Source organism: Heloderma suspectum, chromosome 3 (assembly GCF_057233095.1).
Source record: "Heloderma suspectum isolate Gila_16-S chromosome 3, 16-S_ref, whole genome shotgun sequence".
Taxonomy (NCBI): Eukaryota; Metazoa; Chordata; class Lepidosauria; order Squamata; family Helodermatidae; genus Heloderma; species Heloderma suspectum.
Genome location: NC_139460.1, coordinates 166,009,275 through 166,153,453, shown reverse-complemented (window position 1 = coordinate 166,153,453; position 144,179 = coordinate 166,009,275). Strand labels below are relative to the sequence as shown.

Here is a 144,179-nt window from a genome sequence, read left to right as displayed (position 1 = left end):
GAAGATCCCTCCGTGCTCCACCTGCCCTGCATTGGATGGGCGGTCATCTCCAAGTTCAGGGGCGCCTACCTATCCCCATAGGAGTGTTCCCTTAGTTACTTAGCTGTTAGTACTTAATTAGAGTTGCCTCCTCTTTTTTTCTGATAGGCTCTTTAGCAGCTCCAACTATTGTATTTGGCCAATGCAGATGGGTGAGATTTTCATTCGGTTCATCTTTTGATAAGAACTTAGTAAAATTTGCAAATTTCCCCATACATGGAATGGAAAGAGCTTGAGATTTTTTTTTTTTTCATCTGAATGTTAAAACAGATTTCTGAGGACCAATCTTAACATTTTTTTTTAAAAAAACCTATAATTTATTCATCATAACTTACCCCTTTAGCAAGGATGTGTGAAAGAACCCTGAGACTTTGTCAGTTCCATAATCATCGTCACCTATGAAGAATGATTTAAGAGTGTGGCTTTGGGCCAAAGTAGACAATGTGCTAAAAACACCTGACTTAAAAACAAAAACATCCTGAAATTCAGCAGGGGGGGGGGGGCATGAGAACTTGATTAGAACAGCAGTGAGGGTGGCACTTAACTCTTTCTTTGCAGGTGTTTTTTTCTGTCCAAAATTACCTCTTTAATCTGCCATTCCCACAGAGAGGAGAAGATTAAGTAATGCTGAATCTTTTTCACCTGCTGGTGTGAAAGCAGTAGTGTGGTGAGGGAGTGATTTTGCTTAGATAAAATAATCTTGCAGGGAAAGGGTTAAGGATCACCTCTCCCCCCTTTTCACACACTATTACTCTGATCAAATCCTCAGGCCCCTACCCTATAATCTCCCATGTACTGTCTAGTTTGTCCCTCATATCTAAGAAGCATATGTGTCTGGTTTGACCTGACAAATCTAAGGTGAATTAGCACAACGCTTTAGACAGAGATGGTTTTGGGAGCTGTTGTTTTTCCATGATAAACTTCAGGGATCATGAAATTGCTTTTTTTCTGAAATCATTATCAAAAAGAAGACAACTGGGAGCATCTCTACATCAGTCTAAAATCCTGCATTCAAAACAGGGCTTTCTGCTTCTGTTTTAAATGCAGGATCATGACGTATTCCCTTTACATGTGCTTCCCCCCCCTTTCCCACTTATCTGAGTCTTCCATATGTTTCATTATATGGCTGCTAGATGGCGCTGTGGTCTAGCTCCTCTTATTCCAGGTTTTCCTCTTTTCATGGAGGGAACTCAAGCATGGTAATTTGATAGCTCATTATCGCCAATCTTTTTTAAAAAAAACTTAGTAAAGGTCATTTAGTGTGGGAGATGCCCTGGAGGTTGATGAGGTCATCTAAAGGACCCACAAACCTCCATAACCAATCTCAATAGCAGGATAAAAGCTCCATTTGAAGAAGCCCTGAGACATAACAAAGAATGCTACTAGTGGGGGTTCTGTTATAATTGGCTCTAGAATGGTTTTATATTCTAGCCAGGGCCTGCAGGAGAAGCCACCACCACCGGGGAAGAGGCGTGCTTGCCGCCGCTGGGCCTGCTGCCGCCGCCGCTGCCACCACCACCAGGCCTTCCTTGTGGACTTCTGCCTGGCAGACCGCCAGTCCCTGCAAGACCAGGCCCCCAGGTACCGAGCCAGCTGTGCTGCTCCACCTGCCCCTCCCTGGAGGGGCTACATAAGCTGGCTGGCTGAGGTGGCCTGGGAGAGCCAGGGCCTGCAGGAGAAGCCACCACCACCGGGGAAGAGGCGTGCTTGCGGCCGCTGGGCCTGCTGCCGCCGCCGCTGGGCCTGCTGCCGCCGCCGCTGCCACCACCACCAGGCCTTCCTTGTGGACTTCTGCCTGGCAGACCGCCAGTCCCTGCAGGACCAGGCCCCCAGGTACCGAGCCAGCTGTGCTGCTCCACCTGCCCCTCCCTGGAGGGGCTACATAAGCTGGCTGGCTGAGGTGGCCTGGGAGAGCCAGGGCCTGCAGGAGAAGCCACCACCACCGGGGAAGAGGCGTGCTTGCCGCCGCTGGGCCTGCTGCCGCCGCCGCTGGGCCTGCTGCCGCCGCCGCTGCCACCACCACCAGGCCTTCCTTGTGGACTTCTGCCTGGCAGACCGCCAGTCCCTGCAGGACCAGGCCCCCAGGTACCGAGCCAGCTGTGCTGCTCCACCTGCCCCTCCCTGGAGGGGCTACATAAGCTGGCTGGCTGAGGTGGCCTGGGAGAGCCAGGGCCTGCAGGAGAAGCCACCACCACCGGGGAAGAGGCGTGCTTGCCACCGCTGGGCCTGCTGCCGCCGCCGCTGGGCCTGCTGCCGCCGCCGCTGCCACCACCACCAGGCCTTCCTTGTGGACTTCTGCCTGGCAGACCGCCAGTCCCTGCAGGACCAGGCCCCCAGGTACCGAGCCAGCTGTGCTGCTCCACCTGCCCCTCCCTGGAGGGGCTACATAAGCTGGCTGGCTGAGGTGGCCTGGGAGAGCCAGGGCCTGCAGGAGAAGCCACCACCACCACCACCACCACCGGGGAAGAGGCGTGCTTGCAGCCGCTGGGCCTGCTGCCGCCGTCGCCACTACCACCGCCACCAGGCCTTCCCTGTGGACTCCTGCCTGGCATTTTTAAGGGAATTTTAATTGTTTTGTTTGTTTGTTTTATTTTGTTGGGGGGGATTTTGTTGTGTTTTTAGGGGTGGGTAGCCTGCCTGATAGGTGGGAGCGAGGGGGCATGTGTCCACCTGATGGAGGCAGTGGGGGGAGTGTTGGGGGCCAGAACATACCGAGGCTGGGCGGCAGGCGCTGGCGGAGCGCTAGGGGCAGGCCATGCCAGCTAAGGGGAACAAGGGAGAGATGTATAGTATCTGTCCCCTGCTCCGGGCCTGTCCAGAGCCAAAGGATGGCTGGGGGAGGCGTGACCCCATCTTCTGGCCTTCGTTTGCTGCTCTGCAATGCCAGGTCTGTTACCCAGAAAACCTCCCTCATCCATGACATGATCCTGGATGAGGGTGCAGACCTGGCATGTATTACGGAGACCTGGCTGGCCAAGGCTGCTGCTCCAACCCTTGCAGCCATGTGTCCAGCTGGATTTTCGTATGCACAGCAGCCGAGGGCTGGGGATCGGGGAGGGGGAGTGGCTGTTATCTACCGAGAGTCCTTGGTCTTCACCAGACCCCCTCTCCGGGAGACCAAGGTTGTTGAGTGCATGTACTGGAGGTTGGGCCCAAAGGGCAGTCTGGGGATTCTGCTCGTGTACCGTCCACCCCGCTGCACGACTGACTCCCTGGCCGAGGTGCTTGAGGTGGTCTCTGATGTGCGTGTACAGTCCCCTAACTTACTGGTGTTGGGGGACTTCAACGTACATTCGGAGGCCATCCTCACAGGAGCACCTCGGGACTTCATGGAGACCATGGCCTCCTGGGAGCTGCACCATATTCTAACTGGGCCCACCCATGTAGCTGGTCATGCACTAGACCTTGTGTTTGTTTCTGGAGAAGCGGGGAGTGATCTGGAAGTCGGGGGTATATCCACCACCCCCTTGTCATGGTCAGATCACTATCTGGTGATGTTGGACTTCTCGGTTCCACAACCCCTCCGCAGGGGTGGAGGACCCATTAAAATGGTCCGCCCCAGGCGTCTTATGGATCCAAATGGATTCCTGAACGCGCTTGGGGATTCTCTGGGGCATGCCAACGGCCACTCGGTCGAGACCCTGGTGGGTGGCTGGAATGCCGCAATCACTGGGGCATTAGAGCGGGTGGCTCCGAAACGCCCTCTCCCCCTGAACAGGGCTCGGACTGCACCATGGTTCAATCCGCGGTTACGAGCTCTGAAACAGGAGGTGAGACGGCTAGAGCGCCGGTGGCGGAAGTCTCGCTCCAAAGACGATCAGACACGGGCTAGAGCTATATCTTCAGCCTATCACGTGGCGGTGAAGGCAGCAAAAAAGGAATATTATGCTGCCTCCATCGCGTCTGCAGAGTGCTGCCCCAGGAGGCTGTTCCAAGTGGTCCGGAGCCTGGTCGGTCCTGTGGCTCCGGAACCACTGGAGCATTCTAAGGCCTCCTGTGAGGCTTTGGCAAGGCACTTTGCAGATAAAATTGATCAGATTAGGTGTGTTACTCTGCACACTGTGGATACAGTTAGTGAGCAAGAGGCGGCCTGTGGCAAACCGGTTTTGTGGGATCGGTTCCAGCTTCTTCCTCCTGATGAAGTGGACAAGGTGCTTTCATCTGTAAGGCCAACCACCTGCTTACTTGATCCTTGCCCATCTTGGCTCATTATGGGCTGCAGAGAGAGACTGGGTGAGGGGATCAAGGCGGTGGTGAACGCCTCCCTTGAGGAGGGAGTGATGCCATCAGCCCTCAAGGAGGCAGTGATAAGACCGCTCTTAAAGAAGCCCTCCTTGGATCCTCAAGTTCTGAACAACTTTCGCCCAGTCTCAAATCTGCCATTTTTGGGCAAGGTGATTGAGCGGGTGGTGGCGGTGCAGTTGAAGGCACACTTGGAAGAAACTGATTATCTAGACCCATTTCAGTCGGGCTTCAGGCCTGGGCATGGGACAGAAACGGCCTTGGTCGCCTTGGTGGATGATATGAGGAGGGCTCTGGATAGGGGTGAATGCTCCTTCCTTGTTCTCCTCGACCTCTCAGCGGCTTTTGATACCGTTGACCACGGTATCCTCCTGGACCGCCTGGAGGGGTTGGGCATTGGAAACACTGTATTGCGGTGGTTCCAGTCCTTCCTCTCTGGCAGGTACCAGAGGGTAGCACTGGGAGAGGAGGTTTTGGACCCGTGGCCACTTACTTGTGGGGTGCCACAGGGTTCCATCCTCTCCCCGATGCTATTTAACATCTATGTGAAGCCACTGGGGGCTATCATCAGGAGGTTTGGGGTGCAGTGTCATCAATATGCGGATGACACTCAGCTCTACCTCTCATTCAAATCTTCACCAAGGTTGGCCGTAGAATCCCTGTCCAAATGTCTGGAGACGGTGAGTGGCTGGATGGGGAGGAATAAGCTGAAGCTGAACCCTGACAAGACCGAGGTACTTTTGGTGGGAGACAAGAGGAGGCTGGGGGATGTTGACCTGGTGTTGAATGGGGTACAGCTACCCTTGAAAGACCAGGTCCGCAGCCTGGGGGTCATTTTGGACTCCCAGCTGTCCATGGAGGCTCAGGTGTCAGCTGTGAGCCGGACAGCGCTGTATCAACTCCATCTGATACGGCGGCTGCGCCCCTACCTTCCTGACCATCTGCTCCCATCGGTAGTACATGCCCTGGTCTCCTCTCGTTTAGACTACTGTAATGCGCTCTACGTGGGGTTACCCTTGAAGACGGTTCGGAAACTGCAGCTGGTACAGAACGCGGCGGCTCGCCTGATTAAAGGCAGCCGCCGGCGAGATCACATCACTCCAGTGCTGAAGGAGTTGCACTGGTTACCAGTTGTTTTCCGGGCCAAATTCAAGGTGTTGGTTTTGACCTTTAAAACCCTATATGGTTCCGGCCCAGCCTATCTTAAGGAGCGCCTCCAACAATACCAGACAGGCCGCTTAACAAGATCAGCCTCGGATGGCCTTCTCTCTGTCCCATCAGCCAGGACAGCTAGACTGGTGGGGACGAGGGAGAGGGCCTTCTCTGTGGTGGCCCCCACTCTGTGGAACTCCCTCCCTAGGGAACTCCGTCATGCCCCCTCTTTAATGAGCTTCCGTCGTGCATTAAAAACATGGTTGTTCAGGCAGGCATTTGGGGTGGGTTAGGGTATTTTTTTAAAAAAAAAATTATGGTAAATTTTTATTGTTTTAAATTGTTTATGGTGGGTTGTACATCGCCCAGAGTGGCTGGGTGACCAGTCAGATGGGCGATTAATAAATGTAATAAAATAAATAAATAAATAAATAAATATGAATAAGCATTTTTTTAGCTGCCATTTAATTGGGTAGAAAACAGTACATCCTACTATATAAACCAATGTGTTGGGATCATCCTAAGATAGCCACACTTTAAAATTAGGCATTACCTACTCAGAAGGTTTGTTTCTGTAACATACTGTAATACTTAGATTAAATGGGAGAGGTATTTGAAGTATGACATCCCACCTATTATGGCCTGCACAATGTTTGACCCACTGAGTATAATTAGTGCACCCATCATGTCTTTTGATTGCTGGGGACTTGAAACAAAAACAGGTGGGCCACCACACACGTCTGATGGGCTGCATTCAGCTTGGTGGGTCCCAGAGCATGCACATCAACGTTATTAATAACAACGGATAATTCTATTCTGCATTCTGCAATGAAACAGTTACAGAATGTTCAAGCATGTGCCATGCCGCTGCCCAGGTTTGTGTGTGTGAGAGGGTGTTTGAGAGAGGAGGAGAGGAACTGTCAAGCTTTCCATTGAGGTCTAGTTGGCATACCATTATATTATATACACAGATACACTATTCTGATAGAGAAGTCTGAAAAACTTTTAAAAGAAGATGAATCTATAAACAGAAGATTCCAATATAAACTTCCCTTGAACTCTTTATTGATTAGAAGTTATAATGTAATAGAAATTGTTGGGATATTTTCTTAGTCCTTGGCTTTCTTCCATGTGATTTTTATAACTTCTCATTTAAGGAAACTTATTGGGGGTTTTTTTATCTCATGTCTTTCAGTTAAGTAACATCTTCACATGACTTACCCATATTTTGTAGGAGCTTTTCCTTAAAAATTATGCAGAGGAAAGAGAATAAAATGTAAGCTTTACATCAAAATTTGATGAGCTCTTTGTTATGGTAATATATTCAGATGTTAACAGTTATACATTTAAATGTGGGAATCGACTATATTATCCTTTTTATTAAAATAACTTGAGATAAGCAGCAAGTTCTGTTTTATTATTTATCAAAGCACTTCAGTCAACTATGTCTATAACAGCTTTATGGATTGTAGAAGACAAAAAAATACTTGAAATAATCTACAACTCTGAGAAATGAACAGGATGAGGTCATTGACAGCTCTGATGTGTCAATGTATGATCTCACTGAGAGGGTTTGGTCCAAAGAAAAGGATCACTTCCAGAGTTTGGTTGTGGCTGGGACCAAAATGAAAAATGTCGTTATAAATTACAGATAGCTGATAATTTAGATTCCTGCACTGAGCAGGGGGTTGGACGCGGTGGTCTTATAGGCCCCTTCCAACTCTACTATTCCATGATTCTGTGATTCTATGAAATATGGGCATGATCCAATCCAAGTACAATACTTCAAATTCCATTGATTTTAATGGGAGGTATTTGAGTACACTCTTCAATCAATTAAAGTTGCAATCCTATACTCAAGATCTGATGGCTAAGTGGCCATGGGATTAATCAGAAGCCCTGCTATGCCATCAAAACTCAAGATATGAAACCACCATGACAGATACACTGTAGTAACACCCTAGATACACTGGTGGAACACTTTACCAGTGGAACAGCTAAAACAGTCATGAGGAATATGGGTGTCGCCTCATCATAAACTGCTTCAAACCACAACCATACCCCCATCGCCAGTGCAACTCTACACCAGCCCTAGGCCAGGCACAAGAAATTTCCCTCCCACTGACACCAATCGGAGGGAAAGCCACCTCTGTCTCAACAACCAGCCTGTCCACATCATCACTACAGAGCATAGGATATGGTGTAACTCAGCACCCAATCACAATATGCTACCAGTATATAAACAGAGAGACCATGGCTCAGGTTACAGGGCCTGTGACATGGGGCTATCTCTCTCTATTAATATGATTTATTTAGTAAGAGGGGCAGGGGGAAGAGAAAGGAACACTTCAGGTAAGCATGCCATTTAAGAAAAGCCTCTAACAAAAATAGGAAGTGATAGAGCCCAGTAAGCTGGTTATCCACAGGTGAACTGTTGCTGTTTTGCAATTGTGGGCTGAAATGCATCTGTAGATGTCAGTCTTTTAGTCCTTGGTAATGGTGGAGCTGCTATAATGTGTGAGGGCAGAATGCAGCTGTTCTTCCTCCACAGTCTTCTTCATATGGTTCTTCATATTCATTCCCTGTCATATCCTCAGTCTCTTTCCCTCTGCCTTCTAGAATCTCCTCCCCAACTCCTTCCTCAAAAGATCTTCTCAGCACTCCTCCATCCCCCACATGCCTTCACACAGATCTACATTTCAACATGGAATGTATAATTTCATTCAAGAATGACGAGGTGGAGTCTGTCCTGTATGTCTTTTTCAGTTGTAGTTTTTATCAAGCAGCTAGAGAAACTTTGATTTACCCTATTGTGCAATATTTTTCTGTATGATCCTTAGAGTCCTTGTTGATTATTTTACTTGAGGGTTCTAACACTGCAGTTACAGAGCAAGTTGCTAATTTGTTTAAAGGTAGCCATCCAGATGGGACTCTGTATGATTGTTTCATGACTCTGCTCTTAATTTTTATGTATTATATGTGTTTTCAATACATATTTTATATTTGTGTATTCTTTTATTCTGTATGTATGTGGTCAGAAGACCATAACTAATAAACATCTGTCTATCTATCTATCTATCTATCTATCTGTTATTGCTGCAGAGTTCTTTCTTTATTTTAGGCTAGCATATGTGTGCCTAATGCTATCCCATGATCCATTTCTCTTGTCATACACAGATAATGCATACCACTGTGTCTAGGATGGGAGGGCTTCTGCAGCATAGATCATTTTCAGTTGCTTAGACCCTGAAGCTTTTCTGCTCGTGAAGCTCTATGAAGCAAAAGCTTTTCATGTGGTGTGAAAAAATATCAACATTGAGTTGGAGTTCTGCACTAGCAAAGATTTGTTCAGTAGTTCTATCAAGTGACTTGTGAAAATCACTTCACTACATTTTCCTAATAGTTCATATTAAAACAGACACTAGATACTTATTTTGCTTAATAAGATGTTGTTATTTACCAAAGTTAAAAAGGGGAACAAAGGAAAATGACTCCGCAGGCTTTTGATTGATTGTGGAAGCTGTGTTTTTCTTTTGTTTTTCAAATATAGTTTAGAGAATATTCCACACATGCGAATAGATTTCCCTATTCCATAATAAACCATCTTGAAGTTTGCCGTTTAGACTGTTAATTTGGAAATGCGGGCAACATTCTTATTCAGCATTGGTTTCATGGTCTGCTGTTGAAAATAGCTTCAATATTTTATAGCACAAAAACAAGAGGAGGGCACAGCATTTAACAGGGAAATGAGCAATGGTAGTAATTAGTTTTGGTCTGGAAGCTTAAATTTACATAGGTTGTAAATTAACTCGAAATTACAAATCTCTCACTGTCAGGTCAGTGTAAAATTCAAACTGCTTCTGTGCTGAAATGCACAGAAATGCTTGTTCCCACATATTTAAGGGACAAAGTAGACCTTAGGATGGAGTGGCTGGGTTGGGTTCAATTAATACAATCTGAATGGGATAGTGGGGGTTATTTAAGCTCAGCATGAACAGACGAGAGGAATTGAACTCTTTACTCTTTCCCTGCCCATGCTTCTCGCTACTTTCTTTTCTCCTGATGTGGTGTGCCAAGAATGGAAGTAGGTTCCAGTCCACTGAGGGAAAACAGCTGAGGTGAAGCAAATTCAGGAGAAGGTGAAGCTTTGATCAGGAGAGAATCAGAATTCAATTTCTCCTTCTATCTGTCCATGCTGCATTTTCAGTGGCCCCTACCCTCAGCTTCATGTACATTTTGTGGTGATATGATTCTTACACATGGATTTGCTGCTTAGTTTTGCCCTCTGTTGCTTGAACTTGATGGCCTTGAGGTTAAACTAGATGTGAGTTTGAGCATGTGTGTGTGTGTTGTTAAATGCTTAGGTTGCCACATCTGTTGGATTACAGAAAGAACATGCAGGGAGCCTGGATCTAGATAGGGGCTACAATACATGAGGATGAAGTCTTTTCCCTCATACTATTTTCTCACCAAAAATCCCCTCCTGAAGCTGATATTTTCTCCAATTAAATAAATACCTTATGGCAGGAAAATGATGCATGGAAAAGTGTTAACCCCCCATCCCTGTGCCATGGTCCCAATCTAGATTTTGGGGATATTGCTAATTTCTGCAAACAAAGAGACATGGCCACTCTGGGGCCTGAACGACACATTACTTTGAAAATGTACCTAGAAACTATTTATTTTTTTATTCTGAAACAGGGGTGGGTGACTTCTGGGGGTCAGGAGCTGTATTCCCACACACACACACACACACACAAAACCCATTGAGGGCCATTCCTCTGCCCCCAAATTTGCAAGCCTTGTTTGGAAGTAGAATCATGCTCCTCCGACAGTGTGTCCTCTGTACGCCTTGTTTTCAGCCAAAATTCCTGCTTTGTTTTTGCTGCCACAGTGGCAAATATGACAATGGCTGTGGAGGGGCAGGGGCAGCAAAGAAGACCATTGGGAGGCGCCTGAAGCTCGCAAGCTGGATGTTGCCCACCCCTGCTCTAAAGTAAGTGCAGGGGGGTAGGAATGTGCAAACTCACCCCCGTCCAGGTACTCCAGACTCCTACCTAGCCCCTGCCCCGGCTCGCCGGTCCCCAGACTGCTCTCAAGCCCTCCCCCCAGTCTCAGCAAGCAGCCCGCACTCACCCCAGTGGTCTTGTCGAGCTGTCACTATTTCAAAAAAAAACCAAAATGGTGATCGCAAAAATGCACATGTTTTTGTATGCACACAAATGCACATTTTTGCAAATGCGCATATTCTCGTGTATGAAATGCACATTTTTGTGAAGGCATACACTGGTGTGTATGAAAATGTGCATTTTTCATAAAATATGTATTTTTGTGCGTATGTAAATATGCAAATTCACAAAATGCGTATTTTCGCATACCCAAATATGTGCATTCACAAAAATGTGCATTTTCATATGTGCACAAATTTGTGCATTTTTGCAATTGCCATTTTATTTCTCAGAAAAGGGTGACCGCGAAGCTCGGCAAGGCTGCCAGGGTAAGTGCAGGCCATTCGGCGAGTGTGGATAGGGGGCGAGCAGGGGCAGGGGCTCGGACAGCAGGGCTCAGGGGTGCAGGCAGGAGGAGGTCCATTGGATTACTGGACTGAATCAGGCACCTGTGCCATCCTTGGGGCGGGGGGATCTCGATCAGGACCTACTGTGGGAACTAGGGGCTTTAACCCTTCACTCTCACAGTGGTCCCAAGCTGGATTGGGGCCCCAAACCTGTAATTTTCATTATCAAAAAGTGACCCATTAAAACAAATAAGAAGTAGTAAGGGTACTTGATTTCATATTTTAAATTACATGCTATTGATCCAAGGATTAGCTTTTGTGCTCTTTGACCTTCGGTGTTCCGTACAGAGGGCTTGTAGTAACGAACAAGAGGTGTTTTCTCTTAATACTTGAAATTATCTGCCATTGATTCAATGGCTAGTTTTTGTATTTTGTATCTCTCTGCCTCAGTGTCCCGCACATGTACAAGGAAACTGATAGTGATGAACAAGTGATTCTGTTGTTTTCCATGTATTAATTGCTTGGCTCACTTTCATGACTTTCTGCTTCCAGTTATTGCACATGGTTGTAGTTGGAATTATTGTGTTGTGTTCAAGAATGTTCCACCATGGATATGCTGGCTGGCTTGTGGGGTTGGCTTGTGTTCAAGAATTCTGTGGCAAGGATACACGTACAGCCTTGGGCATAGGGATGGACGAAAGGGACTTATCTTGTTCCGGAGCTTGCTTCGCGGTGGGGGGGAGGTGCTTCGGTTCTCCCCCTGAAGTTCAGGCGAGGGGGGGAGGCGCCCCGCCTCGCCTGGCCGAAATTCAGGCCGAGGGGGGGAGGCGCCCCATCCCTCGCCGGCGAAATTCAGGCTGGGGAGGAGCGCCCCGTCTCCCCGGCCGTGAAAAAAAAAGTAAACAAAAAACAAAAAACACAACCCGTGATAGGCTACGTAACGATTTGCATAGCCTATCATGGCTAGATTTCCAAAGTCAGCCGTGATAGGCTACGTAAATCGTCATGTAGCCTATCACGGGTGACTTTGGGAAAAAAAAGCGTGTACACAAATGGCGGCGCCCCATGGGCGCCTCCATTTGCATTCCTTATTTTGGCACGTCTAGTCTACGTAAAGATTTATGTAGACTACGGCGAAAATAAGGGCAACGCAAATAGCGCTTTTTTTCCCCCAAAGTCACCCATGATAGGCTACGTGACGATTTACATAGCCTATCACGGCTGACTTTGGAAATCTAGCCGTGATAGGCTACGTAAATAGTCACGTAGCCTATCATGGGTGTGTGTGTGTGTTTTTTACTGTACTTTTTTTTTTGTAATGGCGGCGGCGGCAGCCGGTTGGGAGACCGGCCGCCGCCCCCACCCCCGCCGAAATGCCACTGAAACGCCGCCGGGACCCACCGCCGAGAGGGACATTCACCGAAGGTAAGTCCCATCCCGGGGGGGGCGGGGGGCCAGCGGAGAATTTCCCCAACACTTTTGGGGGCCGAATGCGTCGGCAGTCGGCCTCCCGAAGATTCGTGGAGAAATTCTCCGCCATCCCTGCTTGGGCAATCTCTCAGGCTAGGTATTCCCCAACTATGAAACGGGATAGATGTTTCCTAGTTTTCTTTATGCTCCCGTCCTGCATTTCAGCATGTGATTTATTATTTATTATTATTTATTTATTATTGCATTTATATCCCGCCTTTTTTCCTCTTGCAAGGAACCCAAGGCGGCTTACATTATCCTCCTACTATCCATTTTATCCTCACAACTACAACCCTGTGAGGTAGGTTGGACTGAGAGTGTGTGACTGGCCCAAAGTCACTCAGTGGGCTTCCATAGCCGAGTGGGGACTAGAACCCGGATCTCCCAGCTCCCAGTCCAACACTCTTGCCACTACACCACACTGGCTCTCATGATTCAGGTTTGATCTGTTGTATATGGCATGGCTCACTGTCTTGATTTATCTCTGTATGTACTCTGCTTTCTGAACATTGCTTGGCTTCTGTTATGATCTGTGAAAAGCTGAGAGCATGTGCAGATTGCACTGCTTGGCAGAAAGGCCTTATAAGAATACGTAACAGCTATACACCTAGCAAGCAGACATCTGTAAAGTTATTTTCTGTAAACATGGAGGAAGCAATCCTAGAATACAGTCTGAGGGGGCTATAGGGTATTTCGGATTGCTGATCCAAGGTTGGAGACAGTGCTCTGATCTCGGACCAGGAATCCAAGCTCCCTGCCCCCTCCCGCTCCTTCTCACAGCCAGTGCAGAAAGAATTGCAGTGGCTGCCTCTCTGAACTCGCAAAATAAACCTCGCAGAAGAGGGAAAGGGGTGTGTCAGTGGGTGGGGTGGGGAGGGGAGAGAACTGGGGAGGCAGGCTTATGCTGTATCCCCAGGCTTCCCCAGCCTCCTTCCCTCCTGCTTCATAGAGCCCCAGCTAGATAGGCAAAAAAGCCCATCTAGCTAAAATGCAGAGTGGAAGGAGCATGGAGGCAAAGTCTGCCTCCACTCCTCCACCCACTCTGCATTGGATAGCCATAAGCCTACGAGTTCAGAGGCATAAGGCTATCCCCATAGGATTGTACCCTAAGAATCCCAAACTATCTCCTGATATGGCATTAGGAAAAAATGGCTTCCAGGTATGTCTGAGCCTCAAATATCTCTTCTTGAAGTTAAACCCTAGGGCTTTTTGCAGCTCTTCTGATGTATTTGATGCCAGAATCCCTGATCAAGAACTCAAGGAAGGTGCTGCATCTGCATAAACTAGAACTCTTGCTGCAAACCCTAGAAAGACAAAAACCCATCACTCATTTCCAAGCCATCTTATTTTCAGGAAGCCGTGAAACTTTTTTATTATAGGGGACCACCATATTTATTTCCGTACATGATGCTTGAATCAAGGTGTGGTAACAATTACTCATTATTCACTCATAAGGGGAAAAATGATTTTTCAGAAGTCTGCATAGAGATCCCACATTTAAAGGTTAACATCTCTCTTTAGGGGGCAATCTACATTACAACTTTAAACTGGCTTCAAACCTGTTTTTAGTGATTACGGTTACCAAATACAGGAATTCTGGGAATTGTAGCTCTAGGAAGAGGGGCCGCTTGGGCAGGGGACAGGGGTCTCTAGCAAAGAATTCTCAGTACCCTCATGAAACTACAGGATCCCTTTAGATAAACCGGTTTGAAACCAGTGTAAAGTTGTAATGTAGATTGGCTCTAGTAGGTATGGCATATAATATCCTGCCCTGAACATATCTGTATCGCATGACTGAGAATCATTTACTGATAGGTTATTATCAGTCCTGACTAACTCTGAAGATGTTGGCTTATGCAGCACAGTACACTTTTTCTGGCCCTGGGACCAGTCTCTGGAGAACATTGTAGCTCCTGACAGTAACAGAATTTGGACATGCCTGTTCTGTGTCTGAAAAAAAAAATATCCTGACCAGACTTAATATACCATAATGGTTCTGGTTTTCATAGAATCTAATACATTACATTCTTTCTTTAGACATTTTTCTTTTCCCAAGAATTGGTGTGGGTGGGTATATTTTCATTAGTCCTCTGGGATTTCAATTTTTTATCAAGTTATTCTATTTCTTTTCTGCACCTATTACAATGACAATTAGTATTCTCTTTCTGCATACATTTCACCAGATTGAGGCCATTTTTCCCCTAACGTATTTCTAAAAAATGCAAATTAGATCTTTCAGATCTGGCCTCTAAATCTGTAACGTCCTCCTGCAGAGAGGTTGCACTGGTTTGCTTTGGTAACCATTCATGCAGGCCAGTCAGCTTCCTTTAATCTTTATTGCTGATTGCAAGCTGAACATGTGCTTCTATTTTATCGAGCTTAGAAATAATTGCTGCTACTTGGAGTTTATATCTTTAATATGTGAGTTAATGAGTCTTTTGAATTTTTAATTTCCTACACTACTTGCTGCACTGCCGAATTGTACTGCTGCCCCCTTTCAAGTTTCTTGGGGAAGTTATGTACTGTCTGAGGCTCTTTAGTTTTTCTTTAATGTATTTTTAAAAGTTTCTAAAGTATTGCAACCACAGAATTATTCTATTATGTCCCAGCTAGGGATGGCATGAGCACCTGATTCCATCCAGGAATCCAGCAGAACTGCCCTGCCCCCACTCATCCCTTGCCCACTGTTGTCAAGCAGCCCACACTCACCCTGGTGGCCTCATCAAGCTCCTAAGTTGCCATTGTTTGAAAAATAAAATGGCAATCGCAAAAATGCGCGTATTTACATATGCGTGAAAATGTGCATTTTTGCAAATGCACATATTCGCAGATATGCACATTTTTGCAAACGTGCATATTCACACATATGCAAATATGCACATTTGCAAAAATGTGCATTTCTGTGCATATGCAAAGCTAAATATGCACATTTTTGTGATCACCATTTTATTTTTCAAAAAATGACAACCGAGAAGCTCAATGAGTCTACTGGGGTGAGTGCAGGCAACTCGCTGAGTATGGGAGGGGCTTGAGTGCAGTCCAGGGATTAGCAAGCAGGGGCTGGGCAGATGCCCAGAGACCTGGACGGGGGAGGGTTCACACATCCCTAGCAAGACATATCATCAGGAAACTTCAGAGTGGCCATTAAGTGATACACATCAACACATGGAGTCTGATTTACAGATTGTTGAGGCTTTAAATGGCAATTGGTTCCTGATTGCTGTTGAGACTTTTCCTGGAATTTGGCATCCAATCAAGATTTCTGGGAATGGGAAAAGTAACCAGCTACTCAACAGCCATATACTGCCAACATAACTATTTATATTTATTTATTTATTTATTTATTTATTCAGTTTATAACCCATCCTTCCATGAAGAAAATGATGCTGAAGGCAGCTAACAATTATATAAAAACATTTTTAAAGAATGTAGTTAAAAACAACAATAATGTAAAACAAATACATTAAAAACATGCTAAAAATTACAAAATGAAAACAGCAACCAACCCAACAGAACATTGTACAAGCCAAAGACCTGCTTGAACAGAAATGTATTTGCCTGCCGGTGGAAAGACAGCAAACAGGGAGCAAACCTAGCCTCTCTTGGAAGAAGTTCCATGTAGGGATGTCAGAGAATTTTGCCACGAATCTCGGGGAGGCCAAATCCCAGCACATTCGGCCCCCTGAAATCGGTGGCAAAACGGTCTGCCCCCCCGCCCCCCCGGGACGGGACTAACCTTGGGCGAATCTTCCTGGTGGCGGCGGCGGCGGCGGCTCCGGCGGCAGTTCAGCGGCAGCGGCGGCCGGTCTTTTGACCGGCCGCCGCCACAGCCATTTCCAGTAAAACAAACAAACAAACAAACAAAAAAAGTGATAGGCTATGTAAAGATTTACGTAGCCTATCACGGCTAGATTTTTAAAAAACACCGTGATAGGCTACGTAAATGTTTACGTAGCCTATCACAGCTGATTTAAAAGAAAAAAAACACGCGCATACGCAAATGGCGGCGCCCATGGGCGCTGCCATTTGCGTTCCTTATTTTGACACGTCTTAATCTACGTAAACATTTACGTAGACTAAGATGGTGAAAATAAGGGGAACGCAAATAGCGTAGTGTCTACGATATTTGCATTCCCCTTATATTCGCCGTCTTAGTCTACGCCGCCATTTGCGTACGCGCATGTGTGTTTTTTCTTTAAAATCAGCCGTGATAGGCTATGTAAACATTTCCGTAGCCTATCACGGCTGACTGCAGGGACGCAAATGGCGGCGGCTACGGCCACCGCCATTTGCGGACCCGGCTGGCCAGGATTCGGGGGGGGAGGGACGGAGCGCCTCCCCCCCGGCCAGATTTTCAGGGGGGGAGGGACGGAGCACCTCCCCCCCAGCCAGAATTTCGGGGGGAGGGATGGAGCATCTCCCCCCCCACTGCGAATGTCACCCTTCGAAAAGGTAAGTGACTTTCATACATCCCTAGTTCCATCACGGCCTGGGAGCAGCCACTGAGAAGGCCCCCTATGAGAGAATTTGTGTGGACTTTCAGAGTCATAGCCTACTTCAGTGATCTGCCAAAGGTTTCAATGATCTGCCAAAGTGAATACTTGATCTGCTGTAAGTTTATTTTATACTTAAGCGGTATAACTGCTCATTAGTAGGATTCCAGCTGGGCATAAAGAATGGGCCTAGGGATTTTCAGATAAGTACGTAAGAAGAGCCCTGCTGGATCAGACCAAAGGCCTATCTAGTCCAGCATCCTGTTTCCCACAGTAGTGAACCCACTGCCTCTGGGAATCCCATAAGCAGGACATGAGGGTAATAACCCTCTCTCGCTTTTGTTTCCCAGATATCCCAGCCCCAGGCTCTTTATGGCTGTGAAGCTTCTGCAGTTTATCTTGGGAAGAACCTGGTAGCCAGTGAAGGTGGTAGTGGTAGAATCTGATGCTCCATGCAACAAGTTGCAGTCAGAACACTTGCAGCTGCATTTTGAACCAACTGAAATTTCCCAACAGCCTTCAAGGGAAACCCCGTATTAAGCACCTTTCAATAACACCATTTGAAATTCACCAAGGCATGCATGACTGTGGCCAGGTTCAACCACTGCAGGAAAGGGCACAGCTGGGATCCTAACCCGAGTTAGAAAAAGTCACACCTGGTTAGAGCGGCCACCTGACTGCCCAGGAGCAGTCCAGGCTCCAAGCTATGAACCTGATTTTTAACGAGGAGTGAAACTCTATCCACAACAGGTTGGATACTCAGTCTCAGTTCTCAACAATCAACTGTACTTTCATCTTATCTCAATGAAGCCTCAGGTTGTTTGCCCACTTCCAGTCCTTTACTATTCTCAAGCACTGATTCAGCATCTGCACTGTTCTCCTGAGATCTAATGAAAATCAAGTTTTAGACCAGTGGTTCCAGTTTATTCAAGCAATATACATATGAAAGCCTATGTGACCCTGTATGAGAGGATTGCCATTGTGTCAGCAGGACTCATTCCCCAGAAGAAAAGCCATTCATCATTATTTCCATTCTTCACTCTATGAGAGAATACAGACACACATTGCTATCGATGTGGTTTGTCATTCTGCTTCTTTCTCTCTCCACTATCCAACTTGCAGCCTTCTCTATTTGTGCCACCCCCAAGAACCATGTTACTGATCCCTTAAGTTTGCCCCATTGCCATTAGGACTCCTAGGTGTCCCTTAATTTCCCTAGTATCATGCTATGTCCTTACGTAGTGCACATGTATGCTTCCTTGCCTCACTTGGCCCTTCTCCTATACTTTCCTTCTGCTTTACACTACTTCTTCAATAAGCTGGTGGCACAAGTTGATTTCACACATTATTCACATACTGATTAGTCTTTCTATGTTTTTCAAAAAAACATATGTTATTTTGATCCAAGCTTTCTTTAGATTTTGCCATTTTAGTGCTAATTTCTCCGTGATATATGTGTATAGCCTGACCTCCCCATGGCACACTACAACTCTAGGTTCAAGATCTTTAAACAGCACATGTCATTTGAATACATATGTACATGTGTATGTGCGCACATGTGATGTGAAAAAAACTGCGCATACGCAAATGGCAGCGCCCATGGGCGCCGCCATTCGCGTTCCTTATTTTGGCACATGTAGTCTACGTAAACATTTACGTAGACTACAGCGAAAATAAGGGGAACGCAAATAGCGTAGCATCTACGTTAGATGATTTGCGTACGCATGGTTGTTGGTTTTTTTACTCAGCTGTGATAGGCTATGTAAACATTTACGTAGCCTATCACAGCTGACTGCAGGGACGCAAACGGTGGCGGCTACGGCCGCTGCCATTTGCGGCCTGGCCGGCCAGGATTCGGGGGTGGAGGGACGGAGCGCCTCCTCCCCCAGCCAGAATTTCGGGGGGAGGGACGGAGCGCCTCCCCCCCACCGCTAATCAAATTTCGGTACAGGTAAGTGACTTTCGTACATCCCTAGAATAGGCCAGTCCAGAGCTGTGGAGGGGAAAACGCTCCATTCACAAAGTGCTACCACTATCACATATTAGCAGTCATTTATAGCTACTGATGATAGAAACCTCCATCCAGTATTTACACAGTGGATCCACTGGAACTTAGAACCCCTATAGTATTTTAATATATAACCCCTATACTATACAGAACTCCCTTTGAACAAATGGTAAAGGGGCAGCTCAGCTTAGCTCTCTGTTCAATATTGTACATTTCACCAAACATCAAGGTCAACTTGGAAACTCTTTTGCTCTTTTGTCTGAGGTGAAAATCTCCTTAGGCCACTTCTCCTCTGAAGCACGTAAATATCTGCACTTCAATCTTCTTTATTTTTCATCCTTCCCAGTTTCTTTCGATCAAGTCTCTATTCTGCTCAACATCACTTTCATTTACCTTCCAAGTTTGCCCTGTTGTGTCTTTGCCTCACCACCTGCCAAATCTCTAGCACCTGCTCTTTGTGTGTTTCCTGTTTCTGTTTTTTCTAGGGATGGCGGAGAATTTCTCCCCGAAACTTCGGGGGGCCGAGCGCCAATGTGTTCGGCCCCCCGAAGAAGTTTCGGGGAGAAATTCTCTGCACCCCTCCGCCCCCTGCACCCCCCCCCAGGACGGGACTTACCTTTCCCGAATGTCCCTCCCGGCGGCGGATCCCGGCGGCGGTTCGTTGGGTCTTCGTCAGGGGCGGGGGCGGCAGCCGATCTTTCGACCGGCTGCCGCCGCCGCCATTCCAATAAAAGAAAAAAAAATGCCACTGTGATAGGCTACGTGACGATTAACGTAGCCTATCATGGCTAGATTTGCAAAGTCAGCCATGATAGGCTACGTAAATCGTCACGTAGCCTATCACGGGGGCGTGGGTTTTTTTTTACTTTTTATTTCGTGGCCGGGCGAGGCGAGGCGCCTCCTCCCCGGCCTGAATTTCGGCCGGGCGAGGCGGGAAGCCTCCCCCCGGCCTGAACTTCGCGGGGAGAGCAGCGAAGCGCCTCCTCCCCACCGCGAAAAGCTGCGAGACCAGGTAAGTGACTTTCGTGCACCCCTAGTTTTTTCTAGTTTCATTGTTGTTGGACCAAGCTTCATTTGGTTGATCTATCTAACCAACATCTTCCTTCTTTATCACAGCCATATATTTGGTAGTGTCATATATTTGGTGATAAAGCCTATACTCTTTGAGTCAAGCCTTGGTCTGTGATCAACAGCTAATATTGTATGAGTGTAAAGTGTAGGTTCCCCATGGCACATCTCATTTCATTTCATTTCATTTATTACATTTCTATGCCACCCAACAGCCAAAGCTCTTTGGGTGGTTTACAAAGATTAAGAACCTTACAAATTGTGTACTATGCATAATATAAAAACAGTTTAGCTACAAACATATAAACAGAGCTGACACACATACACATCCATACCTATCCAAACAATATCCTGTGACCCTATTGTATGCTGCCAAATGCCTGGGAGTAGAGGAAGGTCTTTACCTGGTGCCAAAAAGTTAATAATGTTGGCACCAGGTGGGTCTTGCTGGGAGTCATTCCAAAGTTGGGGGGCTGCCACCAAGAAGACCCTCTCCCTTGTTGCTACCATATGAGCTTCTCTTGGAGGAGGCACCTGGAAGAGGGCCTTAGTTGATAAGCACAGCGTATGGGTATGTTCATGCCAGGAGAGGAGCTCCATCAGGTACTCAGTTCTAGGCTAAAGATTTATACCAGCCTTCCACAATGTGGTACCATCCCAGATGTGTTGCTCTAGAACTCCCTTCATCCCTAGCCAGCACAGCCAATGACCATGCTGGTTGATAATGGTAGGAGTTGTACAGCAACACACATGGAGGGCACCAGGTTGGGAAAGGCTGAGCTGTGCTTCCACATGTCAGTCAGTTGCACATCTACTCTTGCAGGTTGGGTATAAATGTGACTGGGGATGCATGGTACCACGGTGGACCATGTGGTGTTCACCTGAAGAAAATTACAGGTTCACTCAGCAAATGGAAGCGTTTCTACCTAAAAGGATCTCAAGAGTCAAGGCTGGGAAAGATTCCTACCTAAGACTGTTTACTCTGATGCTCTCCAGACAGTTCTGGACTAGATGGACTAACAGTCTGGAACAGGATATGGCAACTTCATAGGTTCATATAAAAATAAAGTGTGCATGTGTGTGTGTGTGTGTGTGTGTGCATGTGTGTGTGGGGGGGAGAAAAATTATTTCCACTGACCAAAATGCTGTTGCAGAATCCACACCAGAACATTACTTTTTAAAGGATACCTCTTCAGCATTGTTACATTTTTATAGGGATGTACGAAAGTCACTTACCTTTTAATGAAATTTGATTCGAGGTGGGGGAAAGGCACTTCGTCCCTCCCCCCCGAAATTCTGGCCGGGGGGGAGGCGCTCCATCCCTCCCCCCCCCGAATCCTGGCTGGCCGGGTCCACAAATGGCGGCGGCTGTAGCCACCGCCATTTGCGTCCCTGCAGTCAGCCGTGATAGGCTACGTAAATGTTTACGTAGCCTATCACGGCTGATTAAAAAAACAAAAAGTTTGCGTCCCTGCAGTCAGCCGTGATAGGCTACGTAAATGTTCACGTAGCCTATCACGGCTGATTAAAAAAACAAAAACAAAACATGCGTACGCAAATGGTGGCATTTGCGTTCCTTATTTTGGTACGTCTAGTCTACGTAAACATTTATGTAGACTACGGCGAAAATAAGGGGAACGCAAATAGCATAGATGCTACGCTATTTGTGTTCCCCTTATTTTCGCTGTCTTAGTCTACGTAAATGTTTACGTAGACTAAGACGTGTCAAAATAAGAAACGCAAATGGCGGCACCCATGGGCGCCACCATTTGTGTACGCGTGTTTGTTTGTTTTTTAATCAGCCGTGATAGGCTACGTAAACATTTACGTAGCCTATCACGGTATTTTTTAAAAAATCTAGCCGTGATAGGCTACGTAAATCTTTATGTAGCCTATCATGTTTTTTTTTTTTACTGGAAATGGCGGCGGCGGCAGCCGGTCGGAAGACCGGCTGCTGCAGCCGCTGCTGCCAAACCACTGCCGAACTGCCACTGAACCGCCGCCGGAGCCGCCGCCGCCAGAAAGATTCGCCCAAGGTAAGTCCCGTCCCGGGGAGGGGCGGGGGTGGCAGACCGTTTTTCCACCGATTTTGGCGGGCCGAATGCGCTGGCATTCGGCCTCCCCGAGATTCGTGGCGAAATTCTCTGGCATCCCTACATTTTTAGCAATCCTCAGAGGTTTGAATGACCATTTTACCCTATGGTTGACCTTGAACAAACATTTTTCCCCACAACACAGTATTACATTTCAAAAATCTGTACTGTTTTGATGGAAATGGTTTCAGCTTAATTCTGCTGTGGAATAAAAAGGCAAGACGGGGTAGGTGGGGGGTGGAACTGCGTTACTCAGCAGATTTTGTTCCCATGAAAAGGCTTATTGAACAGCTAGTGAAGTGGAGCCTAGGTTAAATAATTCACTGTCAGCTACCAGCTGTCATAAAAGATTAGACACAGCAGTTGAACACATAAAACTGTTAATTTGATTCTGCATTTGTATTCCTCTTTGATGTACGTTTCAAAGGTTTCCACCCCAGCTGCTACAGATTATCCATTATGGACTTTTCTATAATCATTATGGGTAAAGAAGAAACAAATACAAAAATAAGGTAATATAGAATTAACCTGCACAATATAAGGAGAACAATAGCTTCCCCTCCTCTTGAAACATTTATTCCTGACAAAAGGTAGGATTCATTTTGTTTATCTACCAAGACAAGAGAGAGATGGTTGTTATAAAAAAAGGGGGGAAGGGGTGAGTAGAATTGAAATTCATATAAAACATGTAAAAAAATCAACACAAACACACTATTTTATCCCTGTGATAAAATAAAAATATTTGCATATTTGCCACAATAGATCATTTCTCCATGTGTGTCTAGGCTGAGGACATTGCCATCCATCCTGGTAAACCATTCTGTGAAACTCAGAAGCTTGTATGGGCTTGTAATGATAAATGTTTATCAAGTCAAATGATAACCAACCATAGCTACAATTGCATGAGGACATGACCCGATGTATATTTTGTGAATTCACCCTGTAATTATCATAAGCTGCCAGGGCTTGAACAAGGAGTCTTTGGATTTATGTGCATCTTCCCTGTAGATGGGCACTAAACCAGGGGGGGCCCACGGGATCCTGTGGCCCCTGCCTCTCTCCCCAATGTACCCAAATTCATTAAAAACAAATGGGAGAGGAGTGGCATCCATAGCAAGCTAATTTTGACTCTTTTAGAGCTCTGTAGTCACTACGGAGCATCAAAAGGGTCAAAATTAGTTTGGTTTTATTGTTTTAGATTTTAATTGGCATTAGCTTGTTTAATATTTAATATGTTTATCTGTTTAAATTATTGTTTTATACTGTTTAGATTTATTGATCTGTACGTTGCCCTGAGATCTTAATGATATAGGGCAGGATATAAATGTTTTAAATGAATAAAGAAATAAAATAGGTGGCTGTGGATGCTCAGAGTGCCTTTCACCAGCTTCAGCTGGCTCTAGGGGTGTATGGAATACTCACCCCATTCCTGTCCAGGCATCTGCGGGGGTGGGGAGGTGATCTGTCCCTCCCCCCAGAATCCTGCCTGGCCGGCTCCATTCTGCTGAGAGTCTGCGGAGCCGCCAGACAGTCCCGCCTGCAGCTGGACTTCTGTCTGCTGTCGGGCTGTGGCTGCAAATGGCATCCGGTGTAGGGGACACCATTTGCATCCCTGCTCTTTTCAGTGATAGGCTATGTAAATATTTCCATAGCCTATCACTGAAAAGAGCAGGGATGCAAATGGAGTCCACTACGTGGACGCCATTTGCGGCCGCAGTCCGAGGCAGTGGATGGACAGCAGCAGCAGACGGACCCGGACCAGCTGGCAGCAGGTAGGGTCCGTCCTGGTGGGATTTCGGGGGGTGGCGGGGGGGTAGTCCATTCCGTCACAGACTCCGGGGGGGCAGATTCTAAAGAATCCAGCCTCATTGGAGTCCATGGCGGATTTCTCCGCCATCCCTAGCTGGCTCACCAGCTACAGCCTCTCCTGGACAGGGATAGCTTGGCCACAGTGGTACAGACATTAGTAACCTCAAAACTGAACCTCAAGGCTTGTCTCTTTCTGAACTTGTTTTCTCAGCATACTTATTGCGATGTTTTCAAAGTTTTCTACTCACATTTCTGGGAAAAAAGCCATTTACTGAAAAGTAAACAGAAAATTTTCTGATAGAATAAGCCTATGCTGCTTGAAGATAAAACTTTTATTGTTCTGTTGTTGATCTAAAATGCCAAAAATAACTAAAGAGCATCCTCCTGACAATGATATTATCAACTGGTTCTAGAGTTAGTACTCTAAGTAGTAATTACACCAAGTAATTAAACTTAAAACCTTTGACAGCAGGAAGAAAGTAAATAAATCCAAATATCCCAAGAGGGCCCCAATAGGGAAAGTTTCTTCAGTACTTTGTTCTTCTCTGTATCACTTGCTTGAAAACTCCACCTGCTGTATGGTTTATTAATTATGGACCATCTGTTCTTACACACACTGATGAGAAGTAAATTACTGATCCTGCAGCTACATATCACTTCTTACAGTGGTAACTGTGCTCATATTCTGGTTTTTGACATTCAGAACCATCAAGTGTTCATGAAATATATAATCATCCATACATTCCAATGTTATGGGGGAGGGGGGTGTCCAAGTAACCCATTGTCATGGTCAGACCATTTCCTGGTGGGATTTGAACTCACAGTGCTATTTCCCTCCTGCAGGGGTGGGAGACCCATTCAGATGGTCCTCCCAAGGAGACTGATGAAATCCAATGGATTTCGGAATGTTCTTGGGGATTTCCCAGTGGAGAGAGCTGGTGACCCAGCTGAGGCCCTAGCCTCATTGTAGAACAGTGAGATGCGGAGGGCCATCGACTTGATTGCGCCTGAGAGCCCTCCAGCACTCTCAAGCCCACTGTGCTCCTTGGTATGCTGGGGAGCTGTAGTCAATGTAACAGGCTGGATGTCAGCTAGAGCACAAATGGCATAAGACTCGAAGTGAAGATGACCAAGCATGCTCTAGAGCACATAATCAGATTTTGGAGTGGTGAACACAACAAAGAAAACAAAATTCAGGGTTCAGGGAGTGATAAATGCTTCTTTGTGGGAAGGGGTGGTGCCTGCTGTCCTTAAGGACATGCACATCTATCTCCCTGTGACATCTGAATCAGGAGAGGCTGTGCAAGTGCTGGATCAGTGCCTAGACTCAGTAATGGGCTGGATGAGGGCCAATAAACTGACACTGAATCCTGGCAAGATGGAAGCCCTATGGGGGAATGGTTCCCGAGTCCAGGACATAGCCTCATTGCCTGTTCTGGATGGGGTTGCACTCTGATAGATCAGGTTCATAGTCTGGGGTTACTTCTAGATCCATAATTGTCACAGTGGAGGCCCATGTGGCCCGGCACCTCAAAGGGCTTTTTATCAGCTTCAGCTGGTTCACCAGCTATGGTTTCTCCTGGACAGGAATAGCTTGGCCACGATGGTACAGGCATTAGTAACCTCAAGACTGGATTACTGCAATGCGCTCTATGTGGGGCTGCCCTTGAGGCTGGTCTGGAAGCTGGAGCTAATGCAGAATGCAGCAGCTTGGCTATTGTCAAGAGCTACCCCTTTTAAGCATGTAACTTATTTGCTGAGTACTGTGCTGAATTGCACTGGCTGCCGATTTGCTACCAGGGCAGGTTTAAAGTATTAGTACTAGTGCACAAAGCCCTAAACAATTTTGGACCAGGATACCTGAGAGAGTGCCTTCTTCTTTACCAACCTGCCTGGTCGCTGAGGTCATCAGAGGGCATGTCCCTGGTGCTTCCACATGGACCCTTAGCCTGACTGGAGTCCACCAGGAAAAGATCCTTCAGTGCAACGGCCCCCTTCATGTTAGGGATGTTAGAGAATTCCACCATGGACTCCGATGAGGTTGGATTCTTTAGAATCCACACACACACACACACACACGGAGTCTGTGGCAGAACAGAGCAATCCCCCCTGCCACCCCATGAAATTTCCCCGGGACAGACCCTACCTTTTGTCGGCCATCCGGTCTGTCCACTGCCCTGGTCTGCGGCCGCGAATGTCTGCCCCAGTCTGCGGCCATCATTTGCCTCCCTACTTTAGCTGTGATACGTAAGTATTTACGTAAGTATTTACGTAGCCTATCACAGCAAAGAGCAGGGACGCAAATGGCGGCCGCTATGCCATTTGCGTCCCTGCTGTTTTTGTGATAGGCTATGTAAATATATACGTAGCCTATCACAGCTAACACAGGGACGCAAATGGCGGCCGCTATGGTGGCCACCATTTGCAGCCGCAGCCTGGCAGCAGACAGAAGTCCAGCTGCAGGCGGGCCCGGCCAGCGGCTCTGCAGGCTTGCTGCAAAGCGGAGCCGGCCAGGGAGGATTCTGAGGGGGGAGGGATGGATCGCCCCCCCCAGTGGATGGCCCCACTGAAACAGGGTGAGTAATTGTACACCCCTACTTCCTGCGGAGCTCTCTGCCTTTGGAGGTCAGACAGGCACCAACGTTGTGTTGCTTTTGGTGCCTCCTGAAGATATTGTTATTTCAAGAGGCTTTCTTGAGCAACCAGCTGTGGTTTATTAAGTTTAGAAACAGTTGTTTTTTAAATGTTTTAATTGTTTCATTCTTTTATCTTGTTGTTCACGGCTCCAGAATCTTTGATGTGGAGCAGTATATAAATATTGTAAATAAAAATAAATAAAGAAATAGGGCTGGTAATCTAGTGATTACCATACCATTTATATAAAGCTTCAGTGCTTCCTATACTGTATCGTGTTGTAATCCTTACAACAACCTTGTAAAGTAGCTCAGTTTTATTAAAGAAGCCACACTAGTGTCTCCTTTGTTAAGGCCTGAAAGTAAAAAAAGAAGAAGAAAAAGATGGTTTCAATGTGTAAAATAACAACCAGGGGTTGGGTTGTTCTAACCTTCATAAAATTGAAACAGTTTCACCAATGTTTCTGACATTTTCCAGAGCCAGAAAGAAGTGCTGGTTTTATAGCAAATTCCAGGAAAATTGGTGGAAGTTTGATGGAGAAAGAACAGTTTAAAGACAATAAGCAAAACAAACCAACAATGCCCACCCCCTGGGTCAAAAGTGACTTTGAAAAAAAAATGTTGTCAACCATTTTGTAATCACAATTCCTGAAGAGACTAGTTTTCACGTGAAACAATGATGAGTTTCTATTGTTCTTATATTGGAGTTAGAGGGAAACTTTTTTTTCCAAAGCTCCGTTTAATTCAGTCTTTGAAATAAATAAGCTGCTGCTGTTGCTGATGCTTCTTCTTTTAACATGCAATGATAGTCAATAGGACTCACCATAACCCCCGGCATGCTCAGTAGCAGACTCACTCTGTTTATCTCTCCCCCACCACAGCTCATTTTGAATGTGCAGGAGTGGGACTGCTGTTTACCTCATATTATTATTAGTGGGTCAGAAGATGATGTTGTTTGGCAGCCGGATGAGGTGGGATAGGGGGCTCAATCTGCTGGGAAAGGTGAGAAGGGAAGGGGGACATTTTTGCTTGGAAAATAGCACATAAGGAGGATTCTCCTCACACTCCAGTTTCCCAGCGTATTTAGCCCTGACCCCCAGCCCCCCAAACAGAACTTGGTAGGAGCCAGGAAAATTCCTTCAGTTCTACTGAAAACAGTAATGTACAGTGGTTAGAACAATAATGTTAAAATTAAACTGGGAAAGATGGTAGTTTTGAATAAGTCAGGTGAACATTTGCCTGCACTGATAGGAGCTGGGAAGACTCCTTGTGTTCCACTGAAGGGACTAAGGCACAGTGGTTAGAGTCATGCATGTTTTCTGAAAAGAAAAGCCCACTGTGTTCTGTGGGGCTTACTCAAAAGTGTCTTTAGTTTTGTCATTTTTATTTTGCATCAATATGCAGAAGCCTCTGATCAGTGGAACAGAAACAAGGAATTTGGTGGGTTGGACTTCCTTCATCAGGACTTTTAAATTTTCTCTGCTTGAGGCAAAAGTAAAATCAGAAGATAAAATCTAAGATGTATATAGGCTCTTTCCTATTCAGTTATCATTGTGTGTGTGTGTGTATGTGTGTAGGGGTGATTAGTATCGCCACATATTAAATTTGCAGTTTTATCTCTATGGGCACACAAGGAAATGTCTAGCCTGGAGCCAGTAATAGCTGACAAAATACTGTCAACAGCAAGCCATTTGTTGCCATGGAAACTAACAGAGTTTCATTCAGTTTTTCTCTTCAGAACAGTCTCCTGGCCCTCACCAGTTCCTGTTTGATGAAGGTGGTGGTGGGGGGTAGAGTTAAAAGAAAATATAAGCCACTGCATTGATTGGTAAAAAGAGAAAACTAACAACCCCCACCTTCAAACTGTACACAAAGTCTTAAGAATTTTGCAGACGGAGAAGGGAAATCAAGACAAATGCAGACTAACCAGTACCAGTTTAAAGACTATGAGTCTATCCTTTGATCAGAAGTCATAGGGCATCAGAAAGCAGATGGTTTGGCTGGCTTCCTCTTTTCTTTTTAAGAGGCAGCCACGTTTTCCCCTTGCAGTGCATCTCTGATTGTGCCAAGATGCAGTTTGGGGAAACAACGATGTCGGCAGCAAGCATGACTGAGCTTCAAGGTCTTTGTAGGTTTCTCAGATCTACCCAAGCAATTCTCCACCAGAACCTCAATGTGACTCATCTGAGACCCCAGGTTTGTATTCCTGAGAATGCGGTTGAGAAAGTGAAAGGGCATTCTTTTCCCAGCCCTCCCTGTTTCCCAGCAGATTAAGACCTTCCACCCCATCAAACAACTACTTGGCAAGGTGGTAGGGAGGGTGTGTGTGATTATGCAATGAAACTGGTGCACAAGGTGGATGGCACACCTGTTTCCAAGCAGATTCAGGCCTCCCACCACCCTGCCAAGCAGCTGGTTGGTGGGGTGGTGGGTGTTACTGGAATGCGATTAACCAAGCAATCCTATATACATATACTCAGAATCTGGTCCCATTGAGTTCAAAATTAAGGAGAGATGAGCATCAAGATGCTGTTCAGAGAATCTTGGTGAACTTGAGCATCACTTGTTCACTCATCCCTACTTTCTAAAATGTCACCAGCAAGTTCTATTAGTATTAGAACTATTAGCGTTTTAGTTGAATTTTTCTTTCTTTAGACTTAGGTGTTGTTGTGATTAAATGGTTGAGGGTAGGAAATAGCTTTACATAATTAATACATCACAGATAGATCTGGATCTTGCTGTCATGTGGGTTTCTTTATATTTGCTTTTCCAGCCTTCTTTGTTGCATGGAGTCTCTTGTTAATATTGGTATATTGTACGGTAGAGATGCTGGAAAACTATCCGGGTTCATGCTCCAAAGTGAAATTTGGGTGCTCATAAAGGTTGCCTCTAAAAAAGGTGAGCTGCAGAAAAATTCCTCCCAGCCCCTCAATCTCCTCTCCCCCCACACACACACTCCTAGGGATGTCAGAGAATTCCATGACGGATCTCGGTGAGGCTGAATGCCAGTGCATTCGGCCCCCCGAAAACTGTTGCGGAATGAAGCCCCCGCCCCCCCCACCCCACGAAAGGCACGTGAAACGGAGCACTTACCTGCTCCCGTCCGCACTGCTGTGCGAATGGCTGCTGTCCTGCGGCTGCCATTCGTGTCTTACTCTTCAGCCATGATAGGCTACACAAATACTTACGTAGCCTATCACGGCTAATGCAGGGACACCATTTGCGTCCCTGTGGAGGCTGTGATAGGCTACATAAGTATTTACGTAGCCTATCATGGGGGGGGGGAAACCTAGCGTACGGAAATGGTGGTGGCTACCTAAATACTTATGTAGCCTATTATGGCGAAAGAAAGGGACACAAATGATGGCAGCTCTGATAGCCGCCATTTGTGTCCCTGCAGGGCTGCCCAGCGGCTGGATGTCCGGCTGTGGGCGGCCAGAGCTGGCTGGCAGCTCCATGGCTTGGCTGCAGAGCGGAGCAGCTGGCCAGGATTCCGGGGGGAGGCACAGAGCACCTCCCCCCCAGTGAGGATTCCGGGGGGAGGCACAGAGTCCCTCCCCCCCCAGCAGTACCTGGCAGAGCCAGGTAAGCAGGGTTTCGTATACCCCTACCCACTCCCCAAAACAACCTCCCCGTCTCTGCAAAAAAACTCAGTTACTAGGCTGTTGGCAGCAACAGGGGTGGCAATCCACCACAAGGGCCCTATCTGCACCGAGCTTTTACTCCAGGGAGGATGCGAGTCGAGGTCCATCATGATAGATGACACAGTTGCCATCCATGGTTTTTGCCGGGAAAAAGTGGAATTCCAAGGAGTTGTTTTACTGCCATATGCGGGAGGGGGTTGCTGTGGGTTCCCCTGCGGTTGCGGGCTGTCTGCTCCTTCCCCGAACTGATTTTGCATCTTGCAGTGGGTGTGTCGTAGGCGTGCATAGTGCCTGCATCACTCTGTGATGCCCCTTTACTCCCCCATCCCTTCGCAGTTGCACAGTTACACAGGCACAGAGGGGTGTTTTCATTTATTTAATCACACTTCTGCACATTTTTGCAGCTTCGTATCTTTGCAACGGTTGCTTTTGGACTCAGTACCTAAGGACTGGGGAAGGTCTTGGGGAAAGGAACAACATCACTCCAGGTGCCATTTCAGAGTGATGGCTAGGCACATAGTGGTCATGCTTGTGAGTGCAAACCACTGCGAGAGTCTTGGGCTGGGGAACTGACATACTGATAGTGTTGAAATGAAGGAGCACAAAACACCCAATTTTTACCTAAAACATGGTCAGAAAGACACAGCAGAGCCCCTGAAATATAAAACAGCCACTGAAGTGTTACACCCCCACACTCATGGGACTGTACAGCTGTGGATTTCAGTATAATGGCAAAAAAAATGGCACGGCAAGTCTCTTAGGGAAGCATGCGGTACATTGTGACTGTATCGCAGGTAGGGATGGCGGAGAATTCCACCACGGATTTCAGTGAGGCCGAATGCACTGGCATTCAGCCCCCTAAAATCTGTGGCGGAACGGCCTGCCACTCCCCTGCCCCCCACGGATCCCCCCCAGGATGAGACTTACCTGGGGCGGATGTTCCAGATGGCGGCAGCTCCAGCGGCGGCTTCGGCAGCAGCTGGTCTTTCGACCGGCTGCCGCAGCCACCATTTGCAGTCTGGTCTTTTTTTTTTTTTTTTACCCAGACATGATAGGCTACGTAAAGACTTACGTAGCCTATCACGTCTGGGTAAAAAAAGACACAAAAAAAGGCATACGCAAATGACGGCTACGGTGGCCGCCATTTGCATGCCTTATTTTTCACCGTTTTAGTCTACGTAAATATTTACGTAGACTATTACAGCAAAAACAAAGGGGAACGCAAATAGCATAGTGGGCACTATTTGCATTCCTTTTTTATTCACCATTTTAGCCTATGTAAATATTTACGTGGCTAAAACGGCAAAAAATAAGGAATGCAAATGGCGGCCACCATAGCCACCACCATTTGTGTATGCTGTTTTTTTTTTATTATTATTTTTTACCCAGACGTGATAGGCTACATAAAGACTTAAGTAGCCTATCACAGCTCCCTGGCAGGATGCAAATGGTGGCGGCTACGGCAGCTGCCATTTGCATCTGCACCAGCCAGCCCGCAGCCAGAAATCCGGCTGCGGACGGCCCTGGCCTGGCCGGCTGCTCCGCGGAGCCGCCGCGGAGCAGAGCTGGCCATCGAGGATTCCAGGGGGGAGGACCGGAGCGCCTCCACCCCCATGAACAGAATCTGCGAAAAGGTAAGTGACTTTCATACATCCCTAATCAGAGGGCATGGTGATTCAAAGCTGCATTGCTGAGCAGTTGCAACGGGGTGGGGGGTCAAAACGGTGCCATATAGATGGGGCCAAGAAGAGAGAAAAGGAGGAGGAATATACTGTTACACACTGTTTGATTTGGAGACTTGATATTGGGAGAATGAACGTGAATTTCTGAAGGACTTTGGAAGTGCTTGTGCAGATTTGGGAAGAGGAGGACACTTAAAAATCCAGTGGCTTTTCCTGCTGAGCTGAAAGACAGAATCCAGACAATTTGTAACAGATTCAGAAAGCTCCATCCTGCACCACGGACTGCTTCATCCAGCTCTGACAGCACTCTTATTCCAAGTGTGGTAGCAGACTTCATCCCCAAAATATGTGTTAAGCATATGGTTTTTATATTATTTTTACGATGTCATTGCATTTTATTGTAAAATACAATGACTTAGTTATTAATAATTTGGTTATTTTCTTACCCTTTTTGCTCTTAAAGTTTTGTTTTGTGTTTATGTTGTAATCATTCAGATCTTAAACCCTTTTCCCCAATAATAATGCTTGTTTTTAAAGTAAACTTCTAAAATTTTGTTCTTTAGACTTTGTGGTCTCTTCTTGTTGGATTACCCATCCCTAAAAGCCAAACCCCACACTACCTATTGGTACTTAAAAGAGACACAGAGAGTTTTAAGTCCGTTTGGTGAAGCAGCCTGGGAAAATAAAGAATTCCACCTGGCGGCAGCAGAAAAGTCAGGGTCATTGGAAGGGAAGGGCAGAAAGGAGTGGGGCACTGAATTTGGCCTGGTCTCCCTTTCACACATAGATCACGGCATAGCTGGTAGGGATGTGCAAACTCACCCTATCTGGGTTCTCTGGACTCCTGCCCAGCCCCTGTCCCCACTTGCTGGTCCCTGGACTGCGCTTGAGCCCCTCCCACTCTCGGTGAGCAGCCCACACTCATCCCAGCGGCCTCGTCAAGCTCCGCAGTTGCCATTTCTAAAAAAAATAAAACAGCGAGCACAAAAATGCACATTTTCTCAGAAAATGGCGACCGTGAAGCTCGACAAGGCTGCCAGGGTGAGTGCAGGCCATTTCCCAAGTGGGCAGGGGGTGAAGAAGGGCAGGGGCTCAGTGAACGGAGCTCAGGAGTGTGGACAGGAGCAGGTCTGCTGAATTCCTGGATTGAATCGGGCACCTGTGCCATCCCTAATAGCTGGTCTTGTGACAGCCATGCTTATATTGTTAAAGTTTAATGGCTACACATTTGGCTGATCCAGTCTTGAACCAGGGCTTTTACCTCCAGCACTCTAGGCCTTTGACTAGCCAGATATGCTAGGTTTTACAGGGCTGTTGTGCTGGCCTGAGTTCTGTCAGCTGGCCTCAAAACCTGAAGATGGTCAGCTGATCTCCCAATCCAATGGGCAGGTGCCAGGCCCTATAAAATCCTTCCCTCTAGGGTGGTCTGGCATGCTGAGCAACTATTCTTATTGAATAACTGCAGACACTCTTCTGTCTTGCCTCTCCAACCCAGTAATTGACTTTCACCCCATCTGCTACTATGCTTCCTGCCTCTGGCCTGAAGTTCCTATTTGTCTAATCCAGTACCTGACCTCCAGCTTGTTCACAACCATGCTTCCAGTTTTTTGGCCCACACAACCAGCACCTTATCTGGGTCAGAGCCAGAGTCTGTGGTAGCCTTTCACAATCTAGGGCCCAGGCCTGACAATAGGCAGCAAGGTAGATCACAGGATATATTATAGTGTTGACAAAATATATTGGTGTAGGCCAAGCTTGCACAACTCGCAATCCACCAAGCTGAACCTAACATAGCCCACCAGTTCGGCATCATACTTTATTTATCTATTTATTATAGTTCTATCCCATTCTTTGTCCAAGGACGTCAGGGCGGCCTGTATGGTTCTACGCTCCCCTCCCCACCCCACCCCCCTTCAATTGTATCCTCTAAAACAACCTTGCTAGGATGAGTATGGTGGCCACGTATGAATCACCCAAAAAGAGGAAATGCATCACCCCCCAAAACAGGACAGCTATTTGCATAATATTTGCATATGCTGATTTATATGTATTGATGCAAATTTAGAAGTAATTATTATAATTTAAATAGTAATACAGTTAGGGATGGATAGTGGGGTCACCCATCCAGGTTCTCTGGGTGCCCGCAGAGTCCCTGCCCCCATTCGCATACCCCTGGACCTGCACTTGAGCTCCCCACTGCTCACTGAGCCGCCCACACTCACCTGGGACCTGTCTGCAAATGCTACAAGTGCTATTTTGCAAAAAGAAAAAAAAATGGCAATCATGAATATACGCACATCTAGTTATATGCAAAATGGCACCATGAATGGCCCATATATGCATGATTACAGGAGCAAATGGCCCATTTACGCCTGTAATCTTGCATATATGGGTCATTCACTGTGCACAACTAGATGTGTGTATATTCGCAATCAGCATTTTTTCATAAAATGGCACTTACAATGCTCGCAGATGGGTCCTGGGTGAGTGCCGGTGGCTTGGCAAGCATGGGGGGGGGGTGTTGAGTGGGAGCAGCAGCTTGTTGGGCATGGCTCCAGGACATGGGTGGGGGTTTGTGTGCCAGACTTTGGGTCCCAATCAGCCACACGCACCATCCCTAAATATAGTACATCTCACCAGGTGAGAGGTACCAGGTGACTTTTATGCCTGCTTGTTCAGTCTGCCATCCAGGTGTTAATTGTTCATGGGGAACAGTTCTTATGGTTCTTTATCTTTCAGCAAGATTTGGATTGGACAGCCTTTCAAACAGAACATGCCTTCCAACAGAGAAACATCTTTTGGCAGCCTTTTAAACAGAGGACTCTTCCCATGTAAAAGAGGATGCAGGGCACCCTAATGGGCACAGAGTAATTGGCCTAGAGTCATTCAGTGAACTTTATGCTTAGTGGAGATTTGAGCCTGGGTCTCTCCAACATGGTCAATAATCTCCCTATTTTTGTAATCCCAGGCACAGGCAGGCAGCAGAATCAGCAGATGGATTAAACATCTGGTGAGCCAATGAATTCTAGGGATGTCAGAGAATTCCATGACGGATCTCGGTGAGGCCGAATGCCAGTGTATTCGGCCCCCCGAAATCCATCACGGAATGGCCTGCCCCCCCCACCCCCCGCGGATCCCCCCTGGGATCAGACTTACCTGGGGCGGATGTTCCAGACGACGGCGGCGGCTCCAGCGGCAACTTCGGTGGTGGCGGCGGCGGCGGCTGGTCTTCTGACTGGCTGCCACCGCCACCATTTGCAGTCTAGTCGCTTCTGTTTTTTTTTCTTTTTTTACATAGATGTGATAGGCTACGTAAAGACTTACGTAGCCTATCATGTCTGGTTTTTTTTTTTAAAAAAAAAGCATACGCAAATGGCGGCAGCTACGGCCGCTGCCATTTGCGTTCCTTATTTTTCGCAGCCTTAGTCTACATCAATATTTACATAGACTAAGACAAAGAAAAGAAAGGGGAATGCAAATAGCGCCCACTACGCTATTTGCGTTCCCCTTTCTTTTCTTCGTCTTAGTCTACGTAAATATTGACGTAGACTAAGATGGCAAAAAATAAAGAACGCAAATGGCGGCAGCCGTAGCCGCTGCCATTTGTGTACGCATTTTGTTTTTTTGTTTTTTTACCCAGAGCCCTCCGTGGCCGGAAATCCGGCTGTGGATGGCCCTGGCCTGGCCGGCTGCTCCGCGGAGCCACCGCGGAGCAGAACCAGCCTTTGAGGATTCCGGGGGGGAGGACCGGATCACCTCCCCCCCCGCTGAGGATTCCGGGGGGAGGGACGGAACGCCTCCCCCCACACCAGGAACAGAATCTGCAAAAAGGTAAGTCACTTTCGTATATCCCTAATGAATTCAGCTTGGTTGTTCATAAATTGTGCAAACCTGGTGTAGATATGGATTTGTATTTTAATAACAATACTACACTGATTGAAAGAAACAAACAAACAAACAAACAGTCAGACTCCCATGTTTTCATGTTGTAGGCACTGACTTAAGTTTGTACAATATACAGAACTGAATCAGATTCTGCTCTTGCTTCCTAATGCCATTTTTATCAAATACTGTTTCTAGCTACATTTTCAAACTACCCTATTAGGTGAAATAAAGCACTAAAAATAATTATAATTGAATGTAAAAGTTTTGTTTTTCTGGAACGACTCTTAAGATGCAGCAAATGAGATTTGCTCTGCTCAGGTTCATTCAGAATACAACATTTATTTTATCTTGTGTCATTTAATTGAGACAGCAATAAATTAAAACAATACTAAATGTAGAGCTAACCAATTACTTGTTGTAACCTCAAAGGAAAACATAGCTTTTTAATTCCCCCAAACACTTCACTGAATAGATCTCTGCTAATATTACTTCTTGTCTGTCACTTTACATCTTCTATTTCATAATTATTTTTACACTTTCAAAAATATTGTTATGAGGTATGGAGCTATTACGCTAATCAACCTACCTATTCCGAGATATGATCAGTCTAATTAAAGATGACCAAGTGACTTTTTAAGAAGTGCCTCTCACAAATATTTATTTCTGTTGATAATAAGTATGCAGTTACTCATACCAAAGCAGATATTATGCATATTAGAATACATTGTCTTTGCATTTTCAGCCTTCTATTTTTGTAACTATTACATTTATTCCTGAATGACTGACCCCATTGCTAGTTCATGTCTTTTTTGTTCCTACAGTTATTCAGGTAAAGTAATTTCATAATAAATATAAAATGATTTACTTTGGGGGCTAACATGAGAAACTGGGCCTGGAGAATGACAATAATTATATACAGGACTGGAAGTGGTTTGAGGGAGGTTTTGCTTTCTATGGTGCAGAATACACACATTTCCTTCCCTCACACCACACAAACTGACCTCTGCCTTTTCAGCAACTTTTGAACCCCTTTGCGAAATTATGCGAAAGGAGGATGTTGTGATGGAAGAGAGAATGCATCCTTGTTGCCAAGGCAACCAGGCTAATGCTCCCTCACTTCACATTGGAATATATATATCCCAGTGTAAGGGAGTGTTAGCATGGTTGCCTCAACTTAGGGCCCTTCCTCCCGTAGCTGCAGCAACATAGGGGAATATGGTTGTAAACAGGAACAAACAAGAGTGACAGTAGGGGGTGTCATGAACCCTCAAAAAATTCAGTTCAGCCGGAAGAGAATATGGCAGTTATCAGCTCAGCAAGCACCAGGTGATGCAGTGGGCCAATAGGGCTGCACTTGGACCTATAATGCTGCTGACTCCAGATGGGCTCTTTGGTCTGCACAACCCATTGGTCAGGCACAGAATGAGCTGCTCTTGGATGGCCCATCCCTACTTCACCAATTTATTAACCCTAAATTGGACTTGGTTCAGATGTTAAACCTGGTTCACATTTTACTCTCCCATGAACTCAATAGGTGGCCGTAGGTAAGCTATTCCAACTCAGCTGCTGTCCCATATCAGCAATGTGGGAATAATTCAATAAACAAAAAAAGTGTTTGTTTTGCGTGAGCGTGAAAATTGCACAAAATGAATGTGATCAAATGTAAAAATTGCACAAAAAATCTAGGGTTATCCCCACAGACTAAAATGTGAAATTGCGATTTTTTAAAAATGCACAATTTTGAACTTTTTTCCCAGCAAAATGTGCATATTTTTCAAACACAAGCACACATTCGAGAATTTGCTAACATTTTCAGTAGGGATGTACGAAAGTCACTTAGCCTTTTGCAGCTTTGATTTGCGGTGGGGGGAGGCGCTCCGTCCCTCCCCCCGGAATCCTCCCTGGGCTAGCTCTGCTCCGCAGTGGCTCCGCGGAGCCACCGGCCAGGGCCATCCGCAGCCGGAGTTCCGGCCATGGCAGGCTGCTGCGGCTGCCATTTGCGTCCTGCCAGGCTGCCGTGATAGGCTACGTAAATACTTACGTAGCCTATCATGGCAGCCTGGCAGGACGCAAATGGTGGCCGCCATTTGAGGCCGCAGCAGCTGGCCGAGAGACCAGCTGCCGCTGCCGCCACCGCCAGAACATCCACCCCGGGTAAGCTTCGTCCCAGGGGGGGATTCCGTGGGGTGGCGGGAGGCCATTCCGCCACGGGTTTTAGGGGGCTGAATGCCAGTGCATTTGGCCTCACTGAAATCCATGGCCGAATTCTCTGCCATCCCTAATTTTCGGAGAACATGTTCTCCTGCTTGCACTCAGATTCAGGGTTGCAAACAGGGCATGTTCACATGTTTTTCAAGCAGAAATGAAATGCATGTACATTCCTACTAGAAAGCCATCGAAATAAAGCCCAAGTCCAATGTTACATGCTTAGTTTCAACTTCACCCTCCATAATCAAGTTTATGTAATTATCTATGTGTTTGCTATCTGTGATTTACACATGCTTTTCCCTTGGATTTTCCAGATGATATAAACTTTAAAACTCTGACTGAATAATTAGCTGTTTGTTTGAAGAGATTTATATCCCATCTTTAATAGGTTCCCAAGGTGGCTTACAAAAAATTTGCGCAAAAGGCTGGATGCTCCTGATCTTGTCTGTTCTCAGAAGCTTAGCAGGGTCAGCCCTGGTTAGTACTTGGATGGGAGACCACCTAGGAATCAGGCTTCCGCATTGAGCAGGGGGCTGGACGCGATGGTTTTGTAGGCCCCTTCCAACCCTATGATTCTATGAAAATCACAATGAAACAAATTACAACAAATGTGTTAAAACAAGAACGTTCAATCACAACAACAAAAATAATTAAAAAGAGCACACGGACCCTGTACACACAGAGAACCCACAAAATGGCTGAGGAAACTATCCCAGACATCAACATTTAACCATGCAGATCTGGATAATTAGGCTGGCTACCTCTGTTCTAAACAGTGACCTTTCTTAGCTGGCTTCAATGAATGAAACTGGACTTCCCTCAGATTCCTGGCAGTGTTCTTGGCCATTCATTTTTCTCTTCCTTAGGGATGTACAGATCCCCTTACCTGGGGTCCATGGGGGGGTCCACAGGCAAGGGGAGGTGATCCGGTCCTCCCCCCGGAATCCTCCCTGGCAGGGTCCACTCCACAGGGAGTCCACGGAGCCTCTGGCCGGCTCCAGCCGCTGCCAGACTTCCGGCCGCGGCTGGTCTGCGGACACAGATGGCGTCCGGCGTAGGGGACGCTATTTGCATCCCTGCCGTTGGCCATAATTGGCTATGTAAATATTTACGTAGCCTATCATGACAAAGAGCAGGGAGGGATGCAAATGGTGTAGTGGATGCTATTTGTGTCCCTGCTCTTTTTGTGATTGGCTATGTAAATATTTACGTAGCCAATCACGGCAAAGGGCAGGGACGCAAATTGTGTCCGCTATGCCATTTGCGTCCCTGCTGTTGGCTGTGATAGGCTATGTAAATATTTATGTAGCCAATCATGGCCAACACCAGGGACAAAAATGGCATCCCCTATGCCGGATGCCATTTTGTTCTGCAGCCTGGCCGCAGATGGCTGCAGAACGAAGACGGTGACCTGGACCAGCTGCCGCCAGGTAGGTTCCGTCCCGGGGGGATTTGGGGGGTGGTGGGGCGTAGTCCGTTCCGCCACGGACTCCAGGGGGCCGGATTCCAAAAAATCCAGCCTCATTGGAGTCTGTGGCAGATTTCTCCGCCATCCCTACTCTTCCTACACACCTTTTCAGTTCTATTTCTTTCTTTTCTCATTTCATTGGTTCAACGCTAGTGCTTGCTTCTAATGCTGGGTGTTGAGTGAACGTGGTGTTATCACTGCTGATATTCATCTCATCCCTGAAATGACTGCAAAAGTTCATCTCACATTAAGATATATTTAATAAAATATGACTTAAGAAAAGATATTACTTACTGTAGATTTCCGTCTCAAATTTACAATGCCTAATGTTCTCTATCATTACTTTTGCCAAGTTTTTTTCCTGCCTTCTTATGCAGCTGAGGATATGAAGTTCCAGCAAAACTGCCATCTACCTGTAAAACTAGACATTTATTCTTGGGGAGAGGCTTCATAATGTGCTGTGTGAACTTTTTCACAGAGGCTTTCTGCTTTAATTGATGTAATCGAACCTTGCTATTAGTCTCTCTGGAGGCGACCTATTTCTGACTGTATTACTTTCTGTTATTGGTTTTGTGTAAGAGCCTGTTGGCACCTGCTCTCTGTGACAGGGTTAAAGAGCATAGCAGCACAAGGACTTTTGAGGCAACCTGCTATTTTTCTTTTCAGTAGTAATCCTCCAAGAGAAGAATCCACCAAGAACATCTCCCATGAAAGCCCCACTGAAATGAATAGGAAAAACACTTCTGAAACATGTGCACTTTAATGGGGGTTGGAATGCCATTAGTTTGTACTCTTACCTATGTTTCATTCATCAAAATTGGCTATATCAATAGAATTTGGGGGGGAACAGCAAACTCAAGTAGACGATTTCCAATATTTAGGAAAATGGATATTCTTTACTTATTCATCTGAAGTCCAGGCTTCATTGCATGAGATATAAATCAATCTTTATCCCAAAGCAGCTACTTATGCAGCTGTGCCTGAGCTTATTATTAATTTATCCAGTTCTAGCTTAGCACAGGGAGTGAAGGAGATGATCAAGTGATACATCACATAAACAATTAAAAACCATCCTTGTGGCGTTCGACTATTGAAGTGATGTAGCGCTTGTACAAAATGCAGCCGTCCTTGAATTACTTTTGCCATTAAGCACCAGACAGTATGACAAATCCTAGCCCAAGTCATTCGTTTAGAATGGTATCAAGAAAGCACTGTGCTGTCCTTATTTATCTTTATTATTGTCGAGTAACTTGAGTTGACACAGTATTGATAACAAATACAATGATGGTGCATGGATAACATTAACAAAGCTTACATGCCTCATTGTCTTTCTTTCTGCCCCACACCCACCCTTTAATGTGACAAATCTGGGAATTGTGTAGTTAATATAATTCAGCTTTACTGAATGTTCATTTCATTTCAGGAAAATATCAGCCAATCTTTCTTGTTTTGAACATTCACAAAAATTGGTGTTCAGCCAGCCTAGTTTTTCCTTCACCGTGCAACTCATCTCCCTTTTCCGTGCAAGGTTTAATATCCTCCCAAAATGCATAATTGTTAATCAAATTGATTAATGCATTTCTACAATGTATTCTCCTGAGGCTCATGAAAGTTGTTCATGCTGTTATCAGGGATGATGTCTCCAGCTTCCGTACGTGCACCTATCTGCCATGTAGGAGTCCTATATCCAACATCATGTTTATGTTTCTTATTTTATATCTAGAGGTAATTTCTAATGATGTTGAAACGTTGTTTAAGAGGCATAGTAATTTGAACTGCATACAGATAAATATTGATAAGTCCACCTTTCTTCCATTGCAATTTGATTCATAAATTGTTATGGAGCTCTATGTTAAGGGTGAGTCAGAATAATTATACTCTGCTATTATAACCAGAAATTAGGATGCAGTAGCTTCCAAGACTTATACTCAGAAACCAGCTAAGAAGACTGATCTGAAACTTGGCAGAGTTTGGCCCATGCTGATTTTGAGGTAGAAAGTGTAGGAGGGTATTTATAGGAGTTTAAAGTTTGAAAAGTGACCTCTAGCAGTACATTTCCTTTCTCATAGACTTTGCTGGGGTTACACTTTATGGGCTGATTTCTCTTTACTGCATATTTGGAAAATGATCTGTTGTGCCAGGTCAGGGGAAGGTCTAATATGTGCCAATGATCAGGAATGCTGGGTGCTGAAGTCCAAAATGTCTGGAGATCTAGCTTCTGCCTAGCCCAGGTGTAGCTATTTCATCTTTTTCTCCTTAAAAAAAGGAGTAAGAAACAAATGGAAGAAGCAGTGGCAGTGAGAAATCATGGGAGGGTTACAAATGGAAGACAACGCCATCTGGATCTTGCATAAAATTATGTGAATCAGGCAGGGCAATGGTGCAATAAAAGCTTAGTCTGGATGCAGTCATAATGTCCCAAAATGGGTCATGTCCGCAGTGCAGTAACATTGGTATTAGCTTATATCACTAAAGGGAAATATTAGAAGTGGGATATTAGTTTTATGATATAAGTTTAAGATTTATAACATTATCGCTTATGATTATTTATTCTCCACTTGATTCAGCTAATTACATCTTCATTCTGTTGTCAATTCCAATTCCAGTTGATCTCCAGCCTTTAGAATTTAATTCCGATCTAAATAATTTTCCATGACTGTTTTTCTCCATGTACAATTTCTTTCCCAAGGCATTATTTCCCACAGGTGGATGAGTCTTGTGCAGCCTCAGTGATTTATTGGCTTTAAGTTGCCCTGGCTTACTTATCACTTCTACCTTACTGACCTTGAAGTAATCCAAGATAGCAAGTACAAGGTCCGTAATAGATGGCATCATCCGTTTCCTTTTTAACTGTGCACTTAGTAAATATTTTTACATCCTTGGCTTGCTCCAGCCTTGTTGTTTATAAGTGAGTTTAACTCCATATCAGTTTGACTGTTTCTGATTTATTAAACTTTTTAGCTATATCTGCTTCAGTTATGTCAGTAATTCTCTGTCATCTTTCTGCTAGATCCAAAATGAATTTGCTTCCCATAAATCCTCTCCAGAATCCTCCACTTTGGATTTTATTAATTATGCTTACATTCCACTCTTCCTTGAAAAATGAGCAGCTTATATGTGTCTCCCACTAGTCTCCCTTGCAGGCGGTGATCAGGTCCAAACTGATTTAGCTTCAGTAATACTACAGCAGGAGTAGGCAATCTGGTGCCTTCCAGATGTTTTGGGCAACATCTTCCAAATAATCATCCCTGACCATTGACCATGCTGATAGGAGCTGATGGGAGTTGTGAAGAAGTGCCATATATATAATGTTTAATTTGTGTGGCGTCTGGGAAGCTACGATGTATCTGAGCAGGCCTGAGGCCTGTGTAGCAGTTGCTTAGTGACATTCTGAAGGGAGCAGGGAAGAGGGAGAGATACAATGACTTTGCATATTGTTAGATGTCCTGCTATGGCTGGAAGAGACACAGGTTAAACTAAGAGGCAACCCAAAAGCAAGTCAATCAGCAGGCAATGTCAACAGCACAGTTTTAACAGGCAAGAGGGAGCAATCCAAAGGAGAGGTCTGAAGAGCAGCCAAGGTCAAAACACAGATAAACAGTCAGATACCATACACAGTCCAAGAGTCAAGGAGGAGTCCAAGGTCTGTAGCATGGAGTTCAATCACAAGGCAAGATCAGGAAAACAAAATACAAGGCAGTAAGAGCTGGTAAAAATGTTGCTTCCAGCACTGGCTAGGCAGACACTGAAGACTTTTAACACTAAAGCCTGCTGAGTTCCACCCAGGAGTCAACTGCAGTACATTAGAGCTCTATGATCCGAGACCTACACATGAGGAGTCACTTTCTTCTGAGGAATCCTTCTTTGAAATTGAGCACCCCTTCTCATGGAAGCCCTACTTGCTGTTGCTTAAGGTGACAATGCTCCTGGGAGCCAGGGGGTTGCTCAGCTTCTGCCTCAGAGGGGTGGACAGGGATGGACCAGCAGCCATCTCCCCTGAGTGACCAGACTCCTCCTGGTCTGGCAACAGTGACTGACCTGGGATGCCCTCAGTGTCTATGAGCTCCAGCTCTTCCTCTGAGGAGGATTCCTCCAGTGGGGGCATGACATTAGATGGGCCCTGGATCAGGTAAATTCAATTCTGATTGGCTGGGGATTCTAGGTAGAAAAGAGCAGTTGGTAAATGACAGTTGACAGTTCAGGGTGGAGTCATTCTGTTGGTAGTCAGTGAGGGAGAAGGTCTGCTGATTGGTGGGTGGTGTTATAGAAAAAACTAGGGATGTCATAGAATTTGTCCACGAATCTCGGGGAGGCCGAATGCCAGCTCATTCAGCCCCCCGAAATTGGTGGAGAAACGGTCTGCCATCCCCCTGCCCCCCCGGGACGGGACTTACCTTGGGCGAATGTCCCTGGCGGCGGCGGCTCCAGTGGCAGTTCGGCGGCGGTTCAGCAGCGGTTCGGCGGCGGTTCGGTGGCAGTTCGGAGGTGCCCGGTCTTCCAACCGGCTGCCGCTGCTGCCATTTCCAAGTAAACAAAAAACAAAAAATTAGCAAATGTGATAGGCTACGTAAAGATTTACGTAGCCTATCACGGCTAGATTTTTAAAAAACACCATGATAGGCTACGTAAATGTTTATGTAGCCTATCATGGCTGACTTAAAAAAAAAAAAGGGTCTACGCAAATGGCGGCGTCCATGGGCGCCGCCATTTGCGTACGCACGGGGTTTTTTTTTTTTTTTTAAGTCAGCCGTGATAGGCTACGTAAACATTTACGTAGCCTATCACGGCTGACTGCAGGGACGCAAACGGCGGCGGCTATGGCCGCCGCCATTTGCGTCCCGGCAGGAGACAACATTTCGTGGCTGGAGGGACGGGGCGCCTCCCCCCCAGCCAGAATTTCGGTGGGGAGGGATGGGGCGCCTCCCCCTCAGCCAGAATTTTGGCAGGAAGGGATGGGGCGCCTCCCCCCCGGCCAGAATTTCAGGGGGAGGGACGGAGCGCCTCCCCCCCACCACGAAGCAAGCTTCGGGATCAGGTAAGTGACTTTCGTCCATCCCTAGAAAAAACGGATTTCCTGAGAGTGCTTATTATAGTCTGATTATTTTCCTTAAGTCATGATCTCCTCGATATAGTTACTGTGTGCCCCAGCCCCTACATTTACCTCGGGTATGCTAGCCTTGCCCAGGGGTGTGCCTTTCACCGTGACTCTGGTCAAAGGGTATTTCCTGTGTGTTCCCCATCCCTGAACAAACCAATTAGAAGTAATTCCCACTGTGGTCAATGAGGCTTGCCCTCTGAATCCCACATCAGAACTTACAGAGATCCCCCTTAATTGACATGGCACAGCTTAAAGCCCAATTCCCAATCTCAAGGCTCCGATTCATCTTTGTTTGGTTTATTGCCTTAGGCAACTACCTAGACCCTTTGTTATAGAGATCCTGTGGGTTAAAATGGGGGCTGGTTTCCTGTCTTTGTGTTCTCCCCTGCCCCTTTCCCAACACAAGCATATTTGTTTCTACTTGGAAGTAACTCCCATTGTGCTCAATGAGGCTTGCTCCTGAAATGCAGGTGCATCTGGACTTGCAGGAGAAAGAAGAAAGGGGGGAGGGGGGAGGGGGGAAGCCTCTCTTGGCTGAGCAGCCCCTGCCAGTCAGATGATGTTCACTCCAACTCCCACCCCCACCAGAAAGTATGTTTTGTGAAGCAATTTCTACTGGTGCAGAGAACCTGCTTGTGGAGCCCTGCATAGACTAAAGCGTAGCAAAGCTGATTCCTTTTTAAAAATCCAGTACTCCTCCATTAGGTTCTCCTTCCATTGTCATGGAAACACGGCCCCATCTTAACTGCAAAGGCAGCCAGAAATACAACAGGGAGAGCTTTGGGAATCAGAGGAAGGCTGTACTCAAGAGCTGGACCTGGTTGTGAGTGTATTTGGCTGGGGTGGAGGTTTAGGGAATTTGGTCTGAGGTAAAAAAAGAAAAGTTATTAAGGATGCAATCCTATGCATGTTTAAAATAGAAAAAAAGGCCTACAACTCCCAACATGACCCAACTAGCCATACTTGTAATAGCAATAATGTCTCTTGAATCACTAAGCAGTCTTTTGAAAACCCCAAAGTACATATTAGTATTCCTTTATGTACAAAATATCCCTTAAATAAATTTAACTTGTTTAATAGTTCATTTTATCCCTACTGTTGGTGTCTGTCTCAAAACTACACCTGTTAGAGCATCTCTACACCAGCCTAAAATCCTGCATTTAAAACAGGGCTTTCTGCTTCTATTTTAGATGCAGGGTCACCACAGACTCCCTTTACATGTGCTGCCTTTTCCCCTTCCTTCTCCCCCTTATCTGAGTCTTCCATATGTTTCATTGACCTCGCTCCTCATTGCTGCTTTCCCTCTTTTCATGGAGGGAATTCAAGTGGAACACAACGGGGTAATTTCATAGCTCATTATCTGTGATCTATTTAAAAATGGAATACAGGTCATTTAGTGCAGGAGACACCCCGGAGGTTCACAACACATTTAAAGGGCCCGCAAACTTCCACGAGTGAGCAATCTCAATAGCAGGGTAAAAGCTCCATGTGAAGGAGCCCTTATATCTGGCTACTAGGAGGTTTTAGAGTATTCTAAGTAAACTGGTGGCAGCCAAAAAGGGCCAGCTTAGGAAACCCTTAGTTATAACAGCAGAGAGTTCCTTAGGGCCTGAAATATAAGCATTTGCTTGAAGAAAAAAAAAACCCTATTGGTGGGATTGCCCAGTGAAGGAACAGTTTCCCCATAGGTAGTGGCAGTGCTGGGAGAGATCCCCCACAGAAGTCATAGTCCAAAACACCTAGAGAGTACCAGGTTGCCTACCCCTGTGCTACAGCATTAGGTACTCCCAGTTTTTTGACCGGGGTATCAACTTGATCTTGAGTATTTAATAGTGACATGCCCTCATCATGCAAGAGAGATCTGAATGGGTAAGTACCCTTTCACATGCATTATCAAGGTGGATGTACTTCTGAATGCACATCCCCCCACTGCACTTGAAGATGCACTTTAGCAGAGTGAATGAATAAAACATTGACTAATGTCAATGTGAAAGAGAGGCTCAGAGAGCGAAAAGAAACTGCTGGATCCAGCAATCACACTGCTTCTTATTTTTTCTTCTTTGGGTGCATGACAAACATTATCTTCATGGCAGGCTCCAAATTCAAATTGCCTTTCCCAAGCACCTCTCTCCTTTTAAGCAGTGTTCCTATGACAGAAACCTATCTGTATTAACCTGGAGCCCCATGACTACATTCTAAATGGATGATCCTACCTGAACCAAAACGTTCTCGTTTGACCCATTTTCCAATTCCTCCTAGAACAAATGCACACCCCTGCTTCAGTGTTTGCCCATTAATAAGATCAGCAACTAGAGTGACAACAACCTACCTCCATCCACTCAATACAATGACAGAGGCGGTGTCATTTTACCCCAACCCTTGACAGGAGCTGATTGTCACTGTTGAGGGACAATCCTCCCTTTATTTATTTGCAATTTTTCCAGGAAGCTTGGAGCATGTACTTATATCAGACTCATTGCACACCTTGTAGAAGAGCAAAAGGCATCATTTAAATGAAATCTTTGTGCTTGAATTATGAAATATTATTTTGGAAATGTACCCTAGAAAATCTCTCCTAATAAAGTATAACCATAAAATAAATGTGATTGGGTTTCTTTTGGTTGAAATGTTAACTCATTTTGCTCTTTCATACTAGCACTCTTTTAAAAAATACAGTACTGCTACAGCACATCAATAGCAGAGCTTCCTAGAATTCCCAGCTGTTATGTAAATTTCTCCTGCTACAGCTCCCGTGAACTTCACTGTCTCCTCTGACATTTTGCTCCTGTACTCAGTCCAGATGTCACTCATCAATGGAAACATTTTCTTTCGAAAGCCTGGCAGTGCTCAAGAATGCCAGCACAAATGGAGTGTGGAAGGTGAAATTTTAGGGAGGGGTGTTATGCCATATATATATATATATATATATATATATTCCATCTGTCATAGTTGAACTTTTTTCTGTTGAAGTCTGAGTGGCAAAGAAAAAAAAAATGCAGACAGCCAGAAACAAGGGTATTTGGTAAGCATCAGGAACTGGCAGTTCACATTAATCAAACCTATTGTGTCCTAAACCGATATACTTCATATACGTGCATGCTTGCCAAGTGCTGCACATGTCTTCTGTTGAGCACATGAGCAGCTGGACATGCTGAGCACATGGGAGAGGTGCTCAGAAACATTCAATATTGGATTACTATTAGTGCTCAAACTGTCTAATATTCTGAAACTAGGTTTTATTAATTAGATACCATGCATCTCCCTTTAAATGTCTTTATGATTCTTTATATAGTGTAATTGAACTTAAACAACTACCCATCCACTCAAGGAATAATGCACTATTTTAATCCCTTGCTGCTGATTTTACTTTGAGGTATTTTATGTATGTATGTGTGTATATATATGTATGTATGTATGTATGTATTGTATCTTTATCCTGCTCCTCAGAAAAAGGCTCCCAGAGGGGCTTACAATCATGAACAAAGAAGACAGTCCCTGCCCTCAGGCTTACAATCTAAAAAAGGCATGACACACTTTTATTATTTGTTATTGTGATTTTATGTATCATGTTTTTAATTTAATGTGTCTTACATCACCCAGAGAGAACTATGCTTATTGGGTGATCAGAACATGAATACATTCATTAAGGGTGAGCTAGACGGCCATAAGATTGTTTGATTTCTGGGAACCGACCTCAGAGCCCATGCTCTAAGGCCGGTTCCCAGAAAACTGCCTCTCCCCCCACCCCGCTCTGAATTCCCATAGCTAGACAGTCGAAATCAGCCATATAGCCACAAATGCAGGATGGCCAGAATGTGGAGAAGATTCCCTCTGCTCTGCCCACCCTGTATTGGATAGGCAGTCGCCTCTGGGTTCGGAGGCAGCCATCTATCCCAATAGGATTGCTCCCTAAACGACACATGATAGTGTGTCTTTTGGTAAAGTCCATCAGTAAAAAAAGAATTCTGCCATGTTGAATGGTGATTGGGGGTGGGTTGTTCATAAAATTGAGATGTCTTGCCAATGATTCTGAAATATTTTCAGGTATTGGGCAGATGGGCTAGTTTTACATACCTGGGTGTCAGGAGCACCCTAGCTGCCTCTTGCAGTCCCCACCATTAGCCAACTCAGGACACAGACGATGAGGATTCTTTCTGAGACATTATTCTTTTATTCCTTTATGACTCTTTCAGATACTAATTACTAGCTTCAAAGCAAGGAACAGCACTGGGGAAAGGTAGCAGAGTAGCCTAAGGTCCAGGCAAGGCAGCTGGTCCCCGTTTGAAGGAGAACCATGGGAAGACCCTAGGGATGGGGGAGAATTTCTCCCCGAAACTTCGGGGGCCGAGTGCCAACGCATTCGGTCCTCCGAAGGTTGTTCGGGGAGAAATTCTCCGCCCCCCTGCCCCCCCCGGGATGGGACTTACCTTTCACGAATGTCCCTCCCGGTGGCGGGTCCCGGCAGCGGTTCGGCAGGTCTTCGTCAGGGGCGGGGGCGGCAGCCGATCTTTCGACCAGCTGCCGCCGCCGCCATTACAAGCAAAGTAAAAAAAAAAAAACCACGCCCCTATGATAGGCTACGTAATGATTAACGTAGCCTATCACGGCTAGATTTGCAAAGTCAGCCATGATAGGCTACGTTAATCATCACATAGCCTATCATGGGTGACTTAAAAAAAAAAAAAAAGTGCGTACGGCTAATGGCGGCCCCCATAGGGAGCCACCATTTGCGTTCCTTATTTGGTCCCTGTAGTCTACGTAAAGATTTATGTAGACTACAGCGAAAATAAGGACAACGCAAATAGCGTTGCCCTTATTTTCACCGTAGTCTACGTAAATCTTTACGTAGACTACAGGGACCAAATAAGGAACGTGAATGGCGGCTCCCTATGGGGGCCGCCATTAGCCGTACGCGCTTTTTTTTTTCAAGGTCACCCGTGATAGGCTACATGACGATTAACGTAGCCTATTACGGCTGACTTTGCAGATCTAGCCGTGATAGGCTACATAAATCGTTACGTAGCCTATCACAGGGGATTTTTTTTTTTACTTTTCTTTTGAAGTTCGCGGCCGGGGAGACGGGGCGCTTCTCCCCGGCCTGAATTTCAGCCGGGCGAGGCGGGAAGCCTCCCCCCCGGCCTGAACTTTGGGGGGAGCAGCGAAGCGCCTCCCCCCCACCGCAAAGCAAGCTGCGAGACCAGGTAAGTGACTTTCGTGCATCCCTAGAAGACCCTGAACTTATGGGCTAGAGAGAGATCCTCCCTCTTTCCCTTGAGTCCTTGGGACACAACCGTTGTTTGAGTGCCAAAGGAGCGGTATGCCTCCTTTCTGCGCCCTCCATCTGTCGTCGCTCCCTGCATCTGTGCCGAGCATCCAGCAAGCCCCCCCCCCCAGCACTCTCTCATGGCCAGGGTCACTATCTATCTCAGGAATGCTGGCAGGAGGAATCTCTGCCAGCTGCTGTGCTTGTGAGAGATGAGAAAGCTCCTCTCCCATGGATTGCTGTTCCTCCTCAGAATCAGAACTACTCTGGGGCTCTATTGGCTCAGTTTCCACCCTGACACTGGGAAATTTCAGGTGGATTGGTGAAATATTGAGGAAGAAAGAGCAGTTTAAAGAGTAAGAGCAAAAAATTTGGGATGTCAGAGAATTCCGCTACGGATCTCGGTGAGGCCGAATGCCAGTGCATTCGGCCCCCCGAAATCTGTGGCGGAATGGCCTGCCCCCCTGCCCCCCCACGGATCCCCCTGGGATGAGACTTACCTGGGGCTGATGTTCCTGGTGGCAGCTGCAGTGGCTGCAGCTGCGGTGGCTGCTGCGGCAGGAGCAGCGGTGGCTGCTGCTGCTGGAGCGGCTGGTCTTCCGACTGGCTGCCACCGCCGCCATTTGCCGTCTTGTCGGGTTTTTTTGTTTGTTTTTTACAGAGACATGATTGGCTACATGAAGACTTACATAGCCTATCACATCCCGGTTAAAAAAAAATAAAAGCGTACGCAAATGGCGGCGGCTATGGCCGCCGCCATTTGCGTTCCTTATTTTTCGCTGTCTTAGTCTACGTAAATATTTACGTAGACTATGACGGCGAAAATAAAGGGGAACGCAAATAGCATAGTGGGCACTATTTGCATCCCTTTTTGATTCGCTGTTTTAGCCCACGTAAATATTTACGTAGGCTAAAATGGCGAATCAAAAAGGGACGCAAATAGCACCCACTACGCTATTTGCGTTCCCCTTTATTTTCGCCATCGTAGTCTACATAAATATTTACATAGACTAAGACAGCGAAAAATAAGGAACGCAAATGGTGGCGGCCGTAGCCGCCACCATTTGCGTACGCGTTTTTTGTTTTTTGTTTACCCAGAGCCCTCTGTGGCCGGAAATCCGACTGAGAATGGCCCTGGCCTGGCCCTGGCCGGCTGTTCCGCGGAGCCGCGGCAGAGCACAGCCAGCCGTTGAGGATTCCGGGGGGGAGGACCGGATCGCCTCCCCCCCATCGAGGGTTCTGGGGGGAGGGACGGAACACCTCCCCCCCAACATGAACGTAATCTGCAGAAAGGTAAGTGACTTTCAGACATCCCTGCAAAAATGCTCCTTCTGTCAAAAGTGACTTTGAGAATTTATATTAGTGATCTTTATTTGCCCAGCGTTTGTGGGGGGAAAGGTGTTTTTTTTTTTTTTAATCTAAAACATCAATGATTTTCTATTCCTCAGGTATTGGGGTTGAATACTATTGGAATACTTTAAAAAAAATCCTTAAAAAACACACACACAAGCTTTTTAAGAAGTAATGAGAGTCAATGGGATTCACCATAAGACCGCATAGATACAGAAGCCTCCCTAGTGACTATCAGCTGTCTATTTAGAATGTGGGGGTGGGGGGAGAGGGAGAAACCTGTAGCCTTTGTAGGCCTTGTTTTCATTGTGGTGGCCATTTCGTTTTCACCATCATAAGAAGAGCCGTGCTGGATCAGACCAAGGGTCCGTCTAGTCCAGCATTCTGTTCACACAGTGGTCAACCAGCTGTCGACCAGGGACCCACACACAGGGCATGAGCACAAGAGCACCCTCCCACCCATGTTCCCCAGCAACTGTTGTGCATAGGCTCACTGCTTCTGGTACAGGAGGTAGCACATAGCCATCAAGACTAGCACTCATTAATAGCCTTTTCCTCCAGGAATTTGTCTAACCCCCTTTTTGTTGTTGTTCAGTCATTAAGTTGTGTCTGACTCTTCGTGACCCCATGGACCATAGCACGCCAGGCCTTCCTGTCCTCCGCTCTCTCCCAGAGTGTGCTCAAGTTCATATTCATTGCATCTGTGATGCTATCTAGCCATCTCATCCTCTGCCGTACCCTTCTCCTTTTGCCTTCGATCTTTGCCAGCATCAGTCTTTTCCAGGGAGTTTTCTCTTCACATTAGGTGGCCAAAATGTTTAAGCTTCAGCTTCTGTCCTTCCAATGAGCAGTCTGGGTTGATTTCCTTTAGGATTGACTGATTTGACCTCCTTGCAGTCCAGGGGACTCGTAAGAGTCTTCTCCAGCATCACAATTCGAAAGCATCAATTCTTTGGTGCTCAGCCATCCTTATAGTCCAGCTCCCAGAGCCATACATTACTACTGGGAAAACCATAGTTTGATGATATGAACCGCTGTTGGCAAGGTGATGTCTCTGCTTCTTACTATGCTGTCTAGGTGTGCCATAGCTTTCCTCCAAAGGAGCAAGTGTCTTTTAATTTCATGGCTACAGTTATGGTCTGCAGTGATCTTGGAGCCCAAGAAAATAAAAACTGTCACTGCTTCCATTTCTTCCCCTTCTATATGCCAGGAAGTGATGGGGCAAGATGCTATGATCTTAGGGATGGCGGAGAATTCTGCCACGGATTCCAGTGAGGGTGGATTCTGTAGAATCTTCCCCCCTAGAAACTGTGGTAAAACGGTCTCCTGCCCCCCGGCCCCCACGGAATCCCCCAGGACGGCACTTACCTGGGGTGGATGTGGCGGCGGTGGCTCTGGCAGCGTGGTGGCAGATTTGGCGGCAGTGGGTGCAGCAGCAGCAGATTCAGCGGCGGGTGCAGCAGCGATGGGCGGCGGCAGCAAGTGCGGCAGCAGCGGGTGCGGAGGTGTGGTGGTGGTGGCGAGTGCGGTGGCGGTGGGTGCGGTGGCGGGTGCGGTGGCAACAGCGGTGACTGCGGTGGCGGCAGGTGCAGCGGCAGCAGCGGGTACGGTGGCGGCAGGTGCTGCTGGTCTCCTGGCCGGCTGCAGCCGGGCACAGCGTACGCAAATGGCTGCGGCTACGGCAGCTGCCATTTGTGTTCGCTATTTTTCGCCGTTCTAGCCTACATAAATATTTACGTAGGCTAGAACAGTGAAAAATAGCCAACGCAAATGGCGGCCGCTGTAGCTGCCGCCATTTGCGTAAGCGTTTTTTTTTTTACTTTGCCGTGATAGGCTACGTAAATATTTATGTAGCCTATCATGGTTAAGTATGGGGATGCAAACGGTGGTGGCTACGGCTGCCGCCATTTGCGTCCCTGCTGCCCAGCGACTGGATGTCTGGCTGCAGGCGGAGCTGGCTGACGGCTCCGCAGAATCCCCACAGAGTGGAGCCGGCTGGGCAGGACTCCCTTTTCCGGAGGGAAGGAGTGCCTCGCCCCCCATCGAGTATTCTGGGGGGAGGGATGGAGCGCTTCCCCCCCCACTGCAAAGCAGATTCGCGAAATGGTAAGTGACTTTCATACATCCATACAGGATCTTAGTTTATTTAGGGATAGACGAAAGTCCCTAACCTGGCCCCACAGCTTGCTTCATGGTGGGCGGGAGGCGCTCCATCTCTCCCCCCGAAATTCTGGGCAGGGTGGGAGGCGCCCCATCCCTCCCCACCGAAATTCTGGCCCGGGGGGAGGTGCCCTATCCCTCCGGCCAAAATTTTGGCCGGGGGAGAAGTGCCCCGTCCCTCCGGCCGTGGATCTCGTCTCCTGCCGGGACGCAAATGGCGGCGGCCGTAGGCGCCGACATTTGTGTCCCTGCAGTCAGCCGTGATAGGCTACGTAAATGTTTACGTAGCCTATCACGGCTGACTTTGTAAAAAAAAAAGCACGTACGCAAATGGCGGCAAATATTTGCTATTTGCGTTGCCCTTATTTTCGCCGTAGTCTACGGAAATGTCTACGTAGACTACACGTGCCCAAATAAGGAATGCAAATGGCGGTGCCCATGGGCGCCACCATTTGCATATGCGCTTTTTTTTTTTTAAGTCAGCCGTGATAGGCTGCGTAAATATTTGTGTAGTCTATCACGGCTGACTGCAGGGATGCAAATGGCGGTGGCTATGGCCGCCGCCATTTACGACCCGGCAGGAGCAGAGGATTCGCGGCCGGAGGGACGGGGCGCCTCCCCCCCAGCCAGAATTTTGGCCAGAGGGACGGGGCACCTCCCGCCCAGCCAGAATTTCGGCGGGGAGGAATGGAGCGCCTCCCCCCCACCGCGAAGCAAGCTGCGGGACCAGGTAAGGGACTTTCGTCCATCCCTAGGTAAGTCCCATCCCGGGGGGTGGCGGGGGGGTGGCGGACCGTTTCTCCACCAATTTTGGGGGGACGAATGCGTTGGCATTCAGCCTCCCAGAGATTCGTGGAGAAATTCTCCGACATCCCTAAGTTTTTTTAATGTTGAGTTTCAAACCAGCTTTTGCACTCTCCACTTTCACGCTCAACAAGAGGCGATTTAGATCCTCTTCACTTTCTGCCATTAGGGTGGTATTGTCTGTGTATCTGAGGTTGTTGATAATTCTCCCAGCAATCGTAATTCCAACCTGTGATTCATCCAACCCGGAGTTTCTCATGCCTATTATATGTACTCTGCATATAAATTAAATTAGCAGGGCGACAATGTACAGCCTTGTCGTACTCCTTTCCTAATTTTGAACCAATCAGTTGTTCCATGTCCAGTTCTTACTGTTGCTTCTTGACCCTCATACAGGTTTCTCAGGCTAGGGATGGCGGAGAATTTCTCCACGAATCTCCGGGAGGCTGAATGCCAACGCATTCGTCCCCCCAAAATTGGTGGAGAAACGGTCCGCCACCCCCCCGCCACCCCCCGGGATGGGACTTACCTAGGGATGGATGAAAGTCCCTTACCTGGTCCCGCAGCTTGCTTCGCGGTGGGGGGGAGGCGCTCCATTCCTCCCCGCCAAAATTCTGGCTGGGCGGGAGGTGCCCGAAATTGGTGGTGAAATTCTCCGCCGCCCCCCCGCCCCCCCAGGGATGGGACTTACCTCGTGCGAATGTCCCTCTCGCTGGCGGGTCCAGTGGCGTTTCGGTAGCATTTTGGCGGGGGCAGCGGTGGCGGCCGGTCTTCAGACCGGCTGCCGCCGTCGCCATTGCAAAATAAAAAAGGAAAGTAAAACAAAAACAAAAAAAACCCGTGATATGCTACGTAACGATTTACGTAGCCTATCACGGCTAGATTTCGAAAGTCAGCCGTGATAGGCTACGTAAATCGTCACGTAGCCTATCACGGGTGACTTTGAAAAAAAAAAGCGTACGCAAATGGCGGCGCCCATGGGGTGCCGCCATTTGCGTTCCTTAGTTTTACTTAGTTTTACGTAGTCTACGTAAAGATTTACGTAGACTACGGTGAAAGTAAGGGCAACGCAAATAGCGTTCCCTTATTTTCGCCGTTGTCTACGTAAATCTTTAAGTAGACTAGATGTGCCAAACTAAGGAACGCAAATGGTGGCGCCCCATGGGCACTGCCATTTGCGTACGTGCTTTTTTTTTTCTTCCAAAGTCACCCGTGATAGGCTATGTGACGATTTACATAGCCTATCATGGCTGACTTTGGAAATCTAGCCATGATAGGCTACGTAAATCGTTACGTAGCGTATCATGGGTGTGTGTGTGTGTTTTACTTACTTTTTTTTTCATGGCTGGGTAGACGGGGCACTCCTCCCCAGCCTGAATTTCAGCTGGGCGAGGCGGGGCGCCTCCCCCCCCCTCGCCTGACCTTCGGGGGGAGAACCAAAGCACCTCCCCCCCACTGCAAAGCAAGCTGTGGGACCAGGTAAGTCCCTTTTGTCCATCCCTACAGGAGACAGGTAAGGTGGTCTGGTACTCCCATCTCTTTAAGAATTTGGCACAGTTGTGATCCACACAATCAAAGGCTTTATCGTAGTCAATGAAGAAGAAATAGTCATTTTTCTGAAATTCTCTTGCTTTCTCCATGATCCAGCAAATGTTGGCGATTTGATCTCTAGTTCCTCTGCCTCTTTGAAACCCAGCTTGTACTTCCGGTAGTTCTCAGTTCACATGCTGCTGAAGCCTAGCTTGTAGGATTTTGAGCATCACCTTGCTGGCATGTGAAATGAGTGCAATTGTACGGTAGTTTGAACAATCTTTGGCATTACCCTTCTTTGGAATTGGAATGTAAACTGAACTGACCTTTTCCAGTCTTGTGGCCACTGTTGAGTGTTCCAAATGTGTTGGCATATTGACTGCAGCACTTTAACAGCATCATCTTTTAGGATTTTAAATAAATACTGTTATCTCCGCTAGCTTTGTTGTTACTAATGCTTCCTAAGTCCCACTTGACTTCACTCTCTAGGATGTCTGGCTCAAGTTCAGTGACCGCATTATCATGGCTATCAGGGACATTCAGATCTTTCCTGTATAGTTCTTCTGTGTATTCTTTCCACCTCTTCTTAATCTCATCTGCTTCTGTTAGGTCCCTGCCTTCTTTGTCCTTTATCATGCCCATCTTTGCACAAAACGTTACCTTGATATCTCCAGTTTTCTTGAAGAGAACTCTAGTCTTTCCCATTCTATTGTTTTCCTCGATTTCTTTGCATTGTTCATTTAGAAGGCCTTCTTGTCTCTCCTTGCTATTCTCTGGAAATCTGCATTCAGTTGGATATATCTTCCCTTTTCTCCCTTCCTTTTTGCTTCCCTTCTTTCCTCAGCTACTTGTAAAGCCTCATCAGACAGCCATTTTGCTTTCTTGCATTTCTTTTTCTTTGGGATGGATTGAGTTGCTGCCTCCTGTACAGTGTTACGGACCTCCATCCATAGTTCCTCAGGCACTCTGTCTATCAGGTCTAATCCCTAAAATCTATTCCTCACTTCCACTTTATATTCATAAGGGATATGATTTAGGTCATACCTGAACGTTTTAGTGGTTTTCCCTATGTTCTTCAGTTTAAGCCAAAATGTTGCAATAAGAAGCTCATGATCTGAGCCACAGTCAGCTCCAGGTCTTGTTTTGACTGACTGTATAGAGCTTCTCCATCTTTGGCTGCAAAGGACATAATCAATCTGATTTCGACATTGACCATCTGGTGATGTCCATGTGTAGAGTCGCCTCTTGTGCTGTTGGAAAAGAGTGTTTACTATGATCAGCGTGTTCTCTTGGCAAAACTCTATTAGCTTTTGTCTTGCTTCATTTTGTACACCAAGGCCATGCCTGCCTGTTATCCCAGTGATTTCTTGACTTCCTACTTTGGCATTCCAATCCCCTATGATGAAGAGGACATCTTTTTTTGGTGTTAGTTCTAGAAGGTGTTCTAGGTCTTCATAGAACCGATCAACCTCAGCTTCTTCAGCCTCAGTGGTTGGGGCATAGACTTGAATTACTGTAATGTTGAATGGTTTGCCTTGGATTCATACTGAGATCATTCTATTGTTTTTGAGATTGTACCCCAGTACTGCTTTTCCCACCCTTTTGTTGACTATCAGTGCTACTCCATTTCTTCTACGGGATTCTTGCCCACAGTAGTAGATATAATGGTCACCTGAATTAAATTCGCCCATGCTTGTCCATGTTCGCTGATTCCCAAGATGTTGATGTTCATTCTTCCCTTCTCATGTTTGACCACCTCCAGCTTACCTTGATTCATTGATCTGACATTCCAGGTTCCTAAACAATATTGTTCTTTACAGCATCGGATTTTCTTTTCACCACCAGACACATCCACAGCTGAGTGTCCTTTTGGCTTTGGCCCAGCTGCTTCACTCTTTCTGGCGCTACTTGGGAATACCCTCTGCTCTTCCCCAGTAGTATATTGGACACCTTCTGACCTGAGGGGCTCATCTTCTGGCGTCGTATCTTTTAGCCTTGTGATACGTTCCAAGGGGTTTTCTTGGCAAGAATACTGGAGTGGGTTGCCATTTTCTTCTCCAGTGGACCACATTTTGTCAGAACTCTCCACCATGACCTGTCCGTCTTGGGTGGCCCTGCACAGCATAGCTTATGGCTTCACTGAGTTAAGCAAGCCCCAAAGCCTTCCAAACTGGTGGCCATCACTAATTCCTGTTGTAGCGAATTCTATAGTTTATGCGCTGTGTGAAAAAGTACTTCATTTTATCGTTCCTGAATCTCCCACCAATCAGCTTCATAGGAAGACCCCCGGGTTCTAGTAATTTGAGAGAGGGAGAAAAATGTCTCACTATCCACATTCTCCACATCATGCATAATTCTGTAGACCTCTATCATGTATCCCCTTACCCTCCTTTTTTCCAAGCTAAACAATCCCATCATACTATGTGGGCGGTGAAGGAGGGAATAAAATGGCCACCACCTTTGAAAAATGGCTGCCTAGTTTGTCAGGAGGAATATCTGCTGGAAGAACTGTCTGCAGGTAAGTTTAGTACTTTAAACAACTGCTAGTATACGTCTTTTATTGTGTGTCTGCTTCTTCCTGCTGGTAAAGTTCTATGTATTGCAAGTGATTTTACTTCATGTTTGAGTTTTGTTTCACTCTCTCCTTTTCCCCTAATTCTCTTTAAATGAATTCTTTTTTTTAGCTTTGATTACAGAATATCAGGCATAGAGGTTTAAAAGTCTTATGCTGTAATTTGCTGAGGGGGGAATCATGGATTAACAGTGCGCTCCTATACATGTCTTTTCAGAATGTCTATTTCATTCTCAGTTAAGTGGGTATAGGATTGCAGCCTTAATCCCCAGGCAAGAAACATGTTGGTTTAAGAGAAAATAGAATAGGAAGGGGAGGACAACATTCATTTTTCTCTTGAAAAAGTCCAAAGCTCCTCTATATTCAGAGCCAGTATACATCTGACTGCAAGTGTGAGGAAGGGAAAGATGGAGTGTATGTGTACAGGGAAAAAAAGGAGAGGAATCTTTTATTTCTGAAAACTAGAGCTTTTCACCAAGATCCAAAGGTGTGCTGTTTAAAAACAGCAACAGAGGTAGGGATGGCGGAGAATTTCTCCCTGAATCTTCGGGGGGCCGAGCGCCAATGCATTCAGCCCCCCAAAATTGGCGGTGAAATTCTCCGCCACCCCCCTGGGATGGGACTTACCTTTGGCGAATGTCCCTCCCGGCGGCGGGTCCCGGTGGTGGTTCGTCGGCCTTTCGTCGGGGGCGGGGGCGGCAGCCGGTCTTCTGACCGGCTGCTGCCGCCGCCATTACAAGGTCAAGTGTTAAAAAAACAAACAAACCCGTGATAGCCTATCACAGGGTTTGTTTGTTTTTGTTTTTGTTTTTTACACTTTCGCGGCCGGGGAGACGGGGCGCTTCTCCCCGGCCTGAATTTCGGCTGGGTGAGGTGGGAAGCCTCCCCCCCCCCGCCTGAATTTTGGCCGGGCGAGGTGGGACGGCTCCCCCCCCCACCTGAACTTCGGGGGGAGAAGCGAAGCGCCTCCCCCCCACCGCGAAGCACCCCTGCGAAAAGGTAAGTGACTTTCGTACATCCCTAAACAGAGGATTAAAAGGTTTTGCCTGCCTGCCTGCCTGCCTGCCTTTCTTTTGGGGGATACAGGAGATGGGAAGGGTGGCACCATAGATTCATTTTGCAATCCATATATGAATACTTACCTGGGAATATGCTCTATTTAAAACAGGAGCACTGACTTCTGAGTAGACAAGCATAGGATTGCCCTGTTTAATCTCCAGCCAAGATAATTGTGTTGGTTTAAAGGTGAGAGCAGGGGATGTGGGGTGAGAAAGGATTGAGAAATACTGGGAAGTACACTGGGGGCTTTTCTACACAAGGCTTTTGTAGTGCGATTGTCATTCTTCAGGCACAGTATTTTCCAGGTGCTTTACACAATATCAGTCCCTACTGTTCATCCTGTGCCTTCTACTTGCTTTTCCCGTGTTTTCTCTCAACAGGGAAAGTGCAGCATTTTTTTTCTACAGTCTGGAATGATACTACGACTGCCTGCCCGTGTACTTCTGCCATTGCATTAGATCTGCTTTGTGTGGGTGTAATGTCAGCACTGACGAGGCGGTGGGAATCTCCCCTGCTTCGTCCTCCCCCATCAGCCACTTTGGCTTTGGCTGTCTCTGCTTTACAATTAGACTGGGAGATCACTCCACTCTGCAGTTGCTGCCCCAGAAAAGTTTTAACCCCTTTCCACTCAGTCCCCACGTACACACAAATGAGAAAAGTGTAACTTGCTTTGTGGGTGAGAGGAAGAACAGCAGACTTCCGAAGTTGTGAAAGTACTATGGATACATGCAACCCCTTTCAGCTGCTTCCTCCTCCTGTCAGCACTTTATAATGGGATCCAGGGGCAGGGGCAGGGGGGGGGGAGAATCATAGCTGGTGCTTTGCTCTGCATTTGCTGCCCAGAAAAATTTAACCCGTTTACTCGATCCCAGTGTACACACAAATGAGAAAAGGGTAGTTGCTTGCTTTGGGGGGCGGGGGGAAAGCAGACTTCTGAGGTTGCAAAAATACCATGGATCCTATGTAAAAGTGGCCAAGGTAGGGATTCGAGGCAGTGGAAGTGAAAAGGGGAGGCAAAATATTTATATGGGAGGGGAACAATAGAGATGTCTTGAGCACCTGTTATGGGGGTAGAGTCCAACAGACTCCCCCCTGCTCACCAAGCACTGTGCAGTCCACACATATGGGAGTGGGCCGCCTGCTCGTTCCCCGAGCCACCATTGTTATGCAAAATGGCATCTTGGGTCTTTCCAGAAAACTACTGTTGTGTAGGTTGTCACTGTAAAGGGGCCATCTACACAACATTATAGGCTTAAATGGCCCACTGAATATCTATTTTAGCCAGACTAACAGTGCAATCCCTTACTGCATGTTTCCTCAGGAGTAACACCCCAAGTCTCCCCCCCCCACCATGCCACAGGACACACATTTGACTTTGTCTCCATCCATTTTATACTGATATGGATAGAGTTTGAGAATGCAGCCACAGAACTAGGTGTGTGGAACAAACAAAGGGATCACAGACAATGGAGTTGAAAAAGTGAGCAACTCATCATGTGCTAAAGAGACCCAATCCACTCTGATGAAGGGTGGTAGAATGTAAATGTCTGGTGTAGTTCTGGGCTGTTTTCACACCTGGCATTTTATCCAATTACAAACTGGTCCTTTTGATTTCATATCCTTTCCAGGATTTACACTGGCCCTGTATGCCGTATGTATACCTTTTCAGGGCTGGGTGGAGCTGCATGGAAAAATCAGGACAGAAGGGGGCTGCTGGCCCCATACCCCCTCCCCTGTTCATTGGTTCCTTTAACATGATTGATGGCTCTGCCCGTCCCTCCACAGCAGGAGAGGAGTTGGAAGCAGGATATGGGAGCTGGTCCCCTGCCCTCCTCGTTCTTCCAACTTTGTGGCAAGGGAGATAGACTCTGCTTGGTGGCTTACCCTGAGGTTGCTGGCCCTGCTAGTCCTTCTCCACTAAATGTGTCAGTGTGTGATGGAATTAAATGCAGTACATTGTTTGCACTACTGAGTTTGAAGGGTATACCGATTTCCGGGTTCCCAACTACAGAAGTAAGAAATCCACAAACGGACTTGTATACAGTCAATGCACCAAACCATCCCTAGCAGCCCCCCTTCTCCAGGTGACCACTTCACAGGGATACCTTCATTAGACCCAGCTTGCTCCCCCCCCCCACTACACTGTTGTTGCTCTTCCCCCTTATTCTGGCTTCCCAACAACCCTGTAAGATGGGCTAGGAGTAGGGATGTACAAAAGTCACTTATCTTTTCGCAGCTTGGATTCACGGTAGGGGGGAGGCACTCCGTCCCTCCCCCCGGAATCCTCCCTGGGCCAGCTCCACTCCGCGGCGGCTCCACAGAGCCATCGGCCAGGGCCGTCCGCAGCCAGAGTTCCGGCCGCAGATGGGCTGCTGTGGATGCAAATGGCAGCCGCCATTTGCGTCCTGCCAGGCTGCCGTGATAGGCTACATAAGTATTTATGTAGCCTATCATGGCAAAGAGCAGGGGTGCAAATGGCAGCTGCTATGCCATTTGCACTGCTGCTGTTTCCGTGATAGGCTATGTAAGTATTTACGTAGCCTATCACGGTAAAGGCAGCTATGCAAATGGCGTAGTGGCCACCATTTGTGTGGCTGCCTTTACTGTGAAAGGCTACGTAAATACTTACGTAGCCTATCACAGCAGCCTGGCAGGATGCCAATGGTCGCCGCTACAGCGGCCGCCATTTGCATCCGCAGCAGCCAGCCATGGCCGGAACTCTGGCTGTGGCCGGTGGCTTCGTGGAACCACCGCGGAGCAGAGCTGGCCCAGGGAGGATTCTGGGGGGAGGGATGGAGTGCCTCCCCCCCACCGCGATTCCGAACTGCAAAAAGGTAAGTGACTTTTGTACATCCCTACATACACCCGTAGTGGAATGGGAGAGAGGCAGAACTGGTCACTGGAAGCGTGGTCAGTGACCTGCCCCCCCAATTTGTTGTCATGACAGTGTTATTCAACATCACCCGGCAACATCCCCTAGCACACTCCCACACAAAGCAGGACAAACCACTAAAGGGGAAATGCACAGTGGGAAAATGATGATTTCAATCACAAGCACAGAAAATGCCAGGTTTTCCCCATTCTCAGATAACATGAGAAGAGGGAGAAGTTGTGAGAGAGCAGCAGGAGAGCAGTGCATCGTTTAAAGCTCCTGTGAAAATCATTGATTAAAGAAGAACGATCCTGCTAAAAAAAAAAACAATGTGTGAAGGTGGCCCTGGATTGCCTAGCTATGATAGCTAAATGGAACCTCCAAGTTCAGAGGCAGTACATCTAAAAATACCAGATGATGTGGGACAGCAGTGGTTAATTTGTGGTGGGTTATGCACTAGGTACTGGTGAGAAAAGAAAATGTTCTTGTGCAGAGAATGATTGCTGCCTGGGGGTCCTTTGCATGAAGTGGTGCTGGCTGGGGACCCTGGGAGGAGGATTCAGCATTGGACATCATTGTGAGAAGCACATCAATTTGGGAATTCTAACTTCATTTGCCCCCAGCAATGCTCTTCCCCTAATTTTGAGAGAAGCAGCTGGCTTTGCTCACACTGAGCTAGGATTTACTAAATAGGAGAGACCTATCCCCATGGACTGCAAACTGTCTCTCCTAAAATCAGGTGAAAGATGTGGGGAGAGACTAGGGATGGGGGAGAAATCCTCCACGGGCCCCAATGGGGCTGGATTCTTGGAACGGAGCACTCACCTCTGCGTGGAATCCGTCTGGGTCGGATCCATCTCTGCCTCGATCCTGCAGAGCCAGCCGCCTGCTCCGCATCCCTGGCGAATGTCGATATGTCCGGAAGCCATTACCGTGCCGTATTGCTGTAAGTCAGGCTCCGGACTAGTGATGGTGGAGAACTCTGCCACGGACTCCAATGCGTCCATTCCATGGCGGAACGGACCATTCACCCCTGTCTCCCCGCAGGATCCGTCCCTGTCAGATCCCTGTCCACGTTGAACCTGCGGAGCCGGCCACCAGCTCCACAGGGCTGGAGAAAGTCGATACGGCCGGCAGCCATTGCCGTGCCGTATCTCTGTCTAAGTCAGTCCCCTGGATGCAAATGGCATAGTGGGAGCCATTTGCAGCTGTAAAGCTGATCGATTAGCCTAAATGCAGCCATTAACAGCTGCATTTAGGCTAATCGACCAGCTCTATGGCCGCAAATGGTGCTACGCCATTTGCGTCCCTGTTTTTGGCCATGATAGGCTACACAAATATTTGTGTAGCCTATTGCGTGAACAGGGACACAAATGGTGGATCACCTCCCCCCCCTGTCGAGGATTCCAGAGGGAGGAATGGATCATCTCCCCCCCCCCCCGGCAGACCCCCTGCGAATGGCAGGTAAGGGGATTCATACATCCCTACTCCGGATGCAAATGGTGTAGTAGATGCCATTTGCGGCCATAAAGCTGGTAGATTAGCCTAAACGCAGCCGTAAATGGCTGCATTTAGGCTAATCTATCAGCTTCACAGCCGCAAATGGCGCTCACTATGCCATTTGTGTCTGGAGCCTGAGGTACAGCAATACGGCACGGCAATGGCTGCTGGCCGTATCGACATTCGCCAGTGAAGAGGAGCTGGCAGCCGGCTCTGCAGGATCGAGATGGAGTGGAGCTGGCCTGGACGGATTCCCGGGGGAGGAACGGATTGCCTCTCCCCCTGTAGACATCATCGCGGAACGGACAGTGAGTGATCTGCCCACCCCTAGGGGAGACATCAGCTTAAAATTCCCACCTTGTTTTCCACAGTGATGCCCAATGTTAATTCCTGCAAGAGTCCCAGTTCCCCCTAACACCTACAATAAAATAGCATCCTATACTGTGTCCTCCAAGGCCAACCAAGTAGGGATGGAAGAGAATTTCTCCCCGAATCTTCGGGAGGCCGAGCGCCAATGCATTTGGCCCCCCGAAGTTGGTTGGAAAATTCTCCGCTGGCCCCCCGCCCCCCCGGGATGGGTAGGGGTGCACGAAAGTCACTTACCTGTCCTCGAAGCTTGTTCGCGGTGGGGGGGAGGGGCTTCACTGCTCCCCCTGCAAAGTTCAGGCCGGGGGGGGAGGCTTCCCGCCTCGCTCAGCTGAAATTCAGGCCGGGGCGGAGGCTTCCCGCCTCACCCGGCCGAAATTCAGGCTGGGGAGGAGGCGCCTCGCCTCGCCTGGCCGTGAACTCAAAAGTTTTTTTTTAAAAAAAAAAAACGCCCCCGTGATAGGCTACGTGACGATTAACATAGCCTATCACGGCTAGATCTGCAAAGTCAGCCGTAATAGGCTACGTTAATCATCACGTAGCCTATCACGGGTGACTTAAAAAAAAAAAGCGCGTACGCAAATGGCGGCCCCCATAGGGAGCCACCATTCGCGTTCCTTATTTGGTCGCTGTAGTCTACGTAAATCTTTACATAGACTACGGAGAAAATTAGGGCAATGCAAATAGCGTTGCCCTTATTTTCGCCGTAGTCTACATAAATCTTTACGTAGACTACAGCGACCAAATAAGGAACTGGAATGGCGGCTCCCTATGGGGGCCACCATTATCCGTACGGGCTTTTTTTTTTTAAAGTCACCCGTGATAGGCTACATGACGATTTACGTAGCCTATCACAGCTGACTTTGCAAATCTAGCCGTGATAGGCTACATTAATCGTCACGTAGCCTATCACGGGGGTGTTTTTTTTTTCTTTGATTAGAATGGTGGCGGCGGCAGCCGGTCGAAAGACCGGCTGCCGCTCCCGTCCCGGACGAACACCCGCCAAACCACCGGCCGGACCTGCCGCCGGAAGGGACATTCGCCAAAGGTAAGTCCCGTCCCGGGGGGGGGGTGCGGGGTGCGGGGGTGTTGCGGAGAATTTCTCCCCGAAACTTGTTTGGGGGGCAGAAGACGTTGGCGCTCGGCCCCCCGAAGTTTCGGGGAGAAATTCTCCGCCATCCCTAGGGACGGGACTTACCTTCAGTGAATGTTCCTCTCGGCAGTGGGTCCCGGCAGCGGTTCGACGGCATTTCATCGCGGGCGGGGGCGGTGGCCGGTCTCCTGACTGGCTGCCGCCGCCGCCATTGCAAAAAAAAAAACTAAAGCAAAAAAAAAAACAACAACACCCGTGATAGGCCATGTAACGATTTACGTAGCCTATCACGGCTAGATTTCCAAAGTCATCACGTAGCCTATGACGGGTGACTTTGGAAAAAAAAAGCGCGTACGCAAATGGTGGCGCCCATGGGGTGCCGCCATTTGCATTCCTTATTTGCGTTCCTTATTTGCGTTTCCTTATTTTGGCATGTCTAGTCTACGTAAAGATTTACGTAGACTACGGCGAAAATAAGGGCACGCTATTTGTGTTGCCCTTATTTTCACCGTAGTCTACGTAAATCTTTATGTAGACTAGACGTGCCAAAATAAGGAACGCAAATGGCGGCGCCCCATGGGCGCCACCATTTGCGTACACGCTTTTTTTTTTTCTAAAGTCACCAGTGATAGGCTACGTGACGATTTACGTAGCCTATCATGGCTGACTTTGGAAATCTAGCCGTGATAGGCTATGTAAATCGTCACGTAGCCTATCACGGGGTCTTTTTTTTCTTCACTTTTTGTTTCGCGGCTGGGGAGATGGGGCGCTTCTCTCCGGCCTGAATTTCGGCCGGGCGAGGCTGGATGCCTCCCCCCCCTCACCTGAACTTCGGGGGGGAAAGCAAAGCACCTCCCCCCCACCGTGAAGCCAAGCTGCGAAAAGGTAAGTGACTTTCATACATCCCTACAACCAAGACTATACAGAAGGCCAGAACATGCAGCTATGGCCACAAATAACAAAGCAGGGACAGGCAAAACACAGTAGCAGTCTCAAAGAGTCTGTGGATGATGCTTGAGGTTGGGAGGGGTGGAGAGAGAGAGAGAGGGAGAGAGAGAGACACTGCCTTTCCAGGTACAGATAACCAATGGATTCCCATATAGACAAGGTACACTTTTGATTTTTTAGCCTTAATGCTGCTGCTGTGAGAAGATCACCAAAACAAAAACCATGCAAGCTTCCAAGGTCCCCATATCTGTTCTTCTGGCAAAATGTTACAAAAGGCAGGGGGGGGGGAGGAGTAGTCTGCAGATCAGCAGGTCATATGATGATTAATGGAAGGTTCCTCTGCCCCTGGTTAAGCTGGGAAGAAGGGCAGGGTTGGGGGGATATGGCAACTTCTATTTTGGAGAATACAATGCCCACCTATTTTCAGGAGTGTTTTCCATCCTGGTCAAAGCATACAGGCTCCTTTTGCCAGTGGAGCACAGAGAGAAATTAGGCAGTCTTTATATTACCAAAGCAGGAGGTTATTGTAGATGCTATTATAGGTAATTAACAACAATTGAAGCTAACTTTGGTGACATTGCCTAGTGGTTACAGGGGGTGAGGGAAACAAACAAACACCAACCCCACATTTCTCACTGAAAAAAGGATCTGAGTTAGAAATAAGATCTGAGTTTGCTCTCTCCCTCTTCCAGCAGCTGTTTCAGAAATGTGTCTGAGGGCAAAACAGAGATTACTTTAAATCTGTGCCTAGCAGCTATATTTTTAGTTTATTTTTACTCTAGAGTAGGTCCAGGAGCTCTGATCCAGATTGTAAAAGCTTCCTGGCTTTCACAAAAGGGTTGTGATTCGAATCAGGGTCCTGCAGTTACTCTGCTAGACTGAGATTTAAAGTAATGTCTGTGGGAAACTATAGTTTGATTATGACTGAAACGTGTCAATATTTTTCTTGAAGTTGCAAAAGGGGAGCAAAGGGGAGGGAGAAGCTGGCAAGCTCAAGGCTCCTTTGAGTACGGATGATAGAGAATTCCGCCTCGGATCCCAGGGGGGCTGAATTCCAGTGAATTCGGCCCCCCGGAATCCGTGGCAGAACGGAGCCCCCTGCCCCACCACCCCGCGAAAGCCCCACGAAACGGAGCCTACCTGGCTGCAGCTGTGGCAGTGGCAGTGGCTCCAGCTGCTGCCAGGCTGCTGCGGCCATCAATGGCGGCCGTCATAGTGGCCGCCACTTGCATCCCTATGCCGGCCCATGATAGGCTACGTATATATTTACGTAGCCTATGCATATCATGGGTAAAGCAGGGACACAAATGGCTGGCTGGGCAGGATTCCACGGGGGAGGAATGGATCGCGTCCCCCCCAATCGAGGATTCCGGGGGGAGGAACGGATCGCCTCCCCCCACCTGCGAAACCCAGTGGAGCCAGGTAAGTGGGGTTTCGTACACCCCTACCTTTGAGTGCCTTTGAGAAATGAGAAGGAATATTTGAAAATCTGCATAGTTGTCTGGGTGCAAGCTACTAGATCCTTTGGCTTTCATTGAATGAGTCCAGTTCCCAAATTCATACATTTATTTTTATTTAATATTTTGTACCCTACGTTTTGGTTCATAAAGTGCCCACAGGACAAATCTAAAAGAAAATATATTAGGGGGACATTTGCTTTTCAAAAACCAAGGAAATGCAGTGAATAAAAAACCTGCAGGCTTAACAGAATTAAGTATAATTCAGGCTGGCTCAAACTCCAAAGAGCCAGGAAATGGGAAGCTAAGGCTGATGCCATTGCAGACGTCTCCTGTGATCAGTGTTGACATTGTTCAATATCACAAATTGTGCTTGCTTACAACTTAGTCTCCATGCACCTACACTTTCCTTGGTCTTTCGGACCCAAATCCAGATGGGGAGGATGGAGGGCCTGGGAGCAGCGCAGATGCCCCATGTTGTCCATGTCCTGTATTTAGGAATGTCAGAGAATTCTTCCACGGATCTCGGTGAGGCCGAATGCCAGTGCATTAGGCCCCCCCAAATCCATGCTGGAACGAAGCCCCCGCCCCCCCATGAAAGGCGCGTGAAACGGAGCACTTACCTGCTGCCATCCACTAGGGATGTACGAAAGTCACTTACCTTTTCGCAGGGGTGCTTCGTGGTGGGGGGGAGGTGCTTCGCTTCTCCCCTCAAAGTTCATGCGAGGGGGGGAGCCGTCCTGCCTCGCCTGGCCGAAATTCAGGCCAGGGAGAAGCGCCCCGTCTCCCCGGAAATGAAACAAAGTGTAAAAAAACAAACAAACCCCGTGATAGGCTATGTAACGATTAACGTAGCCTATCACGGCTAGATTTCCAAAGCCAGCCGTGATAGGCTATGTAAATCGTTACGTAGCCTATCACGGGTGACTTTGAAAAAAAAAAAGTGCGTACGCAAATGGCGGCGGCCTATGCGCGCCGCCATTTGCGTTCCTCATTTGGTCCCGGTAGTCTACGTAAAGATTTATGTAGACTACGTCATAATCGTTACGTAGCCTATCACGGGTTTTTGTGTTTTTTTTAACACTTTACCTTGTAATGGCGGCGGCGGCAGCCGGTCGGAAGACCGGCTGCCACCCCCGCCCCCAACGAAAGGCCGACGAACTGCCGCCGGGACCCGCCGCCGGGAGAGACATTCGCCAAAGGTAAGTCCCATCCCGGGGGGGCTGGGGGGGCGAGAATTTCACCGCCGATTTCGGGGGGCCGAATGCGTTGGTGCTCGCCCCCCCGAAGATTCGGGTAGAAATTCTCCGCCATCCCTACCATCCTCGCTGACTTGCGAAAGGCGGCTGCACTGCGGCCGCCATTCACTTCCTGATCATAGCTGTGTATACCTATGTAGCCTATCACGGCTTATGCAGGGATGCCTTTTGAATCCCTGCGGAGGCCATGATAGGCTACATAAGTATTTACGTAGCCTATCATGGCAAGCCAAAAAAAACAACAACAGCGTATGCAAATGGTGGTGGCTGCGGCAGTCGCCATTTGTGTTCCCTATTTTGAGCCGTTTTAGCCTACGTAAATATTTACGTAGGCTAAAACGGCTCAAAATAGGGAACGCAAATGGCGGCCGCCACAGCCACCACCATTTGCATATGCTGTTGTTGTTTTTTTGGCTTGCCGTGATAGGCTATGTAAATAGTTACGTAGCCTATCACAGCAGTTTCGCAAGACACAAATGGTGGCAGCTACAGCGGCTGCCATTTGCGTCCGCAGCAGCCCGGCTGTGGCCGGAACTCCAGCTGCGGATGGCCCAGGCTGGCGGCTCCGCGGAGCTGCTGCGGAGCACAGTTGGATGGTTTAGGATTTTGGGGGGAGGGGCGGAGCGCCTCCCCCCCACCATGAATCACCCCGTCGACAAGGTAAGTGACTTCCGTACATCCCTACTATTGCCTTGTGAAGGCAATACTGCTTGTTTATGGGTTTGCTTTCTCCACCACTGCCTCGTGTGGTGCAGAGTGGTAGGTGGCAATATTGCAACCAAAACTCTCCCCACGACCTGAGTTCGATCCCAGCGGAAGCCGGGTCTCAGGTAGCCGGCTCAGGTTGACTCAGCCTTCCATCCTTCCGAGGTTGGTAGAATGAGTACCCAGCTTGCTGGGGGAAAGATAGTCATGACTGGGGAAGGCAATGGCAAACCACCCCGCTGTAGTCTGCCATGAAAACGCCAGCGCAAGTGGCATCCCTCTAGGGGTCAATAATGACCCGGTGCTTGCACAGGAACATTTTCTCCAACTCTAGCTAGGGATGTCAGAGAATTCCATCATGGATCTCGGGGAGGCCGAATGCCAGTGCATTCGGCCCCTCAAAATCGGTGGCGGAACGGCCTGCCACCCCTCCGCCCCCCCTGGAAGAGACTTACCTGGGGCAGATCTTCCGGGCGGCGGCGGCTGCAGGTGGCGGCTGCGGTGGCCAGTCTTCCGACTGGCTGCCGCCGCTGCCATTTCCAGTTTAAAAAAAAGACGTGAAAGGCTACGTAAAGATTTACGTAGCGTATCATGCCTAGTTTTTTTAAAAAAAAACCCGTGATAGGCTACGTAAATCTTTACGTAGCCTATCATGTCTGACTTCTTTTTCAAACAAAAAAACGTGTATGCAAATGGCGGCGGCCATGGCCACCACCATTTGCATTCCTTATTTTGGCACGTCTTAGTCTACGTCAAGATTTACGTAGACTAAGACAGTGAAAATAATGGGAACACAAATAGTGTAGCATCCGCTACGCTATTTGCGTTCCCCTTGTTTTCGCCATCTTAGACTACATAAATCTTGACGTAGACTAAGACATGCCAAAATAAGGAACGCAAGTGGCGGTGGCTGTAGCCGCCGCCACTTGTGTACGCGCGTTGTTGTTGTTGTTGTTGAATGCAAATAGTGTTCAAATTGTTGTTGTTGTTGTTGAACGCAAATAGCGTAGCATCTACGCTATTTACGTTCCCCTTATTTTCACCATTGAGCACGTAAATGTTTATGTAGACTAGACGTGCCAAAATAAGGAATGCAAATGGGGGCACCCATGGGCGCCACCATTTGCGTATGCGCGGTTTGCTTGCTTTTTTTCACTCAGCCATGATAGGCTGCATAAACATTTACGTAGCCTATCACGGCTGACTGCAGGGACGCAAACGGTGGCAGCTACAGAGCAGAATCCCTGCAGAGCGGAGCCGGCCAGCCAGGATTCCGGGGTAGGGACGGAACGCCTCCCCCCCCATCAACTTAATCCACAAACAGGTAAGTGACTTTCGTACATCCCTACCAGTGCTAGGGATGTACGAAAGTCACGTACCTTGAACGAAAGTTGATTCGTGGTGGGGCGGAGGCGCTCCATCCCTCCCCCCGAAATTCTGGCCGGGGTGCAGGTGCCCTGTCGCTCCCCCCTGAAATTCTGGCCTGGGGGAGAGGTGCCCCATCCCTCCCGCCGCGAATCCTGGCCGGCTGGGAACGCAAATGGCGGCAGCCGTAGCTGCCGCAGTTTGCGTCCCTGTAGTCAGCCGTGATAGGCTACATAAATGTTTACGCAGCCTATCATGGATGAGTGAAAAAAAGCAAGCAAACCGTGCATACGCAAATGGCGGCGCCCATGGGTGCTCTATAGTGCTCTACGTAGTGCTCTATGGCGAAAATAAGGGGAACGTAAATAGCGTAGATGCTACGCTATTTGCGTTCCCTTTATTTTTGCTGTAATCTACGTAAATGTTTACGTAGACTAGATGCCAAAATAAGGAACGCAAATGGCGGCACCCATGGGCGCCGCCATTTGCGTACGTGCATTTTTTTTTTCACTCAGCCATGATAGGCTACATAAATTTTTAAGTAGCCTATCATGTTTGGTTTTTTTTTTAAACTTGGAAATGGCGGCGGGTGCAGCCGGTCAGAAGACCGGCCGACGCAGCCGCCAATGCCGAACCGCCGCCGGAGCCGCCGCCACCGCCAGGGTGATTCGCCCAAGGTAAGTCCCATCAGACCATTTTGCCACCGATTTCGGGGGGCTGAATGCGCTGGCATTCGGCCTCCCCAAGATTTGTTGGGAAATTCTCTGATATCCCTACCTACCACTAGCTTTCTGTAGGGATGGACGGAAGTCCCTTACCTGGTCCTGTAGCTTTTTCCGGGGGTGGGGGGAGGTGCTCCGTTTCTCCCCCCGAAATTCTTGGTGGGTTGGGAGGCGCCCCGCCCCTCCCCACCAAAATTCAGGCCGGGGGGAGGCACCCCATCCCTTCCCGCCAAAATTCTAGCCGGGGGGGAGCGCCCCATCTCCCCGGCCGCGAAAGAAAAAACTAAAGTAAAAAAAATGACGTTGCCATTATTTATGTTGCCCTTATTTTCACCACAGTCTACATAAATCTTTACATAGACTACCCATGCCCAAATAAGGAACGCAAATGGCGGCGCCCATGGGCGCCGCCATTTGCATACGTGCTTTTTTTTTTTTTTTCAAAGTCAGCCGTGATAGGCTACGTAAATCTAGGGATGGACGAAAGGGACTTACCTGGTCCTGCAGCTTGCTTCGCAGTGGGGGGGAGGCGCTTCGGTTCTCCCCCTGAAGTTCAGGTGAGGGGGGGAGGCGCCCCGCCTCACCCAGCCGAAATTCAGGCCGGGGGGGAGGCGCCCCATCCCTCGCCGCTGAAATTCAGGCCAGGAAGGAGCGCCCCGTCTACCCAGCCGCGAAAAAAAAGTAAAGTAAAAAGAAAACAAAAAACACACCCGTGATAGGCTACATAATGATTTACATAGCCTATCACGGCTAGATTTCCAAAGTCAGCCATGATAGGCTATGTAAATCCATACGTAGCCTATCATGGGTGTGTGGGGTTTTTTTCTTACTTTCCTTTTTTATTTTGCAATGGCGACGGCGGCAACCGGTCAGAAGACCGGCTGCAGCTGCTGCCCCCACCGAAACGCCGCCGGGACCCGCCGCCGAGAGGGACATTCACACGAGGTAAGTCCCATCCCGGGGGGCGGTTGGGGGTCAGAGAATTTCCCCACCAATTTCGGGGGGCCGAATGCGTTGGCATTCGGGCTCCCGGAGATTCGTGGAGAAATTCTCCGCCATCCCTACGTAAATCTTTATGTAGCCTATCATGGCTGGCTTTGGAAATCTAGCCGTGATAGGCTACGTAAATCTTTACGTAGCCTATCACTTTTTTTTTTTTTTACTTTACTTGGAAATGGCGGCGGCAGCTGCCGGTCGGAAGACTGGCCGCCGCTGCAACGCCGCCGGGACCCTCCGACGCGCGGGACATTCGCACGAGGTAAGTCCCATCCCGGGGGGCGGTTGGGGGGCAGAGAATTTCCCCACCAATTTCGGGGGGCCGAATGTGTTGGCATTCGGCCTCCCAGAGATTTGTGGAGAAATTCTCCGACATCCCCAGTTCTGGTACATGACCAGTGGGTCTCACTTGTGCAACAGGTTCAGCAGGAGAGCAGAGGCACTATTGGATACTGCCCATTATGTAGGGATGGCAGAGAATTCAGCCACAGGATTCCATGGATTCCCGGAATCCGTGGTGGAATGGCCTCCTGTCTCCCCGCCCCCCCGCGGAATCCCCCCGGGACAGCACTTAGCTGGGGCGGATGTGGCGGCGTGGCCGTGGCAGCTCTGGTCATGGCTGCCTGGCTGGATGCAAATGGTGGCCACTACGGTGGCTGCCATTTGCATCTGCAGCAGCCCGTCCGCAGCTGGAAATCCGGCTGCGGATGGCCCTGGCTGGCTGCTCCGTGGCCTGGCCGCAGAGCAGAGCTGGCTGTTGAGGATTCCGGGGGGAGGGACGGAGCGCCTCCCCGACATCCACCCTTCCTTGAAAGATTCCGTGAAAAGGTAAGTGAGTTTCGTACATCCCTACCGTTATGTAGCTAACCTGATATAACTTAATTCCACTTCCTCAACTAACCTACTTTACACAATTTTCATCATGGTTAAATCTTTATACTACTTTCATTAGGGTTGTACGAAAGTCACTTACCTGGTCTTGCAGCTTGCTTCGCGGTGGGGGGGAGGCGCTTCGCTTCTCCCCCCAAGTTCAGGCCGGGGGGGAGGCTTCCCGCCTCGCCCGGCTGAAATTCAGGCCGGGGAGAAGCGCCCCGTCTCCCCAGCTGCGAACTTCAAAAGAAAGAAAAAAAAAAGCCCCGTGACAGGCTATGTAACGATTTACGTAGCCTATCACGGCTAGATCTGCAAAGTCAGCCATGATAGGCTACCTTAATCGTCACGTAGCCTTAGGGATGGCGGGGAATTTCTCCCCGAAACTTTGGGGGGCCAAGCGCCAACGTGTTCGGCCCCCCGAAGAAGTTTCGGGGAGAAATTCTCTGCACCCCCCCCGCCCCCCCGGGACGGGACTTACCTTTCCCGAATGTCCCTCCCAGCGGCGGGTCCTGGCGGCGGTTCGTCGGGTCTTCATCAGGGGCGGGGGCGGCAGCCGGTCTTTCGAACAGCTGCCGCCGCCGCCATTCCAATAAAAGTAAAAAAAAAAAAAACGCCCCCGTGATAGGCTTATCAATTTTTTAATTGAAAAACGCCTTTCCAATAAAAGTAAACAAAAAACAAAAAACGCCCGGCCGCGAAATAAAAAGTTAAAGCAAAAACAAAAACGCCCCCGTGATAGGCTACGTGACGATTAACGTAGCCTATCATGGCTAGATTTGCAAAGTCAGCCGTGATAGGCTACGTAAATCGTCACGTTGCCTATCACGGGTGACTTTAAAAAAAACAAAAAAGCGTGTACAGCTAATGGCGGCCCCCATAGGGAGCCGCTAGTGACGTTTCTTATTTGGTCGCTGTAGTCTACGTAAAGATTACGTAGACTACGGTGACCAAATAAGGAACGCAAATGGCGGCTCCCTATGGGGGCCGCCATTTGTGTACGTGATTTTTTTTTTAAAGTCACCCATGATATGCTACGTGATGATTTACGTAGCCTATCACGGCTGACTTTGCAGATCTAGCCATGATAGGCTACGTTAATCATCACGTAGCCTACCACGGGGGCGTTTTTGTTTTTGTTTTAACTTTTTATTTCGCGGCCGGGCGAGACGAGGCGCCTCCTCCCCGGCCTGAATTTCGGCCGGGCGAGGCAGGAAGCCTCCCCCCCGGGCCTGAACTCTGGGGGGAGAGCAGCGAAGCGCCTCCCCCCCACCGCGAAAAGCTGCGAGACCAGGTAAGTGGCTTTCGTGCACTCCTACGTAGCCTATCACGGGTGACTTAAAAAAAAAAAAGCGCGTACGCAAATGGCGCCCCCCATAGGGAGCCACCATTCGCATTCCTTATTTGGTCCCTGTAGTCTACGTAAAGATTTACGTAGACTACAGCGAAAATAAGGGCAACGCTATTTGCGTTGTCCTTATTTTCGCCGTAGTCTATGTAAATCTTTACGTAGACTACAGGGACCAAATAAGGAACGTGAATGGCGGCTCCCTATGGGGGGCGCCATTAGCCGTACGTGCTTTTTTTTTTTTTCTTTCAAAGTCACCCGTGATAGGCTACGTGACGATTAACATAGCTTATCACGGCTGACTTTGCAAATCTAGCCGTGATAGGCTACGTTAATCGTTACATAGCCTATCAAAGTGGCGTTTTGTTTTTATTTTACTTTTCTTGTAATCGCAGCAGCGGCAGCCAGTCGAAAGACCGGCTGCCGCCCCCGCCCCTGACAAAGACCTGCCGAACTGCCACCGGGACCCGCCACCAGGCGCGACATTCGTAAAAGGTAAGTCCCATCCTGGGGGGGGTGGATAATTTCTCCCCGAACAACCTTCGAAGGACCGAATGCGTTGGCACTCAGCCCCCCGAAGTTTCAGGGAGAAATTCTTCCCCATCCCTAACTTTTATCTGTCACGTTCATTCATCCTCCCCCTTTGGAATCAACACACTCCAAAATACCAGGCTTCAGGCTCACTACTTTATTAGTTAATGACTGGCTTCTTTACAAATGCAAATTCTAGGTACCTCTCAGACAAGAATGAAAACAGGTACTCCACACAATTAGGAATATCAATAGATGAGTGGAAGTTCAAGAAGTTGCTAACAATCTGGACAAGAACTTCTCAGCCGGACTAGGTTAGGAGGAATGCCCCCCCCCCTTACGGTGGTTCCTTCCTATATATAAGGATGGCGGAGAATTCTGCCACGGATTTCAGGGAGGCCGAATGCACTGGCATTCGGCCCCGAAACCTGTAGCGGAATGGCCTCCCACCCCCCGCCCCCCCGCGGAATCCCCCCCAGGTCAACGCTTACCTGGGGCAGATGTTCCGGTGGTGGCGGCTCCGGCAGCAGCGCCAGCAGCAGTGGCAGCAGCTGGTCTCTCTGTCTCCCATTTGCGTCCTGCCAGGCTGCCGTGATAGGCTACGTAAGTATTTACGTAGCCTATTACGGCAAAGAGTAGGGGCACAAAAAGTGGCCGCTACGGCGTTTGCGCCGCTGCTCTTTCCGTGATAGGCTATGTAAGTTTTTACGTAGGCTATCACGGCAAAGGCAGCCACGCAAATGGTGGCTACCACGCCATTTGCGTAGCCGCCTTTGCCGTGATAGGCTATGTAAATACTTATGTAGCCTATCACGGCAGCCTGGCCGGATGCAAATGGCAGCTGCAGCAGCTGGCTGTGACTGGAACTCCGGCTGCGGACAGCCCTGGCTGGCGGCTCCACGGAGCTGCCACAGAGCAGAGCTGGCCCAGCAAGGATTCCGGAGGGAGGGAGGGATCAACTCCCCCCCACCGCGAATCCAAGTGGTGAAAATGTAAGTGACTTTCGTACATCCTTACCTATATAGGCTTCTATGCATAGCCAACCTGGTAGAGCGCTGTACTCTACCTCTAACTTCTCCCGCTTCCCTCTGTGATGGACCCTAGCATTCCTCAAGTCACGCCCCTCACTTTCCTCCCCCCAAAAAAACTTGGGTTCTCATGGAGGAGGAAGGGGGTCCATTCAGGCCAAGCCATCTGTGCACCAAGGCCTTGGGAAGAAGGCCTTGCCTTATCTGAGCTCACTAGGGAGGGAGCCTCCCTCTGTTCCATCTGTTCCCATTCTGAATCTGAGCTGCTAGACATCTCCACATGCTCAGATTCATTCCTGACATTATCATGGTTAAGTCTTTATACTACTTTAATCATGGTATATCATCAGTGAAGTACTTGAAGGACTGAGAAACATTAATATGAATACTATTATTATTCTCCATTCTGGATACCTATTTCCATATATTCCAAAGATGAAGCCTGTCCTACAAAATAATTAAAAGAAAATGTAGACATAACTCAACTCTTCAAAGAAATAGATATAATATTATCTTTTGCAGACATTCCTTGAAGATCTGACTGTGCAGCCTCCAGCCACCCCTCAAAGCAGCCCCTGAATCTCACAGATACAGCAGGCCAATCCATATTGCCAAAGAAATGTTGCCTGGTGTTCGTTCTGATGGGCAAATTTCTCTATAGTCTTTTTATTGAAATCTTCTGTTTCACTTCATTGCTTTTTCATTTCTTGTTCCATTGATAACATTACCAAGGCATCAAGCCTGTCCTAGGTCATTCTGCTTCTTAGAAAGGTTTTGGCTTCTGCAGTTGTAACTCACAGGAGTTATAAGACTTTTCAAGAATTTTATTGAGACGGTAAATATGTCCTGTAAATTGTTGCTCAGAAAATACTGTAGTAGTGCCCCAGAACCTATGGCACTTCAAAACTCTCTCTCTCTCTCTCTCTCTCTGTCTCTCTCTCACACACACACACACAGACACACACGTACACACACACACATGCACACACACACACACACACACAGCAGTGTCAGTTCAGGATGGATTTTTTTTTTTTTTTGGTCTGTCTATATATTGGTCATATTGGACAGTTGTTTTAGCTAGAGATGCAATAATCAGTTAGGCTTGATCTTGTTGAGGTTTTCCTTTTTCCATCTTGGAGCTAGGGATGTACGAAAGTCACTTACCTTTCCGCGGATTATGTTCATGGGGGGGGGAGGCATTCCATCCCTCCCCCCAGAATCCTCGATGGGGGGGGAGGTGATCCATTCCTCCCCCCCCCCGGAATCCTTGACGGCCGGCTGTGCTCCACAGCAGCTCTGCGGAGCAGCCAGCCAGGCCCAGGCCAGAGCTGTCTGCAGCGAGATTTCCAGCCGCAGAGGGGTCTGGTGAAAAAAAAAAACCGCGTACACAAATGGCGGCGGCTATGGCCGCCGCCATTTGTGTTCCTTATTTTTCGCTGTCTTAGTCTTCATAAATAGTTACGTAGACTATTACGGTGAAAATAAAGGGGAATGCAAATAGCGTAGCAGGAGCTATTTGCATCCCTTTTTGATTCGCTGTTTTAGCCTACGTAAATATTTGCATAGGTTAAAACGGCGAATCAAAAAGGGACGCAAATAGCGCCCGCTATGCTATTTGCGTTCCCCCTTATTTTCGCCGTCTTAGTCTACGTAAATATTTACGTAGATTAAGATGGCGAAAAATGAGGGCAAATGGCGGTGGTCGTAGCCGCTGCCATTTGCGTACGCATTTTTTTTTAACCCAACCATGATAGGCTACATAAGTCTTTACGTAGCCTATCACATCTTGTAAAAAACAAAAAACAACAAGACTGCAAGCGGAGGCGGCAGCTGGTCGGAAGACCAGCTGCCGCAGCCGCCACCACCACCACAGCTGCCGCCAAAGCCGCTGCCGCCCGGAACATCCGCCCCAGGTAAGTCTCATCCTGGGGGGGATCCACGGGGGGGCGGGAGGTTGGCAGGCTGTTCTGCCACAGATTTTGGGGGGCCGAATGCACTGGCATTCGGCCTCATCGAGATCTGTGGTGGAATTCTCTGACATCCCTACTTGGAGCTCAGTTCACCTCATTTCCATTCCATAATGTGAGCTGTTTTTTTTTTAATGGAAAAAGTGCACATTTGGGTGCATGTTTTTTAAAAGTACACAGTAAAATGTGTACTTTCTCTTGGTTGACTAAGGGCTTCTCCACACGACCAAGATTGGTTACTCATAGAAGTTTGTGGGTGCTGTACACAATGTCATCAACCCCCAGGACCCCTTCTGCTGTTTATTACCTTTATCCACCTTTATAAAGCATGGGGAAAGTCCAATTTTTCTCTAGGAAGCTCTATGAAGCGCTTTACTTTCTCGGTGTACTTCCATAACAGCACTATAACAGCAGTGCCTTCTAGTGGCTGTAAAATGAAACATATAGAACTTGCAGAGAAATAAAAACAGCACATGTCAGCCTGTGTAGAGGAGCCGATCTTAATCCTGCAAAGAATCCAGAAGCAGAAGCTCTGGTAAAGATGCAAGATTTTAGCCTCATGTGGTAAATCCCTAAAGCTTGAAAATACATTATTTCCAAAATGCATATTTTTCTAGTGAATACATTGTTGTTGTTGTTCAGTCATTAAGTCGTGTCCGACTCTTCATGACCTCATGGACCATAGCACGCCAGGCCTTCCTGTCCTCTGCTCTCTCCCAGAGTGTGCTCAAGTTCATAGTGAATACATTATTTGAATGCAATTGCAAGCTTGGGAATATGTGAGTAGGGGTGTATGAAACCCTGCTTACTTGGCTCTGCTGGGTTCCGCTGGTGGGGGGAGGCGATCTGTTCCTCCCCCCGGAATCCTGCCCGGATGGCTCCGCTCCGCAGCCAGGCTGCGGAGCTGCCAGCCGGGCCAACCTGCAGCGGGGCCTCCAGCCGCTGCCAGGCTGGTGCGGATGCAAATGGCATCCTGAGTAGGGGACACCATTTGCGTCCCTATGGTAGCCCGTGATAGGCTACATAAATATTTACGTAGCCTATCACGGATAAAACGGGAATGCAAATGGCATAGGGGATGCCATCTGCATCCCTGCTTTAGCCGTGATAGGCTAGGTAAATATTTACGTAGCCTATCACGGGCTACCATAGGGACGCAAATGGTGTCCCCTACTCAGGATGCCATTTGCGTCTGCAGCAGCCTGGCAGCAACTGGAGCCGCCGCCACCGCCGGAGCCAGGTAGGCTCCGTTTTGCGGGGCTTCTGCGGGGTGGAGGGGCAGGGGGCTCCGTTCCACCACAGATTCCGGGGGGCCGAATTCATTGGAATTCGGCCCCCCTGGGATCCGTGGCAGAATTCTCTAACGTCCCTGTATGTGAGCTTTGGCCTAGAAATACGCTCCTATTCCTGTTCCGGCTTGTGAATGGGGCAAATTCTGATGTGTAACAAAATGAAACAAAATTCTTGTATATCTCATATTTTTGCCTACTCTGCATTCTGTGCTGGGATTTGGAGAAGCAAGTAGAGTAGTTTTGCTAATTTTAAATAGGTTAATTTGGTTATGTTGGATAGAGATGAATGGGAAATTCATCCAGTAGGGAATATTAGGTGAGCACCCCAAGGCACACTGATGGATGAATGGTGATTTTTGAGAGTTGCAACTACAAGCTGTAGGTTCCATGAGCAGAGAACAGATCACCTGTGTGGCTAATTTGTCTCAGCCACTTGGAGGTATGGGGACTTGGGAAAAGTGACTCCAGAAGTCTTCCTTCTTTACCCGAAAAGGGGTGGTTTCTGGGAATGGATAGTGTAAATTGCTACCTCTCCCTCAGGGCACACACTCCAATAAACACTGAGACCCACCTCCAGTACCATCCCGGACTCAGCAGTGTCTTTCTACCTTGCACCTACCTAGACGTTTTACTTTGGTACCACAATTCTTTATTTCATGACTTTGAAATCACATACGCTGTCCTCTAGTCCTAAGCACAGCAAACATGGTATGTGGTGGAGCTTGAAGAGACCCGCATATTCTCAATGTTAATATTAAAACATTCCCTTTGGGCTATTAGCTACGCTTTGGGATGGGTAGGAGAAAAGTCTGCTTTTGCTTTTATAAAACTATAGGACAATTTTCATATGTTCTAACAAATTTGCCGTTATCCTTGAATCTACTTTCAGAAAGCAGTAATTTAGTATCTACCTCAGCACCTCCCTGAAGCACAGTAGGAAGCAGGTAAGGTACATAGGAACCTACCTTGTCATTGGTCCATCAAACCCTGTATTGTCCACTCTGATGGCAGCATCTCTGCAGGGTCTTTCTCATCACCTTCCATCTGATCCTTTCAATCAGGGATTGAACCTGGGACCTTCTGATTGCAAAACATGTTCTAAATGCACATAAGTATTTAGAGAGGGTGCAGCCCCTGACCCCCATGTGCTTAAACAGGATCATGTACAACATGTAGGAATGGGGGAGAAGATTTTTCAGTTTGCATTTTAATTTTAATTTACCAATTTTCATTTCCTGAACCAATACATAACCCAAAATGCAGTTATCCTTTGGGAGGGGTGGGGAACCAGTTTTAGGTGGGTGCTGAATTGACCCACACCAGGCCCTCTGCAGGCCAGGGATGTCAGTGGGCATGTCCACACTTGCTGGCATCATTGCGCTGCCCATTTTCTATACCCCTCTCAGCAAGGAGAAAGGGACTTGCCCAACACTGGCCAAGTCCCCAGCTTCCCATGGGGTGTGTCCTCCCCATGGAGATGCCACTCTTCCCAGCACTGGCTGACTCTGTTTACGTGTTGCATGCACCACTGCTCCCTAAATATGTGTCTGCCAAATTAGCAAACATTCCTTTGTTTAAAAAAAAATGTGATTTTTCTATGTTGATAGTCTCACTACAGTTATTATGAAGCTGAAAAATCCAGCACAGGTTGCCCTTAATTACTTCTGAAACATAGCTAAGAGCATCTACTACACCACTTGGGACCAGGCTATTTGAAAGATCACATTCTCCCATATGAGCATGCTGTGGTTTAAGATCCTCAGGAGAGGCCCTTCTGTTTATTCTGCAAGCATTAGAGGTACATTTGGCAGGAACAGGAGAGACAGCCTTCTTAGTGGCTGCTCCAAGACTCTGGAACTCCCAACCTAGGGAGGGCTGCCTAGCTTTAACCCTGTTGTCCTTCCGTCGGCAACCAAGTCATTTTTATTCAGACAGACTTTGGGTTTTTCAGGTGCAATCCTATGCATGTTTAGTCAAAAAAAGCCCTACAACACCCAGCATGCCCCAGCCAGCTATGCTTGCTGGGGAATGCTGAGAGTTGCAAGACTTTTTTCTGTCTAAACATGCATAGGATTGCACCCTTAATGTTTGCTGAAATAGGTTTTAAATGGTAGGTGCTTTTCTTTCAGGTTTGTTTTTAATTGATTGCTTGTAATTACAGTTTTCTATTTTATCTTGTATATTACTGAGCACATTTTATTGAGCTTTGAGCACTATTTGTAGTGGAAAGTCAGGAACGTTTTTATCTAAAGATTACCCAGGAACTTCTTCTTGTTGTTGTTGTTGATGATGATGTTTTTAGTTCAAGAATTGGCACTCCCGTCCCATATTTAGTTCTGTCCCATGGTCTAATTTCACTGCACAGCAGACATGTACAAACCTTTGTTAAAATGATTTTGCATGTTTAGGCTGCAGTCCTGTGCCCAGTTACATGGGAGCAAGTTCCATTGAATCCAATGGGATTTTCCTCTGAGACAACAAGCATCTCTGCACCAGCCTAAAACCCTGCATTTAAAACAGGGGCTTCTGCTTCCATTTTAAATGCAGGATCACGATCAACACCCTTTACACGCGCTCCCCCCCCTTCTCCCCTTATTTGAGTCTTCCATATATTTCATTGGTCTAGCTCCTTTTATTGCAAGTTTTCCTCTTTCCACAGAGAGCTCAACTGCAGTAATCTGATAGCTCATTATCTCTGATCTTTTAAAAAACAGAATAAAGGTCATTTAGTGCAGGAGACACCCTGGAGGTTGACTATGTCATCTAAAGGACCCACAAACTTCTGTGAGTAACCAATCTCAATAGCTGAAAGCTCTGTGTGAAGAAGCCCAACATGTATAGGATTGCAGTGTAAGTTACAATATGTGTCACACAGCAGGGCTCAAAACCTTTTACTTATCAATTCAAAACCACCACCTGTACCTGCAATCCTGCATTCTGTATTAGTACATTACCCTCAGTGAAGTGATGTATTTTTGATGGGGTGTTTTGCCTGGAGTGAATGACTTCCATAAGTAGCTGTGTTAGAAGAAATGTCAGCTTAGATATCCAAGTACAATGTTTCTGATCAAGATTCAGCCTTGTGTAGGTCAGGAGGAAAGTCGTTCAAGAGGATTCACAGACAAAAATAAAAAGATTGAATTCAATCAATAATTTGCTATGAATTATTTACTAAGTTCCAGTTGCTATGGAATGATGATCGGGGTACATCAAGTATTGTCCTATTTGACAATAAGGTCATATTTACATGGGGGATTTGCAGTCAATGCCTGGCCACCAATACAAAGCCAAGAGTAAATGAGCAAAGCTCTAGTTATCTTTGTGTGTCTTATACAGGGAGTGAAATACATTGGTGTTCAATGTAAATGCAAACCAAGGAAGTGGTTTCCAAATAGTGGGTCGGGGACCAAGGATCACAGAGGCATTGTGGGCATTGTTCCAGTGTTGCACAACATGATGTTTTCAGTAGCAATAGGGCTGCCACCAGTCTGTTTTTCACCTGACCACTATGAAAATTGATTTGGATCCAAGTCTGGATCAAGGCAACTTCAGGCAGTTCCCTCCCCCAGACCTGCCGTGGGCCACAATGCCATCACCTTGCCACCATAAAAGGGGGTTAAAAAAAAAGAAGTCACAGTTTGCCACTACAGAGTCTTAGAATGGACAAATTTATCTTTTTTTCAAGCTAGGTTTGTTCATTCTAAGCCTCTGTATCAGTGTGGCACCAAATTTTAGCAGCAAAGTGCAAGTCTTTTAAAAATTATTTTTCCAGTGAAAACAAATTAAATAGGCATGGGGGGGGGCAATGGGGGTGGTAAGGGTTGCATGTGGCCCATGGGCTGTGTGATGCCCACCCCTGGTCTAGACGCTTAAAATCCAGAATGGATGGAGAGAAGGGCATCCACTCTCTGCTTCCACTCTCTCCCTAGCTCTGTTTTTCAGGGAACACTGTGTTCAGAGTTTATTTCTATTCAAAACAAAAAGAAGAAGCGATGGCCGTAATGGTACTGAAAATGTATAAAAAAGGTAAGTAAAAGAAGCTTTTAAAAAGAAAAGCAAATAGCCAATGTTTTAAGGAAGCATGATGTAGTAGTATGGGGGACTTCCATTTCCCCGATATTTGTTGGGAGACAAATTCTGCAAAACATGGCCCCTCCAGGAAATTCCTGACTTGTGTGGCAGATAACTTCCTCCTAAAGAAAGTAGAGGAAGGAACTAGAGGATCGGCTACCCTTGACTTGATCCTAACCAACAGAGATGACTTAGTGGATAAAGTAGCAGTTACAGGAACTCCGGGGGAAAGCGACCATGTTGTACTTGAGTTCTTGGTTCTAAGGGAAGCAAAAGCTGAGTGTAGTCAAAAGCGTACCCTGGATTTTAGGAAAGCTGATTTTAATAAACTCAGAACAATGATCAGTAAGGTCCCATGGCAAGCGACGCTAACGAGAAAAGGAGTTCAAGATGGGTGGGAGCTTTTAAAAAAGGAAATTCTCAAGGCACAATCACAAACAATTCCAACAAGAAGAAAAGGTGGAAGACAACAGAAGAAGCCAATGTGGCTTCACAAAAAGCTTAGGGATGACCTGAAAACAAAAAAGGACACATATAGGAAGTGGAAAGAAGGCCAAGTAACAAAGGAAGAGTACAGGCAGTTAGCACAGAATTGCAGGGATGGCATCAGGAAGGCTAAAGCTGAGAACGAGCTGAGGTTAGCAAGGGATGCTAAAAACAACAAAAAGGCTTTCTTCAGCTACGTGCATAGTAAAAGGCAGAGGAAAGAAATGGTGGTTCAGCTATTAAATGAGGATGGCAAAATGATAACAGATGACAAAGAAAAGGCAGAGGTGCTCAATTCCTACTTTGGCTCAGTCTTCTCCCAAAAGAGGGTCTATGACCCCCCCCCCCCCGGCAAAGGCAAAGTACAAGCTGAAGGGGCAGGATTGCAGCTTGAGATCGATAGGCATATGGTCAAGGAACACTTCATTACTTTGAATGAGTTCATATCTCCAGGGCCAGATGAACTGCATGCTAGAGTAATAAAGGAACTGGCAGAAGAACTCTCAGAACCGCTGTCTATTCTCTTTGAGAAATCATGGAGGACGGGGGAAGTGCCAGATGACTGGAGGAGGGCTAATGTTGTCCCTATCTTCAAAAAGGGTAAAAAGGAGGAACCTGGGAACTACAGACCAGTCAGTCTGACATCAATCCCTGGGAAAATTCTGGAGCAGATGATAAAGGAATCCATCTGGAAGCACCTTGAAAACAATGCCATGATTACTAGGGGTGGACGAAAGTCACTTACCTTTTCTCGCAGCTTGTTCGCGGTGGGGGGGAGTGCTTCGCTGCTCCCCCCGCGAAGTTCAGGCCGGGGGGGGAGGCTTCCCGCCTCGCCCGGCCGAAATTCAGGCTGGGGGGGAGGCTTCCTGCTTCGCCCGGCCGAAATTCAGGCCGGGGAGGAGGCTTCCCACCTCGCCCGGCTGCGAACACGAAAGTAAAAAAAAAAAAAAAAAAAGTCCCCTGATAGGCTACGTGACGATTCACGTAGCCTATCACGGCTAGATCTGGAAAGTCAGCCATGATAGGCTACGTGAATCGTCACGTAGCCTATCACGGGTGACTTAAAAAAAAAAAGCGCGTACGCGAATGGCGGCCCCCATAGGGAGCCGCCATTCGCGTTCCTTATTTAGTTGCTGTAGTCTACGTAAATGTTTACGTAGACTACGGAGAAAATAAGGGCAACGCAAATAGCGTTGCCCTTATTTTCGCCGTAGTCTACGTAAACATTGACGTAGACTACAGCGACCAAATAAGGAACGGGAATGGCGGCTCCCTATGGGGGCCGCCATTATCCGTACACACTTTTTTTTTTTAAAGTCACCCGTGATAGGCTACGTGACGATTCACGTAGCCTATCACGGCTGACATTGCAAATCTAGCCGTGATAGGCTACGTGAATCGTCACGTAGCCTATCAGGGGACGGTTTTTTTTTTTCTTTCATTCCAATGGCGGCGGCGGCAGCCGGTCGAAAGACCAGCTGCCGCTCCCGTCCCGCTCGAACACCGGACGAACCGCCAGCCGGACCCGCCGCCAGGAGGGACATTCAGGGAAGGTAAGTCCTGTCCCGGGGGGGTGGGGTGCAGAGGATTTCTCCCCGAAACTTGTTCGGGGGCTGAACACGTTGGCGCTCGGCCCCCCGAAGTTTCGGGGAGAAATTCTCTGCCATCCCTAATGATTACTCGAAGCCAACATGGATTTGTCAAAAACAAGTCCTGCCAGACAAATCTGATCTCATTTTTTGATCAAGTAACCTCCCTTGTAGACCGTGGGAATGCTGTAGACATCATATACCTCGACTTCAGCAAAGCTTTCGACAAAGTGCCCCATGATATCCTGATGAGCAAACTAGCTCAAAGTGGGCTAGATGAAACAACGATCCGGTGGTTCCACAGTTGGCTACAGAATCGGACTCAAAGAGTGGTTATCAATGGGACCTTCTCAAGCTGGGGAGAGGTAACGAGTGGGGTACCGCAGGGCTCAGTCCTGGGCCCAGTGCTCTTCAACATTTTTATGAATGACTTGGAGGAGGAGGTGCAGGGAATGCTGATCAAATTTGCAGATGACACAAAATTGGGCGGGATAGCTAATACTTTGGAAGACAGAAACAAAATTCAAAGTGATCTGGATAGACTGGAGCGCTGGGCAGAAAACAACAGAATGACATTTAATAGGGATAAATGCCAAGTTGTGCACCTAGGAAAAAGAAACCAAATGCACAGTTACAAGATGGGGGATATGTGGCTCAACAACACTACAAGTGAGAAGGATCTTGCAATTGTTGTCAATCACAAGCTGAATATGAGCCAACAATGTGATGTGGCTGCAAAAAAGGCAAATGCTATTTTGGGCTGCATTCATAGAAGCATCGCTTCCAAATCCCGGGAACTACTAGTTCTCCTCTACTCAGCACTGGTTAGGCCTCATCTGGAGTACTGTGTCCAGTTCTGGGCACCACACTTTAAGAAGGATGCAAACAAACTGGAGAGGGTTCAGAGGAGGGCAACAAAGATGATCAGGGGACTGGAAACAAAGCCCTATGAAGAGAGACTGAAAGAACTGGGCATGTTTTGCCTTGAGAAGAGAAGACTGAGGGGAGATATGATAGTACTCTTCAAGTACTTGAAAGGTTGTCACAGAGAAGAAGGCCAGGATCTCTTCTTGATCATCCCAGAGTGCAGGACATGGAATAATGGGCTCAAGTTAGAGGAAGCCAGATTCCGGCTGAACATCAGGAAAAACTTCCTGACTGTAAGAGCAATACGACAATGGAACCAATTACCTGGGGAGGTGGTGGGCTCTCCCACACTGGAGGCCTTCAAGACGAGGCTGGACAGCCATTTGTCAGGGATGCTCTGACTTGGATTCCTGCACTGAGCAGGGGGTTGGACTCGATGGCCTTGTAGGCCCCTTCCAACCCTACTATTCTATGATTCTATAAGCTGCTGTTTGAAACACGTGGAGCAAATGCCATACCCAGTCTTTAGAAAGTTGGGCACTTCATTAAGTATGTACCGCCTGTTAGCAAAATCACTATATGGAACATGTGTTATCTGTAATGGACAATATTTGGACAAATGGTTGATATTGTTTTCATGTTGATATAGTGAAGAAAATAATTTATGTCTTGTTTTCCATTGATTTCCATGACTACATAAACTAGAAACCAGAATGGTGTGTGTGTGTGTGTGTGTGTGTGTGTGTGTGTGAAAGAGAGAGAGAGAGAGAGAGAGAGATTGTGGACTATTACTATTTTTTTGTAAGTAGGTATTAAACATTGGAGGTACAATTCAAATCTCCCCTCTCCACACAGGGGGAATGAGTTCAGAGTGCACCACTGTATATGACAGATAGCCAGGAGTGGAGGAAGAAGGAAAGATTTCTGGCATAGGAAATTTCTTCCTCCTACCTAGGGATGTCAGAAAAAAATTATGTCAGTTTGTTTCGGACCAGAATGCACCCAGTTCACTGAATGCAATCTGCAGTCGAAGTCCATACATTTCTCAGGTTACAGCGCAATTTACAGAACAAAAGAAAAATGAGTTTGAAAAATGCATACATATGAAACATGTTCACTATTCATGCATACATTTGGGAAAATGCATACAAAAATATACATACATATTTATGTGTGTGGGGGGAGCTCACAATCTGATATGGACTCAACAAGCTTGAGTTTTCCTGATTCACATATCCCTACTCCTGCCTGCCTCCATTTTGCTACACTGTTATCTAGAACAGCCTTCCTAAGCCTGGTGCCCTCTAGATACTTTCAATTTTGCCTCCCACCAGCCCCAGGTAGGGATGGAAGAGAATTCCGCCACGGATTCCAGTGAACGGCCTCCTGCCCCCCCGCCCCCCCATGGAATCCCCCCAGGATGGAACTTACCTGGGGTAGATGCGGCGGATGTGGCGGCGGTGGTTCCGGCGGTGGCCGGGCTGCTGCGGCCACCATTGGCATCCTTGCAGCTGTGAGAGGCTACGTAAGTATTTACGTAGCCTATCACAGCTAACCTCCCCCCCCAAAAAAACCCATCATACGCAAATGGCGGTGGCTACGGTGGCTATTTTTCGCCGTTCTAGCCTACGTAAATATTTACATAGGCTATTACGGCAAAAAAAAGGGAAATGTAAATAGCATAGTGGGCGCTATTTGCGTTCCTTTTTTTCCTGCTGTTCTAGCCTATGTAAATATTTACGTAGGACAAAACGGTGAAAAATAGGGAACGCAAATGGCGGCCACTGTAACCGCCGCCATTTGCGTATGCCTTTTTTTTTGGGGGGGGGGTGCTAGGCTATGTAAATACTTGGGTGTGATAGGCTATGTAAATACTTAAGTAGCCTATCCCGGCAGCCTGGCTGGATGCAAATGGCGGCCACTACAGCAGCTGCCATTTGCATCCGCAGCAGCCCATCAGTGGCCGGAAATCCGGCTGCGGGCAGAGCCACCACAGAGCAGAGCCGGCCGGACAGGATTCCGGGGGGGAGGACCGGATCGCTTCCCCCCCGTCGAGGATTTTGGGGGGAGGGATGGAGCGCCTCCCCCCCACTGTGAAAAATTCCGTGAAAAGGTAAGTGAGTTTCGGACATCCCTAGCCCCAGGCAGCATGCCCAGTGGCCAGGAATGCTGGGAGTTGTAGTACAAAATATTGGAGGGCACCAGGTTGGAGAAGGCTAGTATGTTTTTCTTTTCTATCTTTCCCCTTCCATCATCAACCATCTCTTCACTCCTGCTTTTGTCTTCTGCACCTTTTTCCTCCATATAGGCAGCATGGAATCTGGATCATACCCAGTTTTTTTATAGTGGATATTTGGGAAAGCTTGGATCCAAAGTTGGTAAACTAACTGTGCAAATACCATATTGGTATTTGCAAATACCATAGAGAGCTAATATAATAATTCCTAGCATTTATATAGCACTTCTAAAGTTTAACCTACTTTATATACATACATCTTGCAAGAACCCGGTAGCACAGGTCAGTATTATCCTCATCCATGTGGAGAGGGTGGGGATGACAGAGAACATGGCTTGTTATAAGCCCTATTCAGATGTTTTACTCAGATGGTGCCCCAATGCAGGAGGAGGGCTGCACGGAGGAGACACCCCCAACATTGTGTTTCCTGAGCAGCCCCAACCCTGTTCTTCTTCTACTATGGTGAGGGCTTAGTGCTGTTTATGTGCTGGTAAGGCCTGGGTTGCTATGGACTGGGTGTTTCAGTAAGGTCATATTTCAGGAATTATCAGCAAAATCAGGTTTCAGGAATGGTAATGGAAAGCAACAGAAAGGCTTGTCTGTCTGTTGCTCCAGCAAGGAGCAGAGCAAGAGTGAGCCTTACATAAGAGCTTAGCCATATTTAGGCTAGGGATGTACGAAAGGGACTTACCTTGTCCCGCAGCTTTTTTCGCGGTGGGAGGGAGGTGCTTCGCTTCTCCCCCCGAAGTTCAGGCGAGGGGGGGGAGGCGTCCTGCCTCGCCCGGCCGAAATTCAGGCTGGGGGGGGGGAGGCACCCCGCCTCGCCCAGCCGAAATTCAGGCCGGGGAGAAGCGCCCCGTCTCCCCGGCCACGAAAAAAAGTAAAACAAACAAACAAAAACACCCTGTGATAGGCTACGTAATGATTAACGTAGCCTATCATGGCTAGATTTCCAAAGTTAGCCGTGATAGGCTATGTTAATCGTCACGTAGCCTATCACGGGTGACTTTGGGAAAAACAAGCGCGTACGCAAATGGCGGCGGCCCATGAGTGCCGCCATTTGCGTTCCTTATTTTGTCACGTCTAGTCTATGTAAAGATTTACGTAGACTACGGCGAAAATAAGGGAACGCTATTTGCGTTGCCCTTATTTTCGCCATAGTCTACGTAAATCTTTACGTAGACTAGACGTGCGAAAATAAGGAACTCAAATGGCGGCACCCATGGGCCACCGCCATTTGCGTACGCGCTTCCCCCCCCCCAAAATCACCCGTGATAGGCTATGTGACGATTTACGTAGCCTATCACGGCTGACTTTGGAAATCTAGCCATGATAGGCTACGTAAATCGTCATGTATCCTATCACGGGTGTGTGTTTTTTGTTTACTTTTTTATTTTGTAATGGCGGCGGTGGCAGCCGGTTGGGAGACCGGCCGCCACCCCGCCCCCGACAAAACGCCGCCAAACTGCCGCCGGGACCCGCCGCCGAGAGGGACATTCACTGAAGGTAAGTCCCATCCCGGGGGGGGGCAGCGGAGAATTTCCCCAACACTTTCGGGGGGCCGAATGCCTCAGCGCTCAGCCTCCCGAAGATTCGTGGAGAAATTCTCCGCCATCCCTAATTTAGGCTGGTTGGTCCTGCCTTTATATTGATTGAGGGTTTGACTCTTAAGGGGCATGACCTGTTTTAGCAATATCAGGCTGTGACAACATGGGAGTGGCTGTGGCATGCTAGTGTCCTCATGGACTGAGTCTGAGGGAAGTAGTGCACCCTCCTCTGGATGCAAGGGAGCCCACCCTGGGCGGTTTCTGAAGAAGTGGGTCCTGGGGAGATGTAAGCAGTGTAAGGCCATTTTCTGGCCTTTTCTCCCATAAACTCTGGAGCCTCTTCTTTTGAGGACAAGGGGTCAGGAATCTCTGAGGATGAGTGTTTGGGGACCTGGTGCATGACACACCCTGGCATCTGGATGTTCATTGTGAATGACTGCATGGATCAGACTTAACACATACCGCTGTACACAAAAAAAATCTTTCACACAGCCTAGAACCCTGCATAATTGGGGGCCCAGGGCATGGGCACTTGGTGCGGTCCCACTCACACGTTGGAGTGTGTGTGTGTGTGTGTGTGTGTGAGAGAGAGAGAGAGAGAGAGAGAGAGATAAATGCTTGAATAGTGTTTAAGATATCCTCAGGAGTTCATAGCAGTGATCTGAACCAGAGCCTTCCCGGTTCACAGCTCAGTGTCTTTGCTACTACACTGACTCCCAACACTAGCTCTTTTAGCATAGGAGACAAGACTGTGAATCAAGAAGTTTACAGGCAAGCTATTATTTGTCAACCTCATTCTACCCCACACCCTTAATCTGATTTTAGTGACAGGACTAAATGAAATATTTTTGAATAATTCTATAAGATGTGTTCCTTTGTTTGCTCTGCTCTCACTGGCCCTTTGGTATGTAATGTGCCAGCAGTAAGCAACATCTCATAATTGGCTACTGTTGTTATTGGCCCTGGAGTACTGCAGGACAATTAGAACATTTAAAATGTTAGTACTGGGTCAATTTCATTTGGCCTTTTGGGAATAGACAAATTAAGAGCTAAATAAGATACTATCCTATTTTCCCCCATCACAGACCAGCCACCATCTGCCAAACCTGTCACTGTAATTCGGTAGGTCGCGAAATGAGTGTGCCATGCATAAAGCCATAGAACCCTTGCAGTATTTACCCTGTCACAAGATGGATGCAAAAATCGCTGCGCTTAATTCTTGTGGACAAAAAACTTCACATGTATTGGCAAACAGTCAGCAGTAGTTGAAAAGAACAAAACAGGAGTTTGCAAAGCATAGCTAGCAGCCAATAACTGTTTGACTCCTTTTACCTAGCAGCAGTTTAAAGAGCTCAGAGGGCTTGTGCCGGAGAACTTCCCTTCCCATTGCCTTGTTCGTTAGGAATGTGTAAAGCTTTCCAAATTTTCTTGTAGATATCTCTGTTTTCCCAAATGGTGTATGTCAAGAGACTGGGAGGGAGAATAACATTTCTGCCTTGTGGACCCCTTCTTTACAAGGGGTCCCCAGGAAAAAGGATTACTGAGAAGCTATCACTAGGCAGGATGAACCTCCTGGCACACCTTAATCTGTCCAGCTGCTTGGGGAGTTTCTGATCCGTATTACCAAGGGGCACTTCCCTTCCGCCCAGCCCTAGGAAAAAAGGAAAGGAGGTGCTTTGGATGTCCTTTCCCAAAGCTCAGAAATACAGAACTTAATAACCCCCTTTTTAAAATCCCCAAAACATAAGAGGCAGCTTTGTAATCATGCAGTCTTTTGTATGGGGAATAGTTTAGTGAGAATTCCCTTTTTAAAACAACATACAAAAAAGTCCAAATATAAAAATAAGTTTATTTGGATGGAAAGAAAAAGGGGGGTAGGGAAAGACCGAGGGAAGTCAGCAATTGTATACATGCACGCACGCACTCACACACACACAGAGGGAACTACAAAAAATATCAATAAAATTAGTCTTAACTATTCTAGGTATATGTTACCTACTTGAGTAGAGTCTTAGGTTCCAGAGCATATGCAGAGTTCATTGCAGAGAGGATGGTCTGAGAGAGAGCATCTTGGCCTCTAGTTAAATGGAAAGCTCCAGGGGGAGTGAGCTAACCCTTACTTTGATGGGTTCAGTAAAAATTGCCCCCTTAGCAAAGTCTTAGCAGAGACTGATTGCTGTTTTGACTGATAAAGTGATAGCCTCCATTTCTGATGTCAGTGGTATAGCCAGCAAATAAAAAAAAATTAACTAGTGGCTAAACCCATCTTCTATAGACATGCTGGAATGGCAAAATCATTCCTTTTTTCTGTTTCTGCTTAACTGATAAATATGTCAATTTTCATCTGTATTACGTATTAGAGGTATCTGAAAGTAGAGGGCGAGAAATCTGTCAGTTTCACTTCATCCTGCATTCAGATTAAAAAAACAACAAACACCTCATGTTTTTCTCTCCTATATATGAAGAAATTGGTAAATTTTGGTAAATTCTTATAAAAAACAACTTGAAACAAAATTCAGACCTATCTGTACTGGCCAAATTCAATAGGTACAGCTATTCCCAGCATGGAGAGAACCTTGCTGTACCTGTCTGACATGTTGTTATTAAAGATGAGGAACCCATCAAAAAAAGAGGTGGCAACCCTTATACAGTGTACCACAAGCATGTTTGAATATACAAGGATTCAAACCCCGACTCTGGAAAGCTAAGCACTTAATGCCCTGGGCCTGGATGGATGCATTTGTCAGTTCTGATTTCTCCCAGGGCCTAACTTTTTTTTAATCTCAAGTTCTTTCCCTCCCATTTATGAAGAACTGTGAAAGTTTTGGTGAAATGAATCAAACAATATTCTCACCCATCCCCATCTGAAACTTTATCTTTTTATTTACTTATTTTATGTTCTCTTTATAACATCTTATCAAATTATTCTATTATCAATCTATTTGAACAATTATTTCCTGAGAATCTATGATCAGTGTACATGAGGAACGTTTATCCTATAAAGTTTGTTACAATTTATTCCAGGTGCCGGTTTCTTACCTGGGGCACCACATTGAACCTAAAAGGAAAGGAAATTAAAGATCTGTAATATAGGATTCCTTATTTCTCTGTTCTAAACAATTTAAACCCACTGAATGTCTCTTTGGCTGAACACTATAACGTATTTGTTTTTGTTTTTTACATTTTCCTTATTAATGTAAAGGTTTGTGCCATCAAGCCTGTATGTCACAAACCTTTAAATATTCTGAAAATATTCAGTGCAGCAATTAGATTTTTTAAAGGATGTATACGTCTGCAAAATTTTACTAAGAGCATGAAACATTTCTGGCAAAATAACAAAGTTTACGTAAAACTCCAATATTTGTTTTTATTCTTGCTTCAAACATTCCCTTCTTTAACTTGCCTGTAGGGGTCACTGTGAGACCATGTTGACTGCCCGAGATGACTGCATTGTTTGTATAATATGCCTTGATTTTAAGTAGTCTCACTCTACTCTGCACAGTGCAAACACTTTTCACCCTGATGCTGTGAAGAGCCCTGAAAGAAGCAGTGTCTTTGTTCCATCTCTCTTTTTCATATCATAGTCTAAAACAAGATGGGAGGCAGGGGTCACCTGCCATTACATGTTTCCCTCCCCCCCGAACTTTAACCAATAGCCCCCCTAAAAATATGCAAGTTTACCTACTGCCATTTACTAAAGATGCTCACCTTTCTTTGAATGCCTTAAAGGGCTCATGAATCATAAATACCAAGCCTAAAACATTCAGCAAAGAATCCAGTAGAATACTGAAACGTCTTAAGCAATGCAGCCATAGCAGAGATGTTTGAAACCCTAACCCAACCAGGGCAGGGAGGTGAATCATTTACAAGAGCCATCCTAAAATCAGCATTAAAAAGTAAAGAGGGCAGCAATGCACTGTACACTGAAATTTCAGTAGCAGGACTAGGGGTGCCATCTTTTTTTACTGCCCCTGCCCCCGGAACTTTAACTTGAGATGCTATAGATGGTTGCTATAGATGTACAAGGAGGCTGTGCTAACTAGATATTTCTCCTTCAGTTGCTCCCTTCCCAGGTAGGTTGTTAAAGCATTATACAGCCTTCCTGTTCATGGATTTTGGAAATTCAGAAGTGGCCACCCTACTGTCCACTGGGCATCAGCTCACACTCTTCCATCAAAATATATTTCCCCCAAAGTGTCCCCTAGCCCTACATCACTGGTGGCAGAATTCTTGTGCCCATTTCTTGAAGTCCAATGCAGGAGAAATGGACACAAGAACAACAGCCATCTCCTTTTGCTTGGCTCATTATCTGGTATTCAGAGGCACTCCGTCAATGACCATGGATGATATGGGGAGTGGGTGACTAAGACCTATGATTTTCTTACTTCCTTGAGTTATCAGCTCTGTATGACATCTGGTTTCTATGAGTGTTAAGTTCTCTCCCATAGTACCAGATGCATTTATTTTTATTTCAAGCATTTGCAACCCTTCCTCCATGCATTGAATATATTCGCTGTCCTTTATGCATGAACAGGCCTTCAGCTTGATGCAAAATTTTGAAATTATGAGGTATTTCATTGCATTTGCATCTATCCAAGGAGATGAGGGTGGCATATGTAGGATTTTCCTCACAGAAACCCTGCAAGGTTGGTTAGGATAAGAAAAAGTGGCTAGCCTAAGGTCATCTAACAAACGTCATGGCTGACTAGGAATTTCAGGTCAAATCTCCAAGTCAGACATTCAGTTCACTACTCTACATACAGTCACCTGGGATGGAAATATTGAAGAAATATAATAAATAATTTTGAATGTAAACACTCCCCCATTAATTGTTCCATTGTTCATTAAAGAACAATATTTGGGTATGAGAAACGAAAGGGATCATTGCTCATTCAAATAATAGTAATAATTAAAAAATTACGTCAGTATCTGTTATGGAAACCCTTTTCACTTTCTTCTTCATAACTGTTCGCTTTTTGGTAATGAACTCCTGCGGGACTTGCCATGAGAAAAAGAGTGCTTCAATATAATTATCTCAATAAGGAATAATTATCTGGATAAAGAATAAGTAATTAAAATAAAATTCAAAAACAACAAAGTCCAATTTCAAGTGAAGTTTAGTATCCTTTGCCTGATGTAATCTAAAAATAAATCAAATGATTTTGTAATCCATTAACTGGCCTAACAAAGACTAGGTTGCCATGGCAACAGTCCACCCCCCCCCCCTTGAAGCAATCAAAGAAAATGGCTTAGGGTAGTAACAGGAGCCCTTCTAGCTGTGCCAAAAATTTCGATTCTTCTGTTTTCGGCATTTCAGGGGTGGGGGGAATGAAAACTCTGCTGAAAAAGACTGGGTGTGTGTGAGAGAATTTTGAATAACTTTCTCCTGGGGAGGAGGACAGGATTTCCACTTACCTTTTTAAGTGTAGGCAGTATCTGACGGTGGGGTGGGGTTCTTGTATGTATGTATGTATGTATGTAAACACTCCCTGCACTTGCAGGACCCCAGGACTCTTCTCCAACCTGGCAGCTCTTTCTAACTCCAAAGAGCCACGTGACCTAGTCACCCTCTCCTATAGGCATACACGAGGCACTCTCAGGCTGCAGAAACATCTTTGCAAGAAAAGAGGAAATGGGGCTCTAACCGTTTTAGAAGAATGTTGTTCTTCCTTGCAGCAACACAGAACAAGCAAGGTAAGCGTTTTCCTAAAGCTTCATTTGTTCTTGTTTGCAACAGCCCAGGACTCTTTGCAAAGCTTCTGTAGGCCACGAGTTTTTCCTGAATGCCTACAGGAGAGGGCGAGGTCATGTGGTCTCATGGGAGTTCAAGAAGTGCTGCTGGGCTGGAGAAGCCTGTCTGTAAAGACTCTCGTGCTGAGGGTGTTTTTCACATAGCTGTTTTTTTAAATAAAAGAAATAAGATCCTTCAGCCACCTCCCAAACTTAAAAAGGTAGGGGGAAACCATGCCACTCCCCCAAGGAGAAAATTCTTCAAAATTCTCCCCCTCCCTACAAAAGAGCAGGAAAAACAATGCCTCTTTTGTAGGGAGAGAATTCCAAAAACGGGGCAGGATTCATCACAACACTAATATAAGCTAGAGGATAAGCCTATCCAGGTCCTTATTTTGATGCTAGGCCATGTGCAAGGCATTTAGCTGCTTTCCTTGGCAATGCAAATGGCCCATGGGTGCTTATAGATTATGAAGCTTTAGGAAACATGTATTTGACACTTTTTTTATTATCCAGTCCCATGAATGGGAATGATAAAAGGGTGAGGGTAGGATTATCTCATAGCTAGGTGAAAAAACACACAACAAAATGGCATGATCCCACCTGTGTTCCAAGTGGGGTGGGACACCATCCCACTTCTTTTCAAGAGGGTATAACTGAGCCTGATCTAACTTTCCCTCTTCCTTTTTTTCTCCCACTTTGAAACTATCCCGCTCCCTTTTTTATCCTACTTCAGGCACTGCAGACCATCAAATCAACACTACACTACTTAACCAGCTATGCATAGCAGAACATCAGGGGTCAATAAACATTCAGATTTTGCTGCCTGTATTGGACTGCAAAAATTGTGTGTGGTTTTGTGTCAAACACTTGGCAGGCTACAATGAATGGCTACCGGAAAGTGTTCAGCTTTGTAGGTCATAGGTTCTGTCCCTGCTGTAAACTTTCTCAGCCTAACTATTGTTGTTGTTATTACTGTTTAGATGCCTTTATCTAGTAAACACTCAAGGAATCTTAACAGCAGGACTAAAACATACAAAACATTAAAACAATTTGAAACAGCTAAAAACTCATTTAAAATGCCAAGACCAGGTAAAACAACAAAATTAAGTATTTACTGATCTTTTTAAAATCCTTATCATAATTATTTATTATTTATTGTTATTAGTTTTAACTTCAGTTGAAATGACCTCTCATTTTAATGGATTCTTATCTGAAATTCAAATTTCTTGTGCCCCCATGATGCACTTAATAGACTAAATACTACCTGGTATTTGAAGGGATTCTTAGAAAAGCATCCAGATTCAATATGCCCAGTACTGGACAAAAGGTAAGGTGGCTGCTTACCTTTTAAAAACATAATTGGCCTAGGGCTAGGGATGGCGAAGAATTCCACCACGGACTCCAATGAGGCCGGATTCTTAGAATTGTTGCTGTTTTTTCTTAGAATCCGGCCCCCCGGAGTCCGTGGCAGAATGAAAGACTCACCTCCGCCACCCAGGGGAATCCGTGCCAGCCGGATCCTACCTGCTGCTGTCCATCCACTGCCGTCCGCTGCTACCTGCTGCTGCCTGTCTTCGGACGCAAATGGCATCCAGCGTTTCGTAAATATGGGAGAGGGCGTCCACCCATTCGCCAAAGCTCACTTCCTTCTCCTCCTCTCTCTTTTCCCCTCCCTCCTCTTCCTCCTCCTTCCTGATCTCTCGCAAGTTGATTCATTTGGTGCGAGGCTGTCTGGGCTGCTCAGAACGCATCATGAGATCCTCAAATCACCAAGGCGGACCAAGGCACCTCGTATAGGAGCTGCTTTGCTTCGGAGCACCTCAAGGCTGTTCTGATCTACCTCATATCATGCCGAGGCACCTCTGAATCAGCCTGCTTTGCCTTGTTATTTGGCCTTTGGACCAAAGTGGTGCACTGCCCTAAATTGGCAGCCAAAGGCAAGGTGCTGCAGCAGCTGAGCTGGCTGATGCACAGCATGATTGAAAACTTCAAATGCCTCTGTGAAGGGAGGGAAGGGAAATGACATAATTTGCATTTCCTTTAGAGGTCAGTTGTATGGGAAAAGAAATAGCTGCCCCTATGAGCATGCTATAGAGGAAGCCATTTCTTTTTTCATGCAATTGCCCTCGAAAGGAAATGCAGACAATGTCATTTACCTTCCCTCCCTACACAGAGGCATTTGATGTTTCCATTCATGACATCATCAGGCAGCTCAGCTCAGTTGAGCAGCTGTAATGCCTTGGCTTTCGCTGCCTTAGGGTGCAATCCTATCAAGATAGATGTCAACCCCCAAAGTTGGAGGCTGATGCCTATCCAATGCAGGCTGGACAGAGCATGGAGGGGATCCTCTCCTCCATGCTCCAGCCCCTCTGCATTTGTTGCTAGATTAGCATTTTCGGGGAGAGGGAGGGAAGGGACCTGGAGACCTGATAAGAAGTTGTCTAAAGTGGCTTCCATTGTCTCCTCCCCTCCTCACCCAGGGAGCTCCCTGTTCTCACCCTCTCTGTACTCCATTTATGAGCTTGGTGACAACAGCAGCACAGAAAGAACTGCGCTGGCTACGAGGGGGCAGGGAGCACGGTTTCTGGAAAAAGAGGTCGGATGGCTGCAGTTTCCAGAAACCCCCAAATCCTGTGGCCGTCTAGACTATATCTAGTGGCCATAAGATTGCTCTCTTAATTATTTACGGGTTGTTGCTTTTTCAAAGAAAGACTAGGGATGTACAAAATGACTTACCTGTTTTGTTTCGTACATCTGCGGTGGGGGGGGAGGCGCTCTGTCCCTCCCCCTGAAATCCTCGACGGCCAGCTCCGCTCTGCTGCAACTCCACAGAGCCGTCGGCCGGGGCAGCCCGCAGTGACATCCGGCCGCTGCTGGGCTGCGCAGGGACGCAAATAGCGGCCGCTGTAGCCACCACCATTTGCATCCCTTTTTTGCCATGATAGGCTATGTAAGTATTTACATAGCCTATCACAGGAAGAAAAAAAAAAAAGGAACACAAATGGCGGCGGCTACAGCGGCCGCCATTTGCGTTCCCTTTTTTAGCTGTGATAGGCTACGTAAATATTTACATAGCCTATCACTGCCTCCTCAGGGGCATCCCTGAGTTAGCCGTGATAGGCTATGTAAGTATTTACGTAGCCTATCACAGCTAAAATGGTGAAGCGAATGGCAGCCGCAGACGTGGCCGCCATTCGCAGAGCAGCGCAAACGGCAGCAGGTGATTGCTCCGTTTTGTGCGCCTTTCGCAATGTGGGGAGGCGGGGGGCTTCATTCCGCCATGGGTTTCGGGGGCCTGAATGTGCTGGCATTCGGTCTCACCGAGATCCGTGGCAGAATTTTCCGCCATCCCTAAGAAAGACCCACCCAACAACCTCATTTCCATCTCCTAGTAAGAATCTCAGCACTGCCACTAGAAAGGAATTGCAATGCAGACCCTATTTATCATTACTGTAATTTGATTTTTATTTTTTTTTGGAGGGGGAAGATAATGATGTGAATGATTAAATTGTATTGGGGTAATTTATTGAAGGGAAATTCATTTGGGAGCAGAATCTGGATCATCTGAGGGATAATTAATTGAATAATAGAACTGATTGGGGTGATCTGGGTGGAGTGGAAATTAGTTTAGAGTTTTGAGGGGTGACTTGGTTGGGAAATGAATTGGTTTGTCTTCTGTGAAATTTAAATTTTAATAATTCTTTCCAAAGTGTAATTATATGTCTTTATGTATACATATAAATTAGCATATGCACATTATATGGAAAATGGTGCCCTCTTTTGTCCTCTTTGTTGGTGGAGCCTGTCTTGTTTTTTGACAATGTGCCCCTGGCCACCTTACACAGATCAGATATTTTCTAACTCACCCATCCCTAAGCTATATGCACATGGGACCCCTTCTTCAGTAACACTAAATGGAAGGGGTTCATTTGAACACCTTCCACATAACTTGCCCCATATCTTCATTTCTGAAGACATAAGGTGACGTCTTGTGAGCGTCCTGCACATCCGAATCAACATTAATGTGTAAGAATGACTAGTGAATATATGCCTGAATTCAGGATCTAGAGGCTCTGTTTACAGAAGGGTAGGGATGGTAGGGAATAGAACACCCTGTATGTTTTAGATCAGATTAAGCTTCAAAAACAGGTGTCTTTAGCTAGCTCATCACAGTGACTATTTCTATAACCAGTTAAATTACCTATCACTAGATACACATGTCAAAGCCACAAATGTCTTTGCTTGCTTGTCCTTGCTGAGAACACTGCTTTAGGTATTGTGGAAGTTAAGAAAAGAAAACACAGCAAACGTTCTTAAAATCCAATACTTCTTTTGCAGTTTAATCTTGTATCATCATCATCATTGTTTATACACTGTTTATACAGTGTTCCCTTCAACCCCCACTCCCCCAGGTTTTATGTATCTGGTAGTTCCTCCACTGAACCCTCCTGTCTTGCAGTGCTGCTATTGAATGTCAGGTCGGTCTGGAATAAGATTGCACTCATTCATGATTTAATTGTGGATGAGAAGGCCAATCTGGCATGTGTTACTGTTACTTCGGTGGGTGAACTGGATGGATTTTATCTGACCCAGCTCTAGCTGCCTGGGTACTCAGTGCAGCACCAACATAAGCTGGAGGGCTGGTGGGGCGAGTTGCCATGGTTTACACAACTTCCACCTCTCTTACCAGGAAACCATTCCACCTTGGAGCAGACCTTGTGGGTTTGCACCTAGTGTTGGGCCATAGAGACAGAGTGTAGATGCTGCTGCTGTACTGCCCACCCTGCTGTCCAGTGGCCAACCTGGTCAATCTGGCAAAGTCTCAAGTGTGGTGTTGGACAAACCCAGGACAGTGATTCTGGGTGAGTTTAATTTCCATGCTGAGGCTGTCTCTGGAGCTCCAGCTAAGGACTTCATGGCTTCCAGGACAACCATAGGGCTGTCTCAGTTCGTCATCAGCCCAATACATGAAGCATGGCACACCCTTGATTTGGTCTTTGCTCTGACCTGTGGGATGGGTAGTCTGAAAATTGGGAGGGGGGATTGAAGTAACCCCATTGTTGTGATCAGACCATTTCCTGGTGAGATTTGATTCACAGCATTACTTCCCTCCTGCAGGGGTAGGGGACCCATTCGGACATTCTGCCCCACAAGCCTGGTGGAATCTAATGGATTTCTGAACTCTCTTGGGGATTTTCCAGTGGAAAGAGCTGGTGATCCAGCTGAGGATCTACTTTCACTGTAGAAGAGTGAGATGTGGAAAACCATCGACTTGATTGTACCCAAATGCCCTCTCTGGTGCTGTAGAGCTCACCCTGCTCCTTGGTATACTGGGGAGCTATGGACAATGAAACAAGATGGACACTGGCTAGAGCGCAAATGGCATAAGACTCACAGTGAAGACAACCGAGCATGCTCTGGAGCACATGCAATAATTAGGATTATTTCATGGTGGTGTGGGCAAGGCTTATTTTGCTGCCCTCATTGTGTCCTTGAGTAGCAGTCCAGCAGAGCTCTTTCAGGTGGTCTGGTGATTGTTATCACTCCATCTAGTGAATGGAGCCTTGGTCCCTTCACAGACCTGCTATGACCTGCTTGCATCACACTTTGAGGACAAAATTTCTTGTCTCTGCAGAGAACTTGATGCTGTTGTTAGCACAGCTCCAGCTGAGGTGTCTGATGCCACCATCTGCCTGATTTTGTGGGTTCAGTTTCAGTTCCTGTGGCCTGATGATGTAGACAAGGTGCTTGCAGCAATATGACCAACCATGTGCCCTCTCAATCCTTGCCCTCCCTGGCTAATAAGAGCTAGCTGAGGAGGTTTGACCAGGTGGGGCCAGGGAGTGGTAATTGCATCCTTGTGGGAAGGGGTGGTACCTGCTGTCCTTAAGGAGGCAGTAGTGTGACCACTCCTGAAGAAGCCCACTGTGGACCCAGTGGTATCTGACAGCTACCACCCAGTCACAAATACCCCATTCTTAGGGAAGGTATTTGAGAAAGTTGTGGCAGAGCAACTGCAGGCACTCTTGGAGGATACTGATTATCTAGACCCATTCCAGTCTGAGTTTCGACCTGGTTAAGGGAAAAAATCAGCTTTGGTTGCTTCGACCTCTATTGGGAGAGGGACAGGGGGAGTGTGACTTCGTTGACTTTACTTGATCTCTCATTGGTTTTTGGTACCATCAACAATGGTGTCCTCCTGGATTGATTTCATGGGTTCATCATTGGAGACACTATGTTACAGTGGTTCCAGTCTTCCCTGAATGATCGATTTCAGAGAGTAATATTAGGTGACTATTCCTCAGTCCATTGGCAGTTGAGCTATGTGGTTCTTCAGATTATCACCTTGTTCCCAATGTTGTTCAATATCTATATGAAGCCACTGGGAGCAGTGTAGAGAAGTATGAAAGTCACTTATCTTTTCGCAGGGGTGATTCGCGGTGGAGGGGAGGTACAGAGCACCTCCCCCCGAAATCCTACCCTGGCCAGCTCCGCTCTGCGGCAACTCTGCAGAGCTGCCGGCCAGGTGCATTTGCAGGCGTCTGGAGCCTGCGGACGCAAATGGCGGCGGCTACGGCAGCCGCCATTTGCATTCATGTTTTTGGCCGTGATACATATTTGGCCGTGATAGATAGAGATAAATATTTACGTAGCCTATCTTGGCGAAAGACAGGGGTGCAAATGGTGGCGACTATGGCAGCCACCATTTGCATTCCCTTTTTTTTGCCGTGATAGGCTACGGAAATACTTGGTGTCCCTGTGTTAGCCATGATAGGCTACGTAAGTATTTATGTAGCCTATCATGGCCTAAATGGGGAAGCGAACGGCACCAGGTAAGTGCTCCATTTCATGTGCCTTTCGTGGGGTGGGGGGGTGGGGGGCTTCGTTCTGCCACGGATTTCTGGGGGATTTCTTTGTTTCCGCCATGGATTTCTTCATTGAGATCCGTGGCGGAATTCTCTGACATCCTTAGAGCAGTTATTAGGACTTTGGAGCATAGTGCCATCAGAATGTTGATGATGCACAGCTCTAGCTCCCTGATCAGGAGAGACTGTGCAAGTCCTGGATCAGTGCCTAGATGCAGTACTGGGCTGGATGTGGGCCAATAAACTGAAGCTGAATCCTGGCAAGACAGAAGTCCTGTGGGTGAGTGGTTCCCGGGTCCAGGAGATAGGCTCACTGCCTGTTCTGGTTGGGGTTGCACTCCCTCTGAAAGATCAAGTTTGTAGTCTGGGGGTACTCCTAGATCCATCACTGTCCCTGGAGGCCCAAGTGACCATGACGGCTTAGAGTGGTTTTTACCAGCTTCAGCTGGTTCACCAGCTACAGCTTCTCCTGGACAGGGAAAATTTAGCCACAGTGGTCCAGGTGCTAGTAACCTCAGGAATGGATTACTGCAATGTGCTCTATGTGGGGCTGCCCTTAAGGCTGGTCTGTAAACTGAAGCTAGTGCAGAATGCAGCAGCTCAGCTGTTGTCAGGAGCTGCCCCTTTTCACCATGTAACTCCTCTGCTGAAGGAACTGCACTGGCTGCCTGTTTGCTACCGGGCCAGTTCAGTTTAAGGTTCTGCTACTAGTGTACAAAGCCCTAAACAACTTGGGGTCAGGATTCCTGAGAGACCGCCTTCTCCCTTATCAACTTTCCTGATCACTGAGGTCGTTAGATGGGAACCTGGTAGTTCTGCATAGACCTATGGCCTGGCCTGGCTGAAATCCACCTGGAGTAGAGCCTTCAGTGTGGTGGCTCCTTTTCTGTGGAACTCTCTGCCTCTGGAAGTCAGGCAAGCACCAATGTTGTTGTTGTTTTCAGCCCCTGCTGAATACATCTTTATTTCAACATGCCTTCCTCAATAGAACAGCCATGTTTTTATCAATATTCTGGGGTTTTTTTAACATTTAATATGGTATTTTATTACTTTTGTCTTTTATTGTTCACTGCTCTGGAATCTGTTTAGATGTAGAGTGGTTTATAACTACTGTAAAAATAAATAAATAAATAAATAAATAAATAACACCACCAAGAATTGGCCTTTACATTACATTTTGCTCCTTTGTAGATTCCAGCTACTACATATGAATTTTTTGCTCTGGGAGATGGACATTTTCTTTTTACATCTCCAGAATGTGTTGAATATCAGAAATGTGTGAGGTGTGACTTCAGTCATATTTATTTCCCAAAACCTGGCAATAACAGAATTGTTACTGCTATTGTGAGAGCCAACGTAGAGTGAGAGCCTGTATGGTTTAGTGGTCAGAATGTCAGACTAGGCCTTGGAAGACCTAGGTTCAAATTCCCACTTGGCCATGAAACTCACTCAAGTGACTTTAGGCCAGTCACACGCTCTCATCTCAGCCTACCTCACAGGGCTGTTATGAGGATAGAATGGGCCTCGTGATAACCATGTTCACCATAGTAATCTTCTCAGAAGAAAGTGGGATATAACTAAAGCCCCATTACTACAACAGCTGCAACAAGCAGTCAAGATGACTAAATAAAAATTCATTGGTATGCAGTGATAGGATTAGATAGCTTACCTGCACAATTTGTAGCTCAGTCAGCACATATATATGACAGCCCACAATGACACCAAAGGGAGCTTTTTTCCTAAGTCCAATGGCAGAGCTGTGTGTGTGTGTACGAGAGAGCAAAGAGAGAAAGAGATTTTTGCCAGGATCATGCCTGCAGATGGAAGGTTTGACCTCCCCATCCCTGTGGTCTGTTGTTGTTGTTGTTTATTCGGTCAGTCACTTCCGACTCTTTGTGACTTCATGGACCAGCCCACGCCAGAGCTTCCTGTCAGCCGTTGCCACCTCTAGCTCCCCCAGGGTCGAGTCCATCACCTCCAGAATATCATTCATCCATCTTGCCCTTGGTCGGCCCCTCTTCCTTTTGCCTTCCACTTTCCCTAGCATCAGCATCTTCTCCAGGGTATCCTGTCTTTTCATGATGTGGCCAAAGTACTTCAGTTTTGCCTTTAATATCATTCCCTCAAGTGAGCAGTCTGGCTTTATTTCCTGGAGTATGGACTGGTTTGATCTTCTTGCAGTCCAAGGCACTCTCAGAATTTTCCTCCAGCACCACAGTTCAAAAGCACCTATCTTCCTTCACTCAGCCTTCTTTATGGTCCAGCTCTCACAGCCATAGGTTACTACGGGGAATACCATTGCTTTCACTATGCGGACCTTTGTTGTCAGTGTGATGTCTCTGCTCTTAACTATTTTATCAAGATTTGTCATTGCTCTCCGACCAAGAAGTAAATGTCTTCTGATTTCCTGGCTGCAGTCAGTGTCTGCAGTCATCTTTGTGCCTAGAAAGACAAAGTCTGTCACTGCCTCCATGTTTTCTCCCTCTATTTGCCAGTTCTCAATCAAGCTGGTTGCCATAATCTTGGTTTTTTTTTGAGGTTTAGCTGCAACCCAGCTTTTGCACCTTCTTCTTTCACCTTCGTCATGAGGTTCCTCAGCTGCTCCTCACTTTCAGCCATCGAAGTGGTATCATCTGCATATCTGAGATTGTTAATGTTTCTTCCAGAGATTTTAACTCCAGCCTTGGCTTCATCAAGCCCAGCATGTCACATGATGTGTTCTGCGTACAGGTTGAATAGGTAGGGTGAGAGTATACAAGGCCGTACTCTTTCCCAATCTTAAACCAGTCCATTGTTCCATGGTCTGTTCTTACCATTGCTACTTGGTCGTTATACAGATTCCTCAGGAGGCAGACAAGATGACTTGATATCCCCATACCTCCAAGAACTTGCCACAATTTGTTATCATCCACACAGTCAATGGCTTTGGAATAGTCAATAAAACAGAAATAGATGCTTTTCTGAAACTCCCTGGCTTTCTCCATTATCCAGCATCCCTGTGGTCTACAGCCCCAATAAAAATAGTTCCCTCCACCCAGGATTACATTTAAACACACACAGACACAACCTGGTGTAGTTGGTAATGATGCATTTAGCATCACATTGACCCTGAGCAATACATCCCCAAAGACAAAAATAAGGATTGTGATTTACTAGAGATAGGTACCAGCAAATAGGTACTACTTCTTGTAAATAGAGGCAGTTGGAGTGAATTTAATTATAAGGATTCCAACGCATGGAAACTGCTCTTGTGTTAATATTATCAGTAAAGAACTACATTATCATAAGTATCATTGCACTTATTATTCACTCTGTGCATGAACTATTAATGCAGATTGTTTCAATATTTTTCTCTAAGACACATCACAATTACATCTTGCACAATGCATTTTTATATCAAATGAAGGCTGATATGTAGAGGTTTATGCATGTGCTCTGGGGTTTTCATCACAGTGCATATTTTGATTTATAATTTGCTAATACTATTTGAGTGTTTTATTCTCTGATGAGTATCTCTGTGGTTTTGGCATGCATTTTGCCTGCCACATGCTTGACAACCCCTCCTGGTTTTCAGCAGTCTCAGACAAACAGATAAAACAGACAAACAGGAGGTTGATGAAGCCACTGGTGGACAACTCTACATGACTAGTATATTATATTATTGGTTTGTGTGTGTTACAAAGCTTGATTAGGTTTGCTAATTCTTGGAATTAAATTTCTAGTATTTGGGTGGGGCCCAGAACTTATCCAGGGAAGAACTCGGTGTGCTGTGTGGGGGGCTGTTTTCCAGCTGTTTTAGGTGGTTGTGGAAGTGGTTTCCAGCACAAAAAAGTGGTCTATATTCACCATTAAAATGTAAAAGGTAAAGGTAAAGGTGTCCCCAACCAGTCATGTCTGACTCTAGGGTGTGGTGCTCATCTCCATTTCTAAGCTGAAGAGCCAGCGCTGTCCGAAGACACTTCCATGGTCATGTGGCCAGCATGACTGAACACAAAGGTGCATGGAACGCTGTTACCTTTCCCACCAAAGCGGTACCTATTTATCTACTTGCAATTCCTTGCTTTCGAACTGCTAGGTTGGCAGAAGCTGGAAATGAAGATGGGAGCTCACTCCGTCATGCAGCACTCAGATCTCGAACTGCTGTCCTGCCGACCTTCCGGTCTGCAGTTCAACGTCTTAACCACTAGGGTGATAGGAGGGGGGACTGTCTTTGCCCTTTGCTTTCCTGGTCATTTATTAAAATACAATCCTGATTGGGCTGTGTTTTTTCTCTGTTCGATTGCAACACTGAGTCCCTTTTGTAGATTCCTTAACTTTTAGATCACAGGACAGTCCACAATTGATAACTTATACATTGCCGTTCAAGCTATTAGCCCTGCAATAATAATATAAATATAAGAAATATTAAAGATACAGAAATGATTCCCCATCCCCCTTGAATTCTGCTATATACAAATATCAGTTCAGTTTACCTTATGGTGATAAGAGCCCATAATCATAAATCGGTTCTCAGCTTCCCAGCCAAACAAATGGACTCTTTTTTGTGTGTTTTTCTTGTAGCCCTCACTTTGAGTGAGGACTGCTTTCCAAGGGACTAAACCATCTAGTCTATAGGGGTTACACTTGCAGGAGGGAAAACAATTCACACATAGCTTCACTATGTGTGATTAAGAGAATGCTTAGTTTGGCCTTCACTCCAAAGCCATTCTGAGAAGTATGGGAGGCAGGAAAGGGAAGGAAGGGCTTCATGCTGCTGTAAATGGTATGAGACCATTATTTTGAAGTTAAAATAAGAGCAGAAAAACCCTCAGCCATCCCATATTATGGTCAGAGTAAGAGGCACCCTGCAGTGAAGATTTCAGAGAAAATTATTTCTCTTCCCCCACCCACCCAAGAAAACAAGAGAATATCACACCCTATTTCGTGGGGGTGAGAAAGTCAGAGGAGATTTTTGCCCAGCACTACTTTTAAAATCTCACATCATTATGGACAGTAGATGGTTAAGCAGTGAAGCTTTGTCAGATTGCATTGTGGCCCAAGAAGCTGAGTTTTTCTTCAATTGAATCAGGTGTTTGGAGAACTGAGCTTTATTATACATTCAGATTCTCAGCTGGGTTGTTCAAGCCCTTGTACAATTTCCCCTTAAGGCAAGAGACAATAAGTCTTGAGATGAAATGTTGAGCGTACCTAGTTCACTGTAGGGGTGATGTGTGGACCAAGCCTTCCTCTGGTTAATTATGGATGTTTGGCACACAGCTTGATAATACTGAATAGCACAGGTTCTTTGTGCGCGCAGCAATGTGAATGATGAATACACAATATGAGTTGTGAATAACCTCACACAAAAACAAACAGACCATGGGCAAGAATAGCTCGAGGGGAGCATTTCTTTAATGTGACTATTTGACGGTTTAGCAAAGAAAGTAAATTCCACTCGATGGACCTTTCCTGCACCTAACTACACTAGCTGTCTTATGATTTTATCCCTGTTGAACTTATCGATGATGCCGGGGGGGGGGGGGCACTTGCTGAATCCTGTTAAGGGCTTGAGCCTGCAGATTGCAGGGTGTTTTGGCATCAGTCTAAGGAAGCTTTTAATTGGCTATGCAAATGTAACCGTATGAATGAAACGGCCGTTTTCGAAACAACCAACTAGCTTTGAGAGCTTTGCTTGCTTTTTGGAAAGAATTATTGGTGCGTTTCTCAGGTTTTCTTATATGTTTACCCAAATGGTTGCATTTTGTGACCTGTGGCTTTGAAATTTGCTTCGCCTCCCACTATTTTTCATGACAGGCTGCTCCCAACCCTCACCTCAGCAGTACCAACACAGTTATTTTGGCTTATGGTAGATACTACCCAGAGATATCTCATGAAGAACTGCAAAAATACCCCCTCTGCCAGAACGACTTTAGGTTGTCGTGGACAGAGTTTGTAGGATATAAGATATATAAAAAAAGGCTCTTCATGACATGTGTTGGCTAGAGAGTAAATAAATAATCAGAGACACATTTTGAAAAACACAAAATTTCCTGAGCTGTTAAGTCCTAACCCTAACCTACCTTATAGGATCGTTGTGAGAATAGAATGGGGAAGGGGAGAGCCATGGAGCTCTTAATTGGAGGGCAGTATATAAAAGTAACTGACCTATTGCTTACCTACCTTGAAAAATGGATGTCCCTCCTCTTCCTTTAAACTGTGTCTTTATCTTTTTAGTTTGTAAGCCTGATAATAAGAAGGTCCTGTTGTTGATGATGAAGATGATGATGATGAAGATGATGTGAGGTTGTGACATCGCACATCATCACTGGTCATGGGGCATGTCAAATAAGGTATCAGCCTTAGCTTCCAATTCCTTGGCTTTCTGGAGATTGTGCCAACATGAGATAGCCTTAAGTCTGGTCTTAAAATGGCAAGGGTTTTGTTATTCATTGAATTCCCCTGGTTTTTAAAAAGAGAATTTATTATTACAGTGTTCTGAAAAAAAAAGAAAAAAAAAACAAAGTAGAAAACAAACCACGAACAAGTCATTAACTGAGTCGATGTGTACAAATGAATAGATATATCACTGTAGTTTCAGAATAGCTTACTTCTGAGTAAACCTGCACAGGATTTCAGCGTTTCTTTTTCTTTTTCCTCCCTCTCGTCATCAGTGAGAGTGATTCTCCTAGCCTTAACTCATTCTTATCTCAGTTGACTATTATCTGCTACTGCTCCCCCACTATGAGAATGCTGACAGGAATAGTGGGATTTAAAACACTGGAGTGTATTGGCAGCGCTCTAGCTTCAGAGTGAAACTGAGCATGCCCAATATAACTTTGCCAGCAGTTTCTGCAATAGGCTTCTATGGGGCAGAAAAACCTTGATAATGTTGAAACTGCTGCTCAGAATTTCTCCAAACCAATGAAAGGCACACTTCCTCAACAAGCTTGAATAAAGTATATCACTTGTTTCCCCAAGAATTTAAAACAAATATATGATATGCCGAGCTGCAGCTTGAGTAAACAGTACAAATGTGTGAATTTTCAGCACTATTCAGCACAGCTGTACCTGTGGCAATTTGTATCAAATTGATTTTAAATTTTGCCTAATTGTAGATCTCATCAGGTTGATTATGCATGCCAAGTTTCAGGTTAGTAGCTCTGTAGCTGTCATTTTTATAAACAGTAGTGTTTCGAGGCTTATAATGGAAGAAGCTCTTTTTTGTTGTTTGTGACTCACCTTAACTAAAGGGACTACCCTGTTAACATCTCCAGCACCTCCACTTATGTACACACATTGAGGAAGACCAGCATCATTAACAGGGTAGGGGTGGCCAGTACATGAGTACTGAATAGACCTAGATATCTGCTCAGCAGAGCTGCAGCCAACTCATCACCACCCCAGTCCCTGCTGGGTGCCTGGGTAAGGGCACAGAGTGGAGCTCCCAGTAGGGATGTGAGAACTCCCCGCTGCTCGCCTCTCCTCCCCTTCGTCGAAGCACGTAAGCGATCGGCGGTCACCGTCGATTGTCCCATGAACTGTTTGTGGCTTCACTGGTTGTTTTTTTTTTTTTACTCAGGAACTCATATCTGCAAAACAGGAACTGCGCACACAATGCCTCGAATTTTTGCACTTTTAAATCTCTGAAATGTGCACTTCTAGCTACATCTGCGCAACATTTGTATACAGTATTGAGGAGTGTTGAGTTGTTGCTGCGATATGCTAACATCCTGCCCTGCTGCTGACACAGACACCCCATCTCCCAAGCAAAAAAAGAGAAGCTGATGATGTGTGTTGGGCAGGCCCCGTGTTTCCCAACTGAACAATGATCTTTCCGTGTAGTGAATGAATCTGACCATTTTTCATTCTGTAAGCCATTAGCATGATGACTCATTCATTGATTCTGCCTGCTGCTCCTCTCCTCTCCTTTGTTTTACTAATGCTGGGCACTTGAGTCTTTTGTTCTCTGAGAATATGCACAATTATATGCTGCGGGGGCAGGGGTCTAGTCAGTTCAGTGCTATCGAAGATTAGCAAACATGGGAATTTTTGTGCACTAGCTCCTGTCTGCAGAAGACGGCTTCAGCCAAGAAAGATATATCGCTTTTGTTTGTTGGGAGGATGCTCTTAAAATTGTAGCTTCCTCTCCACCCCTACTTTTCTTTCTGTGTGTGTGTGTGTAGGCTTCAGGCTACATTTGCTAATTCCCCCAGAAGGCAACTTATTTGAGTCTTTGTAAACCTCAGAAAATGTGCCATTGTGATGTGGCAACTGCTCTCCAACAGTGTTTGAGGAGGGGGATGGGGCTTCACTGGGACAGGCACTGGACTGGGCTATGTGGGGCAAACCACTGGTAAATCAGGGACATTTGGAGGGAGCTCAGAGAGGAAAAAGCAGCAGTAGCTCCATCCATCATCAGAATGAGTTTCCTGGAAAGAAGGCTGCTAGCTAGGACAAGGCTGGCTGAAATTAAAAGCCGATCTCTGGAAGAAATGATGTTGATGCAGAGAGAGAGATGACCATGTTGGACTAGGAGTCAGGACACCTGGGTTCTAGAACTTCTAGTCCCCACTTGGCCATGGAAGCTCACTGGATGACTTAGGGCCAGTCACTCTCAGCTAGGGATGTACGAAAGTCACTTACCTGGTCTCGCAGCTTGCTTCGCGGTGGGGGGGAGGCGCTTCGCTTCTCCCCCCGAAGTTCAGGCCGGGGGGGAGGCTTCCCACCTCGCCTGGCCGAAATTCAGGCTGGGGGGGAGGCTTCCCGCCTCGCCTGGCTGAAATTCAGGCCGGGGAGAAGCGCCCCGTCTCCCCGGCCGCAAACTTCAAAAGAAAAAAAAAGCCCCGTGATAGGCTACGTAACGATTTACGTAGCCTATCACTGCTAGATTTGCAAAGTCAGCCATGATAGGCTATGTTAATCGTCACATAGCCTATCACGGGTGACTTTGAAAAAAAAAAAACGCGTATCCAAATGGCGGCCCCCATAGGGAGCCGCCATTCGCGTTCCTTATTTGGTCCCTGTAGTCTACGTAAATCTTTACGTAGACTACAGCGAAAATACGGGTAACGCTATTTGCGTTGCCCTTATTTTCGCCGTAGTCTACGTAAATCTTTATGTAGACTACAGGGACCAAATAAGGAACGTGAATGGCGGCTCCCTATGGGGGCCGCCATTTGCGTACGCGCTTTTTTTTTTTTAAAGTCACCCGTGATAGGCTACGTGATGATTTACATAGCCTATCACAACTGAGTTTGGAAATCTAGCCGTGATAGGCTATGTAAATCATTATGTAGCCTATCACGGGTGTGTGTGGTTTTTTTTTTACTTTACTTTTTTTTTCGCGGCCAGGTAGATGGGGCGCTCCTCCCCGGCCTGAATTTTGGCGGCGAGGCATGGGGCGCCTCCCCCCTGGCCTGAATTTCGGCCGGGTGAGGCGGGGCGCCTCCCCCCCCTCGCCTGAACTTCGGGGGGAGAACCGAAGCGCCTCACCCCCACCGCGAAGCAAGCTGCGGGACCAGGTAAGTCCCTTTCATCCATCCCTAAGACTAAAATGGCAAAAAATAAAGAACGCAAGTGGCAGCTGCCATAGGCGCCACCATTTGCATATGACTTTTTTTTTACCCAGACGTGATAGGCTACGTAAGTCTTTACGTAGCCTATCACATCTGGGTAAAAAGAAAAGAAAAGACCAGACTGCAAATGGCGGTGGCGGCAGCCAGTCGGAAGACCAGCCACCACCGCCGAAGCCGCCACTGGAGCCGCCGCCATCCGGAACATCCGCCCCAGGTAAATCTCATCCCGGGGGGGATCCTCAGGGGGCGGGGGGGTGGCAGGCCATTCCGCCATGGATTTCGGGGGGCCAAACGCCAGTGCATTCGGCCTCACTGAAATCCATGGCGGAATTCTCCGCCATCCCTAGCCCTGCCCAGCAATTCCTCCTACTCATCAGGGTCTTCCAGCTGCTTCCTGTGAGAGAAGGTGACCCCTTTTTGGGGGGGGGGTGCTGATGGCTTCCACACCGCAACAGACACACAGAAATGCAAGAAGCAGAAATACATAAAATGAGGTTTGTGAACATTTCACCATGACTGACAGAAATGCGGGAAGTATAATTTCGGAAAATGAGTTTTGTGAGTTTTGTGTGCATTTCCAGTCTGCATGACTGGGAAGTAGGGATGTACAAAAGTCACTTCCCTTTTCGAAGGGTGACATTCGCGGTGTGGGGGAGGCACTCCGTCCCTCCCCCCAAAATTCTCTCTGGCTGGCTCCACTCCACAGAGATTCCGCATAGCCGCTGGCCGGGGCTGCCCGCAGCTGGACATCCGGCCGTGGGCAGCCTGCAGGGATGCAAATGGTGGCTGCCGTAGCCACCGACATTTAGAAGTGCACAAAAGCAACTTACTTGGTCTCGCAGCTTGCTTCGCGGTGGGGGGAGGCGCTTCGCTGCTCCCCCCGAAGTTCAGGCCAGGGAGGGAGGCTTCCCGCCTCGCCCAGCCGAAATTCAGGCCGGGGGGGAGGCTTCCTGCCTCGCCCGGCCGAAATTCAGGCCGGGGAGGAGGCGCCTCGCTTTGCCCAGCCGTGAAATAAAAAGTTTAAAAAAACACACACCCCCGTGATAGGCTATGTGACGATTAACGTAGCCTAGCACGGCTAGATCTGCAAAGTCAGCCGTGATAGGCTACGTTAATTGTCACGTAGTCTATCACGGGTGACATTAAAAAAAAAAAGGCGTGGACGCAAATGGCGGCCCCCATAGGGAGCCGCCATTCGCGTTCCTTACTTGGTCGCTGTAGTCTACATAAATCTTTACGTAGACTACGGCGAAAATAAGGGCAACGCAAATAGCGTTGCCCTTATTTTCGCCGTAGTCTACGTAATCTTTACGTAGACTACAGCAACCAAATAAGGAACATGAATGGCGGCTCCCTATGGGGGCCGCCATTTGCGTACCCGCTTTTTTTTTTTTTTTAAGTCACCCGTGATAGGCTACGTGACGATTTACGTAGCCTGTCACGGCTGACTTTGCAAATCTAGCTGTGATAGGCTACGTTAATCATCACGTAGCCTATCACGGGAGTGTGGTGTTTTTTTTTTACTTTTATTTGAATGTCGGCGGCAGCCGGTCGAAAGACCGGCTGCCGCCTCTGCCCCTGTCGAAGACCTGACGAACCACCGCCGGGACCCACCGCCGGGAGGGACATTTGGGAAAGGTAAGTCCCATCCCGGGGGGGGTGCGGAGAATTTCTCCCCGAAACTACTTCGGGGGGCCGAACACGTTGGCACTCGGCCCCCCGAAGTTTCGGGGAGAAATTCTCCCCCATCCCTACCGCCATTTGTGGCCCTGTATTTTGCTGTGATAGGCTATGTAAATATTTATGTAGCCTATCACAGCAAAAAAACAACAACAACAGTGGACACAATTGGCGGCGGCTATGGTGGCCGCCATTTGCGTTCCCTTTTTTCCGCCATCTTAGCCTGTGTAAATATTTACATAGGCTATTATGGCAAAAAAAAAAGGAGCGCAAATGGCGTCCCTGCGTTAGCCGTGATAGGCTACGTAATTATTTACGTAGCCTATCATGGCTATAATGACGAAGCGAATGGCAGCCTCAGACGCGGCCGCCATTCGCAAGTCAGCACGGATGGCAGCAGGTAAGTGCTCCGTTTCGCATGCCTTTTGGGGGGGCTTTGTTCCGCCATGGATTTCGGGGGGCCGAATGCACTGGCATTCAGCCTCACCGAGATCCGTGGCAGAATTCTCTGACATCCCTACTGGGAAGGAGGAAGTGGAAAGAATTATGTAGGTTTGTCAGTCTGCTCCTGCTGCAAAGGCTAGCACCATGCCTGCTGCAGCTGAAAAGGGAACTTCCCATTTCTCCATATATATATGTGTGTATGTATGTATGTATGTATGTATGTGTATGTGTATGTATATGTATACGTATATGTATATGCATATGTATATGTATAGTATATAATTCCCACTAGTGTGACAGTGGTATCACCATCATGGGCATATTTCTTGGGCTGTCCTTTTGGTTCTCTCACAGCCCAGTGGTCACCCCAGCCAAGCCGAAACACAAACACACAAAATGCCACCACAACCAAGAGACCAAGACCACACTGCCCATTTATGTATGTATGTATGTATGTATTTCATTTCTATTCTTCCCAACAGCCAAAGCTCTCTGGGCTGCCATTCACAGAAATTACGAACAAAAACCACACAATAAAACAATTATTTATTTCCCTATTGAAAAGCACTGCCCAAAGATATGCGTGCATATATATTGAGTTATGAATGAAGGAACTATCTTTTGCTTTCCGTATTTTCTGCTTGTGAACATATTCTCTTTCTCTCAAATGTTGGAGTTAAATTCTAAGTTTTAGGAGAGATTTGCAACATAATAGCACATCTTGCTCTGTGGCTATCTCAGCTTGCCACTGTTAAGGAATATTGCTTTCTAATTGTTAGGCAGAAATTGAGGGCAATGGCCCATTTCAATCTGAATGATACGACTGTCATTCAGGTAGGAAGGGGCTTGCTTGCTCTCCTCTTTTTCTATTCCCCTCCTTGACGTCTCCCCATCCCCCACAACACCTGGATCTCTTTGTGGTTGTGGCATTTCTCAATTCATTGAATGCGCAAAATCAAAAGGGCCCTGGCAGCTGTGTAATTTTTTTCCCACCCCAAAATGCGCATATATGCAGATGCGCACATCGGGGGCAAATGTGAAAAAATGAAGGGCAAATGTAGGGATGTACAAAATGTCCTTACCTTTCCGCGGATTATGTTTATGGTGGGGGGGAGGCGCTCCGTTCCTCTCCCCCAGAATCCTCGATGGCTGACTGTGCTCTGCGGCGGCTCTGTAGAGCAGCCGGCCAGGCCCCGGCCAGAGCCGTCTGCAGCTGGATTTCTGGCCGCACAGGGCTCTGGGTAAAAACAAACAAACACCACGTACGCAAATGGCGGCAGCTACGGCCAACACCATTTGCGTTCCTTATTTTTGGCCAACTTAGTCTACGTAAATATTTACGTAGACTATGACGGCGAAAATAAAGGGGAATGCAATAGCGTAGTGGGCGCTATTTGCGTCCCTTTTTGATTTGCCGTTTTAGCCTATGTAAAGATTTACGTAGGCTAAAACGGTGAATCAAAACGGACGCAAATAGCGCCCACTACGCTATTTGCATTCCCTTTATTTTCGCTGTCTTAGTCTACATAAATATTTACGTAGACTAAGACACCAAAAATAAGGAATGCAAATGGCGGCGGCCATAGCCGCTGCCATTTGCGTACGCGGGGTGTTTTTGTTTTTTTTTTACCCAGCCATGATAGGCTACGTAAATTAGGGATGGACGAAAGTCACTTACCTGATCCCGAAGCTTGCTTCGCAGTGGGGGGGAGGTGCTCCGTCCCTCCCCCCGAAATTCGGGCCGGGGGGGAGGCGCCCTGTCCCTCCCCGCTGAAATTCTGGGTGGGGGGGAGGTGCCCCGTCACTCCCCGGTGAAATTCTGGCTGGGGGGGAGGCACCCCATCCCTCCGGCCGTGAAACCTCGTCGTCTGCCGGGACGCAAATGGCGGCGGCCATAGCCGCCGCCGTTTGCGTCCCTGCAGTCAGCCGTGATAGGCTACATAAATGTTTACGTAGCCTATCATGGCTGACTTTGAAAAAAAAAATTGTGTACGCAAATGGCGGCGCGCATGGGCGCCGCCATTTGCATTCCTTATTTTGGCATGTGTAGTCTACGTAAACATTTACATAGACTACAGCGATAATAAGGGCAACGCTATTTGCATTGCCCTTATTGTCGCTGTAGTCTACGTAAATGTTTACGTAGAATACATGTGCCAAAATAAGGAACACAAATGGCGGTGCCCATGGGAGCTGCCATTTCCATACGCGCTTTTTTGTTTTTTCCCCAAAGTCAGCCGTGATAGGCTACGTAAACATTTACATAGCCTATCACGGTGTTTTTTAAAAATCTAGCCATGATAGGCTACGTAAATCTTTACGTAGCCTATCACGTTTGCTTGTTTTTGTTTTTTGTTTTACTTGGAAATGGCGGTGGCGGCAGGTGGTCGGAAGACTGGCCGCCGCCTCCCCGCCGCTGCCGCCGCCGCCCCACCGCTGGAGCCGCCACCGCCAGGGACATTCGACCAAGGTAAGTCCCGTCCCGGGGGGGGGGGGCAGACTGTTTCTCCACCAATTTCGGGGGACCGAATGCGCTGGCATTTGGCCTCCCTGAGATTCGTGGAGAAATTCTCTGACATCCCTAACATAAATCTTTACGTAGCTTATCATGTCTTGAAAAAAAAAAAAGTCTGCAAATGGCAGCGGCGGCAGCAGGTCGGAAGACCATCTGCCACCACTGCCGGAGCTGCCGCCACCCAGAAGATCCGCCCCAAGTAAGTCTCATCCTGGGGGGGATCACCAGGGGGGCGGGGGGTGGCAGGCCATTCCGCCCCAGATTTCGGGGGGTCGAATGCACTGGCATTCGGCCTCACCGAGATCCGTGGCGGAATTCTCTGCCATCCCTAGGCAAATGTGCAAAAGTGAAGGGGTAGCTGCCAAAGCCATTGCAGAGCAGACGATTGGTGAGATCTGGGGGAAACTGGCGAACGGGATCGCCATAGTACCTGAGATTTGGGGGGAATCTCTTGACTGGAACCGAGTAGGGTCAGGCGAGGGAGGGTTCGCAAACTTCAGTTCAGGGAGCCAAACAGAATGACGATCATCGAACACAAAGCAGGGAATGAACATTCGTGACATCTCTAGTGCCCAGCCCATTTTTCTGTACTAGCCAAAACTGCACTGTTAAGGATGCTTTCCCCAATGTACAGAAGCCAGGTGTGGGGCTGGCATCATCAACAAGGTACCAAACAAATCATTAACCAGTACACACATGCTAAGCAGGCCCAGACCTCAGCACTGGAGCTCAGCCCCACTATGGGCCTGTTCAGACGCAGTGCTAAGCCACTGTGGGTGGGGTAAAAATTCTACCCACAGTGGGTTAGCATTGCATCTGGAGGGTGTTTTTCCAGGTCAGGAGGGGCAGTTAATCCAGCACTAACCACGCTCACTACCCACATGCCACAATAGGGTTAAGGGGCCCTAGTGTGGCTTACCGTGTTGTGTGGTGGGCTCCGTGGATGAAAAAATAGGCCCTGGAGGATCCCCAGGGTGGAACTAAAGAGTCTGCAGGCTAGAGCGGCCACCCCATGAGGGTGATGCTGTAGCCACTATGGATATTTTCTATAGTCATGCACTCATTTTTCCTACGGATCTGCCACTGGAGGCCTGATTCGCCCACAAGGAAGCCAGGATGTGGGGAAGCAGTGCTGGAAAACTCAGCAGGTAACTGCGGAGGGGGGTAGTTAGTGGAATCATGCAGCCCCATATGGTTCTGCAATAGTGTGGTGGGACCACTTGCAGTGGTTCCGCTAAACCCCTCCCCTCTGATTTTTGTAAACCCTCCTTCTGTGTGCATGTCTGAACAGGCCCTATGTCATAAGTGGCACCATGCTGCTGGGAGGGTGCCACACACACAACCTCCCCCCACACACACACACAACCTTGAAGCCAGACCTACTACTATGCAATTTACAAAATGCTTCTAATAACTTTTAAAGGCCTTTTAAACCTCCTGTGCTAGTTTTAATAGGAAGTTGTGTTATACTGAATCAGGCTATTGCAGGAGATGCAGGAGAATGAACCTGGGTCCTTTATGCAAAGCAGGGGCTCCACCAATGTGCTACTATGTCCTTGCCCTAATTCTTTGCTGAAATGTGATATGTCTCTTTCTTCTATTTTATTGTTTACAAATGATTCATTATTTATTTTCTGTAGGCCACTCTAGAAATGCATACATTGAAGGGGTGAATTAATTAAATGAACAGCAACAGCTTCTTTTCAGTCAATGCAGTGTTTGACAATAAAGATGGCTTCCATTTGCTTTCAGTATACTTAACAATGCTTTCAAATTTTTTTGCAATCGAACAGCCACGTAGACGGAAATGCAGCCATATATTGTCCTTAACCTACAGACGTTTTCGGGACAATGACAGGATGAAATATGATTCTGTCGCTGTGGCGTGGGATGTTGTATATCATTCTGACTTGGTAGCTTGGGATTTTGAGTTTGCCAGGTTTTCTCAAAATGTTATATGGTGTTGGGGGGGAGGGTTGTAGGGGGGTGTTATTATCTATCTCCTCATTGCAACCTTCTTCATCAATTGGTCAAAAGCACTGCCCTGAATGTGTTCTTATTAAACAGTTTAACTTTGGACTCAAATGAAAGTGGCCATTTCCTTCTGTTTAGTGAAAATGAGAGTATAAGTTTTCTTCTCAGTGCAATGTTTATAAATAAGCCACTTCCCAAGAATGTGTCACACTCCACTGTGACCAAGAAACAGGATTTGGGATGGGTTGATTCTCAGTGGCTCAGTGGGGTCACTAGGATCAGAATGAGTTTGGCCTTCCCCTAAGTACATGTTTATCTTTCCCCACCTAAATTAATACTTGCCATTCAGTCTTAAAGTAAAATAAAAATAATGCTCTGCTCTTGAAGGCACAGTTCTTATGAGAGTAGACAAGCGAGGGGGGGGATTCATCCCTGTGTGCAGTGTTTGCAACAAGTCTTCCCCCTTCAAAAACCTTATAATGTTGGGCAGTTTGGTAGCAAGCCACCATCATCATCATTACAATTCCCAAGATTCCTTGAGGGAAGCCATACCAGTTACATTGATATAAAACCCATAATAAGTGTGTAATGAAGGTATACTCCTTGTATGTTTGTTTAATCTGTGTGGCACAATATAGATCAGGTAATGTTGGTGGGGGAGTTGGTTGTGCAATGAAATAGCAGGTTGATTGCTGCAGGGTTTTGAGAGGTCTCCAGCTATATGAATATATGACTCTACAGCACTTTTGTGTTTCTTTTTATGTCACGGTCTTCTGGAATCCCTAATTCTGTTTCTTGCTGTTTACTCCCTTGTAGAAGTCTTAGATAACTATACCTGTGGGACTTTTTAATATCACAGTAGCTCATGTGAAAGTACTCTTTGTCCTTGTAAGAAATTATCAAAGATAACATTAAGGAGGCCGCTCAGCACGAACCTATTTGGTGCAAGAGGGTAAAAATTATGAGCCTAATCCAAGGGAAAACTCTCTTTGTGGATGACAGGTTGCTGGCTTGTATCAGATGTCACAGGGGAAATGTCTCAGCATAGAGTCATAGAACAGGGAAGTAGGGCACATTTGTCTGAAGAACTGTGTGACTGCATGGAGTAGAAATGAAGGCTTTCATCCATAAAGTGTACAGTTGAGCATTAATATGAAGCAGTGTAAACAACAGAGACCTACGACACCTTAAATGCTAACAGATTAATTGGGCAAGAGCTTATATCATGTACATTAGGTATGTACTGGGACTAAGCCAAAAGGACTTGCATTGCTTTGTGTCATTTCTCATGAGTTGTGAAAAGTGTCCACAGATTATGGTAGGGATGTCTGTCTTAAGAGTTCGACCGGGGGCATTTTAAAATGTGAATGCCCCCAAGAGAGCAGGAACAAGGTGAACTAAACCTGGTGCAGCCTGCTCTGAGCAAGGTAAACAGTGCGGATACTGTCAGCCACCTCTTCCAATTCCCCCTTCCCCTGTTCCAAGGCTCCCAAGAAGTATACCCTGGGACAAGAGGAAGGGCAGAGGTAGTGCAGGCAGCTTCAGCTGTATGATACATTACATCATATAGGTATGTAATACCTATATGATGGTAAATACTTTAATACTTTTGGTACAATTTCGCAGACCGTTTCCATTGCACTAATGAAATCTCACAGGTTTGTCAAATGCCTTCCAGTTCCATCTTATTTTAAAAAAGAAACTATGCATGCAAGAACTTAGGTCTACATCCCATTTCAAGACACAAAGACACCAAGAAAGGGGTACTATCTCACATTTGTCTCATACTCATAAGGAGCATCTCTACACCAGCCTAAAATTCCACATTTAAAACAGGGCTTTCTGCTTCCGTTTTAAATGCAGGATCACAATGGGCTCCCTTTACATGCACTTCCTCCCCCGCTTTCCCCCTCCTTTCCCCCCTTATCTGAGTCTTCCATATGTTTCATTATGTAGCTGCTAGGTGGTGCTGTGGTCTAGCTCCTCTTATTCCGTTTTTTCCTCTTTTCACAGAGGAAACTCAAGCGGAACTCAAGCACTGTAATTTGATCGCTCATTATCTCTGATCTTTTAAACATTGGGATAAAGGTCATTTAGTGTGGGAGACACCCTGGAGGTGGACAATGTCATCTAATGAACCCACAAACTTCTGTGAGTAACCAATCTCAATAGAAGGATAAAAGCTCTGTGTGATTCTTTCTTGGACTATATGTGTACCATATTCCAACTTTCTAGTTTGTGGGGAAGAATTCTAAATTCTATTATTATTATTGTTATTGTTAGACTAAGAGTCAGTGATGCAGCCCCAATAATCTTTATATTAATAATTTGCATTAGCATCTCAAGCATTTGTGTGAGATTATGTATGAGTGGTTATGTTCAATGCTCAAATATAAATGAAAATAATAACAGACATATGCTGTGAACAGCTACTGCTGCCTATGTCATCTCTTGTTCCTTTCCCTGGCATGTGTTTCAGTGCATTGTTCCACCACCCTCTTGAGAATTCCCCATCACAGTGTCTTCTGTTAAATTCAGGTGACAGGGAGCTCTCTAGTAATTAGTTCAGGCATAATGGATTCAGAACTGTGCTGTTCCAGACACTGAACCCTTTTCTCCTAATATGTCAATAGACTTTTTCTGTGCTGTTAAGGTTGCAGTCCTACACCAACTTACCTGGGAATAAGCTTCTTACAGGATCACACTGTATTTGTTGTATTGCACCTTGGAGAAGAGTTAAGAGCAATGTCCATTCGTTATTCAGGCAAATATGTTTGAGTTTATCTTATTCTTCCAGTCTATAGCCTCTGTGTCTTGGCCATTAGTTGGCAAAGTTCTTGCAATGTTTTAATTTATCATGTTGGGTTGCATGAGCCAATAAAACAGAGAATACTGAAAAGGTCACATTAACCCACAATACTGCTGACCTTCCCAGCATAAAATGAAACAATGAAATTAAAATATCCTGTTTCTGCTGGAGAAGAATGCAGGAAAAACAGTGGCTTCACATTTGATTCCAGAGACAATTCTCAGTGCATTGATGAAATGTCACAGGTTTGGTCAAATGCCTTCCAGCTTATTCAAAGAGATTTGGGTTGTTGTTGTTTTTTAAAGAAACTTGATATGCAGGAACTTAGCTCTGGCAAGCCACTATTTGGAATAGGATGCTTGACAAGGCTGACCCTTGGTCTGATCCTGTGGAGCTCTTCTTATGTTATTATTTGGGATGCTGGAGAAATTAGAGGCAGACTAAAATGAGTTTGGATGTCTAAGAATCTGACCTGTGGAATCCTATGCTGCAGGCTGTGTGGACTCTGTGGACTTTCTGATTTTATTTTATTTTACTTACCTGAAATTTATGCACATTTATTTGTAGGAAAATATGCACATTTCTGCTGAGACATACACCATCCTGAAAATATACACAGGGAAAAGTTAAATGGAATGGGAAACAATATGCTTTATGTTATGTACTATAAAGTATGTAAATTGTTGTGAACTTTCTTACGGAATTATTTGCCTATTTTTTGCATAATGGGAAAAAGGCCCAGCGGCCTTGTCAAGCTTTACAGTTGCCATTTGAAAAATAAAATAAAATGACGATTGCAAAAATGCTCATATTTGCGTTTGTGCAAAAATGCACATTTTGCGAATGTACATATCAGCATTTGCGCAAAAATATGCGCATACACAAAACTGTGCATTTTTGCATACACAAATATGCACATTTTTGCAATAGCCATTTTATTTTTCAAGAAATGACAACAGCGGAGCTCGACAAGGCTGCCGGGGTGAGTGTGGGCTGCTTGCAGGAGAGGCTCAAACGTGGTCCGGTGACTGGGGACGGGCTGGGCAGGTGCCCAGAGCACCCAGACGGGGGTGAGTTCACACATCCTTATTAGTAGGTGGATATGGGAAAAGAGGAATACCAATGCTGTAAAGCAGGGATGGGTATAAGATAGACTGTGACCTACTGGTAGATCTCTGCATGATTTGCAATAGATCCAAAATGGTTTCTGACTCCTAGCTGTCTAACAATAGGAACAACTAAAAAAATATTCCAGAGGGGTAGCCGTGTTGGTCTGCTGCAACAACAACAACAATGAAGAGTCTTGTGGCACTATAAAGATGGACACATTTATTCTGCTATAAGCTTTCATGGACACTGCCCACCTCATCAAATGCATGCAGACTGCTTCCCCACATCCTGAGAAATGTAGGGATGTCAGAGAATTCCATGCCGGATCTCGGTGAGGCTGAATGCCAGTGCATTCGGCCCCCCGAATTCCATCGCGGAATGAAGCCCCACCCCCCCAACCCACGAAAGGCGCACGGGATGAAGTCCCCGCCACCCCTAACCCACAAAATGCACGTGAAACGGAGCACTTACCTGCTCCCATCCGTGCTGCTTTGCGAATGGCGGCCGTCCTGCGGCCGCCATTCGCTTCCTCTTCATAGCCGTGATAGGCTATGTAAACACTTACGTAGCCTATCACGGCTAATGCAGGGACGCCATTTGTGTCCCTGCAGAGGCCATGATAGGCTACATAAGTATTTAAATATTTACGTAGGCTAAAACGGTGAATCAAAAAGGGACGCAAATAGTGCCTGCTACGCTATTTGCGTTCCCCTTTATTTTCACCATCATAGTTTATGTAAATATTTACTTAGACTAAGACGGCCAAAAATAAGGAACGCAAATGGCGGCGGCCGTAGCCGCCGCCATTTGCATACATGTTTTTTTGTTTTTTTTTTACCCAGAGCCCTCTGCAGCTGGAAATCCAGCTGGAAATCCAGCTGCGGATGGGTCTGGCCTGGGCCTGGCCGGCTGCTCCGTGGAGCTGCCGCGGAGCACAGCCGGCTGTGGAGGATTCCAGGTGGGAGGAACGGATTGCCTCCCCCCTACCATCAACATAATCTGTGGAAAGGTAAGTGACTTTCGTACATCCCTAATCACGGCAGGGGGAAAAAAACCCAGCGTACACAAATGGTGGTAGCTACTATTGTTTCCCGCCTCCCAGCTGAGCAGAGCAGAGCAGAGCAGGCTGCTCCAGCTGGTCCAGGGACTACAGAAGCAGGCAAGCTCCCAGAGAGCGAGCGAACAGAGCGAGCAAACAGGAGTTGGCCAGGGGAGTTGCAGTGGTTGAAGAGGCAAAGGAGACAAAGGAGACAGAGGCTAAGAGGTAAGTGGGTTGCAGGAAACCCAGGGGGCTGCCCTTTATCCTTCTGATTGGCTGTGAGCTCACCAGGTGATTCTGAGAGCTCCAACTGAATTGGAGGGGTGTGGCCTGAGTACTCCCAGCAGCTGACTGGGCGGGAAGCTTCAGTCTGTTTCCCGCCTCCCAGCTGAGCAGAGCAGAGCAGAGCAAGCTGCTCCAGCTGGTCCAGGGACTACAGAAGCAGGCAAGCTCCCAGAGAGCGAGCGAACAGAGAGAGCGAACAGGGGGAGCAAACAGGAGTTGGCCAGGGGAGTTGCAGTGGTTGAAGAGACAAAGGAGACAGAGGCTAAGAGGTAAGTGGGTTGCAGGAAGCCCAGGGGGCTGCCCTTTATCCTTCTGATTGGCTGTGAGCTCACCAGGTGCTTCTGAGAGCTCCAACTGAATTGGAGGGGTGTGGCCTGAGTACTCCCAGCAGCTGACTGGGCGGGAAGCTTCAGTCTGTTTCCTGCCTCCCAGCTGAGCAGAGCAGAGCAGAGCAAGCTGTTCCAGCTTGTCCAGGGACTACAGAAGCAGGCAAGCTCCCAGAGAGCAAGCGAACAGAGCGAGCGAACAGGGGGAGCAAACAGGAGTTGGCCAGGGGAGTTCGGCAGGGGAGGTCAAGGGGGAGGCCCCTAACATTTTTTTTCATTTTTTTCATTTTTTTTCATTTTTTTATTTTAACTAACTTTTTTCCATTTATTTGTCTTGTAACACACACTTTCACACCAGTGGGACTCTGCTTTTAACCTCTACTGAGTAGAGGAGCAGGCACAGGCTAGTCTAGAACAATCACAAAGCTAGACACAAAAAGGGAAAAGAGGCTATGGAAGGACAAGACTCTCCAGTGGTGGTGACCTGCAAGGTGTGTGCAATGTTTGTTTTCTTGCCTGAGAACAACATGGCCTACACCTGCAACAAGTGCAAGTTGATCACACTGCTGGAGGAAAAAGTAAGTGGACTGGACCCTCCGGGGAATAAGAGAACATGAAGAGTTCTTGGACAGAATGGGGGAATTACAGCAGCAAAGGGCAGACCAGAAGCTTGAAGAGCAACAGCAAGATGAGGCAGTAGGAAATGCTGAGGTGAAGAAAAATGGAATAGAGGATACTCCTTGGAAAAGGGTGACAGTTAGGAGAAGAAGAACTAGACGCCACTCTTCACCAGTGGAAGCAGTAGAACTGTGGAACCGATTCCAGGTACTTGCGGATGAGACTGGAGGACAGCCTGCAGAGGAAGAATCACAGGGGAACCTGCATGAGAGTGAGCAAGAGGCTGAAGGTCAGTCAAACAAAAGCGATGAAACCCAGGCCTACAACAATAAGAAGAGAAGAGTGGTAGTAGTGGGAGACTCCTTGCTGCATGGGATTGAGACCCAAGTATGTCATAAAGACCCGTGGACTCACCAGGTATGTTGACTCCTGGGAGGACGGATTAGAGATGTGATTGAAAGGTTGCCTGCACTCATAAAGCCCACTGACAGGTATCCCTTTCTTCTCATCCATGTCGGAACAAATGATACTGCCAAGCGGAGCTACGAAGAAATCACGTCAGACTTTGAAGCTTTGGGAAGGAAACTCAAGAACTTTGGGGCCCAGATAGTTTTCTCATCCATCCTTCCAGTAGTTAGAAGAGGGATAGACAGGGAACGAAAAATACTCCAGGTGAATGACTGGCTACAAAGGTGGTGCTGATGAGACAGATTTGGATTCTGGGACCACGGGCTATACTTCCTGGAAGATGGGCTGTTGGTAAGGGACAGGTTGCACCTCACAAAGGCTGGGAAGAATGTCTTTGGCCACAGCATGAAGAACTTCATCAGGAGGGCTTTAAACTGAATCCTACGGGGAAGGGAGATCTAAAGTTGGGAGTAAGAATGAACACATGCACTGCAATGGAGAGAACAGCTCTGATAGCACCCAATAATAGTCTTCAGACACATGTAGGAAGAAAGCCAGACTATGAAGCACATGGTCTTCGATGTCTATATACTAATGCCCAGAGTATGGGAAACAAACAGAACGAACTTGAACTCTTTATACAAGAGGGAAATTATGACCTGATAGGTATAACTGAGACTTGGTGGGATGACTCTCATGACTGGAATACAGCAATTGAAGGATATAACTTGTTCAAAAAGAACAGGAGGAACAGAAAGGGAGGTGGGGTTGCACTGTATGTGAAAAATACATATCTCTGCACAGAAATACAGGAGGAGGAGCTTGGTAGCCCCATCGAGAGCATCTGGGTTGAAATAAATGGAGCAAAGAATAAAAGGAACCAGGGGGTCGGAGTCTACTACCGGCCACCCAATCAAGGAGAAGACAAGGATGAAACTTTTGAAAAGCAAATAGCCAATGTTTTAAGGAAGCATGATGTAGTAGTAATGGGGAACTTCAATTTCCCTGATATTTGTTGGGAGACAAATTCTGTAAAACATGGCCCCTCCAGGAAATTCCTGACTCGTGTGGCGGATAACTTCCTCCTACAGAAAGTAGAGGAAGAAACTAGAGGATCGGCTATCCTTGACTTGATCATAACCAACAGAGATGACTTAGTGGATAAAGAAGCATTTACAGGAACTCTGGGGGAAAGCGACCATGTTGTACTTGAGTTCTTGGTTCCAAGGGAAGCAAAAGCCTAGTGTAGTCAAACGCGTACCCTGGATTTTAGGAAAGCTGATTTTCATAAACTCAGAACAATGATCAGTAAGGTCCCATGGCAAGTGATGCTAGCGAGAAAAGGAGTCCAAGATGGGTGGGAGCTTTTAAAAAAGGAAATTCTCAAGGCACAATCATAAGCAATTCCAACAAGAAGAAAAGGTGGAAGACAACAGAGAAGCCAATGTGGCTTCACAAAAAGCTTAGGGATGACCTGAAAACAAAAAAGGACACATATAGGAAGTGGAAAGAAGGCCAAGTAACAAAGGAAGAGTACAGGCAGATAGCACAGAATTGCAGGGATGGCATCAGGAAGGCTAAAGCTGAGAATGAGCTGAGGTTAGCAAGGGATGTTAAAAACAACAAAAAGGCTTTCTTCAGCTACGTGCATAGTAAAAGGCAGAGGAAAGAAATGGTTGTTCAGCTATTAAATAAGGATGGCAAAACGATAACAGATGACAAAGAAAAGGCAGAGGTGCTCAATTCCTACTTTGGCTCAGTCTTCTCCCAAAAGAGGGTCTATGACCCCCCTGGCAAAGGTGAAGTACAGGCTGAAGGGGCAGGATTGCAGCTTGAGATCGGCAGGCATATGGTCAAGGAACACTTCATTACTTTGAATGAGTTCAAATCTCCAGGGCCAGATGAACTGCATCCTAGAGTTATAAAGGAACTGGCAGAAGAACTCTCAGAACCGCTGTCTATTCTCTTTGAGAAACCATGGAGGACGGGGGAAGTGCCAGATGACTGGAGGAGGGCTAACGTTGTCCCTATCTTCAAAAAGGGTAAAAAGGAGGAACCTGGGAACTACAGACCAGTCAGTCTGACATCAATCCCTGGGAAAATTCTGGGGCAGATGATAAAGGAATCCATCTGGAAGCACCTTGACAACAATGCCGTGATTACTCGAAGCCAACATGGATTTGTCAAAAACAAGTCCTGCCAGACAAATCTGATCTCATTTTTTGATCAAGTCACCTCCCTTGTAGACCGTGGGAATGCTGTAGACATCATATACCTCGACTTCAGCAAAGCTTTCGACAAAGTGCCCCATGATATCCTGATAAGCAAACTAGCTCAAAGTGTGCTAGATCAAACAATGATCCAGTGGATCCACAGTTGGCTACAGAATCAGACTCAAAGAGTGCTTATCAATGGGACCTTCTCAAACTGAGGAGAGGTAACGAGTGGGGTACCGCAGGGCTCAGTCCTGGGCCCAGTGCTCTTCAACATTTTTATGAATGACTTGGAGGAGGAGGTGCAGGGAATGCTGATCAAATTTGCAGATGACACAAAATTGGGAGGGATAGCTAATAGTTTGGAAGATAGAAACAAAATTCAAAGTGATCTGGATAGACTGGAGTGCTGGGCAGAAAACAACAGAATGACATTTAATAGGGATAAATGCCTATTAAAAGAACTGGGCATGTTTTGCCTTGAGAAGAGAAGACTGAGGGGAGATATGATAGCACTCTTCAAGTACTTGAAAGGTTGTCACAGAGAAGAAGGCCAGGATCTCTTCTTGATCATCCAGAGTGCAGGACACGGAATAATGGGCTCAAGTTACAGGAAGCCAGATTCCGGCTAAACATCAGGAAAAACTTCCTGACTGTAAGAGCAATACAACAATGGAACCAATTACCTGGGGAGGTGGTGGGCTCTCCCACACTGGAGGCCTTCAAGACGAGGCTGGACAGCCATTTGTCAGGGATGCTCTGACTTGGATTCCTGCATTGAGCAGGGGGTTGGACTCGATGGCCTTGTAGGCCCCTTCCAACCCTACTATTCTATGATTCTATGATGGTAGGGGGGAGGCGCGTTGTTGTTTTTTTCTTTTAAATCAGCCGTGATAGGCTACGTAAACATTTACGTAGCCTATCACGTTTTTTTGTTTTGTTTTTTTTTTACTGGAAATGGTGGCAGCAGCTGGTCAGAAGACCAGCCGCCGCAGCTGCCGCTGCCGAACCGCTGCCGAATCGCCGCCGGTGCCGCCACCAGGAACATCCGCCCAAGGTAAGTCCCATCCTGGGGGGGGTGAGGGGCAGACCGTTCCACCACTGATTTTGGGGGGCCGAATGCACTGGCATTCGGCCTCCCTGAGATTCGTGGCAGAATTCTCTGACATCCCTAGAGCTGAAGCGTGGTGCTTCCGAGGCAAGGCGGAGGTAGCACAAAGCGGGTTGGGTAGCTCTGAAGCACTCCTTATGTAGGCCCTCAGGACATGCTCTGGCAGCCATGTTCTCTGACTCCCTGGAAGAAGACACCTGCTGACATGTGTTCCAAGGGCCCACGTAAGGACCTGGGGGCTTCTGCAGTGCGGCGATGTCTGGGGGAGCGAAATGGGTTGCCCCCCCCCAATCAGCCCGAAGCAGACCGGGGCTGCCTCAGAAACCCCAAAGCGGCCTCTGAGGTGGATCAGGTGGTCCCTGCACAGCCCTACTTCCTGGCCTTCCTTTCAGTCCCACCTTCACAATCAGGACTGGCAGTACCTTCCTTTCACATGAATCACAATTGATTTATTTGTTTATGTATTTATTTATTTATTGGATGTAATGCATAGGCCACCATTCTGCCATGCAACAGGCAGCTTATAAATGTTTAATATAACATATGCATGAATACACACACATACACACACATAGTACATTATAGACCATTCCATTTTGAACGTAATAATTGCATTATATAAACAGAAAACATTTGTATGTTTGTCAGTTCAATTTATTTTAAATTTAACATCAACAATATTACCAATAAAGAAGTTGAGGTTCAAGCACATGCCCATAAAACTGATCCATGTATGTTGTTCCCTTATCCCCATTTCCTTGATGACATAACTTCATGACCAAACACATGAAAGACAGACAACAAGAGCTTGGATTGAAATTGGGCCGCATTTATTGAAATATCTGCGAAGGGGAAACCTAGGCTGGCCCCTGACTGTGCCAGCGGCTAGCTGGCACTTTTATATGCGAAAACATACCCAGCCTGAGGAGTGGTGTGACAGCATCGCCGCCCCTCCGGACTGCCCCTCATGGGGGAAGTTGACCTTCCCCGTCACCCCCTCCCAGGCTGCAAATCTCCTGGGTAAGTGAGGTGAGTCAGTCTGCCAGGCAACCTTTATCCCCTCGCCGAGCTGCAAAACCCATTTGGGAGGCCTCAGGCATCACCTGTCACCATAAGGTGCCTCTGAATGCTCACCATCCCTAAGCTCATTCTCCTTTGCCCGTCCTAGCCGCCATCTGTAATGTGACCTAGACTGAGCAAGAATTATACCAGATTTACCTAAAGGACACACCCAACCCCATTATCAGTGTGAAGTAGGCAAAAAGACGCACAGCCCAGGTCAATCGGACTGTGAGCCAGAAATTCCTACTTGGCCCCCCAAAGGGCAACCGGTTGGTACCCACACTGCTTAAGGGAGGGTGGGAGAGAGCAAGAGATGTGGGAGGGGCACAGAGCTTAAAATGCCTCTCCGGCCCCTCCCTTCCACAATGGCACCATGGGGTTCCGTCCAATAGTGGCCTGCAACATCTGCTCACCCCACCCACCTGCAATGCCCCCCCCCCCACTGCCAGGCAAGCTGGACGTGGGGGTAGGGCATATCTGTGGTTGATTTCCAAGCTTGTGATACATTACACAGAACAAAAAATATGTTCCCAAAATGCACATATTTGAACAATTTGCATGAAAAAAAATTGTACTTTTGAGAAATGTGCACAAATATGCTCTAAACAATGGGAGGAAAGTAGGTAATTTCAAAAATCTGCACAATTGATGCATACATTTGGAAAAATGCACACAAACATATACACAAGTTTTCATACAAAAAGAAATAACAAAGCTTGCAATTTGATATGGACATGAATCAAAACAAGTTTTGATGTGGAATTCAGGGACCTCAATGAGCTTGAGTCACATCACATCCCTATTCCAAAGAGGAGTTAGTTTACATATATGAGCACGGATGATGAAATCTTTGGTGGAGAACATGATGCCTTTGTCTTGCTATGTGAAGCTAGGCATACATAGCATGATCCTAATGTGGCACAGTGGCAAAGGTCTACAATATTGACTTGATATATTACATGATGCCCTTGCCTTGCTATGTGAATATATTGACATGATGCCCTTGCCTTGCTATGTGAAGCTAGGCATAGCATGATCCTGATGTGGCACAGTGGCAAAGGCCTACAATATTGACTTGATACACTTGTATTTTCCTTGGGAGGCAAATTGGGACCAATCTTTATGTATTTGCATAAATGACATGCTTGACAAAGCGGAAATTTCTGGATCTATAGGCTGAGTATTCTTAGTCCCAATGGCCTTAATGTGGAGGACAATTCGTAGGCATTATACCACTAACACCTTTGTTTGTTTGTTTTCTTTTAAGGAATGTTCATCTCCAGGCATTCCAAAATGCCACTCCTGGTATCTATTTAACAGCACAGCTACTGAGGAGGGCAGAAGCAGAAATGTTTAGCTTAAATATGTTTTTTGAATACTCTGTTGTTAGTCTTTCTATCTTTCATATGTGTGTGTCGCATACATATATATCATCTAGTCACACTTGGGGATGTGTGAAATTTTCATGAGTGTTTCCAAGGATATTTTCATCTCACCAAAAGGTGACGTCACATGTTTGGAACATTTAGATAGTATGTAATATTTGCTGAGGCCTCATTTTCTAAATTGTACATGTCTTAACATAAACGTTAAGATGTTGTTTCCAGTCAGCTGTGTGAATTAACAGGAACAAGTGAGTGTTGGCACAGCCTGCAAGGATTGGAAGTGCCGGATCAGCATTTCCTGTCCTTGGAAATTTAAGCCAACCAGAACTGCCGTAAAAGTAAATGCTATAGCCCTAAAAATAGGGCCCTAGCATTGTTTGTGTGTGTGGGGGGGGCATAAGGTCTGAGTATCCAAAGGGATAACACCTGTGCTACAAATCCATTAAAGAAACATGGAGGCTAAATTAATTCCCTGTCTCTGTATTGGCTGTCCAGTGAGATTTGTTGGAGTCAATCAGAAGCAGTGTTATTTATATTATTTGTTCACTTACAGAATTTATAAAATACTGTATAGCTAAAAAAGGTTCTTGAGTCATGCAAAGTAAAGAAAAAGGAATTAAAATATTTTAAATCATGTTATACCAATGAAACCATGACTGGTTATTCAGAAAAAGCTTGTTTAAATAAAACATGTCTTTAGCAGACACTGACAACAAAGTAACATTGGCACCTTCCTTATATCAACTGGCAGGCAGGGAAATCCACAGAGAGGGAGCCAGGAAACTAAATGCGCTACTCTGAGTGGATTCTAAATGAACCTTAGGGTAGAGATGAGTAAGGATTTCAGTTCAGTTTTAAGAATACCATGGTAGGCAATCTGATGCCTTCCAGATTTTGTGAACTAAATCTTGTTATGATTTGTTGCCATTGACCATGCTGGCTGGGCTGATGGGCACTGTAATCCAAAGCATCTTAAGGGCACCAGGTTGCCTACTCCTGCTGTAGATTGCAGGAAGGCGCCTGAGATTGCAGACTTAGTGGATATGGATATGGGTATGGATTGTGTGAGGGGCGGCAAGATTCCCCTGCATGTGTCTTCCCTGCCCACAGTGGGGACAAATACACACACCCCACAGCAGCCATGAAGGGGTGATATTTATAATGAACCCTGTAATTGTTGTGTGAAAGTAGCCTACGAACAATTCCTTCAACAGGAGATCACACATCTTAAATTGTTGTGTTTTTTTTTAACTTTCAGTCTCAAAACTCATTTGTCATGCATCATGGTGATCAGGGAAGGCGAACCTGTTGTTTGAAATGCAAAAGTCCGACGCACTGCTGAACTCATAGAATTAGTTGCATCATTGTTTGGATCCTGACTACTAGGTTTTTGAAATATGTTTCATTTTTGTGCTATTAGTTCTGTGTTTTAACTACCACATACATGGGGGTTATTTAAAGTGTCAAGGATTTAATCTAATAATACTTTGCATAGCAATGCAAGTGCATTATCTTCTTGGCCGGCTTTATCCTTTTCGTTCACCATGCTTGCTATGGAGTGTGTTGTGTTGATCAACCAGCCTTTCTCTTAACACTGAAACTGCAGAACTGGGTGGGAATTATCTCAGCTGTGCATCAGTTTCTGCCCCACTCCCCAGCTCTGAGGCTGAGATGAATATTGGAGGTTGTGTGGCAAATCAGTGACCACAACAAACTAAAGAATGTTGGTCATGTGTGGCCAATTCACAAGCCCTAGACACTCTTTTGTGCTTTGGCCACTGCTCCGCAGGGGTTTCCTTGACCACTGCTCAGTAGAAGTGGTTTTCTGAGCACCTCTACCCAGCATTGGCCAAGCTGGTGTGATTCCCATCTGATCTTTCTACTATGGATGAGAGAACCAGGGATTCTCAATCTTGCCGAAATTCTCCGAACTTGACTTCAAAGCTCGGTTTGTCTCACTCCCATTCTTATTTGCAATCTGTTTTGGGGTTTTTTCAGTTCATTCAAATGGGAAAAGTACACTCTTTTTTTAAAAAAGTGTGCACTTCCCCTTATTATCTAAAGTGTAAAAATGCACACTTTAAATTGCACATTTTTAAAACTGCATTTTTAAAATTGCACATTACTTAATGGGTACATTTTTAAAGTGCACATTTTGTGAACACAAACACAAGTTCAGGGATTTGCAAACATTTTTGGAGAACATGCACTCCCATTTGCATTCAGGTTTGCAAACGGGGCGTTTTTGACTGATTTGCCAACTGAAACAAAATTCTTGTACATGCCTAGTTCCCATAGCAAAGATTGGCAGAAGGGAGGGTTTTATTTTTGGGGGTTTTTTTGCTGCTCACTGAAGTCACTTCTCACCACCAATCTGATAGGGAGGAACAGAGTCAGGGAGGATCCCTGTAAGCACTATCTTTAGTTTGTCTAATAAATAAAGCCAGCTGAAAATTGTAGATCCCAGCTTGTTAGTAATTCTTACAACAACCTCTGTGGGATAATTATTTTCCCCATATTGGAAGCAGAGGGCTGAAGCTTAGAGACTGTGGCTTGTGTAAGACCATTGAGTAAGTTCACAGAATGGGTGAGAATCTGAAACAAGAACTTCCTGATTTGTAGGTCAATCACTTAGCCATGACAGTATGCCAGCTCTCAGAGTGTATGAGACATTGCCCTAAGAACAATCCCAAGCACCTCCATGTAGGGATGGCTGAGAATTTTGTTTCAGTTCGGTTTTGATAAGAATTTGCTAAATTTACAAGGATCTCCATATTCAGGGACAAAAGAACTTGAGGTGTTTGTTTGTTTTTTGTTTTGTTTTTTAAATCAAATGTGGGAGAAACTGAAACTGATCTGTCTATCCAAGGACAGGGCTTTGAATGCTTTGCTCTTAAAAGTCTGGGTTTGCATCCCTGCGTAGTCACCCATGTTGACATCTCTCTTTTTTTGTGACAGGCTCCTCATCTTTAACTAGAGGTGGCGGAGAATTCCACCGTGGACCCAAATGAAGCCAGATTCTTTGGAATCCGGCCTCTAGAGTCTGCGGTGGAACGGCTCACTTACCTCCACCTCCCAAGGATTTCCGATGGAACAGCATGCTGGCTCCGTATCGTTGGGAGGAATACAGCCGCAAATGGCATAGTGGACACCACTTGCGGCTGTAAAGCCTTCAGTTTAACATAATTGCAGCCGTTTATGGCTCCACTTAGGTAAAAACAGTTAGGGATGTACGAAACTCACTTACCATTTCATGGAATCCTCGATGGGGGGGATGCAATCCGGTCCTCCCCCCCCCCAGGAATCCTTGACAGCCAGTGGATTTGGTGGCAGCGGCGGCTCTGGTGGCTCTGGCGGCGCCCCGGCGGCTGGTCTCCTGGCCGGCCGCAGCCAGGCTGCTGTCGCAGCCAGGCTGCTGCTGCCGCCATTGCCATCCTTGCAGCTGTGATAGGCTATGTAAGAATTTACATAGCCTATCACGGCTGGGTTAAAAAAAAACAAAACCAGCATACGCAAATGGCGGTGGCTACGGAGGCTGCCATTTGCGTTCCCTATTTTTTGCCGATTTATCTTATGTAAATATTTATGTAAGATAAATGGGCGAAAAATAGGGAACGCAAATGGTGGCTGCCATAGCCGCTGCCATTTGCATACCCTGGGTTTTTGGTTTTTGGTTTTACCCAGCCATGATAGGCTACATAAATTCTTACGTACCCTATCACGGCTGCAAGGACAGCAATGGCGGTGGCAGCAGCCCGGTTGCGGCCAGCCAGGAGACCAGCCGCCGGAGCCGCCGCTGCTGAAGCCACCGCCACCGTCGCATCCTCCACATCCGCCCCAGGCAAGTACTGTCCCGGGGGGATTCTGCGGGGGGGCAGGGGGCAGGAGGCCATCCTGCCACGGATTCTGAGGGGCTGGATTCTAAAGAATCTGGCCTCACTGGAATCCGTGGCAGAATTCTCTGCCATCCCTAAAAACAATGCTTTATGGCTGCAAGTGGTGTCCACTACAACATTTGCAGCTGTATTCCTCCCAGCGATACAGAACTGGTGTGCGGCTCTGCTGAATCCTCCCGATGTAGTGCTGCTCCAGAGGATTCCAGGGGGGAGGAACAGATCACCTCCCCCCCCGGGTGGATTCCCCATGGACCGGAAGGTAGGGAATCCACCCATCCCTATCTTTAACAGCTATGTGGCACGTTAGTAGTACATCACGGTCTTCTCCATGCTGGGAATAGCTGCTCCTATTGAATTTGGCCAGTGCAGAAGGGTGAGAGTTGAATTTCAGTTCATTTTTTATGAGAATTTACCAGAATTTACCATGCTCATATCTGAGAGAGAAAGAGCATGAGATTTAAACAAAAACAAAAACACCCCACCCCCCGAAGAATGTGGGAGAAAGTGAAACTGACAGGTTCATACATCCCTGCCTCCATGACCTAATACTGTATGTGAAATATAAAGCTTTCTGTGGAATCCCAAACTGGATATGATTTTTAAATTTTCAGATCTGTTCATATGTCTTAATATTTTACTTTCTCCACCTTACAACTGTTGTTGTTGCTGCTGCTTTGTTTTAAACCCAACTAACACACCATTAGGGAGTCTAAGTGCTACGATACATGCTGCAAGCCCTTCACCCAGGTAGAAATGCCCTGTCAGGGTTCATCAGGAAAAGCTATTAGTGCACTCACTGGTGTAAAAATTTCATGATGCTATAAATCATTTAGCAACCAGCTATAGAAGAAGTGGAGATTTTTTGGTGAAGGTTGTGTGTGTAAGCTACGCTATAGTACATGAGCTTTCAACATGAGCCTTCAGCATTACACTCTCTGACATTCAATAAAGTAAGGATCACAAAAAAGCTATATCAGATATCTTGTTAAACTGACACCATTAGGGACTTGGTCTCAGAATGGCTTCCCATTTTTAAGCTCCAAAGGATCTATTTCATTTGTGTAATATAGTTGGCAAAAAACACACACCAGGTTCCGGCGATACTTTCATCATGGCTTGAAATGTTACTCCAAGTTAAGTCACTCTGCAAAATAACATGGTTCTACATGAAGCATTCAGAAAACTGCTGTTCAAACATTTGCCAGGACACGGGTGAGCTAAAAGTGTGTAGGGTACACTCGCAAGTCTTGCCCTCAGTGACCCGGATGTGTGGGCTCCTGTACTGACCTTTGTACAGTGAGCATGAAGGTCTGTAGAGGATTTTTAATGGGGGTAGACATGTCAATTTTGTTTTCTCTTAATTTCTCATTTTTCCAATGTTAAGTTTGGTTCATCTCGGATTTGGAGAATGTCTCCAGTCTTAATTTCAGTTGAGAATTTTTAAAAGAAGTTTGCCTGAAAATTCATGAGCATTTTTGTGCGCATTTCTTCTCATACATGCATTTTTACCTAATATACACATTTTTAGCAAGCGATTTCCCCAGTATAATGCATTTTAGTGTTATTTCCCATAACATATGCATTTTCATATATGTTATTTGATTAGAGAATTCCATTGCAAAATTCAGAAAAATGTGAATCTTGAAGGATAACTTGATTTCAGTAAGCAAAGTGGTTCGAATGTGCAAAATTACCTATCTTCACATTAAAAGTGAATTGATTCTTCCCTAGGGATGTACAAATCCCTTACCTGGCTCCGTGCAGGGGCATCTGCGGTGGGGGGGAGGCGCTCCGTCCCTCCCGCTGGAATCCTGCCCGGCCGGCTCCGCTCCGCGGCCAAGCCGCAGAGCCGCCAGCCAGCTCCAACCGCCTGCAGCCAGACATCCGGCCGCTGGGCAGCCCTGCAGGGACACAAATAGCGGCTGTTGTAGCCATCGCCCTTTGCGTCCCTGTATTGAGCTGTGATAGGCTATGTAAATATTTACGTAGCCTATCACAGCAGGGGGAAAAACCCCAGTGTATGCAAATGGCGGTAGCCACCGCCATTTGCGTACACTGGGATTTCCCCCCCCTGCTGTGATAGGCTACGTAAATACTTACATAGCCTATCATGGTCTCCTCAGGGATGCAAATGGTGTCCCTGCATTAGCCGTGATAGGCTACATAAGTATTTACATAGCCTATCACGGCTAGGAAGAGGAGGAAGCGAATGGCGGCCAGGACGGCTGCCATTCGCGAAGCAGCGCGGACGGGAGCAGGTAAGTGCTCCATTTTGCATGCCTTTCATGGGGTGGGGGTGGTGGGGACTTCATCCTATGCGCCTTTCATGGGTTGGGGGGGCGGGGGCATCATTCTGCGTCTGATTTCGGGGGGCCGAATGCACTGGCATTCAGCCTCACCGAGATCCATCACGGACTTCTCTGACATCCCTATTTATCCCCCATCCTTAGTTTCTAATGGTGCAGTCCTATGGGTTGTACCATGGGTACTTGTAAGCCCCTGAACTCAGAAGCGTATGGGTATCCTATGCAGAGAGGGAGGCACCCTGCACCTACCATGCTGACAGGAGATTTCACATGTCTAGTGGAGGCTTTGGGGAGGGGAAGTGAAGGAGGCTGGGGCAGAGATAGGAAAAGGCATAAGCCAGCCTCCCTGGCCTCCTCCCCTCCCTGTTCCCAGGAACGCTTCCTTTCCCCTGGCTCCGCGCTCCATTTACCGAGTGCGGAGAGGCAGCCAGCGTGGTTCTCTCTGTGCTGGCTGTGAGGGGGAGGGGAGCGCGGTTTCCACTGTCTTGGGGGCATAGCATTGCTCCCTAAGTATGTGTGGTTGAACATGCTTAGAAGCCTTGGTATGACTGGGAACCCTGATAAGGCCCTGATAATCCCTACATACTTTTTGCCCACCCATGTTCAGACAAAGACTTAAACAGGGCTAAAGGCTTCTAATGGGGAAATTAGGTAGCCAGTGTGCTGTAGTGGTTAGAGCATTGGACTGGGACTCAGGAGATCCAGGTTCAAGTCCCCACTTGGCCATGAAGCTCAATGGGTGACTTTGGGCCAGTCACTGAATCTTAACCTAAACTACCTCATAGGACTGTTGTGAGGATAAAATGGAGAGAAGGGTCTTCATGTAAGCCACCTTGGGTTTCTTGCAAGAGGGAAAAGTCAGGATATAAATGTAATAATAAAAAATGCAATTGTTATGTGAGTTAGGCCCAGCTCGTATACCTTACTATATCAGTGATCCTCTTCATTTGGTGGAGGACTGTCCATGTACTTCTTCCTTCTGCCATGCACGTAATGTAAAGTATGAGGTGGGTACTTCATGAGAAGGCCCTCTTTGCTTGTGTCAGGGTTCCCTTTATGACCTGGACCTCCTGAGCAATTCCTCAAGGATCTCTTTCCTCCTTAAGAGTCCCACCTTCCTTCTTTTACCTTCCCCTTCCCAGTAATGTGGGGTTTCGGCTGTAGACATAGGGTAATTGACACACCAGTCCCTTGGGGTTTAACCACAGCAGTTTACTGGTAAATTAAAGCAAGCAAATCACAACTAAAGGTATTTACACAATAATTATGAGTGATACAAAAGGCATTAAAAGAAAATAAAAGTTGCAAAGTGCAAGTTCCTTTACCCTTGCTGCACTTAGATTTTTCCAGGCTGCTTCTCCTGCTCCCTCCTCAGGCTCTGGTCTCCCTAGGGATGTACGAAACACCTACCTGGATCTGCGCCGGGCAATCTGCGGTGGGGGGGAGGCGCTCCGTCCCTTCGCCTGGAATCCTCGATGTGGGGGGAGGCGCTCCATCCCTCCCCCCAGAATCCTGCCTGGCCGGCTCTGCTCCGGGCCAGCTCCCTAGGGATGTACGAAACACCTACTTGGCTCTGCTCCGGGCCGGCCGGCTCTGCTCCGGCTCTACATCCGGCCACTGGGCATCCCTGCAGGGACGCAAATGGCAGCTGTCATGGCTGCCGCCATTTGCGTCCTTGTATTGAGCCGTGATAGGCTATGTAAGTATTTACGTAGCCTATCACGGCAGGGGGAAAAACCCCAGCGTACACGAATGACGGTAGCCACCGCCATTTGCGTACGCTGGGTTTTTTTTCCCCCTGCCATGATAGGCTATGTAAATACTTACGTAGCCTATCATAGCCTCTGCAGGGACGCAAATGGCGTCCCTGCATTAGCCGTGATAGGCTACGTAAGTATTTACGTAGCCTGTCACGGCTATGAAGAGGAGGAAGTGAATGGCGGCCGCAGGACGGACGCCATTCGCAAAGCAGCGTGGACGGGAGCAGGTAAGTGCTCCATTTCACACGCCTTTCATGGGGTGGGGGTGGCAGGGACTTCATCCCACGCGCCTTTCGTGGGTTGGGGGGTGGGGCTTCGTTCTGCGATGGATTTTGGGGGGCCAAATGCACTGGCATTCAGCCTTACCGAGATCCGTCACGGAATTCTCTGACATCCCTAGGTCTCCCTGACTCTGCTTTTACTGGCTCCCTCATTCTCTTTGTATATCCTCCTCCCTCAAAATTGAAAGTTCTGTTTCAAACCTGAAGAAATGAAACTTCACTGGGGAAATGAAACTGAGACTTAACAGGAGAAATCAAACTACTCCTCTCAGGGATACCCCTCCCAACACCAACACACATACCTGCCCACCTGCCCTCTAAGCCTAACCTTTACTGCTTTGCCTCTGTAGGCTTCAAACCTTAGCATGAGGTGAAAAAATGTCACCTTGATAAGGCTCACATGTGCATGGAGAGAGGTCCATGTACATGTCATCCTTATTAATGTGGTTTTGAGTATCCACATGTTACCCATGTGGTGGATAGGAAAGGCCTGTGCCTGGACCTCCACCACATGAAGATTGCAAGTCTGTGAACAAGGGGCAGTATGCAAGACCGCCCGCACACCAGCAGGACCCACTCTAGCACAATGGGGAGCTAGCAGTTCTAAGAAAAAGTTGAAATGAATGGAAACGCTCATTTGCAGAATGGAGCAGGTTATCATTTTCTCTTCACAGTTTGCTTTGTTTTGTTAAAATCACAATAAAAGGATTAAGAAAAGAAAAGAAAAGAAAAGAAAAGAAAAGAAAGAGGCAGGTCATCATAGCTTGCAGAATACACACACACACACACACACACACACACGCACAGATATATATACACACTCACACATCAAAGTTTCCTGCAACGTATACACCCTCCATTCATTATCCTCTCTTTGACATAATAATAGATATTTTGCTAGTCAGTAATAAGGCTAGGTACTTACATAGCATTTTTCCTAAGTGCTCAAAAGGCATCACATATGTTATCTCAATAATCCTCACAACAGCCTTGTAAAGCGATCCGTCATTATCCCATATGGCAGAAGAATGGCTGCGTCCGAGTGTGAGCAGGGTGCATAAGGCCACCCAGTGTGTTCATGGGTGAGGTTATAAACTGAATCCCTGTCTGCAACCCCTTCTTTAAAAGCTAATGAGAAATCTCTGAACTTGGGGTGAGAAATCTTCATGCAAATGAAAATTCACCCCTCCCATGGCTATTAACGTTTTTTATATATATATATATCTGGCTCACTCAGGCATATATCTGAGCTTGATAATGGTATAAATATACACACTAGCTGATTCTGAAAGCCTTTTTTGTTTTGTTTTGGTAAGGTAGGGTTTTGGCTGACACTTGAAGGCACTCAACGTTAGGCACTCAGTTTGGGGCTTAGGTTGGCTTACCCTTGGAGGGCACGCCAAAAGGTTGGCATTGCTGCTGAGAAGGCTGTCATCTTGGCTGACATCATTTGTGCAGCACATGGAGAATGACTTCAGCTGTTGAATGGGAAATGGGTTTGTAGCCAATGTTAATCTTAAGTCCCATTCATTTTAATGGATCTCCTCTAACTAGGACTAATATTGAAGTTGTTATGTTTGAAGACAGAAATGTGTGATGGCTTCACAACCCTTTTTCTTACATGGTTGGCACAATTTTCATGTGATAGCCTCATTTTTTAAAAATGCTTTTCTCATTCTTTTTCACAACAGCCCTGTGAGGTAGAGACTTAATAAAATTTTATTGAATGGAAAACTCAGCTCAGAGACAGTGTCTTGCCTTTGGCCACTTGGTAGTCCTGGGCTACAGCAGCAGTGGTGGTGTGTGTGTGTGTGTGGTGTTGGGGGTAGGGGGTTGAAATAGTTTTCTAGTTCCAAGCCATTATATAGCCACAGATTTCTTTTTTCAAAACTAGAAACTGCAGCCTTCAAGGACAGAAGTTCACACATGACAAACTCACCACATAAAAGGACATCTGAACTGGATTTTGCCTTTTGAACCTGATTTGTATCTCATTGAAGGGAACAAGGAATTGTATATGAGAAAATTGTATTGTTCCAAAAATGTTATACATTAGGGATAAGAAATGGCTGTCACCTTGGTAACACCCAGTTTAAGTCAATTACCACTTGTGTTAATTGCTCTACAAATGGATATGGGTGGATATGGAGGTTATCATTGACAGAACAATCACTCCAGGAAAATCACTCAGCTTAAAAAAAGAAAAAAAAGCCCAGCTGTGTTTGAGGCTTTCCCCTTTTGGGCTACAGTGAAATTATATAAATACAAGTATGTACTAATTATGCAACCATTGCTGCAATTGAATTGTTCCTATCTCATTGAGGTTCTATCACAGTCCCATTCCGGAAGACAAAAATGGTTTACAGAGTTCTGACAAAAGAATTATGTTCTATATGTATTTCTTTATCTTGGCAGATGTGGTCCTTGTCCATAAATGTAGGACGTGTCAGCTGAGGAGTGGAGTAAGAAATAATTAGGTTTGTAAGGTGTTTGAACTTCTTGCCACTTGTGTGTGCCAAATGTTTAATTAGTATCTGCTTTCTCATACATACAGGCACACTGGACCAATACACACATTACAGGTTCTACTCAGGAAGCAAGACCCAAGTGTTGAATACATACACCTCTCATCAAGCCAGAAGGTCTATGCAAGATTATTTAGTTATTTATTTATTATTATTTATTATTTATGAATAAGATCTTGGTGTTTTTTTAAGTCTCACTTTATGGCAAAAATAAAAACAAGAAATCCCAATGTAGCTTTGAAGATGAGTTCTTTTAAAATACCTTCCCCTGGGGATCTTCAGTTACTGCTTCTGAAAATTGTAAAGGGGCACATTCCAAATTTTACAGGTATACAACCTTTAGATCTGAAGAGAGGGGTGTGTTTTGTAGTTGGCTATCCGTACCTTAAAGCACTACGGGTGCAATCCTATCTAGAATAGGCGGCCGCCTCCAAACTTGGAGGCGACCGCTTATCCAAAGCAAGGCAGGAGAAGCACAGGGGGATTGTTCCCTCCGCACCTTTCCTGCCCTGGTTTTTCTGCTAGACAGCCGATTGCAGCTGTCTAGCCACGGGGGGGGGGGGGCGAACAGGAGAGGAGACTGCTGTACAACACATTGGATGTGTCGTAGGCGCAGCTCCACTCTCCTCGCCATGGAATGCCCCCAACCATGCCCCTTTTCAGCCGCTGTGCACTCTTCTTCTGAGTGTGGAGGATGGGGGTTCTCTGTGCTGCCTCCGAGGCAGTGCAGAAGTGAGAAGAGGTTGGTTTTCCGGGAACCAACCTTGGAGTGCGGGCTCCGAGGTCGGTTCCCGAAAAACAGCATATCCTATGGCCGTCTAGCTGCTGTCTAGTGGCCATAGGATTGCTCCCTCAGTAACATACATACAGAATGGGATACTTAGGAGATGAAAATAAACCCATAAAGAATTGTAATACAAGCTCCTGCTAAACGGTATTAAAACAAAACTGTTTCAATAATTTTAATTTAAGAACGAACATATAAGCCTGTAACTCAAGATACTCTATTCCAAAAAAAATCTTTTCTTAAAGACTAACAATGTTGAACATATATACAAAACAAGCATTGTTTAAAATATAAAACTTCTGAGAATAAAACAGGCTTAAAATTTCTTTAAAAATCACAGCTCAGAAAACCTCAAAAAGTACATGTGTAGGGTATCTTTATTAATCTGTCTTTAAGAGAAACATCAAACATCTGACCGTATTACTCAAAAAGAACATACTATCAAAAATCATGCTGAAGACTAACACTGTAAACCACATATACATAACAAGTATGTTCACAGCAAACGGAGAAAGTCCATTTCCTCATTGAGGCCTTAAGGAGGCTGCGTAGAGCACAAAACAAATGCAACTCTTTTCTATCAGTAGTTTGGCATCCTGCTGATGTACCTTTTCTACAGCCCAGTTCCTTTTCTATCTGTCTGTCACAAATAGTATGTTGGCATTCTACAAAGTATCCCACCAAAGTATCTTACCAGCCCCACCTGCAAGTGCCCACAGCCATCTGTCCTCTGTGCAAGTTGCCATTATACGTAAAAATGGCAACTTGTTATTTTCTGTAAATTAAATCTTGCACACAGTGGCCAGCACTTTCCAGCTACTCACACAGATGGGTGGCTGTGGGTGCACAGCTTGGTGGGGGGGTGGGGATGACCTCTCTCCCCCTCCTATCCCAGCTACCATGAAAGCAGCACCTTGATGGGAGGAGGACAAGAGGGAAGCCCTTCTCATGGTTTTCCTCCCACCAAGGCTCTGCCTTTGTGGTAGCTGGGATGGAAGTGGGAGAAAGCATTGATCCTTTCTGGCCAGTGTTGCATGTAACAGTAATATAGAGCTCCTTTTACACAAGATGGGGTTCTATATTTTTGTATATTTACTGTTGTGCACAATGGTGGCCAGAAAGGGCCATT

The 144,179-nt window shown here is 46.7% G+C and overlaps 1 long non-coding RNA gene across 1 annotated transcript; it reads right to left on the bottom strand.

The window, feature by feature from the left end:
- Positions 1-40,152: 40,152 nt before the first annotated feature.
- Positions 40,153-95,924, bottom strand: LOC146350393 (uncharacterized). The gene is made up of 3 exons (XR_014788849.1): positions 95,779-95,924; positions 43,804-43,923; positions 40,153-43,567 (listed from the first exon to the last, which is right to left on the bottom strand). It is a non-coding gene; the product is annotated as an uncharacterized LOC146350393 (long non-coding RNA).
- Positions 95,925-144,179: the final 48,255 nt, after the last annotated feature.